This window comes from Carassius auratus, unplaced genomic scaffold (assembly GCF_003368295.1).
Source record: "Carassius auratus strain Wakin unplaced genomic scaffold, ASM336829v1 scaf_tig00035641, whole genome shotgun sequence".
Taxonomy (NCBI): domain Eukaryota; kingdom Metazoa; phylum Chordata; class Actinopteri; order Cypriniformes; family Cyprinidae; genus Carassius; species Carassius auratus.
The window spans coordinates 4427-148605 of record NW_020526251.1 but is presented as its reverse complement, the minus strand read 5'-3'; the positions used below and the strand labels follow the sequence as shown (position 1 = coordinate 148605).

Here is a 144179-nt window from a genome sequence, read left to right as displayed (position 1 = left end):
TTAGGTACACGTGGTTAAGTTCAATTAGTCAATGTAGTTTAGCACATTGAGGATAGTTTAGATGGTTTTGGAAATTGTTTTTATTTTGATTCATCAATCAAATTTGTGGTTAACTTTGTTTGTTTCTTCTAGGTTGTCTTACTTTACATGTTTACCATTAGTTTTCTAGTAATTTCATTTTCAATTCAATGGATTGACCTATCATGCATGGAGCTCTCTGGCTTCCATTCAGTTTAGAGTGGCTGGCGGATATTAGGTGTTGCGAGTCAATCCTAATATCAGACCTTCAACCCTCGCCGGGTGTCTAGGCATTTCACCTACTCAGGAAAGAGGGGAAGGAGAAGGATAGGTAAAAGAAGAACAAAACAAAACAAGGCTGCTGTGGGTTTTCCTAGCATGTGTTACAACTACTATTGAGCTAGGATGTCAGGTGCAGCTAGTGTCGTGAACCTTAACTTAGTGTCAGGTGTTCTACCTATTGTGAGGATGGCTGCACGTTTCTTCATGGTGGGTATGTGTAACTTTGTTACGCTAAAAGTTGGATATTCTACCTGTGGGAAGAATATGTTTGTTGACTGTGTTATCAGTAGATGTGTTTACCTCTGGGTGTAGGTAATGTTGTGTGTTACTGGTGTAGTGCATGTGTGGTCAGATCTGTTCAAGTCTGTGTTGTCTCCCCCTTTTTCTAGCATGTCACTTAAGACTGGCTCTCAGCATCCTTGGCTTGGATGAGGGCGTGTCCATGGTCTAATGAGGGGTCAGTCCAGCAAGGCAGGAAGTTCTTTAGCAGACAGTCGGAGGCAGTTTGGCATGGCTGTGTGAAGCTGAGTTGCAAAACTTGTCTCCTATGTTGCATTCTTCTTGTGATGCCTTCTGGCTGTAGCAGACTTTCTGACCTTCTGTGCTCTGGTGGTTGCTGTTGCACAGACAGGGAATTTGGAACTTGGAGTTGGAGTTCATTTGACAGTTTGTTAGTGACTGAGGTGATGTCCTTTAGTACCTCAGATTTTTCATCAACAGTTGGCCGTGAAAGACTTGTTCATTCTGGGTTGTTGTTGAACAGGTGCTTGTCATCTCTGATGTGGTGCACCAGGTGATCACCGGCCTTCCGTTCTGTCGCTGGTCGCAGCGAGCATGACTCAACTTTGTGGTCATATGCATGTAAATTGTCTTGAAGGAACTCTCTTAGTTGTTCCATGACTTGTTCCGTGTCTTCTAATGGTAAGCGGTTATGTTCTTGTGCATACTCAGCACTGTGCATGTCTGAGTGGTGCTGAGGTGGGTTTTGTTGTCGCTTACCCACACGAGTTGCTCTTGGATGAGTCAGGTGATTACCTTTGGATCTCTGGTTAGGTTTCCAGATGTTATCCTTTTGGTTTCTTGAGAAGCGTGGCTGGTCCCATGGATTTTTCCAGCAGTTGGGCTGAAAGCGGTCGTGGATATGGGCGTCACGTTCTCTGTGCTCTTGATGGAAGACTCTGGTGTTGTGATGCCACTGGGTGTCGTCCAGTGCAAGGCTTGAGTCTTTGTTGACAGAGTTCAAGAGTGTGGATGTTTTGTTACCTTTCTTTGAGGCCACCTTCTGCTTGTTATAGGCCTTCTGTGTTAGGTCACGCAACTGTTGGATGGTCATGGAGTTCGGACAGGCCATGACACCTAGATGGTGACTGACTCCAGGGTGCAGATTTCTTAGGAAGAGGCTTTTGAAGTTCACATCCTCTTCAAGGTCAGGGCTGTTGTGTGCACCAAAGTAGGCTTGTCGGAGTCGGTTGTAATAAGCTTGTGGATTCTCTTGACGACCTTGTTTGGTTTCCAAGGCAGTTAACAGTCCATGTTCAGACTCTGGGTCTGTAAACTCTTTAATCAGGACCTCACGAAGTCGCTGGTAGTTTGACTTTGTTTGACTGGGCTGTCGATCTAGAAAGTTTCGTACCTCGGAGCTGGACGTGGCTCTAAGGAGGTATAACCAGTCTCTGTCAGTCACATGAGGTCTCACTTCCAGATGGAATTCGATATCTCGCAGGTAAGCTTGGATGTCGGGGCTCTCTGTGGAGTTCGGGTTGAACCTGCTGATGTTTTTAGACAGCTCGTTGAGGTCTTTGATGGTCATCCCGTGTGCAGCTTCAAGGCCTTGGACGGGAGGTTTTCTTTCGTTGGCAGGAAAGGGTTGTGTGGCGAAGGCAGGTGAGGTTTTGGGTTGTGGCCCTTCGCTCCTTTCGTCATATGCCAGTTCTTGGACGTGGGACTCTGCTCTGCTCAGCAGTGATGAGGCTAAGAGATGTTTCTCTTTTCTTGGCTCTAGTTTGTGCTTGTAAGCATTTTGGAGTTCTTTTCTGACCAGGTAGAGCTCATCGTTGGTATCATCTAGTTGTTGGGTCAGATTGTCCATTTCAGTTCTGTACCTTTCAAGGTGGTCTTTCAAAGCACTGATTTCAGAATTCTTGTTTCTGATGTCTATCTTGGCTTTCTCCAGTAGCTGTTCGGCATACTGGAGTCTGTTTACCAGGTCTTTCTGAGCAGCCGTTGTATGTTGCTGGTCGAGCTGAGCTGCTGCCAGGGCTGCTTGGAGCTTCTTAACTTGTTCTGTTGTATCCTGCTCCCTCTCGCTGGGTGCTTTGAGTTGATCTTGAACTTTCACTTCCAGCTTGTCTATGCGACGTTGAGCACCTGTCAGCTCCTCTTGAAGGTGGGTGATGTGCTTGTCGCTCAGTTTCAGCTGGGTTGTGAAGGCATAGCTTAGTGAGCTTGTGATCTTGACTAGCTCCTCGTGGTTGTTGTTCTGGCTTGAATCTTGTGTCAGGAATCTTCTCAGGATTAGGATTATTATTAAAAATAATAACAGTTCAAATGTCTTTGGAGTGAGGCTGTCTGTTATGCCTCTCAGCCAAATGTTCACATCTTCCCCATGGGAAATGGGGTCTGCAGTCTGCGGCATGTTGGCACGCTGGGGAGAAGAGAGACTGACACAGATCTGTGTGGAGTAAAAGCCTATGTGTGGTGGGACAACTAAGTGTTGTATCAGTGATTGTGAACCACTAGTGAAATGTGGTGATGACTGTGTTGGTCTCAGGGTGTCTAAGTAGACTAGAGATGCGAAGACTTTGTCACTCTAATGAGGAAGAGGAAAAGAGAGAAAGAGGTGAAAAACAAATTCAAATGACAAGCAAAATTTCTGTTTTTCAAATGAGGAAAATTATTTTTTCCAATTAAATGTTATCAAAAACATAAACAATATTATTATATTTCTTGCTTTGGACAAAAGAATACAATAATAATTCTGATATCTCTTTTCTTAGTCTGACAGGATTGACACCGTACACCTTTCAGTTGGACCGCTCACCAGGGAGTCAGCGAAGGCGACAGTTGCTCAACACGTATCTCTATTAAATTGATCTCAACGTTGGATGAGATGCTAAAACTTGGATTGCTTTTCCAAATGTAGGGAGGTTAGGAAGAACAACTGAGAGGATGATTACAATCAAATTCATAAGGATGATTCGTCGTCTTTGGCACGATTGTGTATTTACTTCACTTAGAATTGATTGATGGTTCTTACATGTCCTACAAATGTAAAAAGAGAAGAGGAAAGTAAAGGAGAGAGAGGACGGAGATGGTAAGTCTCAGTAGCGGTTATCTCAACTACAAGGAGAGCGTTGTGTTAGTTGCTGCACAACTAATCAAACAAAATAAACTTTAAGTGAAAGAGGGTTGTCTTTCTAATTTATTTGAACTCGTAGTGAGGGATAACAATGTCTCCTTTTAGGGCTCAGGTTTGTCGTTCCCAGGCTAGGATACACAAAAGAAATGGTAAGAAATAGGAAAATGAAAAAAAATTAATAAATGGGCAAAATATGCAAAAATGAAATTAAAAAGAGGAAATCAATACGTAAAACAATAGTGGTTAAGTGTATAACCAAAATAGGAAGAGGGGTAAAACGCATTCAAATAAGTAAAGGTCTGAATAGCATATATTCAGATGGGTAATAAATAAATTAGGAAGAATAAGTTTACTTAACTTCCAAAGTTCAAGGCTTATTCATTCCTAAAATAATTAAGACCAAAAGAGAATACTAGAAATAAAAGATCATATGAAATGATCTGAGAGGGAAATTTTAAATGATTCAAAATAAATTTAATGTTTCAATTAAATTTCAATTTGACAATTAATAATTGTGAGTCAGTATTTCCCTTTCTAGTAAAATGAAAATAAGTGGTCTAGTGAGAAAACAGAGCGATAAAAAGAAAGAGACTAACAAGTGTTAGTTAAGATGTTTAAAATGGTTAAATCACGTCAGCGTTGCCCAAACACACATTATTCTACCACTGGATGGTAATGCTAACGGCTAACCTTTGAGGCTAGTGGCTTTAGTATAGACTTCAATGTAAATGCAATGGTTTCGTTAGCTTAGCGACACCGCAGAGTTTGTGCGCTGCGCGTGCACAGTTCAGAGTTGCTCCGGAAGTACGTTAGGCTTCCGGGTCACGGTCGTCACTATGGCAACCAAAACACATTCTAGTGGATCAGCACATGAATCGTTGCATTGTTGCAAATACAGTTAAGCATGTTACATGAAATGTCGGCTCATTTCAACACTGTACAAATAACAACACCGCCTTTCAGTTGGTTTTGCGATGTGGCACTTAAAATCTCAGTTTGTATAGAGTTAAATTTATCTTAATTCAAATAGCAGCTTCCTGCTGTAGTTAAGGGAACACAGTTATATCAATCTCAGCAATTTGAATCTCCGTGCCAGTTTTTCTGGACACAAACATAAAAGTTTTCCTTCGCTGTTGGTACACAGTTAAACTTTACTTGATCAAGCTTTTAAAACACTCCCATTCAAATTACTCTCGGACACACGCAGTGTTACGCGAGATTGCATTCACTTTGTGAACGGATACAAATGGGCAAACATTGTTCTCTAATGTTTAACGTTAATTTAGGGGAGTAGAATATCAAATTTGATTCGGCAGTGGAACACGCACTGGCAATCAAACTATATGAAATATGAATACGGGAACTTTGATAAATAGATTGAGGAACCCGCTCAAAACTATTCTTTATTCACCGATTTATATCCCTTTTGAAACACTAACAGTTTAGCTCCGTTCAGCAAACAGTGACTGAGATAGCGTTTGAGACACTGGAACACGCAGTGAAATCAAATCAGCTATAAAACAAGGCATTACACAAATGAGGAACACGCTCAATTTCTACCTTATTGTACGATCTCAGATGTTTACTTTTAAGTTCACTTACTGCTGTTAACAAAGGGGAGACGGACTCGAGTTAAAGTCTCCTCTAGCTCCTTTCATTCAAGCGGGAGGGCGCGCGCTGCTTACGTCACACTCTCAAACACACACGTCTCGCAAGCTTCTCATCTTTCATTCCTTTAGCAAAATCAAAGATTAAATAACTTGGTTTATGCTCACAATTTAGATTAAACTGCCCGCATTCTCCACCATAATAAATGTAAGGGAAACAGGTCAATTTAGCTCAAAGGGAATCATTTAAGATTTTAAAGGGAATTTGAACAGAATCACTGTTTCACGGCTGTTCACGGAGACGCGCCTGCGGTTCAGTGAACCAGCCGTTTAACATCAAATCTGCGCTGGATACTAATATCCAAACTATAGTGAAAACACTATCAATTAGCACAGTAACAAGATCGGCAGTTTAAGACATTAACTTGTAAGCACAAAACACAAGATACTTCTCTTTTCAATATGAATAAGGCTTTATTAGATAAATCTAAGACATATAAACTAATCTAACACATAAACGCACGCACACATACATTCACACAAGTTGCAGGGAGGTCGAAAGTTAAGGAAAGATGAGTTTAAGAGAATGGAAATATGGAATCCCAAGTTAACAGCAATACGTTAAATTGCATAAACATGAACAACCATCAATCACGTAATTAGCGCTCGCATTGAGTTCCTCAATGAGGTTAAAATTATATTAGATACACCAGTAAAGGTCACAGTCTGGAGGTAAAGTTACTTGCATCTCCTGTGAAGGAGCCTCGGTGAAAGGGCTATCCCGAGGTCGTTGATTGGCTGGAAGTTCAGTCTCTGAAGTGACGTCTTGGGAAGCCCGTGGTTGTTGGGCGTTGGCTGAAAGTGCAGAGTCGTGTTCCCTGGTTGAAGTTGAATGGACGTTACAAAACTTAACTCAGAACACGAAACTCTCAAACGGAAAAGAAAAGAAATAAAGTTTGACGAGACTAGGTTGTGTTCCTTCTCATAGTAGCAGCAGGCAGGCACGCTGGAACCGCGCTCAAAGAACCATGATGACTAACCACATGGCTAGATGCTACAAGCTAAAGCTAGGTAGCAAAGCTACAAGCTAAGAGCAGGCATGACTGATAGCACGAGCAAGGCTGGAACTAAAAGCCTACATGGCTAATAGCAGCAGGCAGACTAGAACTAAAAGCCGACTAAAAGCCGACATGGCAGACTAAAAGCAAAATTTCATGGGGTCCAAAGTATTTAAAACTTCCTTGTTGGCCACCCCTCAAATGTTGCCTTGACCAATCAGATATGTTCTTGGGGTGGGTATCATAAATCATTTGTTTATCTTACCAAGCATGTGGTTCTTGCCTCACAGGGTCTAATTTTGGACATGATTCCTATAACATGATTATGATATATTTTACAAATAAATGATTGTCAGGACAATATCAAGCAAGAAAATGCGATTATTTGAATACTAGACATGACTAGGTATCCTATAGTTATCAAAAGACATACACAATAAGTGATTATACATGATAGTCAAATGTGTGGGTTACACATAAATGAATATGGAGTTAAGCAATAGAATGATTCATTCATAAGTCTTTTTTGAGTTCATTCTGGTCCATATATAATGTATAAAAAGGGTTTCTTTGCCATTCTCTGGCAAAGGACTTTTCTGTGAAGACAAAGGTTTAAAGCCCTTCCCCCTTAGGAATTTCAGTCTGGTTTCACTGGCTGGGGGGGGGAAGTCAATGCAAGTATTTAACTTGATCTCCTGGGTTTACATGTGATGTCCAGCGTTGCATTCCAATCACGAACAATAAATTTGACAATCTCTTCTTTGAATTAAAATTGTCAATAATTGTTCTATTGGTGTTAATGTTGAAAGCTGTTGTGTGAACAAGTTGGTTGGTTGGTTATCTTGTTTGGTTCCTGTGGCACTAGAACTGATTTATGACTTCCTGAGGAATTCAGCTCATGTTTCAATGCACACAGCTCTGATAGACTCTTTGATTTGTCTGATTTGACTCATTTCTGCTACAAGGTTAAAAAAACATTATTTTCCACATATTGTACATTACTGTTTCTCCTCTATGCCCCGCCTTTCTAAAATGCCTCATTTTTTTTAACTAATCTCATCGGTCTGAAAAGCAAGGTGTGCTCTGATTGGCCGACGATTCAGTGCATTCTGATTGGCCAAATGTCTCAAGTCTGTGATTGAAATGTTACACCCCTTACCATACTGTGAAGCATGTCCCAGTCAGAATACTGGCATATACAACATATACAGTACTGTGCAAGTCTTAGGCCACTAGTATTTTCACCATCAAAAAAATGGTTTTAAGTCAGTTATTTCTATTTTTTGCTGTAGTGTATCAGTAGGAAATATCAGTTTACATTTACAAAACGTTGTTTTTTGGCATTAATCTAGTGAGATTTTTGTTTGTTTTTCAGGTAGCTTTGCAGGTAGGTTTCTTGAAGTGTCCTGGAGACATTACCACAGTTCTGGATTTAGTCTGTCTCAGTTTGTTCTGTTTCTTCATGTTATTTCAGACAGACTGGATGATGGTGAGAGTGCTGTCTCTTGTCAGACTCCTTGTGCAAACAAAAATCTCACTGGATTATTACAATTAATGGCAAAAATAATGTTTGTAAATGAAAACTGACTTTTTTTTTTGGTGAAAATACTAGTGGCCTTTAGACTTTTGGACAGTACTGTACATTCCCTATACATTCCCTCCATAAAATGTGCTGCACACTAAATATTGGGGTTGAACTGTTCTGGAACAGTATTGTAAATACAATTTAACCACTGTTTTCTAGTTGTGTCATCTTTTGGAAGGCCAAACAAGGGATTTTCGATTCACAACGAAATAGTTTATATATATACATTTATCATTGTGTTTGGTCTCTCACATTTCTGACAAGATTTTAAAAATCTTTTAATGTGGGCCAGCCTTAAGTTGAAAATCTAAAATTACTAAAAAGGAAAACTGATTCAAATAGGTAAATATAAATATTTTAGAATATTAAAAATTTTTTAGAGGTATTGTATTCTCAGTATAGGATTTTTGTAAATAAATAAAGTAGTCACCAATGGGTTCCTGAATGAACAAGGGGTTATGGGAAGTAAATATAATAATTTTACACCATTTGACCTATACCGTATGTTCTGACGATATGTTTCCCTCCTTTTTTCAAACTACCCAAAGAAATAAGGATTTCAGGCACAGGTAAGTTGTGTGTAAGACATGCATGTATTATGTAAAAAAAATTAAGATGGTAACTTTTTTTTTTAAATCAACAACAAAATCATTTGTGACCCCTCTGGCCCTTTTTTATTTTTATGGAACTACATTTCCAAAGGGTGTCTATAGAAAACGAAACCAGGTTTGTTACTAATACCAGAAGATGTCAAGGCACATTTTATGAAAAATGTTTGCACATCACCACATTTTTTGGTCTATCTGAAAGATTTACTGCAACCAGGTAAGAGGATTTAGGATTATGTTGCAGTGGCCGACACTTTGGGCCTTGAGCTCAAAGGAGTACCACTGTTTCACATTTTCACATCTGGATTTTACACAGACCAGTGCCTCTGAGTGTGAATTGGTTTCCAAACAGTCCAGGATATCGATCTAATAGAGTAAGCTCAGCGTGCAAGAATAGCCTTAAAATTGCTTTTGATGAAATGTGAAAAGGTTTGTCTGATCCCATATGAGAAGGTCACAGATCTCCACACCATCATGCACAAAGTCTCAACTGGCCTGGTCATTTAACCACTAATGGCATGCCCGTAGGGGCCGAACTAACTAGTTCAGAAAGGAGCAGGGTGATTGGAAGACAGAATTAATGAATGCAAATAAGCGTAGCGTTCTGAAAAGCCATCAGTTGTTGACAGTCATTAAGATATGCTTTCCCCGCAAGGGAACAGGAATGATCGAAATAATCTGGCAGTCTTGAAGTCGTCATCACAGCCTCCGCAAACATGTTCCAGTCACATCACATTTACTTCTCTTTCACACATTCTTTTTCTCATCTGTCAGGAGCTCACACCCTTTTGATAGATGCGAAAAGCATACTGCAATTCTCTCACCATCTTTAATTATATTAATATTCTAATCAGTCTCTCATTTCATCTGCCATCTTCAATTGCAATGTTAGACCAATAATTTATGAGTCGCACTGACTTGGCTTGACAGCAAACTAATGTCTTCGCTAATAACTCCTACTGTTTATATGTCTCTCCCCAAGTAACAATCCTGCTCACCGCTACTACCTGACAACAGATCCCATGACGGGGCGGCTATATGTGTCCGACACCAACTCCAGACGCATCTATAGCCCACAGGGGCTTCCGGCCAGATCAGAGCCGCAGCAGAATGTGGAGGTGGTGGCGGGAACAGGAGATCACTGTCTTCCCTTTGATGAAACTCAGTGTGGAGATGGAGGACCAGCCACCGAGGCTCTCCTCACAGGACCCAAAGGTATTGTTACAGGATCATTAAAACTGACAATCAAAAGGGTCATGCATTCTTTTAAAGGAAAGAGATGAGAAACATGCGTTCTTCAAACTTCAGAAATAGCTGCAATGAATCTTCTGAGGCGTCTGGCACACTTTGATTGACATGAAAGATCATCCCAAAGCTCTGTTAGCTTTTAAACACTGTATTGTGTAGTGATGTTTTTGATTGCCACTTCAACGAGGGAAACGGGATCTGACAGCCCCGGGATACATACTAAATTATTTGACTGAGCCAGACACAATGGATTGATGAAGCTTCTTTGAACGACTCGTGACTTCACTGACATAAATTATAAAATGTCACACTCGTCTGGTGAATATAGACAAACTATTTCAACATATAATCTAGTCATGCAGAAAAATATGTTTTGATTGTTTTTCAATAAAATGTCATTTACACATGAATGCATGCATTGAATGATGGATACATTAGGTATCATATTTCCTGTGTAGATGGGTACATAATATGTTGAATTGATGGAATGTGCACACATTTTGGTTGTAACTATAAAAATCAAAAGGCATTTAGCATGCATGCAGTTTCCTTGGTTAGGACTGAGATTTCTGCCATGATGTCAGTTCACTGTTTTTGTCAGGCACACAAACTCTCAGTTCTACCACTCAGCTAGGCACGCATTTAGCAAGCGGCAGTTACTATAGCAACCCACACTTTCATAATTTGGGTTTAAAAGTGGGTTTGATGCTTTCCCACTCCATGCATTTGTCAAATACCCTGAGCAGACATATAGACAGACTGAGATGGAGTGAGCGAGAGTGAACACGGGCTGAAATGCTAGAGGGAGGCTGAGATGTCCTAATACATCCTATTCCACTTTCTCCTTAAGAAATAATTCAGCAGTGGGAGGCAAGATGTGAATAATTGAGGGCGATGCTTTCTGCAGTGACCTGAGTAATGGGAAGCCAAACATGACACATGTACCCGCTGCCTAGATCAGGCAAGCAAAGACCACAGCTGTGTGACCTGCACATTTAGTTCCTTCCTCTATTCTCTCCAGGGATCACTGTTGACAAGAACGGACTGATCTACTTTGTGGATGGGACCGTAATCCGGAAGGTGGATCAGAATGGCATCATCTCCACCTTACTGGGGTCCAATGACCTTGCCTCTGCTCGACCTCTGAGCTGTGACTCAGTTATGGACATCCATCAGGTGAATAGTGAAAATTGCTCAAATCAACACATGCAAGTAATTTATCATGACTCATGGAAAGACCTAAATGAGTTTTGGTCCTAGTACAATAAGGTAACTTTGTTAACATGAATGCATTGATATCATGAACTAACAATGAATTAAAAATGTTAAATAAGTAAAAGAAAAAAAGAAAATAAATGTATTGCTCTTGGTTGATATTTATTATTAATATATTAGGGCTGTGCAAAAAATCGAATGCGATTTTCATGCACATCTCATCAGTAAAGACGCTCCTTTAATTTGAAGTATTATCTCCAGCACGTGTGTTTAGATCAGGGTTGCCAGGTTTTAACAACAAATCCTTCCCCGTTGCTTCTCAAAACTAGTCCAAAACGAATCGCGATTCCAGGAGGTTCCCAGATTTAAAAAAAAATGCTTCTCGGGGTTAAAATATACGGGTTTTTTTTGGCATGGTTGTCTTGGTAAAATTCGCATTTTAGGGGCTAAATATCACGTTATTGGTATTGGGGTTGCTTCGAACCACCGACTTGGCAACACTGGTACAGGTGGAGCGGCAGTTACTACACAGAGCCATAGTCTACCGACAACTAACACAAAATCACTTTCAAAATCGACAAAGAATCACCACCGATTTTAAAATCGATTTTGTGTAGATTGTCAGTGAATTACGGCTCTGTGTAGTAAATGCCAAGCATTGTTGCCAAGTCTGTGGTAAGTTTTTCATGTCCGCGAATCGTGGCGACAATACCAATAACGTGATATTTAGCCCCTAAAATGCGAATTTTACCAAGGTAACCATGCCATAAAACTAAAATTTTAAGCCCGGAAAGCAATTATTTTTCGGGGAGCCTTCTGGAAGCACGATTGGGCTAGTTTTGGACTAGTTTTGAGAAGCAACTGGGCAGGATTTGTTGTGAAAACCTGGCAACCATGATCTGAACGCAAGTGCTGGAGATATACTTCTAATTACAGGAGCATCTTTACTGATGAGATGTGCATGAAAATCGCATTCGATTTATATATATATATATATATATATATATACACACACATATATATATATATATATCTTTATAAATGGAAGTGGAGTTATATAAACTATAGCAGCTGCATATCTTTTTGAACAATGCCTTTCGTCTTATCCCTCTGCCTTTAGGTGTCTTTAGAATGGCCGACAGATCTGGCTGTTAGTCCGATGGATAACTCATTGTTTGTGCTGGACGGCGGTGTAGTTTTGCGGATCACTGAGGAGGGGCAGGTCAGTGTGGCAGCAGGCAGACCCCTTCACTGCCCCATGGCTTCTACAGACATCTTGGTGACAGAAACACAGCAAGCCACGCAAACCCATCTGGAATCCCCAAGCGCCATCACTGTCTCCTTCAATGGAGTGCTGCACATCGCAGAGACAGACGAGAGGAAGATGAGCCGCATACGCAGCGTGGCAGCAGATGGCGAGATCACTCACCTGGCTGGGGCGCCTTCAGATTGCGACTGCAAGACCGATGTCAACTGTGATTGTTACCTTACAGGAGACGGCTTCGCTAAAGATGCTCGGCTGAATGGGCCGTCCTCTCTCGCGGCAGCTCCGGATGGAACCCTGTATGTAGCTGACCTGGGAAACGTTCGCATTCGAGCGATTGGAAAAAACAAGCCTGCACTTAACAGTATGGGCTTGTATGAAGTGGCATCGTCCATGGAGCAGGAAGTATACATGTTTGACAGTAATGGCACACACCAGCACACGGCCAAACTGATCACAGGAGACTTCAAATACAACTTCAGCTATAGCAATGAAGGAGATCTGACCTCAGTGGCCGACAGTTATGGGAACACGCTACGGATTCGCCGGGATGCCAGCCGCCTTCCTGTCCGCATCGTTGCACCTGACAACCAGGTTATTTGGCTAACTGTAGGCTCGAGTGGTGGGCTGAAGACCCTTGGCACACAGGGGCGTGAACAGGTGCTGCTAACTTACCATGGCAACAGTGGTCTACTGGCAACCAAGAGCACTGCCAATGGATGGACAACATTCTATGAGTAAGAGTGTTTTAGCGTTTCTGATTGCTATGCTTTGTTTGCCAGTAAACATTGGTAAACATTGCTATTATCGCTCAAATTTAGGGTCAGCAATTTGAACAAGTTCTAAATCTTGACTAATACATGGACTCAAAACATTTCTGCTACAGACATGAATGATATCTAAAATCAAGCTGGTAATTCTGGAGAGGTTTATACTGTTTATTTTCTAAGTAGTCACACCTTGCCTGGTGGATGATGAATTGGGAAACATCCAAGAATTCTGAAAGAGGACCTGAATCATTTCTAGGGAACAACACAGAAGTAATATAGACTTTAAAACAGATAGCACAGTAGAAAAGTGCATATTCACATGGAATGCATTAAATGCAACATCCTTCTCTTTTTCAGCTATGACACAGAGGGACGACTGACCAATGTAACTTTTCCTACTGGTGTGGTTACCAGCCTGGCCTATGACATGGATACTGTCTCTACAGTAGAAAGAGAAAGTTCTGAACGAGATGAAGCTGCAATCATAACTACAAACCAGTCAGCAATTCAAAATGTCCTCACATTACATCAAGGTAACCCTTAATCTTCTGAATATATATAAATATTTTGGCATATTATGTCATTAGAGGTCGAAGATTTTTCCAAATTTTTAATAGTTTGAAAACTTACTCATCAGAATTGACACAGATTATCTTCAGACCATCCTGGCAAACAGCTAGCTCCTGGCAAAAAGATTTTTGATAGACCCATCCGTTCTCAAAAAACGTGCAAACAAATCAACTAAAAGTTTGCCAAATCGGACCTGAGGGTTTTTCTCTCCAACACTTTGTTATATTTAGACCAAACTTTGTGTGTTATAATAACCATGACCTGAGGCTACCTGCATAGCTTTGGGTCAGAGTCACCTAATGGTCAGGAAATATGAAAAAAAAAATAACTTATGAATGACTTAAGAATGGTTTGGTCACAAAAATGGTCTCTTAAGATTCAGTGCAGCATGCTGAACTAAAAAATACCCAATTTTCCCATGTCAGCAATTTTGGGCATCAGCTATTTAGAATTTCCTCATAAAATGCTTGATTGCATTGGTGTATCATTATGAAACACAGTATGTGTCTTCGGCACCATGCCCTGATGGTACTCAAAAAGTTTCATGATGGTGTGATAAAAAGTGATTTTCAAAATTGCTAATAACTTTTGAGTATATTAGCCTATTGTAATGAATCTGATCTCATTATAGAATCTTTGGATCATGCCGAGAACATGGATACCAATTTTACCATAGTCAGCTGAACTTCCTGTCCACCATTTTGATTTGTTGAAATATTACTTTCTCAAACTCAGCCCAGATCTTTAATTCGATTTTGACTAAATTTGACTTGGATCCTCTTCAGACCATGCTGACAAAAAGTTTACATGAAATTATTGGCATGAGGCCAAGCTGATACTGAGGCTGGAACTCTGGAGTACTTTGGCATTAGGGCTGCAGCTATCGATTCTTTTTGTAATCGATTAATCTAGCACTTAATCGATCGATTAATCGAGTAATCGGATAAAATGGTTTGTGTGTGTTTTTGAACAACCAAAACAAATAATGCATAACAAAAATGATGTGGCTGTAAAATGAACAAGCATTTGGCTTTTATTTCTCAACAGAGGTATTTATTTCCATGTCCAAAAGCTTGGCTCCAAAAGTTAAGTGCCAAGTTGGCATTGCCAACAATTATAGAACAACGTACAGTTATGTATAACATGTATTATAAAACTAATATGAATATAAACTTAGTTTTTTGTCTTCTTAATACACAACATTACAAAAAAAGGATTGCACCTTCTGCAAATTTAGTTTAGTTAACCTGAGAACAAAAATTGAATATAAAATATCAAGCCAAACAGGTACACAATGTATAAAATGTATAAAAAAAAATATGTAAATAAAACAATTATAAACAAAATATAAATAATAAGCTGTAATCTCAAAACAAACATCAAAATGTACGTGTGTGTGTGTGTGTGTGTGTGTTTGTGTGTGTGTGAAGGCGTTCTTTTTTTAGGCTATAGGCTACTCTCTTGCAATTGAACGTGATATTTACGTTTACTACTTTAAAACGTCATCAAATTTAAACATCATATCTAGTCAAACCGCATCACGACATCGCTACAAATGCAGTATGGGATTAAAATCAGCGAACATCAATAGGCTTAGACTACGTTAACTTACCTTGTTTCAGCGATGCTTGGTGAAACAGCATAGAGTGGATGTCTTCTGTTCAGATGCTGATTCATGGAAGATGTGCTGTTGTGGTATGCCAGCTCTATTTTGCAGTAGAGACACTGCACCTTGTTCTCTTCTTTATTAAGTGTGTAATGATCCCACACTTTAGACAATTTCTGCCGTTTATTTATAGATCTATTCTCCGCCATCGCGCCAACTAAATTCAAAAGGTCTGTGTGAATAAACGGTCCGTGTGACACAATCAAATCCCTGCGCCGCGCATATAGTGCGCGTCATAGGAATTTAACGAGGCTTCGAGGCAGAGTTTTTGCCTCGAGGAATTTTTGTAATCGAGTAACTCGAGGAATCGTTTCAGCCCTATTTGGCATATTGACAACAAACGTTTAACTCATCCCAAAAGCTTTAATTACTCATTGTTGCATCTGAACTCATCTGATGCCCCATGCCATGCGTAGTTTCTCAATTTTGACTCCGTTGTGCTTGGCCAATTAATTGCTGCTTGCAGTTATGTTTTATGTTTTCTTTTTTTATTTTGCAGATCAGCTGAAGAACAACTATGTGATTGGTTATGACCATTCCTTGTGGATTCTGTATGCCAACGGAATGAACACTCACTACCAGACGGAACCACACATTCTGGCTGGTGCATCCTCCCCTACGCTGGCACGAAGAAATATGACCCTACCTGATGACAGTGGGCAAAACTTGGTTGAATGGCGCTTTCGTAAAGAGCAGACAAGGACGAAGGTCACTGTGTTTGGACGCAAGTTACGAGTACGTAAGTCCATTTATAGAGGACAATGGTTTGGCAAATGGTTTAAAGTCTGAGACTGAATCTACTGCTTGTTAAAAGCAACCACAGCACAGTTTTGAATGTATTAGTCATATTGTAACACTTGACATCTGTCTTGAGGTTCAACTGACCTCAGTCATAATAGACTATTTAAAAAAAAAATCATGCAAGATTTCTTGCTCTTCTTTTTGTGTAGATGTGTATTCTTGCAAATTAAATTAAGTAAATTTGGCATGAAGATGCCACCCAGCTGTTTTTAGGAGAGAACAACAGTTTTACAGAGAAAATCAATTCTAAAATTGAAGTAGCCTACATTGCAAGATGATTTAATAGTTTAAGCGTGCCACTAAGCCACTTGGTTTTATAAAGTTGAGCTATTAATTATGAGACTCATTTTCACACTAAGATTCAAGTCTTTATGATGTAAACCAAGGCAACTCTGACAGAAATTTTTTTTTGTCAATTTTCTTGCCTATTTTTCTTGTTATTTTACTGTTGCCGTACCAATTTTGTGTCTCTCCTCTGCCTGCACTTCAAGGTAAATGGACGGAACATTTTGTCTGTTGATTATGACCGAGCGCTGAGGATTGAAAAGATCTATGATGATCACCGTAAATTCCTTCTGAAGATTGGTTATGACACAGCAGGTCAGCCCACTCTCTGGATGCCAAGTAGCAAGCTGCTGCCTGTCAACCTTACTCGCAATAGCAATGGGCAGTTGAGTGCCATACACTGGGGCTCTGTCTCAGAGAGGGCCGAGTATGATGGACAAGGCCGTCTGCTTTCCAGAACATTTCCCGATGGGAAGACCTGGCGCTACACATATCTGGAGAAGGTACAGGCCAGTGGAAATTGCTTTTAGTGATGTATGTGATATGCAGTAGACATCAAGAGATTTGTCAGTAGACTCTGCCAAATATATACTGCTTACCACCAATGTAAATCTTTTTTGACTTAATCACTTTAGCGCAATGTATTGTTTAAAAAAAAAAAAAAAATCAAATCTTACCGTACCCAAACTTTTGAACTATATATACCCTTAAATAAAAACAAAGATTTGATCATAATTTATACAACCTACACATGATTTTCTTTTCTTTCATGGAACAATACAAAACTAAAGACATGACATATGAAAAAATATGCTTGTCAATAAATGAAATGAGGGCTAGTAAATGGTGAAGAATTGTTATTTTTGGGTGAATATATCGCAAAAACTTTTGTATCCTAATAAGATTAACCAACTAGTGTGACTCTTAACATACAATTAGTTTATTTTAATTCCTCCTGGTTTATGCAAGTTATTTTCTTCTTTTTTGTAGTCCACTGTCCTGATACTTGCAAGTCAGCGGCAGTATGTCTTTGAATTTGACCCTCAGGGAGGTCTTTCAGCAGTCACTATGCCTAGTGTGGCACGATACACTATGGAGACCATACGCTCGGTGTCTTACTACCGCAACCTTTACCATATGCCTGAGAGCAACGCTTCCGTCGCTGTAGACTACAGTGAGGATGGCAGGCTCCTGAGAGTGGCACAGCTGGGCACAGGACGGAGAGTCCTTTACCGGTACCGCTGGCACAACAAACTCTCAGAGGTTCTGTACGATAGCACTCGCGTCAGCTTCACCTATGATGAGACAGCAGGTGTGCTGAAGACGGTCAATCTGCAGAGTGAGGGTTTTATATGCACCATTAGATACAGGCAGCTTGGCCCACTGGTAGACCGACAGATCTACCGCTTCAGTGAGGACGGAATGGTAAATGCTCGCTTTGACTACGCTTATGACAGTAGTCTGCGTGTGACGAGTATTCAGGGGGTCATCAATGAAACCCCACTGCCTATTGACCTTTATCAGTATGATGACATCTCAGGGAAAGTGGAGCAGTTCGGCAAATTTGGCGTCATCTATTATGACATCAACCAGATCATCTCTACCTCTGTCATGACTTACACCAAACACTTTGACGGACATGGTCGGGTTCGAGAGATTCAGTATGAATTATTCCGGTCTCTGCTCTTCTGGATCACGGTCCAGTATGACGATATGGGCAGAGTAACCAAGCGGGAAATGAAGATTGGCTCGTTTGCTAATGCTACCAAGTACAGTTATGAATATGATGTGGACGGGCAGTTGCAGACAGTCTACCTCAATGAGAAAATGACATGGCGCTACAGCTATGACTTAAACGGGAACATACACCTGCTGAGTCCAGCAAACAGCGCACGAATCATGCCCCTCCGTTATGACCTGCGAGACCGTATAACTCGTCTTGGAGATCTGCAGTACGAGTTGGACGAAGATGGGTTTCTTTGCCAGAGAGGCTCTGAGATCTTCCAGTACAACTCCAATGGCCACCTAGAATGTGTCTACAGTAAATCCAACGGCTGGTCTGTCCAGTACCGTTACGATGGTTTGGGAAGAAGAGTATCAACAAAGTCCAGCATAGGACAACACCTGCAGTTCTTTTATGCTGATCTGAGCTACCCAAGCAGGATAACACATGTCTACAACCATTCCAGCTCTCAGATTACCTCTCTATACTATGACCTGCAGGGACACTTGTTTGCAATGGAGATCAGCAGTGGAGCAGAGTTCTACATCGCTTGTGATAACATAGGATCACCACTGGCTGTCTTTGGCAGTGATGGTACCCTGCTCAAGCAGATTCATTATACAGCCTATGGCGAGGTCTACTCGGACTCCAATCCTGACATTCAGCTGGTGATTGGGTTTCATGGAGGACTTTATGAACCTCTAACAAAACTGCTTCATTTTGGAGTGAGGGATTATGACATCATGTCAGGTCGCTGGACTGCACCTGACTTCATGCAGTGGGAGAAAATAATCAAGAACCCAGGCCCTTTCAATCTCTACATGTTCCGAAACAACAACCCAATAAGTAAAGTGCAGAAAGTTAGAGACTACTTAACAGGTATGGGATGGATTAATATCTGTATATTAAAATAAGTTCTGCTAGTAACATATCTGCTATACATTGCACATTTCATTGCATATCTCCAATCTTAAATTCTGATTTGTAATTTAGTCATTGATATTTGCTACAGATGTGAACACCTGGCTGGTCACATTTGGATTCCATCTCCATAATAGTATCCCTGGTTTCCCTATCCCCATTTCTGAGATGACACAAGCCTCTTATGAACTGGCCAAAAGTCAAGTGTGGGACGACCTGACAGTAAGTTTATTGTGGATGAATATCTTTACGTACAGTATTAGTATAAAGGGTTATTATAGTTAATTGAATCTAAAACCATAAAAAACATTACTTTCCATTACTTTAAATAAGAGTAACGTTAACTGAAATACAATCAATTTAAAAATATAGACATATTTTAATTCAGCAGTTGCCAAGGCAACATTTCTCATTTTCATTTTGTTGAACTTGATGTACTACAAAAAATAAATAAAAAAAATAAATAAATAATAATAATAATAATAATAATAATAATAATAATATATATATATATATATATATATATATATATATATATATATATATATATATATATATATATATATATACAAAAACCTATGACAAAAAACTACTAAAACTTTATATTAAATATTTCAAATTAAAATGATAAAATAAAAAAAGTAATGCAAAATAATAATAAAACAGAGTATAATAAAACTAACAGAGTGAGAATATTAGATCAGAGTCTGAGATTTGTTTTGGATTATTATATTATATTATTACCCTGGTAGTAGGTTTTTTGTATCATTACATCTTCAACTAATAGTACCAGGATTTTTATAATAATAATAATTTATAATAAAATGATAAAAGCTGTATTTCTACAAAAAATAAATAAAGAAATCCAAATTAAAAATAATTGTATCTCCATTTTTTTTTAGATCTTGTAGTATCCCTTTGAATAATTGGAATGGAATGGAACTATAGCCACATGTTTCTGTAAAATGTTTATTTTCTTCTTTTATAGGCCAGCTTTGCAGTCCAGCAGCACGTCATCCGACAAGCTGAAGCATTTCTATCATTTGGGGATCTGCCACAGGTTGAGTTCGGCCCTAGCCACAGGGCTGATAAACCCTGGCTGTGGTTTGCCTCAAGTGATTCTTTGATAGGTCGTGGGATCATGCTGGCCCTTTACAAGGGTATCGTGATAACTCGCGCACTAAGCCTGGCTAATGAGGATTGCGTCAAGGTTGCCAACATCCTCAATGGCGCACTTTACTTGAAAGACCTGCACTTTATTTTGGATGGCAGAGACACACACTTCTTTGTGAAAATGAATTCTCCTGAAGCAGACCTGGCAGCGCTGCGGCTTACTAGCGGACGGAAAGAACTTGAGAATGCGGTGAACGTGACGGTGTCGCAGTCCACAGCTGTGCTAGGTGGCCGCACCCGGCGCTTCGCAGATGTGGAGTTTCAGAGGGGGGCTCTCACCCTGCACGTGCGCTACGGGGCGTCTCTGGATGAGGAACGAGTGCGTGTTTTAGAGCTGGCCCGACAGAGGGCTCTCGCCATCTCGTGGTCACGTGAGCAGCAGCGGGTCCGGAACGGAGAGGAAGGATCCCGCCTATGGACTGAGGGAGAGAGGAGGCAGCTTCTCAGCAGCGGACGAGTGCAAGGCTACGATGGATACTATGTGCTGTCGGTAGAGCAGTATCCTGAACTAGCCGACAGCGTCAGCAACATTCAGTTCCTCAGACAAAATGAGATTGGCAAAAGGTAGTGAACAGACCATTATTAGCCACTTACATACATGCAATTTGTTATAGGAGAATAAGTTAAGCGGACACATTTATTTCATTCTCAGTTTGTAAAAATGCTACTACTCCTAGTCAAATAAGAAGTGTACTACCTAGGGGAAAAAAAAGAGTATTAAAACAACGCTGTGCGTTGTGAAACATTGTGTTTTCTCAAGACCTATTTAAGGCCTTAGCAAGGTTACAATTGTGGAGCACAATGAATTTATGAACTTTGCATCAAGAGACAGGCCAGATTCATAAAGCTGTTGATATCTTTATTTAACTATTTATTATTAATTTTTACAAGCACTATTCAAATATGTCCCTACAGAGAAAAATGGCATACCTTTTGGAAAATGAAAAATGTTTACATATGCATATCACTATACCACTGCAAAAATACCATGTGATGTCAGGTGGGTTATTGTAGCCAGCTATACACTGTAATATTTTTATATTTATTCAGATTTGTCTCTTTTTCCTGTAAACTCCTGTTCATGAATATCATAATAGAAAAAAAAAATATGTTGTTGGCAATCATGCCCTGCAATGATAACAATCCTAAAATATTTTTATTTAGGTCTGATTCTAAATTTTAGTTACAAACAAAAAGTGTTTTATAAACATTTGACACTTGATTTACAGCCATCTTACGTCATACTTTGACTGAATAAACTGTACATATAATGAATAAAATGGCAACACAGCACAGAAAATATGTAAATGTCTATTTATGTAAATGTGCGTTTACCTGCATATTTTTTTAAATTAAAAGCAATTATCTGCTCATTTGGTTACAGGTAATAAGGCAAATATCTGTGAAAATTGTACTTAAAAAAAAAAAAAAGTTTTTTCTTTTTTTTTTTTTACAGATTTTTTTTGTTATGAGAACAGATCAAATTAAAATGGTTCATAAAGAACATTATACACTTTGGCCTAGTTTCATGGTCTTGGCAATACAACAGCAAGTAACCTTTGAAAAATCCTTTTGTCCGCTAACACTAAACGGCTTTTTCTATATGCATATTGATGAACTAAGAATTGAACTGTGGCAGTCTGAAGTTATATATGACAGGTTATGTGAATTCATTTTAATCAAAGGCAAAACTGCATAAGTCATGAGTAAAACTGACTTTCATCTGCTTTGGCGATTAATGGTAAATGGTCCCTAAATATTAACTTAAATTTATAATTGCTCTGTGTAAAATCTGATTAATGAGTGATCAAAGGCAAAAACACACTCAAAAAACCCATTGACCCTGGGACGATGGAACCGGAAGTGCTAAAATGCTAACTTGCTTCCAGGCTTTTGCCTACAAAGTGACATCATAGTTCCACCACTCAATAACTGCTCCAATGTAAACTGTACACATTTAAAGCAACTGCATGTCGTTTTGTGTGTTTTTCGAGTTTGGAGCCCCTACAGTTGACTGTGGAATGTAAAGCAATCTGCCCTTTTCATGGAATTTGATGCACCAGGGGATTCTGTTTTTGTTTTTATATATATATATATATATATATATATATATATATATATATATATATATATATATATATATATATATATATATATATATATATACACAAAAAGGTGACATCATGCGCCAGACCGCCAGTTATTAATTCTAGCTAAAATGAGCTCAGAGGACTTCAGTGTCATATATTGCTTTTTTGTTGTTGCTTGATTAAAACTTGAAAATGTTGAAAATTGTCATTAATCACTTACATTAATCACATTGTTCTAAACCCGTAAAAGTTTAATTCATCTTCAGAACACAATTTAAGATCATTTGGATGAAAACCGGGAGGCTTGTGACTGTCCCATTGACTGCCAAATAAATGACACTGTCAAAAGTCCAGAAAAGTATTAAAAGACATCGACAGAAAAGTCCATCTGCCATCAGTGGTTGAATTTTATGAAGCGACAAGAATACTTCCTGTACGTGAAGAAAACAAAAAATAACGATTCTCTCCACATCACCATAGCGCCATTTTGGAGAAAATTTATTCTTGTATTTTTGCTGTTGCTATGTTTGATGAAAATTCAGGTCAAACAGTAAGCAGCATCTGAAACATGCTTTACTACAGTTGTAATGTTGCAGTGTAAATTCATTCATTTGACTGGCAAAAGCTATAGTGTATATTGAATTTCTTGATCAAATAAAAGAATTTGAGATGACAGATGACACATATTTAATAAGGTTAAAAAATATTGGCCTTTGTAAAGGGTAAATAACATCTTGGGGTGAATATTAAAAACAGATGCAGATTTAAGTATGTAAAAGCTGATAAAACAGTTGAAAGTATTGCTATTGCATAAATCTTTTACACCAATAAAAATGTTGGTGATGCCGTGCTTTTGTGGGGATATTTGGTATATAGGATATTTTCTGCTGATATGAAAAGTTCACTGTATGTCATAATAATACAATGCATTTTTGACATTGTGACGAAAGTATGTAATATAACATGCATTTCCATCAAAGTTTTGGTCTTAAATTTCACATAAGGTGGTATTAAAAAGATCATATCTGTAGACACTCTGTAACAGCACATAAAAGTGCGGGAACTTGATCAATTCTATAATCAAGAGAGTAAAATAGAACAGGAGCTCACATAACATTGCTGTACTTTTAAAGTGAGGCGTTACGTAAAGCCCCTTTTTGATCTGGAGCTTTCTGCGAATCCCACGACTGCAATGTTCAGCAGGAAAGCTACAGAGACACGCAGCGCACTTCATACACAAACCCGTATGATGGAATGCACAGTGCCATAAATGATTTTAATAACAGTCGTGGATATTTATAACTTTAAACCCAATGGACTTCCTTTAGGAAACTGTTTTGAGATTTACTAAGCATGAGTGAGTGAGGCAAGGTCTGATGATGCCACCAAAACACCACTGTGTTGTTTCCGTGCGGTGCATGCTAATGATATGCAAATGCACTGAGGAAAAACCTTCCCTGGATCGCACGTATTAGCCATGGTCTCTGTTTTCTGGTTTAATCCACGATTGCACTTTAAACTGTTCTGCCCCGGTTCCTGATTAACACTGCCCTCAAACACAACATTTACGCACAATCAAGTCCTTGCAAACACACTTCCTAATGGGTTGACTCATTTTCCTGCATCTGGAGCATTTTTGCTTATTCCCACCCAGTTTTACAGATTCCGCAACTGGTTTATGAAGGTCACTCATTTCGGTGTTATTGTCTACAACAGCCGTTTTTGTGCCACTTCTGCTCCAAGTGGCAGATTTGATTGATTACCCAACTCTCCTCAAAAGGTATGAAGACAATCCCTGTCACAGACCGCTCAATATCAGCAAACTCCGGTGCCCGAGCGAGCAGTGTGTTTACAAGGACACAAGACACCACCACACAAAGACAAGCCTGCTGTCTGTCTCTGACACACACATCGGATCTCCAGAGTCTCATTCCAAAACCTCTAACCTTTCACAATCTGTTCTGTCTAGCCAGAGTTCACCTGTTAGCCACAATTCAGCTGAAAAGTGTGTATATTTACACAAAATACAGACAGGCCTTCAAATATCCACTATAAACCGTGTAATCACACCAGATTCTCTCGTGTGTGTTTTTACACGTATACAGGCATACACGAGTCCACTATGAAATTTTTTACGGTAAGTAGATGTAAATGATTCAAATGATGCATGACTTATCATTTGTTAAAAACTTAGTTTCTGCAACTACGCACATGGATACTGATCTTCAAAAACCTAAAACCATCACAAAAGCACAATGGACAGTTTAAGCATGGTAAATGTATTCGTGCACATGGGTAGACTGTTAAAAACTGTGTAAGAGGTTTGTTTAACAAGTCACTGACATAATCAAATGTCAAACATTGAGCAGCAAAGAAAAAAAAACAAAAAAACACTGTAACATAAAAATTAAGGAAAATATAAAATAAAACTGAATTAGCTGCAAATACATCTCACATCAGTTAACAAACTATTAGAAATTGTTTTTGTCATTTCAAATATTTTTTTAATAATCGAGTAGTAGGTAGGCTATACAAATAATCATTAGATACAATTGTTTGTATTTGATTATCCACTTCATCCAGCACTCTGTGTTCTTGTTTGTTTGAGTGATAAACCGTTTCAGATGATTCATAGACGGAGGGCGATCCAGCTCCACGGTAACTTAGTTTGTGTAATCTACAGGCACATCATAAAACCGTCTCATGGTAGAGCCATACCTACACCTGCGGCCGACACAGCATTCAATTTATGTGCAAACCGTCTGCTGCTCATAACATTATTAAGTCCAAGTTCTGTTTCAATTCACATGTATCAATTCGATTTCACCTAAGATAAGAAAAGGACAAAGTACAACATGTGGACGGCGGTGAACTTGGACAGAAGGGAGGTGGGATGGATCTAGAGGCGATTGGTCCGTCAGCATGGGGGGACACGTTATAAAACATCTGAACATCCTTGAGAACTGCCTTTTTGAAGAGGTGGGAAAGAAAACAAGCCGGCTTGTCTCATATTAACATTTCAGCCATGAGTGGATGCCCATATTTTCAGAGGAAATTTGTGTATGTATTTTCAGCTTTCAATATTTTTCGATTTACTGCTAATTTCACAGCACATTTCCCCCTAAACTGGAGCCAATCATATGTCTGCCATATCTGAAACCAGTTGGAAGACTAACCTACACTGAATAGACAAATGTTTCTTGTATTTTTGCTGTTGATACGTTTGATGAAAATACAGGTCAAACAGTAAGCAGCATCAGAAAGAAGATGAGGATGATTCTCAGACTGGAATTAACAAGGCCAGTAAAGGAGGTCTTATTTATGGTGACTACCTGCAGGTAAACTACACATTAGCTCATGCATATTAATTGTATATTTTTATATATTTTAACAGGCATAAAGCATAGCTTCTCCTAAAATAGTTCATGATTAATTGGTGAGCAGACCTTGAATCTAAAGTTTATTGTGCTCTGTATGTCCAGAGTTGCCAAATTGGAAAATGCATTCATTTCAGAGTTTAATGGCAAACAGTGAACTATGAAAACAGAACTTTGTTCTATTTTAAGCAGACACACTAAGTTTGGTTATGTCAGATTTTTTGGCTTGCTTTCCATGAAACAAAAACGTTCTCTCATCCCCGCAGCTGGATAAAATAGTGACATCTCAGGTGCTTCAAAGTGAGCTGAAGGGAAACAAGATCCATGACGAACATCTGTTCATTGTCACACATCAAGGTGAGCCAAACAAACGCTAAACAGCCTTCAGGCACATCAGTCTTAGCCTCACTCCATTGAACGCTCCCAAAACACGACAGAAAAAAAAGCCCTCCATTTATAACACTGAATGTTAACAAGTTTCACTGCGGCTGAAAATAGGCAAGACAGCTAACTCAAAAACTGAATAACACAATGCTGAATGTAACCCATGTTCTGTATCTGATTTAACAATAAACTCAACAATCAAGCATCTACCGCACAAGTAAATCCAGCCTTACTCAAACCCACAATCCATTTGCACATATTACACAAATAAATACATACTGAAATCTAATGACTTTCATAACCTTGAGTTCAATGGCACTGCACCTTGACTTTTCACATGTAACCTGAAGAAATGATTAACTCGTTCCTTGTATTGCAGCATATGAACTGTGGTTTAAACAAGTTCTGTGGGAGCTGGACTCAGTGAGAGAAATCTTCACCAGTGGACATGTGAGTAGCCTCGAACATGAAGATGTGTGTTACATGGTTAAGAACAGCTGATTTAGCACCATTTTTTCTCCTAACTTGAATGAACCTGCTTTTAATCAATGAAATAACATTAACATTTAATAAGTCACCTATTAAAATTTGTTAAGGGCCATTTCACATCTAATGATATTTTAAGATGACAGGGCATAAAGAAGAAATTAGAAATTAGAAAGATATGATGAATGATTTCCATAAATATCTGTAAATAAAAGACAGAACAACAGCAATCATGTTAATGTTATTATCTGATATTTTGTTGCTATTCTGCATACTATTTAAAAGTTTGGGGTTGGTAAATTTTTTCTATGCTTTTTATTTTTATAAGAAGTCTCTTACTGTACGTTCACTAAAGCTGTAATATTGTAAAATATCATTTATTAATTAATTCGTTTTTTGTTTTGTTTTTTGTATTTGAATATATTTTAAATCACAATTTATTACGGTGATGGCAAAGCTGAATTTTCAACAGTCATTATTCCAGTCTTCGATGTTAATCATTGTAATATGCCAATATGATGCTCAACATTGAAAATGGTCTGGCTGCTTAATATTACTGTGGAAACAGGATTCTTTGATGAATGGAAAGTAAAAAATAAAATAAATAAAATAAATAAATAAAAAAACACCGGCAATTGCTTGAATTAAACTATTTGTATTAACATTATACATGTCATTAATTTGTTGCATAGAAAAAATAATTGGGAGCCATTAGGACAATGATGAACAGCCTGATCCATCAGTATTATGATGCAGGCTTTGATTCAGTTCAAAGAAAGGATGTGCACTGCAGCATGAGGCTGCCACCTTCAGTCTAGATTATGATACTTCTCCAGTTAAACGGCATGTGTCAGGGACATTATAAAGACTGCTGAAAATGAATCTAAATGCACTGCATATTTTCCCAGGTACGTGACGAGCGAAACATGCTCAAAGTCAACACTCGCATCCACAGGATTGTGATAATATTCAGACTGTTGCTTGACCAGTTTGCTGTTCTGGAAACCATGACTGCCTTAGACTTCTATGACTTCAGGTAAGGTGTATAGAATTCGTATCATTTGTATTCATAATACTGTAATAATAAAAAATAAAATAAAAATTCACTGGCAAACAATTACTGAAAACAAGTAGGCCATAACACTTCCTGGATAACAGCAATGTTTGGGCAAACTCGCTGTTGGAAATGTGCTAACACTCAAGAGACGGGAGAGAGCTAACTCAGTAAATAAGCACTGGATGGCACTCATTTCTTAAATCAAAATCAATGGCAGTGTTTAGCATAATTGTGTTTAGCCCAGTTGATCTGCGTTTTTTTGTGCACAGGGAATACCTGGTTGTAACAAAAAGTTGTAACTGTATAAGCTCATCTTTGAGGACTTAAACTGCTTCAGCATCTAACGTACAGTTAGACAGCTCGCTAGATTTTGAGACGCATCCATTGTCACTTATCAGCCGCAGTGATTTAGTTCTTATAGAGCTTTACTTTAATGATGTAGTCTACTAAATGTAACGTTACCTGAAAATTAATCCGTCTCTTACTGTTTTCATTTCCTTGCTGAAAAGTCTTCAATCGTTCTCCGTCCGTCAGATATTTGTATTCATAATACTGTAATAATAAAAAATAAAATAAAAATTCACTGGCAAACAATTACTGAAAACAAGTAGGCCATAACACTTCCTGGATAACAGCAATGTTTGGGCAAACTCGCTGTTGGAAATGTGCTAACACTCAAGAGACGGGAGAGAGCTAACTCAGTAAATAAGCACTGGATGGCACTCATTTCTTAAATCAAAATCAATGGCAGTGTTTAGCATAATTGTGTTTAGCCCAGTTGATCTGCGTTTTTTTGTGCACAGGGAATACCTCTCATCTGCTTCAGGCTTCCAGAGTCTGCAGTTTCGATTGTTGGAAAATAAGATTGGGGTCCCTCACAGCCAGAGGGTCCCCTACAACAGGAGGCATTACCGGGACAATTTCGGTGACCAGGAAAGTGAGCTGCTCCTCCACTCAGAGCAGGAGCCCACACTGCTGCAGCTAGTGGAGGTAAACCTGAGGGAAATGATATTAGAAGATGAATTATTAGCTGTGAGGTCATGAATAGTGTATTAATCAAAGAACCATAACTTACTGGATTTCACTGCAGGTTACTGGTATTCAGAGAGGAATAGGCCACATGGCTAATTTATATATCAAGTCAGGATTAATCTAACGGACAGCATTTCTCATAAGCAATCAATACTTTTCAGCAATGGCTGGAGAGAACGCCTGGCTTGGAGGGAGACGGATTCAATTTTTGGGGGAAACTGGAAACCAATATTTTCGAGGGGCTCAGGAGGGAAAAGGAAAAAATAGAGGTATGCTGAGAATCCCTGGATAATTGTGTGCAATTCTCCCATCTCGGTTGTAAGTGATGACTCTCGTTTCCTCTTAACAGCAAAAACCAGCCTCGGAAATGAAAGAGGAGATGATGGCCGAGCTCATTAAGCAGAGAGACATTTTCTTATCGCTCTTTGATGAGAAAAGACACAATCACTTAGTAAGCACAGGTCAGAGAACCTCTTGAGACGCTTCAGAGATACAATGTCAAGTGACACATCCACTAGCTAGAAGATCTGAATATCTGCTTCTGTCGATGCAGGTCAGAGGAGGCTTTCCTATAAAGCCCTGCAAGGAGCCCTGATGATCTACTTCTACAGGTCCATCTATCTGCTAATTTAATCAGAAAATCAAGAGATGAGGTTCTACCACCTCTCACCAAAAATACAGTAAATAAAAACTGTAATATGGTGAAATATTATTAAAACAAAACATTTCCAGTCATTACTCCAACTTCAGTGTAACATGATCCTTCAGAAATCATTCTATATATAATAATTAAGAAAATGAGATGTGGTAATACCATAGGCCTTGATATATGTTATGGTACTGAATAACACTGGACATATTCATATACAATATGAATGATACTCAAAGGTACTTCAAAGAACACCAATGTACATTTGCAAAAGAATAAAAATTATAAAAAAATTTTTTATATATATATATATATATAATTTTAATGGCTAAACTCAATTTTAAATTATTTGTAATTTATGGCCAGGGAGGAGCCTCGCTTTCAGGTTCCTTTCCAGCTCCTGACATCTCTGATGGACATCGACACCCTGATGACAAAATGGAGATGTATGTGAGAACACTGAAAACAAAGCATCAGAACAGCAAATAAATGACCTATATAAGCCCTATAAACTAAATAATGACCCATAACGCCCTATAAACCCTGAATAAAAGAGAACAACAGATTTTCTTTTGCATATCAATAATACATTTATTGTACTTCCTGCATAATTTATACTGACATTTTCCCTTAGACAACCACGTGTGTATGGTGCACAGAATGATTGGCAGTAAAGACGGCACAGGTGGCTCATCAGGCTATCAGTACCTGCGCTCCACCGTCAGGTAGGTCTCCAGATGAAACACTCTGCATCTGCTGGAATTATCCATGTGAAACACAATGCAAACCATCTTCTAAACGCGAAGCACTCGGATGTATTGATAAGCCTTATGGATGTTTTGCCAGTGATCGCTACAAGGTGTTTGTGGATCTGTTTAACCTGGCCACCTTCCTGGTTCCGAGGGAGTGGGTTCCCAAGCTGGACCCGAGTGAGCACACATTCCTGTACATGGCCGAATGCTGCGACAGCTCCTACTGCAGCAGCAGCGATGACTCAGACTAAAAAGATGGAGGGATGACAAAAGGATGGACCGTGGTTGATGCAGAGTACAAAAGAAAAAGAGTCTACCTTCCCCAAGATTTGTCACCAAAAACCTTTTAAATGGCAGAATGAGAGGCTACAAAGCTGTGCTGATTTTACAGATGTTCCAGAAAATATGTCAATTTAAAAACTGCCTCAACAAAATCTCTACATCAGTGAAACTGTTGATTCCCTTGTGTATATACTGTCAATATAGTGTAATATTATAACATGTATAATTAACCCATTTCTATTTTGTAAATACAATTCACACAAATACAGATATAGAGAAACTTCTTGTTTATTTGGGGGGAAAAAAAACAACTTTTTTGGTCAAAATGTAAACTTGGTTTATATACTATACAGTAAGTAAACATTTCTGATTATTCCTAAAATGTAAAAAATAATAAAAGTAAGCTTTGTAGTTACAAGTGTTTCTAAAAACAGATCATACGAAATATCTTGCACGTACTTTAGTAATATGCACTTTTTCTTTCAAAACTCTTTAAGGCTGTAATTATAAGTATTGATATATAATAATATGTTCACCTTTTTGCAGACGAGATCCCTTGTGTGTCCTATATCAGTGCAATGTCACAATACAATAAGTCTTCAGTTGTGCACTGATATATACGAACAGTGTTTTCTGAAGATTAAAACCATCTTATTGATGAATCGAGCTGGTGTGCGTTGCATTACTAAAATGAAATCCGGCTCCGACTCTGATTATTTTGGGCTACCGTGGCCGGGATTAGGAATGTGGTGTATTAGCGTACGTGCTTTGCAACCGAGAGGCAACAGGATTTGTTATCCGCATCCCCGTGAGAATTTTTACAATTCTCGCCAGCTATCTATACTGGAGGATTTCCATCCTTAGGGTGATATTTTTAAATGTGGATCTGCCGCAGCCTTTTCACGGAAGTAGGAAGATTAGTGACAATTACACCAAAACAGCAGCAACATTGTCCGCAATGCCTGGGAAAAGAAAAACAGAGGCTATTTACTGTCATCTGACATTGCGTAAAGTCATCTTAAGAAATAGACAAACAAGATCACAACCTCACAATCACCTCACTACATCACTTCCAAATGATCTGATATGAATTAAAACATGATTGACTAGGCATTTATGATTTGATTTTCACCCTGCAAACAGTATTGAGTGTATGCCAACATCTAAACATTTCATGAATATTTATGAATGCACACCATGCCACATAACAGCAGAATGCATTACCTGTCAAACTGTTAACAAGGTAAAGAAGCATTAGTAGTGGGTCACTAAACTTACCACACATGTCGTTCCCTATTTTTATGTAAGCATATCCATCGTCACCCCATGAGGTCCCCCATGAATTGCGTACTATCCAATATGGCACTTCCCCTGTGATAAATATGAAGACATAATGAAAATATACCCCCAGATGGGAAATTATCAACAAGTGGTACTACATACTGTACACTTATAATGGTAAGAAATGATTAATAATGCTAGCAATAACAGTTTGGGCATGACACAGAGCATCAATTTCTCTACTTTACACCGAAAGTACTTAATTCAAACTAGTAAACAAACAACTCATCGGAGAGGATAAACGCTGTGGACAGCTGGCTGATTATAGTGCAGATGCATCAGGCTGTTAGCTGGGATGTTGGCGCACAGCCAGCGTTTGCCAGTGTCTGCTCAATTCTGTGCCCTTGACAGGACGTAATCCGTGAAGGCCAGCGCTTTGAACCTTTAAATGCTCTGAGGCACAAGTAAAGAGTGTGTAACCGTCCGTGTCTGTGTACCTGTGGTATCATAACCAGTCATCAGTACAGCATGGTTGGCGTTGTGGCTGGAGCAGTGGTGCTGTATGATGCCGCCCAGATAATCCTGCCAGCTGATGGCATCCACAATGACAACAAGAGGTCCCGACTCCACCAGCACACTCATCATCACCTCTTCATGTCCACTACAACAACATAAGGACAGAAATCTGGTCTCATCTCAATAAGGAGACACAGTGACATTTGGCACAAATGTAAGACAACGAAAGACGTGAGAAGTGCATTTGGTCTTGGACCAGTGGTACGTGGTCAGTGGCCGTTCAGCACCTGACCCTGAGTTGCAAACAGAGTTGACAAGAGCAGATGAGTAAACATAAAATGCTCGCCCACAACCTGACAGACTTCAGCCTTGGATTTGAATAGTACATGAGGTCCACACTGCACTTAACGCAACAGCACAGCACACTGTTGATGTAAAGCTCAAGCCATCTGATTACCTGAAGTCATACGCCGAGTAATTCCTCACAGCCACTCCGGCGTGAGACTGAGGAAAGTACTGGCAGATCCCAGCCTTGTCTTCAAACGGATAATCCGCCTCTTTTACTAACTTTAGTTTGGTCTGAAAAAAAAAAAAAAAAAAAACATATACAAAAGAGGATATTAGAATGTGCCAATTACGGGATTACCAGGATGACATCCACCTGTAATCAGCAGCTTGTTGTGGCTTGTACAGACAACTTCTCTTTAAGTCTCTCAGAACTGATGCAGCTAGCTAATTAATTAAAACCCTTATTACAATACTAATTAAAAAGAAAAAAAACAGGTGTCATTTAAAAGCTCCGAATGTGCACTTCACAATACATATCGCTGATATGACCAGCTTAATTACTGCTTTTTAATATGTTTTTGTTCGCTAAATTGAGGGAATATGAACATAATAACATGTACAAACCCTGTTGCACAACCACTCAAAAGTTCGGGGTCAGTAAGATTTATTCATCAAAATTGCAGTACTTCAATAATAAAATATTATAACAATTATTAGTTACATCATCACAAGTAAAGGAGAAAGCAGATGACAGCACCTGTGCGAGCCAATCCAGAGCTCCGACAGGAGATCCGCCATCACAGCCCTTGTTTTTATAAGAGCAGTCTATAACCTGCTGCACACTGAGCTGCTGCAGTTCTCCACTATCTTTAGCAGAAACCGTTTCAATGGCCTCCACCACACTGAAGGCCCAGCATCCTCCACACTACACAAAAGTGCAAGAAGACATGCAAAAAAAAAGTCAGTGGGAAAAAGTTCAGATCTAAAGTCTAATCTTAAGATCTACACCCTACCGACTCCTGGTTTCGGACTGGCCCGACAACCCCATGGTCCCTCCAATCAAACTTGGGAGGATAATTCATCTTAACTTGAATTCCAGACATGGAGGGGTCGAACTTTGGAGCCGTCTCATTCCAGACTGTGAGATATCGCTCTGAGAAATAAATAAATAAATAAATAAACATGTTAGGTACCATCATACAAAATGCATTTATCTGTAAGCATCCATAACCTGCATATAGTCACCTCTGAATTGTTGTGGAGATAAGTCTGAGAACTGGTTGATGCCATAACGGGCAGAGTGGTTTGATTTCTTCATTGCTGAATTCAGAAAGGCTTGTCTCTTGAGTGAACTCTACAATCAGACAAAACAAGACATGACCAGACAGAGTCACCTTGTGCAACAGGTGTTAATCACATGAGGAAACGTCATATCACATGAGAAAAGCTACTGCCGTTACCTTTTTTGTGTGTGTGTTCCATAAAACTCATGTTATAGATTGAGATAGGGTTAGTAACTATAGATTTATATAATATATTTTAATATTGTAATAATTTTACTATTTAGAAATAATAGAATCACCTAGTTATTGGCTGCCTCTCAAAATCAAGTAAGCTGCCTACCTAGACAGCATTTCTAGGTATCCAAGACGCATTTAACTATTTGTGTGAGTAACTTAAGCCATAAGAATGTAAGCTCATCTTTGAGGACTAAAACTGCTTCAGCATCTTGTTAAGTTAGACAAGTTCACTTGATTTTCAGACGCATCCATTGTCACTTATCAGCTTCAGTGATTGAGTTCTTATGGAGATATTTTAATGATGTAGTCTACTTAATAGGACCCCCATGAAAACGAGATGTTTCATCTCATGGGGTTGATCCTCTAATAAATGTTTGTAAATAAATAAATGTAACGTTACCTGAAAATTAATCCGCCTCTGACTGTTTTCATTTCCTTGCTGAAAAGTCTTCAATCGTTCTCCGTCCGTCAGATATTTCCTGCTAAGTAGTTCGACGCTGTTGGATCCCGTGAGCAGTTCATGGTAAATTATCAAAATAACTAACGTTAAAGTAAACGCCATTTAAAAAAAGTCATTAGTAAACGTCCCGTTAGTCTTCTTCTAGTGTACTGAGCACTTTTCATGTCTGTTCTCGGTTATTTCCTTCAGTTAATCAGCGCGCTCTATCGCCCTCTCGCGGCAGATGAAAGCATTGTCCGATTCACTTCAAATGTGAGAATGTAGCATAGCGGAATCGCAGAAGAAAAGGTTATACACGCTAAACTGAACGAAATTAATACAGTAGCTTCGAATTACATCCGAAAGCAGAAGCAAAAAAAAAAAAAAAAAAAAAAAAGGTTTCCAAGAAACTAAAGATCACACTTATTGGTGCCCGTATTATAAAAAAAAAAAAAAAAAAAAATCCTACATCTACTTCCTGTTTAATTATTTTTTTAAGATGCTTATAATTATATTAAACTGAAATTATTATATTAATTTAGTAACAATAAAAATAAGGCCTTATGTTTTATTTTTGCTGTCATATTTTTCAACAGCCCTATATATTTATAATATTAGTAATAATAATAAAAAATATAATAAAAGTAAAAGTAACAAAAATATTTAAATAATTCCTTGATCATATTTAATCATAAGTTTTATTAAATAAGAATCCAGTTTGCTCATCTTTTGTTTTTTTTTTTTGTTTTTTTTACTCCTCTGTAATCGTGGTGGATGCCACTTGGCATGACAGGCACACTCCAGACATTTATTAAAATCAAGCTGAAATACAATGATATATAAATATTAACTTCAATTTTAAACATAAATTAAAAATTTTAATGAAAATGTTTCCTTGTAAAGTAACTGAAATAAAATGAATTTAAGTTGATGCACTAAAAATAAATAAACATAAAGCTATAAAGATATTATATATATATATATATATATATATATATATATATATATATATATATATATAGATATAATATCTTTATAGCTTTATTTTATATATATATATATAATTTTAATATAATATATTATATTATTATTTTTTGAAAATCTGACAAAAACTAATTTAATTAAGCTGAAACTAAAATTAAAACTGAAAATATCAAAATAAAAGCTACTTCAAACTATAATATGTTATAATAGTATATCAATAAGAATAACATAACACTGATTTGTGTTCGTTTTAAACCTCACTCAAAGAAAGAAAGCAGTATAGGCAATTATGACAAGTTTAATGCTGAGGCAGTATGTAACATAGGTAGCCCATATCATGACCCACATAAAGCAGAATCTTTATTCACTGAGTGTCTCAGAGTACAGCTCTGCCCTGTCCTGACCGCGACTCCATATGACATAAAACATCACTGAAGCAGAATCAGCACAAAGATCTCTGTGAGTGCAGGCCTGTATGGTCACAATGCCACCCCCCCAAAAACTGGCTACGAAAACGAGAACACAAAAGAGACAGACACTCTTTTGCACGGACAAGATCCAGGAAAGACAAACTGTGCTAAGAGGCCACTTGAGAGAAAGATATATATATGAATGATATATATATATATATGTTAGGTCCCCTTGCTTGGAATTGATTAGTATTCGCTGTAAGGACTCAAAAGGATTTTCTTTAAATACATGTTTAAAACATTTTCTTTCTATGTACAGAATACTGTATATCTCTACAAGGAAGTAACGGTGATTTGTCAAGGGTTTTCGAGTGCTAATGGGCCAGCACTAAACGTGAAGCTGCAGCATTTCAGCATATGAAGAACGAGTTCGTATGCATCTTATTTAGCTACAAAAGCAGAGATACAAAGCAGACAGCTCTTCCATAAAGGCTCAGTTTTCAATCCTGCTTTTATGACTGTCCACAAGAGTTTTCCCCATCTGGAACAATATTAATCATGGGAACTTAAAAACGGTCAGCAAACGACATACACGAGAAAACAGTTGACAACACTTGTGGCTAACCGAGGAGACCAGAGAAATGAACAAAGAGGTACTTCCCACAGCCATCTGTGAAAAGACAGTCTTTCAAAAAGCAAGAGAAAACAAATACGTCTAAAAGTGTAAGGAGGCTGATGATGGTGCAACAGTCCAATCACATCCACTTGAGGCGACCGATCATTCTACAGCGGTAGAGTTTATCGCCAGAGTCAGTGTGCTCACGGTCAATGCTCCAGTTCACACTCATAAAGATTGTTCCCCACAGTCTGGACTCAGGGAGAGGAGGATGGAGGAATGGGCTGGAGGTGGAGGAGGTGCGTGTCCTCACGATTTGTTGTCGTCGTACATGTCCAGCGACGTCTGGATGTCTGGAAGCTCCATCTCACAGACTACGCTGCGCGGAGACACAGAATTACGGTTGAAGAAATGACCGCCTGAAAACAGACAAACAACAAAAAGAATAGGGTTAGAGCACGACATAAAAGCCAACTGTACATTTGTGATAATGATCAGTTTTTGTGTGCAACAGGGGGATAGAAAGAAAATGAGAAAGATGAAAGATAGAATGATTCTTCTGAATGTTAATAAACTATTCAAGATGCAGCTCCTGCTGACTCAAAAGACTTATTTACCTCCTCCATAAAGGTTGTGCTCAAATCTGACATTTCATCTCAGCATAAAATCGATGTCAGTTGTTTACGTGTAATCAACACTTATTATGTCCTTGACACCAGACCAATTACCATCAAGCTTCTCAGCGGAAATTGGATAATATATATATATATATATATATATATATATATATATATATATATATATATATATATATATATATATATATATATAAACGGTGCTATTTGAAAGAAAACAAGTTGTGAAGAGTGAATCTGAGGTTTGGTGATAATATAGCATAATGACATTTACCAAAAAATTTTAAAAGGTAAATAATTCTCAACAACACAATGTTTGAGTAGATTGTATGTATCATTTATAGGGTTACATATTAAATTTTATTTATATTATGTCTAGTATAGAAAGACTAGATTAGGTAGCAAATACTGAACTGCATGAGCTGCAGACTGTTACAACAAATATGTGGATTGTCTTTTATTAAAATAATTATACACACAGTATGTATGTAAAACAATGTAACCCACAGGTGGGTAAATAAATATATAAAATAATGAAATGAATAAAAACTTTATTGATTTTCTAAAAATGTGCTGGATATTTTATCATTAAAATGCTGTGCTAACTTGAAATTATGTGACTATAAACTCAAAGACAGCTGCTTAATAATGTATATTATACTACAGTACAGCGACATATGCTCGACTCCATTAAGTAATCCTTCATTAGCTTGTTCATGTTTTGTTTTGTTTTTATGTTTCCAATTAAACTCTCCTGGTGCCAAATGGCATAAAATCCCTTATGCCCATGCATTAAATGTTAGGCTGATCCAAAGCACAATCTGTCCTCATAGATGTGTTACACTATTTTTAGTGCTTTTGGCTTGACTTATTGTAAGGCACTACTGAATTGAACTGTACAGCTATTATATGCCACAGTAAATCAAGATTGTCTAGTAGACATGTGACATGATGGAGGTTTCCCTGGTCAGAATGTAAAAATTTGATTCAGGAGTCTCAGCATGGTAAACTGAGAGAGACAGAAATACAAGAAGTACTAGTAACTACTAACTTACTAAAAAGCACAACAAAGATTTTGCACAAAGCAATTTTAATACACACACACACAGATGTCTTTAAAAATTCACATGACAATCAATGATACAAAAAAATACTAATTTAAAAAACATGTAACATATGCGAACACTATTCCTCTAAAATGAAAACAAAAAAGGACGTATTAATTACAGCAATTGAGTAAAACAAGAAGTTCATTAGCAATATCACTTAGTGAAAAGCTCTGAATATGCTCATCTCTAGTTGAAAGCTAGCTCTATTAACACTACCAATACATGTGCAAGAAACGGACTTGAAGTGCGATCCACAACTTCATTTTTCAGGATGCATTTCAGTTTTAGAAATCAGGATGCCACAGGAAAAAAACAATAATAATCTTCATTCCAACTTCAGCCTGTAAAAGACATTAAAAAAAGAAAGAAAAACATTTAACAAGCACTGATTTTGAAGTACATGGTAATAATAGAAAACTCATACAGAAGTTATTTAGGTGTTAACACACATTCCTTTTTTGTAGTATTGTTTTTTTAACTACAATTAAAATGGAAAATACAAATTCAAACTGTAAAAATATCTTAATGACACTGAAGTAACACTAGTTTGTTTAAATATAAAATGTATCTAAATAAACTGATAATAATTATTTGATCAAACTCATTTAAAGATTAATTTTACAGCCCTTACAGCTACATAATACTATGACACTTTATAATTACTTGTAAAAAAAAAAATAGTACATTAATATACAGTGGGTACGGAAAGTATTCAGACCCCCTTAAATGTTTTACTCTGTTATATTGCAGCCATTTGCCAAAATCATTTAAGTTTTTTTTTTTTTCTTCATTAATGTACACACAGCACCCCATATTGACAGAAAAATACAGAATTGTTGACATTTTTGCAGATTTATTAAAAAAGAAAACTGAAAAATCACATGGTCCTAAGTATTCAGACTCTTTGCTCAGTATTTAGTAGAAGCACGCTTTTGATCCAATACAGCCATGAGTCTTTCTGGGAAAGATGCAACAAGTTTTTCACACCTGGATTTGGGATATCCTCTGCCATTCCTCCCTGCAGATCCTTTCCAGTTCTGTCAGGTTGGATGGTAAACGTTGGTGGACAGCCATTTTCAGGTCTCTCCAGCTCAATTGGGTTTAAGTCAGGGCTCTGGTTGGGCCATTCAAGAACAGAGTTGTTGTGAAGCCACTCCTTCATTATTTTAGCTGTGCGCTTAATAGTCTTGTTGGAAGGAGAAGCTTCAGCCCAGTCTGAGGTCCTGAGCACTCTGGAGAAGGTTTTGGTCCAGGATATCCCTGTACTTGGCTGCATTCATCTTTCCCTCGATTGCAACCAGTCGTCCCGTCCCTGCAGCTGAAGAATACCCCCACAGCATGATGCTGCACCACCATGCTTCACTGTTGGGACTGTACTGGACAGGTGATGAGCAGTGTCTGGTTTTCTCCACACATACCTGTACGACCTAGAACTTTTTGGCCTTAATTCTATCTTTGTCTCATCAGACCAGAGATTCCTTCAGGTGTTTTTTTAGCAAACTCCATGCAGGCTTTCATATATCTTGCACTGAGGAGAGGCTTCCGTCGGGGCACTCTGCCATAAAGCCCCGACTGGTGGAGGGCTGCAGTGATGGCTGACTTTCTACAACTTTTTCCCACCTCCCGACTGCATCTCTGGAGCTCAGCCACAGTGATCTTTGGGTTCTTCTTTACCTCTCTCACCAAGGCTCTTCTCCCCTGATAGCTCAGTTTGGCCGGACAACCAGCTCTAGGAAGGGTTCTGGTCGTCCCAAACGTCTTCCATTTAAGGATTATGGAGGCCACTGTGCTCTTAGGAACCTTAAATGCAGCAGAATTTTTTTTTGTATCCTTAGCCAGATCTGTGCCTTGCCACAGTTCTGTCTCTGAGCTCTTCAGGCAGTTCCTTTGACCTCATGATTCTCATTTGCTCTGACATGCACTGTGATCTGTAAGGTTTTATATAGACCGGTGTGTGGCTTTCCTAATCAAGTCCAATCAGTATAATCAAACACAGCTGGACTCAAATGAAGGTGTAGAACCATCAAGGATGATCAGAAGAAATGGACTGCACCTGAGTTAAATATATGAGTGTCACAGCAAAGGGTCTAAATACTTAGGACCATGTGATATTTCAGTTTTTCTTTTTTAATAAAACTTTAAAAATGTCAACAATTTTGTGTTTTTCTGTCAATATGGGGTGCTGTGTGTACATTAATTAGGGGTAAAAAAAATAACTTAAATGATTTTAGCAAATGGCTGCAATATAACAAAGAGTGAAAACTATAAAGGGGTCTGAATACTTTCCGTACCCACTGTAGTAGTACACTAACGTGACAACTCATCCTGTGAAGTAGGTACTAACTCACTGTTAATGTATTTAGTGACAGTCTGAAAATACTCACTCATAGGTGGGGGTGCTGGCAATGGCTCTGATGATCATGTAGCAAAGTGTGAGAGCAGAGAGGATGCCGAAGCTGGCAACAATAAACCACTCTTCTGTTGACAGAGTAAAAGGGGGAGGGGTCATTTTCTGTTGAGGGCTGGGCCAGGGTATCATCTCGAACAGAGAGCCGAAGAGAAGAGGAAACTGGTGACAGAAAAGAGGAGCACTTCTCTAATCCGTGGAACAGGAGAAGAAACAACAGGCAAGCGATGATCGCAAACAAGACGGATTAAAACACGAGAGAGAAACTGAACATAGCACATTCAGCGCACATGACACTTAGTGCTGACTTAGCCGGACATTTACAAAGCAAGAGAGGATCTGCTAAGAAGACCATTTCATTAGAAGATGTATCAGCAGCTGAATATTCCATATTGATGTTTCTTTATTTGTATTAAATCTGTAAAATTCTACATTTTATTTACAAAATTAAGAAAGAACTACGATTTCAACCAAAAAACCTTCTGTAAAAACATGAATAAATTGCAGCGCTGTTCAAGCAGATACACCTGCTTGGTGTTCTTTAACATAATTAATCAGTAGAACACGAACACAGGCCAACAGCTGGGGTTAAAACTGCTGAACAGAATATTTTAAAGACATAGCACCCGGACAAATGGTTGGTAAATAACAAATGATTGCACAAACACCTAATTACCTTACATCTGTTTCTGCAACAAAGCTGAGGAGTTCCTTGAGCATTTACGTATTTGACGTGTTTGCAGTTTTCTGTTCTTTAGTCTAGTTCCAATGCACTCAGCATGATGTGTGCTACTGCTCTGTATAACCTACATAACTAAAATAACTTCAGATAGAAGGCGAACGAGAGGTTGTCTGTTATTTAAAGCCAGCTTGAACAAAAGTTGAGTCACAGGTTTGAGGAGAGTCTGATCACATATATGCTGACGTCAAAAACTAGATATGATTCAATTCCAGATAAGAGGAGAATTAACCACTCCGAAAAAAAAAACAAATAATAATAATAATAATAATAATAATAAAGTGAAAATGAGATGAGATGCTGGACTGGATTGTGTCTAATATCTTTCTAAATTTACCTTTAATGTGTTAACATGGAAGAAAAGATAAGAGGAAAATATATAATATGGAATATGAAGACTGAACATGATGTAATTAAATACATATTTTGGTTATGGTGAAGGTCTAAGGTTGTTACTAGAGGTGTAGTAGAGACAAACAATTAAACTTAGAAATTTACAATCACTTTACATACAGCCACCACAATGACAGATAAAAGAGATACAAGGAGGAAAACAGCAGTATATTTATTGTAAAAAGATGAATACAAGATATTAAGATAATATATTCTTTATATAAAAATAAACTTAATACTATGAAAATGATATTTTGAAAAATATATTTTATAAAATTAAATAAGCCTTATATATATATATATATATATATATATATATATATATATATATATATATATATATATATATATATATATATATATATATATATATATTTTTTTTTTTTTTTTTTTTTTTTTTTTTATGTGAGAAAAGAGAGACCAAAGAGTGCCATGACATACATGCAGTGACTTAAGAAGTCTAGTGGAGAATATGTATTGCTGTAAAGGGCAGGACACCTGCTCGCATCACTGAGCTCAGCCTCAGCAGCACATGAGTCACAGCACACAGATGTCCCTGAACAACAGGTGGACTGATGCAGTCAGTGCACTACAGAAAGGAAAGCTTTCCCCCCGCTGGGGAGGAAATGAGGGAGAAAGTGGGACAGAGGTGAGTAAATAAAGGTGATGGAAAAATTTAAAGACGAAGTGTGTTGCTTTTTTTTTTTCAACATCGAAATGCTTTCTAATATCCCAGTTTAGCATGCAGAGAAAACCTCAAGCCTGTTTGAAAATAATATTTGCAATTCAGTTTGGTGATGCAGAAATGACACACTTCACCTTTAAAAACATCCAGATAGAACAAGAGAGACATAAAAGAGATTTAGCCCTGCTCTTACTAGTGACAGCAATGTTGATCTCTCCGGAGCGAGGAATGAGCTCTTCGTCGGAGGGAAGCTGGGAAGAACTGGAGTGACGTAGGGGCTCTAGACTAATGCTGGTCTCAGAGGACAAGTCCACCAGCGCTGTCCTCTGGCTGGAAGTCTGACTGCGGGACATCCGATCCATGTCAAAACCCATGTTGTCCACACAGGGCAGGTTGGGCTGTAAGTACAGGAATGTCTTAGTCCCCATTTTAGAACAGATTCTATACAAACTCCACCCAAAAAAAAAAAAAAAAAAAAAATCTTGGTAAAATTACGACATGAAAACGTCTATGAAATGTCCACCAGAGGGAGCTACTAGATCATAAATCTTCTACCCCTCACTGCAAAAACAAGATTACAGGCCAAATTACTTTACATCATGCAACAATGATTATCATGTTGCAACCGGCAACAAATACATTTTGCCATTTTTTTACAGTAATGTCTACATGCTTGGATCTGTAATATTTTAGGTAATCCATCCCAATCAAACTGCAGTTATTTTTAAGATGATAAATCATAATAAAATCATAACAAATCAAATAAGAGCCTTATGAATGTCACCCTCTGAGATCAATGTGTCTGTTGTTTTTCTATTAAATTAAAGTTAGTGTGAGTTCACACAGCTGTACATCGGGGGAAACTGTTCCCAGAAGATAGCTATACAGTAAATGTGACAAAATATATCTTTGGGGACGTCCTCAAGGGTATTATATATATATATATTACATATATAATAATATATATATAGTTATTCATTATTTCAATAAATAATATTTAATAAATAATTTATACCTAGTGTATGTGTGGTCCTGGTTTTCCCAACATTATAGAGAACAAATGCCAACACAAGTATAGTAAAGACCAGTTTTGACCTTATGGGGGCTTTTTTAGTTTTCATGAGGTACATCATACAGATCATACAGATCCATATTTTTTGAAAACCTAACACTGTAGAAAGTTTTTTGTATGAGGGGTAGGTTTAGGGGAAGTGAATAGAAAATACAGTTTGTAGAGTATAAAAACCATTACTTCTATGTAATGTTCCAATAAAAAGTGGAAACCCAGCAAACGTGTGTGTGAGTGTGCTCTTGTTTTTGTGACATATCAGGACACAACTCTGTATAATGACATGGGTATGACACAGGTATTACAAGGAGAGGGTGACTTATGAGGACATAACCAATTTCCCCATTTTTCAAAACGCTTATAAATCATACAGTATGAGTTTTTTTTTTTTTTTGAGAAAGTAAAAATGCACAAAGTGTCCTGTGTGTGTGTGAGCTCACCATAATTCCCAGAGCTTTGAGAATGTTGAGTTTACACATAGGACAGGTGCAGTGCTCATTTAGCCACGGATCCACACACATTTTATGGAAGACGTGCCTGAAAAGAAGGGAAAACATTTTGATAGCATAAATAAAGGACTTTTGCATGCTGTAATCATGTTTACATTGTGTATATTTAAAGTTTTATACAGTACGTTTAGTTTAAAAATGTACTATATGAAAGGTTATTTAGTTTAAATAAATATGAAATGTTTCTAATAATTATATTTCTATTATAACGATGTAAGACCATGAGATGCAGCATCAGGCCTTTGATATCACCATAACTCTTCACAGAAACGATGAATATTTGAAACTGCTCTAAGAACACAAGCGCAAGAAGGACATTACATGTAAAAGCACATTACAAATTTATATTACAGCTAGAGAGAGGAGAGAGGGAGATAGGCAGATTAAAAGCAAGAAGCTGGTGGACTTCAAAGGAGCAACATGAGCTTTCACAGAGAGCTTTTGAGTCTCTTCTCCTCCTCTTCATATCTGGCTGCCGCACAATTCGAGCTGTGTTTAGTCCAGGAAAGACCCTGGGCTCTCGATTGCGGAAACCCTCTTCATGAGGAAGATTCTCAGCATAAGCCAGCCACTGAGGCTCATGCTAGAGACAAGGAAGCCATTGTGGCTCTGAAGATTGTGAAGAACCTTAATCACTGCATCATAAGGCTGGACAATTTTTATATTACAATTCATTAAAATAGACTGTTTAAATGTAACAGAAGTCAACTGAACTTATTAACACTAACACCATTTTGGTTTATGAGTCTGTTTTCAGTTTTTAGGAAAAGTAAGGGCCAAATAAAAATACATCAAATACACTGCCCTTTTAACTTTCCAATAATCAAAGAATCTTAAAATATGCATCATGGATTCAACATTGATAAGAAGCATATTAGAATGATTTCTAAAGGACCATGTGACACTGAAGAGTGGAGTAATGGCTGTTGAAAATTCAGCTTTGTCATTACTGGAATCATTTACAAATTAAAAAAAGATTTACATACAACAAGTTTATTTTAAAATTTAATAATACTTCACAATATTACTGTTTTTACTATATGTGACCTTGTGACTCACAAATCCTGTCATAAGTTGCATAAATGTATAGCAATAGCCAAAAATACATTGTATGGGTTAAAATTATAAGATTTTCTTTTATGTCAAAAACCATTAAGAAAAAAAATAAGTAAAGATCATGTTCCATGAAGATATTTGGTACATTTCCTACTGTAAATATATATATATATATATACAGTATTGTTCAAAATAATAGCAGTACAATGTGAATAACCAGAATAATTAAGGTTTTTAGTATATTTTTTTATTGCTAAGTGGCAAACAAGTTACCAGTAGGTTCAGTAGATTGTCAGAAAACAAACAAGACCCAGCATTCATGATATGCACGCTCTTGAGGCTGTGCAATTGGGCAATTAGTTGAAAGGGGTGTGTTCAAAAAAATAGCAGTGTCTACCTTTGACTGTACAAACTCAAAACTATTTTGTACAAACATTTTTTTTTTTTTTTTCTGGGATTTAGCAATCCTGTGAATCACTAAACTAATATTTAGTTGTATGACCACAGTTTTTTAAAACTGCTTGACATCTGTGTGGCATGGAGTCAACCAACTTGTGGCACCTCTCAGCTGTTATTCCACTCCATGATTCTTTAACAACATTCCACAATTCATTCACATTTCTTGGTTTTGCTTCAGAAACAGCATTTTTGATATCACCCCACAAGTTCTCAATTGGATTAAGGTCTGGAGATTGGGCTGGCCACTCCATAACATTAATTTTGTTGGTTTGGAACCAAGACTCTGCCCGTTTACTAGTGTGTTTTGGGTCATTGTCTTGTTGAAACAACCATTTCAAGGGCATGTCCTCTTCAGCATAGGGCAACATGACCTCTTCAAGTATTTTAACATATGCAAACTGATCCATGATCCCTGGTATGCGATAAATAGGCCCAACACCATAGTAGGAGAAACATGCCCATATCATGATGCTTGCACCTCCATGCTTCACTGTCTTCACTGTGTACTGTGGCTTGAATTCAGAGTTTGGGGGTCGTCTCACAAACTACTTGTGGCCCTTGGACCCAAAAAGAACAATTTTACTCTCATCAGTCCACAAAATGTTCCTCCATTTCTCTTTAGGCCAGTTGATGTGTTCTTTGGCAAATTGTAACCTCTTCTGCACATGCCTTTTTTTTAACAGAGGGACTTTGCGGGGGATTCTTGAAAATAGATTAGCTTCACACAGACGTCTTCTAACTGTCACAGTACTTACAGGTAACTCCAGACTGTCTTTGATCATCCTGGAGGTGATCATTGGCTGAGCCTTTGCCATTCTGGTTATTCTTCTATCCATTTTGATGGTTGTCTTCTGTTTTCTTCCACGTCTCTCTGGTTTTGCTCTCCATTTTAAGGCATTGGAGATCATTTTAGCTGAACAGCCTATCATTTTTTGCACCTCTTTATAGGTTTTCCCCTCTCTAATCAACTTTTTAATCAAAGTACGCTGTTCTTCTGAACAATGTCTTGAACGACCCATTTTCCTCAGCTTTCAAATGCATGTTCAACAAGTGTTGGCTTCATCCTTAAATAGGGGCCACCTGATTCACACCTGTTTCTTCACAAAATTGATGACCTCAGTGATTGAATGCCACACTGCTATTTTTTTGAACACACCCCTTTCAACTAATTCAACAAATTGCCCAATTGCACAGCCTTAAGAGCGTGCATATCATGAATGCTGGGTCTCATTTGTTTTCTGAGAATCTACTGAACCTACTGGTAACTTGTTTGCCACGTGGCAATAAAAAAATATACAAAAAACCTTGATTATTCTGGTTAGTCACATTGTACTGCTATTATTTTGAACAATACTGTATATATATATATATATATATATATATATATATATATATATATATATATATATATATATATATATATATATATATATATATATATAAATATGCATGCACCCTCGGATTCCAGATTTTCGAATCTTTGACAAATATTGCCCTATCCTAATAAACCATACATCAATGTAAAGCTTATTTATATTTATTCAGCTTTCAGATAATGTAGAAATCTAATTAATGCAGCCTTGGTGAGCAAAAGAGACTTACTACAGAGCCCAAAATCAATGTAAATATACTCAATATATCGCTCATTCCACTGCAATCATCCAAGCAGCCTCAAACACAGCAAAAGGGTGTCCAAAACCACATAAAAGAAACCCTCAAGTGAGTATGCTAGTTATAGGAGTATTACACAAGTTCCCAAAGGAATAAAGGCAGGTTCATCAGCTAAGAAATGTTATGAGAGAGATTTCAACACGCCCCAAACAGAACTACTGAGTGTGTGGAATAAAGCTGGAGCAATACATTTCCGAGGGGTTATTCAAGGATATCAAATAATGCTAAGGACGTATGCTTCTGACAGACAAACTCCAACAAAGCTTTAGTTGCTTGGATGGAGAACATGCAAACAAGGGTCAAATGAATTAATGATGAGGGTGCTTACAACACATGGGATACATAAAGAGATGCATGACAAGCTCTGTGTGTGGGCCCAATCTTTCTGCACTGTATTATTTTACAGTTACAATAGCACATGCTATTATATAAATCAAGCACATTTAAAAAAAAAAACACATTTAAGGTCACCATGACACAGAACAGTCAGTCACATCCATGAAGTGAGGGGCACACCCCTAGGAAAGTTAAAGGAGAAACAGAGAAGCTAATGCACAGGGACGTAAATTGAATGGCCATGGCTAGGTCAAGTGTGCTGCCATTACTTGTGCTCGGAGTTATTGATTGTGGCTGGAGATGCTTATGCTTAAGAGAGCAGAGATACTCACCTTAAGAGATAACCATAAGATAAGAACAGATGACAACCATTTCAACATATACTGTGTTGTGTGTATATATGTATATATAGACAAACACACACTGACATTTAGAAGTTTACGGTCTTTACTCTTTTCTTCAGTGTCACATGATCAGTCAAAAATCATTCTAATATACAGATTTTGTACTCAAGATATATATCTATTTATTATCAAGGTAGGAAACAGTTACTTAATGCTGCTTGATTATTATTGTGGAAACCGTAATACATTTTTTAAGTATTCTGTGATGAATAGAAAGTTCAAAAACAGCATTTTTTTTTTTTTTTGGTAGCATATTCCTTGAAGAATAAAAGTATAAATTTCTTAAAATATATATATTATTTAAATTAAGACAATCTATTTTAATAATCTTTCATCAAAATGTAATAGTAATCTAACCAATGGCACACTGACAGGAAAAACTAATATTAACCCATAATATCAATGCTTCTTTTTCATGATGCAACGATCTTGATGGTTAAAATCTTGCAAAATCTTGCACTATTTATTTTTTAAAAAATCATGTAAACTATATGGTCAAAAGTATTTTGAATAATGGGTTTGGCTGTAACAGTTATTCCAGTTCGAATGTCCAAATAAATCTTCATTATACTGCATCTAATTACATAACTGTATGACAATCTATGGTAACGTTGGGTAGGGCCTTTTCTATTCCAGCATGACAATACCCCTGAGCACAAAGCAAGGTCCACAGAAGCAGTTTAGAAGAGTGTGGAAGAACTTGCCTGGTCAAACCTTAACAACCTATTAAACACCTTTGGGATGAATTGGATTAGATTATGAGTCAGTCGACATCAGTGTCTGTCCTAATGGAGGTCATGCATATGTTTTTGTATTTAAAATTCTTTATTCCATGATATACTTTTATGCATATTGTAACTTTCCTTTTTGAAGGTCCCTCCGAGCAAAACTCAATCAATGATTATGAGGAATTGCTAGAAGGCACTGGTATATTAAAGACCCCATGAAATCCAAGTGTCTGTTTTCTTTCCTGTGTAGATGTATCAAGTCTTCAAATAGGAAGTTACAGCAGCCAATATTTTTAATTGCCCATTAATTTTAATAGCTGATGGACTCTTGTTTATTAAGACCTTTTGGAAGTATTTCACCATATACATGGCCTCAAAATTCCAACAGACATAAAAGTTTAATGACCTGGTTGTTCATCCAACCATTTCTCACTATGACTAAGAGTTTTGAGACTGATTTGTTGCTGGATGCCAGCAGCTGTCTGAGGCAGCACAGCCTGCAGCTCATGAGTGTGTTATTTGATCTGACTGGAGTGAAGCAGTGATTCAGCCGTAAGCAGAGAACAATGCAATTAACCAGGCTCTGGATTAGCGTTTCATCACTGCTGTACAGTTGTAGAGAAAGAAAGCGGGAGCAAAAGAGATAATAAGGATAGAATGTGAGTGGGTGTGGATGAAAAGAGAAAAATATTAATGCTATGGTACAGCAGATATTGTGGAGAGATGACTGATATTATACTATACTTAAAGAGACGGTTCACTCAATTTTTATTTATTTAATTTTGAATCTTTCATTTTCTCATTCCAAACCTGTATGACTGACATTCTAGCATCAAACATTAAAAGAGATATTTAGCAGAATATCCAAGATACTCCATTGAATGAAAGTGGATGAAGAGCAGAAAGTCATACAGGTCTGGAACAACATGAAGGTGAATAAAAGACAAAATGGTTATTTTGGGGTGATTTTTAGCTTAAGCAACAAGGATATGTCTGTCAAAAAGGGGAAGGAATGACAACAAAACCGTAATCATGACAAAGACTAGTGAGTTCCTACAAGTTGCTACTCACAGTGTATCTATTTAAGCAGTTATAGCATATGATCATGTACAGCATGCATGTTTGGTGTAAGATGATCCACAAAATTAGCAGTTAGACTTCCAGCTGTGTGACCGGGTCATACTCGACAGATGGTGTCTGAAACTGTTGGAAAGGGCATGTTTGTGTCACATTCCTTTAATACGCTGTGTATGAATAGTGTGTATTTGTTTGTCATTTTAAATGTGTGTGTATGTTTGTTTGTTGTCTGCCTAGAGGTCACTGGAAGCTGAGCTGCTAAAAATAAGCAGAGCAGGTCTGACAGGGCAGTGTTTCACAGCCACAGCAGTGCCATATTTCCTCTACAAACTCACAACAGCAAGTGACCCCTGATCTCTCTTTATCTCTCCCCCTGTCTCTCTCTCTACGAATGTCATTTGAGCATTATTCAAAGTCTGGAGTGAAAACCAAATTGCATTGGGCATTGCAAAGATTTTGTCAGTGGACAACATAGACAATAAAATGAAAAAAAAAAATATTCATGATTTATGAGTGACCATAACAAGGGCAGTTTCTGTTTAAATTCTGAAAATAAAAGCATTACGGATAACATTAACATAAATGTAATTATTATTATTCATGTTATACAACAACAACAAAATATACTTTATTATTATTATTTAATAATTAAAACATTATTATTATTAGAGATCGTAGTTCTCCAACAATAAACCAAAAAGAGAAAGATCAGCATTAAAATAAATAAATAAATAATTACATTCTGTTACAAATACATTTTCAAGTTAAAATAAAGTGGATATTGCAATGCCTTTATTCCACAAAGCAAAACTATATACATTTGCGCATAAACACATACACTTACTTGCAAGGTAGGATGCGAACCACATCATTTAGCTGATAACCTTCAATGCACACAGCACAATGATTAAAATCTGGCTCTGTTTCCTGCAAGACATGAAGACACACACAAAAAAATAAAATAAAGTTAGAAGTAACATTAGGACACAGATGCAGGTTACACCAGGGCAGTTTCAGGACCAGTCGAACAAGAATAGGACTATGTCAAATGCCAAGAACTAGCAAAAACCAATAAATGACCACTGACCGCACTTAAAGGGCCCTATCATACACCCTGCGAAAAGCGGCACAAGGTGCGGCGCAAATGTTTTTGCTAGTTTCAGCCCGACGCAGTTCTCACACATTGTCACATTGTTTAAATTGCAAATCCATTTGTGTCCATTTGAGCGCTCATGTGCTGGTTTGAAAACGAGGTGTGTTCAAGCGCATTGCTATTTTGAGGAAATGAAAATAGACTGTGCAAAAGACAAACTCAAACCAGGTGAAAAGTCTGGCGCAATGTTTTGTTCTTTGTTATTTAAAGAACTTGTCGGTATATGGGGGTCAACAACGCAAACTGGAATTAAATTTGGAAACAAATATAATCATGTAGGATACATAAATATAAAAATGCCTACATGTCATAATGGATAGTCATAGCATGTATCAGAATTAGGCTACTGTTTGCTCAATCACAAGCAGTGCCGTTTCCTCTCTGGAGTCGCTTTTGTCTTTACACTTGCAAATTCCGCTGTGTAAATAGCAAATCTGGCATGGTACGAGCGCCACTGGCTCTTAAAGGGAATGGGAGATAAGATTCTGATTGCACGTTATGCCCAAAAAACACCCATTACTCATTAAGAGAATAGGGACAAGCCGTTTGGACAATTCGCACATGCCCTGAGTGCACCTGCGCCGTGCGCTTTAGACCATACCCTTAGATCATAAAAATAGGGCCCAAAGTGTAAAAGCTGTCCGACAAGACACATTCTGAGCAAGATGCGATTGCAAAATTTGTTTTTAAAATTGTAATGTGCAGCTGCATTTTTGACCAGTGCTACTCAGCACCACACCACAGAAACAGAAACCAAGTGACCATTGAAATGTTCTGTTGCTTAACACTGGATGTCACAAAGTCAAAAAAGAAGAACATATTTTCTCCCCCCTGATTCAATATAACTATACAAAAGCAACAATTTCAAATATTACTTTTTATCATTATTATCTAAATGATAATCAATCAATACAGAAATATAATGTACAGAAAACTCTTAATATAACTCTCTTTAGGACCGTCAGACTTCAATATTCCTTACTATTTCAACTTAAGCATCACAAGCCCATTATTATTAAATATGTATGCTGCCCTTATGACACCTATCTGTGAGAAATGAGAATAATGCAGGTGTGGAATTCTCTTTAAACTCTTGCCAATACACTTTGAGTACCTGCATTTCGCTCTGTATTGATCTGATCTCTTGACCTCTTCCCTGCCTCCTCCTTGTATTCATCTTGCCAATCTTTCGCTCTCAAGTGCACCATTTAAGGTTCGGATACCACACTCGTACACCCGCTTATGAAGTGAAACTAACAGTAAATTCTTTAAATAGATTAGATGAAAATGGTCTAACTACAGCAATCTGTACAGTTACAGTATCAAAGTATGTAATATACATGTATACAGTATTGCATGCAGAATGCTGTTATTATAACAGAGCACATTCTTCCTAACTTATGACAGTCCAATCAAACAATACACCAAGGCACAAAAAAGGATATAAACTAATAATAACTATTTTTATGTATGAGGTGATCACTAGTTGTCACTAGCTGAATTCAAAATGCATGTAATAAAGGTCACCTAAAACATGTGATCCACATAATCAGTGTAACTGTATCACTGCATAATGCACATGGTTCTATATACATACTACTTAAATAGTGGGCAGCAAAATGTGTACTGTAAACCATTCATTTTGAAGTATGTTATTATTTTAAAACACATGGCTCCTTTCACAAGAGAATACATCTGTCCTAAATATACAGTAGTGACCCCAAAAATGCATAAATGATACAGTTCACATTTTTATCATGTGACCATTAATTAAAAAATACATTTAATATACACAGCCACCTGTGACAGAGTAATAAAATAATATTTAATCTCACATCAAATCTTATTTTGTCCATAAAGCAGGCAGGAAATTGTGTAATATTCTAATTATGTAAAAGTTTTCACAACAAAAAATATTTAGCCACATTAGTTTAACAATTCTAGGGATACTTAAAAGGGGGGTGAAATGTTATTTCATGCAAACTGAGTTTTTTACACTGTTAAAGAGTTGGATTCCCATGCTAAACATGGACAAAGTTTCAAAAATTAAGTTGTACGTTTGAAGGAGTATTTTTGTTCCAAAAAAACCTCTTCCGGTTTGTCACAAGTTTCGGAAAGTTTTTTTCAAGTATGGCTCTGTGTGACGTTAGATGGAGCGGAATTTCCTTATATGGGTCCTAAGGCACTTCTGCCTGAAGAGTGCGCGCTCCCGTACAGCGAGGCTGAGCACAAACATTTCACTGATCAGAGCGATTCACTGATCAGAGCGAGAGCGTCGCGAAAAGTCACAAAAGAAGTGTGTTTTTGGTTGCCAGGGCAAGACAACCCTGCACAGATTACCAAAAGAGAAACAGCATTAAGGGACCAGTGGATGGAGTTTATTTTTACAGAGCATCAACAGAGTTGTGCAAGTGTTTTTGTTTGTTCCCTGCATTTCGAAGATGCTTGTTTTACAAACAAGGCCCAGTTTGACGCCGGATTTGCACATCGTTTATTTCTTAAGGATAATGCAGTCGCAACGAAAAAGGGTCAGGATCGTGTGTTGGAACCGCATGCGGTGAGTAAAACTGCTGCGGTAACACTTTAGAATAAGGTTCCATTAGTTAATGTTAGTTAACTACTTTCGTTAACATGAACTAAGCAAGAACAATCCTTCTACAGCATTTATAAGTCTTAGTTCATGTTAATTTCAACATTTACTAATGCATTATTTAAATCAAAAGTTGTGCTTGTTAACATTAGTTAATGCACTGTGAATTACCATGAACTAACAATGAATAACTGTATTTTCATTAACTAACATTAACGACGATGAATTAATACAGTAATAAATGTATTATGCATTGTTTGTTCATGTTAATTAATACATTAACTAACATTAACTAATGGAACCTTATTCTAAAGTGTTACCACTGCTTCATATAGCTCTGTGTTGTTAATTTAGCTATCGGCGCGTGAGCACATCGAGTAAACAACATGCGATGTTGTCATCAAACTGCACTTTCCACATGTACAGCTTAAAAAAAAAGACGACATAAAGTGGAACTTAGTCAATTTCCAAAACCGCTAAGCAAATATATACAGTTTCAGTACATACCACATAGCATACCGCCTTTGCTGATGCTGCTCTTGTTAAATTTCAGCCTCTGGATCTGTGTCACAGCTTCCAAACGCTCTCAACGCAAAAGCCTACTGGCGCTCGTGATTCTTTAGCTCCGCCCACACGTCACGCCTCTAGGCGCTCGTGTTTTTCCGGGGAAAATCGGTACAGACTATCTTTCTCTTATAAATATAATAAAAATAAATACTTTTTGGAGTTATGAAGGGTGCAGTACTACTCTATAGGTACTCAAGATTAACAGGATATTGAGTGAAAATGAGCATTTCACCCCCCCCCCCCACCTTTAAGTAAAAGGAAAGGTCAAGACAAGCACATTGCATTATGGGAAGCAGTATTTTTGGCAAATTAAGTAGGTCATCTGGGTATTCCATGTACACCATAAATTTGCATACTCGGAACAGTACACTCAAAGCATACTCCATTAATCATATTAGGTTTGATGGCATGCCATTCTGAACATTCGACTGTATTTTGTGCCAAATAATTTCATAACACAGATCCAAAAATACGGGAACATAAATAGAATAAACAGAAAGTAGTGTGGAAAACATTCCATCAGTGTGCTTCTAGAAACTCATGTCAACTCCCAGAGAAAACTATGGGAAGCTGCTCAGGTAACTAGTTACTGCAGGGTGACTGAGCAGGAGAGAATGATCATTCAGCAGATACAATGTGTCAAAGATGCTGTATTTCTCTGGCTTTTTTTCAGCCCATCTGTGTCACTTGACTGACCTACGAGGTCAGTCTCAATCAAATCTTGACACCACAGAGAAAATGCTGCCTACTTGGAGGAGTGACTAGTGATCTGCATTTCTACACATGCATAAAAAAATAAAATAATAATAAGCTTCAGTATTTTTAATTCACATCTAACTGAAAAAAAGCTTTAAACTAAAGTCTTAGTACTAAAATTATATTATACAGTATATATTAGGTGTGACTCCAACTAAGGATTTTAATGGTCAAATCAGAATTTTCCAATCTTGCCGATATTGAATTATATGCCGAATCATATGTTTGGGGGCAGGGCAAAATACATTAACAAGAGTCAAGTCAGACATTTGACTAACATAATTACTGATATTAACACACAGGGAAAATATGTAACGAACACCTTGCAGATATAAACAGGTTTAAATAATATTTTATGTTCTGATTAACAAATAGCTGACACTTAACGTCAGCAAAACCATGACAAAAAAAAAAAAAAAAAAAAAATATATATATATATATATATATATATATATATATATATATTTTTTTTTACAATAGTCTAATAATATACAATAGCTCTCATTATAACATTAGTCTACAACTTTAGCAGTTAATGTTCTGCATTTCTGTTTTGAGCTGCGCGCACTGAAGATGACCAAGTTTTTGATCAATGGGTTTCAACTCATAATTTCATATAGAATACACTTCGTTATTTATACAAAAATGTTAATATTAAGACTTAAAGGATATTTGCAAAAAGGGCCCGAATGCACATGAACATATTTGCGGGGCTCTGAATGCGGAAACAATGTGCAGAAACACGGCAGCTAAACTCTAAAAATTCATAGCATTTTAGTATAATGGTCTTCTCATTATAATAGTATGTATATAACAGTCCCAGTCATAGTTATTCATATTCTGCATTGTAGTTTGACCTGCTCGCACTGTGCGCTGAAGAGATATCACCATAGTACTACAATGAAGCGCTTGACTCAAAACCAAATGCATCTTATATCAAGTAAATAATATATCCACGATTTATATACACTGGCTGAAATGTTTTAAAATCACTTGTACCCTACCTGTTCTAAAAAATCCAGTCTCTGTCAGTTTGAGTCTTGGTAAAGTTTTAAATCCCTCCCGCCAAGATGCTCCTCTGTCGGTCACGGATTATGGAAAGGGAAACATAAATCTATAGGGGTGGCTGGATTTATTTGTGCACTTAAAAATATTAATTTGAAGCTTCTTTCTTTTCAGATTCTAAGAGCTTTATCATACTAGGCTGTATATTAACTTATTGGGATAAAACTGGTAGTTCTATGTGAAATCAGACATTTGAGCGCTGACATATAGTCAAGATGGCATAATCAGTAACACCCCGCGTATATTCGACAGTTAGATAAATATACCTCTTGTAGCAGGCAACCCATCACTCAGACCTCCCTGGGCATGGAGCCATTTAGAAAGTGACAAAAACCCTCATAGGTTTCATATCAGACTCCGCCATGTTCTTCCTGGAAGCATCTTCTCTACTCTAGATGCTATTTCCGTCACCTGGCAGTGTCCGTCTACTCTGCATGGTCAAGGTCATGTTGTGGTGAGTGGTGTTCAGTTTCTAATGGGCCCCTCTCAGCGTGAGAGTCATCGACTGTTGTCCGGTCAGTCCCTGCAGAGGGACGTGGCTGATACTCAGAGGCTTAGAGGCTTCAGCCAAGGCAGTGAAGCTGTAAGGATGCTTTATCACTGGAAAATGTGTCATAACTGACCAAAAATGTGTATGTGAAGAAGAGAGTGAGAGAGAGAGAGAGAGGCAAGAGGAAGACAGACAGATGTTCTCTCACTCAGTCTCTACCAAGCATGACCTCTCAGATGAAAGGTTTCAATTTCTTGCAGCACTTCTCCAAGGCCACTGATGTTTTATTCATGGCTGATGTGAGCTGACCTTGACAGTGCTATGATACACAACGACTGGCGTAGCTCCACCCTTTTCCAAACCGAACAGCTGCGAAGTTTCATGACCAATTCTACCTCATCGCTCACGTGACAGTCATTCACCTTTACACAGGTCAATGTCTGTCTTTGGGCATTTTACATTCAGCAAGATTATTTTCGCAGATGAGCCTAAACTGTCACCAATACATAATGGCCCATTATTAATTAAATTAAGACTTTGAGCAAAGGTTTAATATGCATTATATTATTATACAAGTAATTATACCCTATACACATCAATATCTGTGCATTAGTTTTGCTGACAAAAAGCAGTCCAGTGTTGTTTGTTTTGCTGTAAAAACTGATTTCAACTGTTTAACCTGCTCCAGTTTTGTTTAAATGTATATATACTATACATTTCTTTCAAAAAAATATTATGTATTATATTATGCCAGCAATGATGCATTTAATGTGCATTCATTTTTGTTAAAACCAGTACAATCAGCGCAGTGTTGTTTGTTTTGCTGTAAACAGCAACAGGGATTTCAACAATTTAACCTGCTCTGAGTTTGCTTTTTCTAAAGTAATAATAGTGAGCAGATACGTATCACCATCCAGCAATTTCCAAAGGTGCCGCAGTTTGCTTATGCTCTTTAGGAGTCTGCTTTTAAACCGCATGCACTCTTTGCAGACTGTAATGCATGGGTTGCTGCTAGACTGCAAGGCTGGTGGGAGAACCCTGGATTTAATGTAAATGCGATTGTAACTACTTGTATTTTTCAGGAGTTAATTCAGTTGTTGACCACAGCAGAAAATAACCAAGCTGTGCGTATAAAGAATGCGATTAAATACTCAGAAGGATAGTGACAACTATATTTAGCTCCAGTGTGTACGTGTCCAGAGAGTCCTTCATGGAATACGGAGATGATGCATTATGAATGGAGATTTACACAAACAGTTCCATAATAGGACACAGTGCTGCTTACTACAGTCTGGCGAACATGACATGGATAGAGAGGAGCCTGAAAAAAGTAAACAAGCAATGACGTCAGAAGACCTCACCTTGTCCCCTCTTTTTACTGTCCTGGTAGTCAGCTTGCTAATGGCCTTCTTGGCAGCATTGCCCAGCCGTCGCTATAGTAACAACAGACAGAGAGGAGAGAGTAATTCACATCATTTTAGATACGTTTTTAGATACGCTTGACTTAATGAAACAGGAAATTAAAATGACTAAACAAAGTTGGGGAATAAAAGACTCTGAACTGAAAAAGAACTGAAAAATTGCAATTCAGATTTTGATAAACAAGGTAGAGCTGAATAATAATGCAGAGAAGAAAACATTTACAATATTAATTGTGGTAAAAGCAACATATCAGAGTGTCTTATCAGGATTGTATAAAGCAAATGAGACTGAGTTAGTGAAAGGCCTGAGAGAGAGAGAGGGCCATAAATAAAAGACTCTAAGTGCAGCCTGTGATGGGCAGTTCATTGTATGAGTGTGTGTCCTCAGTCCTTTTTCTGCCAGTTTATTGCTAAATAAACAGCTCAGTAATTTACCTCCAACAGTTTACAGGAAAAACAAGGTTTTTTTTTTTTCTGTGTGTGTGTGTGTGTGTGTGTGCTTGTGTGCTATATTTGCAAGGGTCTCAAAATGTCCTCACGAATACAGACACAAATAAACCTCTTTAAGCTAATTAAAGAAGACGTCTTCACAAGTAAAGTTTATTAAATGGCCAAATTATGTTTTAATTAAAATCTAAAAATGCCAAAGGAGTTAGGGTCAGTCTGGACTAATTATAATAAGCTTAATTAAATAAAAAAAGAAAAAACATTAGAAGTCAATCATTGGAGGTACAGTATGTGTGTGTGCCTGTGTGTGTAAACGTTTGCGATTACATTTAGGTTAGACAGTAAAAAGTATTATTGTGAAATTGTGACGCATTTTATATTATATATATATATATATATATATATATATATATATATATATATATATATATATATATATATATATATATATATATTTTTTTTTTTTTTTTTTTTTTTTTTTTATAAACAGTTGTGAACAACACCAATTTTATTTTTATATTGTATAAATACATTGTATTTAGGTTAGACAGTAAAAAGTATTATTGTGAAACATGTTTAGAATATTTATTAGCATTATTAGATCCTTCAGAATTTATTCCAATACTAATTTGTTGCTCAAAAACATGTAATATTATAATCCATGTTGAAAACAGTTGTTCTGCTTAATATTTTTGTGGAGACAGTCATACATTTTTAGGATTCTTGGACGAATAAAGTTTTAATGGACAGAATTTATTTGAAATAGAAATGTTTTGTAGCAACATTGTATGAATGTCTTTACTGTCGCTTTTGAATAAATAAATAATATTAATAATAATAATAATAATAATAATAAACACGACAAACAATGTTTACATACAATTTTTAAATAGTTTTGACATCATAATATTTACAGATGTATTCACAAGACTGAATAAGCAATAATCAAACTGGCAACGATATTCATAGCAAAATTGGGTTAATGGGGAAAAAAAGCGACGTGCAAATGAGGTTATGCTGAAACTGTTAATGACTTGCCACGTATAAAAAATGGTTTAACTAACCTTACACATGGTCAGGTTATTAGGCAAAATCTGTGCAAGGCCTTGCATTTAAATGTACTCAGTGTTTATATTTCAATCCTCCATAGTAAAAAAATCAGTCTACTACTTTAAATCTAACTAAGAAATAAGAGATTCAGATTTGACATATTTCACATTTATACCAGCAGCTGTTAATACAGCGTGATTAAAGCTTGTTTATGCCAGTAATAGATTCAGAGGTCTGGTAAAAGCGAAAGGGCTGAGAGACATCAATACTACAGTGGAGTAATGAGGAGCCTGTGTGTGTGGAACTAGACGCTGAAGAGGCATAGTGTCACCAAACACACACACAAACACACACATTCCTGCATTAAGATTTCATGAGCTGGGAAGGATGGGCCATTTACGACTATCTTTGAACACACAGGAAGTTCTCGAAGGTCAGATGAGCCTGTTAAATGTCATTCTGTAAAAACCTTGCCAGATTTTTCGCTAGGATGCAAGCTCGAGGATGAGTGTGTATCTGTGTGTTCTGTTCAAAAGAGCTGCAGAAGAATACTAAATCAGAAGTGCTAGGCTGGTATTTCAGTGTACTGTACTGTATGTTGTGTAAGACCTGACTGCGGTCCCGTGCACTGGTGTCTCTGATCTTCTGGATGAAGTAGAAGATCAGCCAAGCAGAGGAGATAATCATCAGTACGATGAAGGAGATGGAGACGAACACCAAGGAGCCGCGGTTGATGTTCTTGGGCAGTCCTCGTGTCCCCACCATCACGGAAACCAACACAGTCTGGTTCTTCTCCAGGAAACTTAGAATCTCCTTTCCAAAGGACTCCGTGATCATTACTGCCACTATGTCTCCAGTGCCTTTGGAGAAAGAAGTTATATTGAGATACAGGATAATTTGATCTAAGAAAATTGTGTGAAGAAAAACAAAACAAAAAACAAAACAATAAAAATAACAAACAAAATGATAAACAAAAATTATTAATAATAAAATAATTAATAAAATAATACAAATAGTAGTAGTAGTAGTAATAATATTAATAACAACATGTATTTTATTATTTTACAGCACCATTTATATATATATATATATATATATATATATATATATATATATATATATATATATATATATATATATATATATATATATATTAAAAAAAATCTTGACCTTAAACTGTTTGAAAATTACAAAATTCTGAATTTTACAGTAAAATTGTATTATTTGTATTACTTAAAGTATGTATTTTAAAGTTTTGTTGCAAATTATTATAATATAGTTCTTATTTTGTTTGATTTTTTTATTGTATAATAAATCAGAATACAAATCATTTTTATAGTCATACTGAATTGGTCAAAAAGAGTGGGATTAAGCCCTATGCAAAGTGGAAAGAGTTTACTGAAATGGTTAAGTGTTAAGTATGTAAGCATAAAGTATATCAAATCTCACACAGACATGCTGATGTTGTCTGATTCAGTTTAATACTCCTGATGTCACCTATTAAACATTCACTGTCACTCAAATGCCACAGTAATCATGTCAACACAAAAAGGAAAATAATCAAACACTCCGCCCATCCCCCCACCACACGCACGCACACACACACACACACACACACGCGATGACATGGATCCGGAGCTTAGGCCGTACCACAGACACTGATATAAAACTGGCCCTTAGGCTTTCCAATAATAGGGTTAGAACAGTACAGATGGAAACCTACTGCAGACCTCTTAGTCAGTGATCTAATCTCACCGTATTTTGCACTTTAACTGCCCTAAAGGAAACCAAATGCAATGACAAATACCATCACATGACTGTTATGCTGGTCAGAATACATTTAAGCAAATGAGGCTCAAACTATTTTTATTTTGACCAACGCAAAAATATGATTAACCCTTAACACAAACTCAAATTACAAACCATTTAGAAAAGAGATGCAGGCTGCTTCTGCTGTAACAGCTGCTGTCATATCTAGACATGCCCTGACATTTTCAATTACAATTTTGTGTTTTATGGCATTTTAGTCAGCAAGTTTTTGGACTGACACCCTGCTGCAACACATCTTTGATGTAAGGTTCATTGATTTACCCACTGAGATGCCATAATACAACATTAACTTTTTTCCAATGAAAATGGTCTACATGCCTCTAGGGTCTACAAGGCACAAATCTACTTTTACAGCTTTTGCCGCGTTTCCACCGAAAATACCCGGAACATTTGTACCAGGAACTTTTTTTCCCAGGAACTTTTTCCCCCCCAGACTTGTTGCTTTCTGCGTTTCCACCGCGGTGTAAAGTACCGGGAAGATTAGGCAAATAGACTGGTGACGTAGCTCTGCGTGCGTTTCTCAATACAAAGTACACTGATTTTGGATGTGCATCCTCCTAGGTAGTTCAGACTTTATGCATTCGTCTCGGGAGTGTGATGTCCGTGATGAGCAAGTCCGGTAAATCTGTAAACAGCAGTGTACTTGATAACTTCAGTCAGCTGACCATGGCTACTGCAATTTTCCTCTCAGTATATTTACAATAAAACGAAATCGGATATCAAATACCACTGCCTCCTTTCGTTTTCATTTAAACATAATAACAGCTGAAAAAATGTACTTAGTTCAGGGATATGTGTATATACAGCCATTACAATGAAACGAAATATTATATAGATTTGCCTTTTTTATTTTCATTTTAACATATAGATAAATTGAATACAGACCAAAGAAAACCTGTTAGATTCACCCCGCAGCTGAATTATATTTTATGTTTAACCACTAAAGAGACATCAGAGCCAGCGGCACACATCAGAAGGTCTAGCCGAGGTGAGGCTGCTTCTCGGCAGATAGATGATCACTAAGCTCTCGCTGATTGCATGGAGCTGACCATCTCTAAGATCGGCAAAATAGGCGCTGTCTTTATAAATAAACCACAGATTTGAGTTAAACAATTACATTCTCGCCTGAAATTCTTTAAAAATTACATGTATAATGTAATATAAATGGACACAGCGACCCCATTGGAACTCAATTGAGACAAGTGAAGCCCATTTTTAGCGTTTTTTAGCACTTCCGTTTCTGACGCGCAGACTCAAACTAAGCTTAATGACGTCAGCAACCTGTCTGACAGATGTAAATCTTCTAGTAGCTGTGCGTGCAAACTGCCATCGTTAATCTTGCAGAGACGACGATTCTTTGGCGTGAGTGAGCAGGAGTAAGTATTCTGATTCATTATTTTGTATAGTATTTTAAAATGTAATGCCTGTACGCCATTTTAAGTTAATTGCCTGCGAGCTTCTCCTCCTGTCTGTACGTTAATGCGACAGAGAGTCGAGTGGTTATGATGCAATCGTTAGCCTATTCTTTACAAAAACTGTTTCTACAGGGCCATAATGTAACATAGAAGGTAATGGAGCCCTTTATACATTTTCGTGCATCTTTAGAAATAAATAATGGACAAACGGAGTCTTTAAATGCCTCAGATGTAAAGTTATTCGCTGTCAAAGTGACGCCAAAATGAATGGGAGTCAAAGGGAATGTTAACGCAAGTGAAGTTCTGCTACAAGATGGCGGCACGCGGCCGACTTCAACTTCCAGTCAACTTCCTTGTCGCCTGGACAGTAATATTTTGAAAATGTTGATCCGAATAAATGGTGGTTGAACGGAAAAGCAAAACAGAGGCATTTTACTAGTGGTCTCAAATGTCTGAATTCTGACAAAATATTGAATGAAATAAGCATTTTATAAAAAAAAAATAAAATAAAAATAAACAGTTGGAACAACACCAAGTAAATTTTTACATTGTATAAAAACATATTAGTATTATATATTAAGCAACCTTCTTTTTACGTATTAGTACTCTCATTAGATGTAGCTCAATAGAGTATGTGTCCAAGAAAGAGATAATGGGCCCTATTTTAGCGATCTAAACACACAGTGTAAAGCGCACAGCGCAGGTGCACTCAGGGTGTGTCCAAATCCACTTTTGCTATTTTAACGAAGGTAAAACAGTCCGTGGAATGGAATGGGTTGTACCTATTCTCTTAATAAGTAATGGGTGTACTGTTCAATAAACCAATCAGAATTACATCTGCTGTTCCCTTTAAGAGTGAGATGTGCTCTCACCATGGCGGATCGCTATTTACATTGCAAAGTTTGTTGGCGGAAAAGCTGAATGCTTCTCAAGCGAAGAAACCAATCTGCTCATGCGCAAAGTTAAAGTGCGCAAGCAGATCATCTACGGGACAAGCAGGAATCCACCAAAACTTCCCGAGGTGAAGAAGGCGTGGGATGAATTAGAATGTCATTCATAATTATAAGTAGTAGGGGAGAGCGGGTCGAAAGTAACGTGGGACGAAAGTAACAAAGCGATTTTCTCCGAGCCTCTTTCTGCATTTGCATTCCCAGCTATGACAGCATATTCAGCATGCAATCCTTGACGGAGCTGAGAAATATCATGTGATTTCCTCATCGTTTCCGGAAGTTAGGTCCATAAAACTGTTTTTGAGTACAAAAAGTAAATTATTGAAGCAGTAGTTTTTTTTTTTTTTTTTATTAGTCGTGTTGTTTTTCTTGCTTCATGTGTCAAAGTAATGATCAATCTACAGGTTATTTAGTGCTTTAACACATCCTAAAGTTTACATTTTCAATTTTGTTTTAATATAAAATTAAATCGAGTTTAAATGTCAGGAGTTCCTGTCGGGACGAAAGTAACAGTTGTTACTTTTGTCCCGCTACAGTCACAAAAAGTATTTATTTTGTTCCAGTGCAAGCTATATTGTGAATTTATGTGTCTTGCATCATTTCTTACAAATGTTTATGTCATATTATACCAAAAGAATATGTCTTAGTGAGGGTCAGAAAGACAGACAGAGGTCTGGTTTTATCCAGATGTTTTTGAGAGGGTGTTTCTGGACATAGAGGAACATCTCTCTCTGGGCAGCTGCTACATCACATTTATATTTAGCTTTTAGCCATATCTTAGCCTTTACACCTCCACCTGTGAATTTGCAGTGTTTCCAGGTGTTTTAATGCACATTTTTAGTTAATGCATAAAAACAACTGGATGGAAATTATGTTTAGAGTTTTTTTATTATGCTAATGTGATAAAAATTTTATATTGTGCATTCTGTAGAATTTTTTTTTATTATATAAAAATACATTGAAATGTACAATAAAAAATAGTCAGGTTTTAAGACATCTGATGAAACTTAAACTTAAATTTAAAATGAAAATATGAAAATGTAATTTAATATTTTTTTTGCAAAGATAAAGGACAAAATATGTTTGCAGTTACTTATTAACAAGGTCAAAATCAGGTATACTTAAGAAAAATAAGACTAACAGAAAAAAATCTAGCTTATATTGTTGTGTTACTTTTGACCCACCTGAATGTTACTTTCGTCCCAAACGATGGGGTCGAAAGTAATAATGTTCAACTTATGTTCAAAGTTAAATTATACTGAAGTCTTTCTACATTTCTACAAAATACCACCTGGTATTGTTAGACCACACTTCTGAGTTACTGGCGACAGCAAAAATATATCTCTGTATACAACATTATCTTTTAAAATGAAGTTTTTCTGAAAAATGGTACTTTCGCCCCTGCTCTCCCCTAATAGGCTGAATTGCAAATAGGTAGCCTAATTCTAATGCACGCAATGACTATCCATCATTACATTTTTATATTTATGTAGCCTACACAATAATATACTTTTACACTGTAATCCTTTTGTTTTTAATATTTGGCATGTTTGTGTGATGCGCATCCCTGTGTGTAAGCCAAGTCAACCCGCACTGTGGACCCGCCCAGAGGCGCATTTTCTACCAACGCTCAAAAAAAAAAAAGGCTAGAACACACCTCTTTTTTAGACCAAATGGCTGTAAATGCATTTTCCAACAACGTGGTGCTGGACGGGAAAATGCGAATGGGCCCAAGACTGAAACTAGCAAACACACTTGTGCTGTGCCTTGAATCGCATTGCGCCGGGTGTATGATAGGACCCAATATGTACGTATATATATGCTTAAAACTACATACAATCAGCACTCTGAATATGATTCATGTTCAAGGTTATTAAGAATTTCAGTGGATTTAGACTGTAACATAAGGCTAAAGGGTGAACAGGCATGCATTTGTTATGGAAGTATTAAGTAATCAAGGGTACATCATCCCTTGTGCATAAAAACTGCTGCATCTTACAGCCAAATCCTGAATGTGATGAGGGAGCAAAGAGTGAATAAGAATGTCAGAGAATGTCAGTGTGAATGTGGCTGCTAGTGTGTCTGACATTATTATGTGTTTCATCTTGCAAAACAAAAGTTAAATTATGCAGTCTCCCAGCTGATATCATTATGTATTGATTTGTATATGTACTGGTGTATATGAGCACTTACAGTATGTTTATGCGCAGGTGTGAATGAGACGTGACTGTTTAGCATGCTGCCCTGGCTTAGAAGGCAGTTTGGTAGCAGTAAAGATGATGTCTAAGGCAGGACAGGGACAATTTACTCCAATGGTGACTGACCAAGCTCTGACCAACTCCAAGGCCCTTTCTCTCCATAAGTTGCTTGAAAACCAAGATGTATATCATGATATGCATCGTGGTACCAAAGTCACTTCCACAGGCACAGTCTGTTGATGGTACTTACAGTATTATTAAATGAAATATAATGAGCTATGCTACAAATAATATAATTATCCAATATAATCCCAGTAGAGAACTCAATACATTAGCCAAAGATTAGAGATTGAAGTCTAAATGGCCTCACTTTATAACAGCGGTGGAAATTAATTTAATTTATTATTGATTGTTCCTCCCATAAAGGTCAAGTCATGCAAATATTGATCTGTTTTAAAAAGGGAAACTCCCTCAAAGGTGTTCTTAAGTCCTGCACATGCTGACTAACACCGACACTGAAGGGGATGTGAGGATGTGACATTATGAATTTATATGCACTCTGGATTTAACTGGTTTTAAAATACTGGTCTCTTCACAGTCTCTTTAACTCTTTAAACTGTAATCTCTTGAACAGATATTTAAAGGTGTTGATGCTATTGTACAAACAATGCTGAGAGAAAGGCACATGGCTTCATATGGAAAATCAAATTCTCCTTACTATATTTACAATATGTAACATGCAACTTAGAGTGCCAGTAAATTTAGAGCAGAGCTTTAAAATAACTAATGATGCTTGTATATCTTTGACATTAGCTAATAGAGCATTGAAACTTCATCACTGAAAAAAAAAAAAAAAAAAAGATTATGGTTTGTATGGTCAAAACAATCCTTGGTTATTCTTCAATAAAAATATCATAACAGAACCTGACATAAACATAATGACAGCAAAAATTTCTATAATCTAAATCTAAAAATCTACATTATGTTTGTGGCTCTTGAAAATAGTGTGTCAGTTTGCTTGTGGGATTAGGGTTTAAAAAACACCTCCACCCCCACCCCCACGCACATGCACAAATGCAACCCCAAACTTCCTGTGATTGCACAAAATATGTTTATCTAAAAGTAGTGATCTGAATGTTTGACTGAAACCTACATGTATCATCTACCTGGATCAGTCCATACACTGATGGAATGCAATTATTTTTTTCAAAAAATGTTCTAGACTGATCCGGACAAACAGCAGTACTATTATCATTTGCTTTTATCATTATTATTATTATTATGATTATTATTATTATTATTATTATTATTATTATTATTATTATTATTATTATTTCTAATTACCTTTGAATTTTTATTTATTTATTTATTTTACTTTTATTTTAGTTATTCGCCAATGTATAATTTTTTAAGCTTTTAAGTTTAAAAGATAATTAATATAAGATTTGTATTTTTTCATTACATCAACTTTATTTAAATTTAAAGAAAAAATAACTTTCTTAGATACTAGTAGCTCTGATACAGCATTCCATTCACATTATAAAAAAGCTGAAGATCTTGTATAAGATCTTAACACTGAACTTGGCAATAAGTCACATCAACTCAACAAGACTTGCATCTAGTGTTGTCAAAAGACCCGATACTTCGGTACCAAGTCGGTACTAAAAAAATGAAAATGTCACGGTACCAGGTTTCTCGAAGTACCGGAATACCCGGTCAACCTGGTTCTTGAAGCATACAGCGCTATAATTTCCCCTTAGCAGAAAACATGGATGGAATCTCAAAATATAGTCATGAAAATTAAACTTACTATGGAGAGCCACAGAATTTGTCAACGTTAGCATAAATTAATCAAATCAAATCTCCATATGGACCAGTATCCGTAAATGTTAAGCTGCAAAAGTTGGTTGAACTATGAATCCTGCATGTTCTGCACGTCTCTGTGTGAATGAATGAATGGCAGAGACGTGCGGTTTGTTTACTACATAGACTGAAGCGCGTGGCGCTTGTAGTAATGAGGACATAAATACATAAAGAACATCACCAGAACTGCTCCGAGTCACTTCACAAGCATTTTACCATTTCATTTGAGTAAAACCAGTGTCAATTTAAAGGTATTCACAGTAACCCCGTCAAAATAAAAGTAAATTTTTACATAAAGGCATTGTGCTAAAAATATTACTATTATTTAGTAGAATGTACGTGATACTGCTACTACTGTTGAAAAATGTATAAAACTTTATTTTTTTTTAAAAGAAATAAATCACAAAATATTTCTTCAATGTTTTAATTTTAATAGCAAATCCCCTTTATTTACCAAAAAATTAAATGTGTTTAAATTTCATTAAGAGACAAATTAAATTTGGGTGAAACTTGTTTACTGTTTTTCATAATTATATTACTTGTAGAAAAACTTTAAACACAATTGTAAATAAGTATAAAGAATGCCATTGGTTTTATTTTTAGTGCTAACAGTGTTTTTAGTGTTTTGCTTTGGTACTGAAATTGGTATCGAGAACTGTGGATTTTCATTGGTCTCGGTACTGAATACTGAAATTTTGGTACCGTGACAACACTACTTGCATCCTTGTGCTGTTGATAAAAAAAATTTAAATGCAAAAAAAAAGAACCGTTGTCTCATGACACTATGAATCCAAATCCAACTGATTCGTGAGGTACCTCAAAATTTAACAGCTGGTACATACAGGTTTCATTCCCATAGGTGGTAGCGGAAAAGGACCCTCTAAATAAATCAAGCAATCCTGCTATATTTAAACATCTCATCGATCTGCCATGACTCACCATCTTACACCCAATATCTTCCCCTTCTTCCAGATCCTCCCTCAGCCCACCACTTTATACATCCTAATACACTACTGATAAGCTTTAGGTTGAATCATATGTGCCCTGTGCATCCTAAGCTCTTGGATGTGTGCCAAGCTCGAAGTGTATGTGTGGAGAGAGTGCACCTGCAGTACACACAGTCCTTCATCGTGTCCGAATGTTCTCAAAAACCAAACAAATGGTCTTTGTCACACTCTCATTGCAGGTTTATAACCCCAAGACATATTATGAAATACCTACATACAAAAAAACAAACACTTCCAAAGCTTGGCAAACAGTAGAACATTTGAAAATATAACATTATTCAGCAAAAATCCTGAATGCTCATTCTCCTCAAGGCTGCCGTTTTGATTCTATACAATTGAGAATCATCCATATATTTTCTCGTAACATAAAAAAATAACAAAATCCTTGCACTGACAACCCTCCAGTCCCATCTGCTACTAAAAGCAACACAACTCGACAAACCGCAATCACACACACAGTCACAGTGAGCAGGCAGCACAGAATGAGTGAGGAAACGTTCATACAGGATGTGTTCTTGCATTCAAAATCAACTAGACAGGGCACCACATAAATGCAACACAACACAGAAGTTTCGAGAAGTTTCAAAGCATCTAAAAAAGCACAAACATAGGAAGACATTTTGAATAGTCGTGATGCAACCATAACCAACGTCAGTTAGCATGTGTACACAGACGAACTAAAAAAAGTATACAATACCTCAGCCCGACTGATAAAAAAATAATAAACGTAGAAAAAGTGCCAGTAATCACTGTTAGATACTTCAATACTCAAAATCAAATTAAACCGTATATTACAATCTGATGGACTATCTAACAGGGCTACAATACATTTCAATAGCATTATTGATGTTACATGCAAGTATTATATATATATATTTATATATATATATATATATATATATATATATATATATATATATATATATATATATATATATATATATATATACTTGCATAATTCATAATAAACAAACCATAATGTATTATATGTAGCTTGATGTATTGAGGTGGGGTGAATCAGGTCCGGTTACCATCTGAGTGGTCTGAGTAAACATTAATGGAATGTAATGGGCACTGAAATTCCTGTGTCAGCTGTTGCTTTTTCCAAAATGCTTTTTTAAACAAAAAAATTATAATAACAACAAGTATGTTTTTGCTAAGCACAGCAACATTTTCACTCAAAACATCCACTGCTCAAAACTCAAACTGGTGTGACAGCTACACATGCGCGCACACACACACACAGTTGCAAATTGTTTATAATGTTTTTATACAGTACAAATTGTATTCTCTACCTCTAACCCTAACTGCCCCTCACACAACACTTTCTGTATCTTTAGATTTAAAACAACAACAACCATTTAATATGATTTTAAGCCATTTGGTAATTGGTGTACATTTTTCCTGCAGAATGAAGCTGTTTTTCTGTTGCACTGACACACACACATACACGCACATGGTACACACTCTCCCCATTTAGTCCTCGGACAATGATTTTTCCAGATAATGTACCTCACTGCATTAAAATCAGCTGCAAGCATTACAGAGATCCATTTACATGCATTCTGAACAAAACTTCTGCATGTTAAATGTATGTATTTTTAACATGACTATAACAGGAACAAGCTTCGAGTCCTGTCTAATGGAACTGACTAAAGAAGTCTGCATGACACTAAGTACACGGCGCAGATTAGAAGAAGAGAGCTGCATTATTCATAATGAGAATACATTGATTATGGCGCTCACCTTCATGAGCCATCGTGACTGTGTCTTCTTTGGTGCTGTTATTGTAGATAATGACAGCCGAGGCATTAAACGCAGCTGCGTTAAGGATCTTCTCCTTGAAGGTGCACTTCCCTCTCTGCATAATGGCCACCCAGTGTGTGGTTTTTGGAGGGACTACAAACCGGGAGTGTGGACAGCCTTGCAAATCCACCACTAAACAGAAAAAAAAGAAAGAAAGTTAGAAATCCCCAATTCCTGTCTTCATTTACATTTTGTACAGCACACAATACAAGTGACCCTAATTTGCTCATCTTGTTTTAAGTTTTATCAGCAATATAGAAATACATACTTTTTATATACGTAGAAATACAGCCTAGACTGCAATAGAGATATGAAGTGAAGTGAAGTAAAATTCAGCCAAGTATGGTGACCCATACTCAGAATTTGTGCTCTGCATTTAACCCATCCGAAATGCACACACACAGAGCAGTGAACACACACACTGTGAACACACACCCGGAGCAGTGGGCAGCCATTTATGCTGCGGCGCCCGGGGAGGAGTTGGGGGTTCGATGCCTTGCTCAAGGGCACCTAAGTCGTGGTATTGAAGGTGGAGAGAGAGCTGTTCATGCACTACCCCCACCCCCAATTCCGTCCGGCCCGAGACTAGAACTCACAACCCTTCGATTGGGAGTCCAACCCTCTAACCATTAGGCCACGACTTCCCCTGATAGACATACAGACAGATATAGATATAGACAGACGTATGCAAATACATAAATTTAAAGGGGGGGTGAAATGCTATTTCATGCATACTGAGTTTTTTACACTGTTAAAGAGTTGGATTCCCATACTAAACATGGACAAAGTTTCAAAAATTAAGTTGTACGTTTGAAGGAGTATTTCTGTTACAAAAATACTCCTTCCGGTTTGTCACAAGTTTCGGAAAGTTTTTTTTTTTGAGTATGGCTCTGTGTGACGTTAGATGGAGTGGAATTTCCTTATATGGGTCCTACGGGCACGTCTGCCGGAAGAGCGCGCGCTCCCGTATAGCAGAGCAGAGACGAGACATTCACTGATCACAGCGAGAGCGTCGCGGAATGTCAGAAAAGGAGTGTGTTTTTGGTTGCCAGGGCAAGACAACCCTGCACAGATTACCAAAAGAGAAACAGCATTAAGGGACCAGAGGATGGAGTTTATTTTTACAGAGCATCAACGGAGTTGTGCAAGTGTTTTTGTTTGTTCCCTGCATTTCGAAGATGCTTGTTTTACAAACAAAGCCCAGTTTGACGCCGGATTTGCACATCGTTTATTTCTTAAGGATAATGCAGTCCCAACGAAAAAGGGTCACGATCGTGTGTTGGAACCGCATGCGGTGAGTAAAACTGCTTCAAATATCTCTGTGTTAACTTAGCTATCGGCGTGTAAGCACATCAAGTAAACAACATGCGATGTTTTCATCAAACTGCACTTTCCACATGTAACGTTACAGCTTAAAAAAAAAAAAAAAGACGACAAAGTGGAACTTAGTCATTTTCCAAAACCGATAAGCAAATATATACAGTTTAAGTACATACCACATAGAGACGTCGTTGCTGAGGCTGCTCTTCTAAATTTCAGCCTCTGGATATGATTCTGGATTATAAATATACGCTGAATCTGACTGTTAGCCATGGTTTGTTTTGGTTGTTTTTTTTCCTCAGCTTCCAAACGCTCTCAACGCAAAAGCCTACTGGCGCTCGTGATTCTTTAGCTCCGCCCACACGTCACGCCTCCAGGCGCTCGTGTTTTTCCGGGAAAAATCGGTACAGACTATCTTTCTCTTATGAATATAATAAAACCAAAGACTTTTTGGAGTTAGGAAGGATGCAGTACTACTCTATAGGTACTCAAGATTAACAGGATATTGAGTGAAAACGAGCATTTCACCACCCCCCCCCCTTTAAGTCACTTTATTTTACATTTCATTTATACATTGCAAAAAAAGTCACAAAACTGTAAACCACAATATAAAGTACAGTTCAGCAGATTTTTTTTAGAGAGACTGGTACTTTTATTCAACAAAGACACATGAAATTAAAAAATAGACATTTCTCAAGATAAGAAATCATTTATATTTAACATAGACTAAATGGTGTTCTTTTGAATTTTCTATTCATCTAAAAATCTTGAAAGAAAAAAACATAACAACGCATATCTCGGTTTTAATAAAAGAATATTAAGCAGCACAGCTGTTTTGAATATTAATAATTATAAGAAATGTATCTTGAGCACCAAATCAGCATATTACATTGATTTATGAAGCATCAAGCAACACTGGAGACCACAGTAATAATTAATGAACTATTCTAAAAATCCGTCTTAAACTAAATCAATTCTGAATTATCAGTAGTTTTTGCTTAAACGCAGCCTCAACTGTCACTGTTGACTTGCATTTCTGATGAAACTCACACGCACCACCATGACATTTGTGGACTGAGAGCACATTACCCCTAAACTCCTTAGCAATGTAATCCCTGCTTCCCTGTTTCTTATGTGATTCCTCCACTGACACTGGAGATCATGGAGGCGCTGTGATGAGTTGGGCTGTGTAAACTAATGCCCTGTCACTTCCAAACACTGACTCATACGTCGAAGCCGCCTGGCCCACTCTCGAGGATCGGTGGAGCCCCCACAGGGAGGCAAAGCAGGTCACGATAATTGATTGTCTTTAAAAGGTAATACAACGGCTTTTGCTTGTTCCAGCATCCAACCCACTTCCCCAGCAAAGCCCACCATCCTTCCCTCAAGGCATTCTAGAAAGACCTGTGTACTAAGCGCAAAAATCCAAGAAAGGAGAATACAGAAATACATCTCTTTACCTTCAGGATCACACACACACACACACACACACAAACACAATGCAAGCACTTTCACATATCTGGGCACGCTCACAGAGGCACAGAGGATGAAGCAGAATCAAATATTCATCAGTTTGCAGCAGCAACACTGAGATAATGTTGGTGTTTAGGTGTGTGTGTGTGTGTGTGTGTGTTTGCTGGGGTGGAGGAGCAACAAGACGATTCCAGAAGCAAATAATGTTGTTCCACAAGCTAATATTGTAGTCCCTCTGAGCACCATAATATTAGTATCAGCAGTAATGATTCATCCAGCTGACCTGCAGCAGCTGATACAGTTGTGTTATATATCACACCCGATATTAAAGCATAAAAACAGCCTGATGAGAAAATAAAAAAATGCTCACAGGAGGAAATGAATTCTCAATGTTATATTTCCACAAAAGAACATTTAACAATAAAATAAAAAGATAAATATAGAATTTAATTTAGACATTTCATATACTGATTTCATGCTTGCGTTTATCAAAGTGTGTTCATTAAATGAAAATGTTTAAATAATTAAAGTCGTTTAAGGTCGAGGTTGGTGTTGCAATGTTATCAGTGCTGAGAGGGCATGTTTGGGTTCGTAAGGAAAGCTGGTGAAATCTGGTCTTCTAGTTGATCTTTCGCCAAATTGCGTAAGGTTATATAATGAGCAACTCAATGACATCCCCAAAAAGCAAGAACACATGATCGGGATGGTTCAGGTCTGCATTTCAGCTTTGACATGGAAATATTCACATTTTGAATGTGAGTGTCCTAAGCATGAGAGCTTTATTAGCAATTTGTTTCCCATGGTTAGATTATATTTTATTAATTGTATACATAAATTTCGTTTTGGTATTTTAGTGTTTATTTAATGTTTAAAAAATGACAATCACACAGATCAGGGTTTTAAATTTTATTTAGACATGTCCAACAGTTTGGTTTCAAAACTTGGCTGCAGCTTATAAAAATTTCAAACTCTATATAAAATTATTATAAAAATAATGCTAATGTGGAAAAAAACAAAGCAGAACTCACATGCTCTTTTCTGTGCTCTTAAACCCAAAGCTCACGCACACAAAGCTAACTATATGACAGCTCAAAAGTACCAGATTTAGTTATTTTTCACCATTTATTACACTTAAACTATTCAAATACACACAACATTGTCAAAATGGCAGTTTAATGTCAGTCAGTTATGTCTTAAGTGAATGCAAATGGTCTAATACTATACTGGATCCTTGCATTCAGTCTTAAAGTGACAGCAGCCTACTTTATATACCTGCTACTGTCTGTTTAAATCAAACAACAAAAGACAAATAGAAAATCACTCACAGGATACTGTGAGTATTGTGTTTAAATGGACAAATTCTGACAAATATTAGGTCAAAATGCCCGTCTTGGTAAGTCTCCTACAGCAGACATAGCCGGCTGAACATAGGCCTACTGGATCAGTGCATTCTCTTGAAGTGACAGTCTTTATATTAATCAAACAGCAACAACAAAGAAATCACTCACTGCTCTTAATTAAAAAGCTTTTGTAACTTTAATAAGAATAATCTTTAATATATATATAATATATATATATATATATATATATATATATATATATATATATATATATATATAGTCCAATATGCAATGCTCTTTTACATTTGATTGCTTTATTCAATTTCTGTGCCCCAAAAAACTAATGCTAGACCTACCTAAAAAAAAAAAAATCTACTTTATTTTTTGTATTTTTTTGTATTTTATTTTTGTTGTTGCTTGTAGTTGGATAGAATATTCTTATATATATATATATATATATATATATATATATATATATATATATATATATATATATATATATATATATATTATATTTATATATATATATATATATATATATAATATATATATATATATAAATATATAACAATTTAAAGAGCCAGTAAGATGAAAATTCTAAGCTTCCTATCACTGTTTATAAGTCCTTTAAACAACAGGTTTAAATCCATCCAAGGTTAAAAAACATTTTCATTGTCAAAACATCATTTTAAAATTACCTAAATTCTCAGAGATCCACAAACGGTTCGCGCGAAGCTGTTCAAAAGATTCAGTTTCCTTAAACCCCACCTTTCGATAGCATACTGTGTTCTGATTGGTCAACTGTTGTTCCGCACACAACTTCACGGTAAACAATGCGTTAGCATCTTTTTGGGGTGAATTATGTCTTATTCCTCTCATCGCGAAGCAAACAGTAAAATAAAAAACTTGAACAGTCTCGCTGCTTTTTCTTCTGTGTGGGTGTATTCAAGCCGCGCGCTTCAGTTAGAATCTGAATAGCGCGTTCGGCGCGGGGGCGTGGTCACATTAGATATAATGAAGGGAGACGTGAAAAACGGACATCGCGTTGTTTTCATATGCATTACTTTATCACAGAATATTTTCAGCAGCACTTGTTTAGTTTTAAAGTAGACATGTCAAGCTTTCTATAGATATCTCTTTCATGTATCTTCGATGAGTATTCACGGAGTTACACTTCATTTTAATGACGTGTTTGTAAATGACGATCAGCGCAGAAAAAGGCTGCAGACAGCACACATACTGATACAACGCTCGGGAGAAAACAAACACATAACTATATAATCATACTTACAGGTTGTGATTCGGAGATGCTTGTTGGTCCAAATAAAGTTGGTAATGAACCCTCTTTTATGGCCTAACACTTTGAAAATCCCGCCTTGAACTCGCCGAGATTAGAAAAGCAGTCATCAGTGAAATGTTGTGAACACAACAAAAGGGATTTGTTGTACTGCTCTGGTATTGTGGTAAAAATTAATTTTAGCCATTGATTCTTCTGATCTTCATTCTTTGGCAGTGAAAATAAAACAAACTTGCCTTTACAATTAAAAACACACTGTCTCCTCGACATGATGCTATCACACCAACCAGAGCGTCTGTGTGTGGGGGGTGGGGCAGGTCAGAGCTTCGTTTCTGCCAAGACGGTAGGCGGAGTTTATTATGCAAAGTGTTCTAGTGACGTACATAGAGAAAGGCAAAAGATTTGAAATCTATAACGACTCGTTTCAGCGATTCAGAGTCGACTCCTTACTTTAGAAGCCAATAACTTTATAAATTGTGTACTTTTTGGTTTAAATACTTTGCACATTGTTTACACTGATGGACAGCTACATCATACACTGTAATACAGGTAATTTTTGATTTCCCATCTGTGTGGCTCTTTAAAGTTTAGTTTTCCCAAAAACATAGCACATACCAAACTGTACTGAAACAGTGACTCTTAAACCGTGATATAAACCAAACCATGAAAAAGTTTAACCGTGCCACCCCTAATAATGATATAAACTGTAAAAAAAAAAAGTAGAATAATAATAAATAAATAAATAAATAATAAATAAATAAATAATAAAGGAAACATTTAGTAGAGATACTGTATTTTTATGACTATAAGTCGCACCTAAGTATAAGTCGCATCAGTCCAAAAATAATTCATGACGAGGAAAAAAAACAGATATTAGTCACACTGGACTATAAGTTAACATAACACATTAACAGTTAGCTACACAATAGCATAAAGAACATACCCGGGAGGCTGAATAGGCTAAAATTAACACAAGCCAGCGAGTCCAACAGTTACCGGTAACGTTAAGCAAGTTCACCAAGCTCCCGCAATCGTATTCCACTTCAATGAATCCCTGAATTTTCAGTGTAGACTACAGGAGCACTGAGCAGCATAGAGCGCCCTGTCGAGGCTGTAGACTGTAATGTTTTCTCTTGGTTCATTTCTCTTAGTTCATGTCAAGTTAATTTTGATAAATAAATCGCACCTGACTATAAGTCGCAGGACCAGCCAAACTATGAAAAAAAGTGTGACTTATTGTCCGGAAAATACAGTAATTTTAATTTCGTATATAAAAAATTTCCAAATTGTGGAATTTGAACACGAGGTACCTTAACATGTTTGATGATTTTGTCTTGCAATAACTGGAATTATGACATTGGTGCATGACTGTTGGATACAACAAGAGTCAACACCTCTAATGTGAGAGAGAACAAAATCCCCATTTAAAGAGAAGTGTGTTTAAACTGTATCCAATTTGGGTAAAATGCCAAAACTATCCATCTGTCAGAGAACCTTGTGAGAAATTCTTCAGCATCATATGGTAACGATAGCTTCAGAACATGGTGCCCAGGAAACAGAACCAAATAAAATCCAATACAGTATTTGCATTTTTATCTTTATCATTTTCTCCTTTCCTTTAGTTTCTGCATAACTTCCTTTAGAGTCATCTGCATAACATTTTATACAATTTGTGATTCACCCTTTAGACTAATTCATGATCTAGATAGGGCAAAAGTGCTGGAATGTGCACACAAATTTAAAAGTAATCTTAATAAGATGTCTTTTTGAAGAATTTATATTTTCCATGTCATATGCCATCTAAAGCAGTGAGAAATCCTTATTAAAGTATCTTTTTAGTCTAGCTGTACTTAATACACAACCAGATTTTTATTTTTTTTACTCAGTGACTAAGCATGTTCACTCTTCCAAAAGCTCAGGGCTCTACATGAAGCTACCATCTTACCTAGTAAGAGCTGGTAAAATCAGGTTTCGTTTTATCTTTCATAAAAGAGAAATAAACACTGCCTGTCTGTTTTTGTTTTCAATTTCATTACATTTGAATGGACTAAATGCAAAGCCTGCAAATGCACAAATGCAAAACAAGAAAATATTCAAATGCATGTTCTCATGTCCACTCTCTGCTCTCTAAGTAAAATGGGGAGAATCCCTACTGAAGAACATGATGCAAAAGTTAATGCAGTCATCCAAATGGATGCTGTTATGAGGCTTTGCCCTTACTATATTATTCCTACAGCACCTGACCATGTAGCTGCTAAATAAATGTCTGATTTTTATAATAAAGACATGAATACTGATATTAGAAGACACTTTTAATGTAAATGTCTTCTGCCATTTTGAACATAATAATGGACCCAAATTTTCAGAGCCAATAATGATGGTTCAGAGGCTGGTTAAGTGATCTGGCACTAGTTCATGTCTGCAAAATCAAATTGGGATCTTGTCCAATAGCTAGTCAGAGCATTATGGTTTTCACAAATTAAATGCAGAGCCGGAGGACATGTGCTTCCTAGAAACCCCTGTCTCCATTAATTCTAATCAGACAATGTAGGGCATGAGAGTTGATCAGTGTGAATTTAAAAACCAAATTGATCCTTTGGTACGTCTGCTTTTCATCATCGGGCATTGGGGACACATCAGCATTAATTATTGTGGGTGTATATTAATAAAGTTACATTAAATATACAATCAAGTCAACAACTCAACCATAAAGTAAAATGAAACAATTGCAGAAAAACGAATTTGTTGGAAAACAAATGTAAAGCTGCCATTTGATATTTCTGATATTTTGATATTTGTTGTACCCTTGACATGCACATCCTCAACTTTAAGAATAAAATGAATACTAAATTATTTGTCATCTATAACAGAAGTCGTCAACATAATGTTTGAATAAATAAATAAAATATACATTAAAATACAACGCAATAATATTTTGATTTAGTTAATAAATACAATTAATATGATTATGACATTCAACAATAATGATTGGAATAATTATTTGAATGATTCTATTCTAAATATTATATGATCTGATATCATCAAATATTACTGCATTATGATTTAATTGATGTATCATGATCATAATTCATTACTTTATTTCCATTGCAATGTGAAAAGCTTGGCATTTTGTTGAACAATTCATACTGTTATACAATGACTAATATATCTAGTCTAAAATGAAAAATAAAATACTATATACACTGTACATAATACTGTACACATTACGTTTAACTCCTGTTTAAAGCATTGGTCCCCTTTCCATGGTTCTATACAGACCAAAAGCTCTGAAAACAATTCTAAACTGATTCTTCTCAACCAGAAATAAAACAGTGTCAAACATAAGATGAAATCAAAGTATGACAGAACACATCTGCTGCCTTCAAGACATTTTAACTATTTTTTTTTTTTTTTTACATGTCTGCACAACCACGACAGGCATGAGCAAGCTTAGGAATGCTAGATACCATCAGCAGAAGCAACACAATCCTAGCATCAGACCACCTGCACTGCAACCAGGTATCTCACCCTGTGGGAGTCAGAAAGATATATCTCAGGTTTGGAAACCTGAACAGCTGGAACCTGTTCTTTTGCTGTATCTGAAACACAATGTAATATTTGCATCACCCCAAGAAAATTTTTCAGGTTCATCTACAATGAGTAGTTTTTAACACCACGATATCACATAATGCACACGTTAAATTCCAGGAAAAGCTTTCAGACAGATGCCGAGTCATTCATCCACAGCAGATCTTCTCGACAGAAAACCCCATTAGACAGATATGTGCCTAATTCTCCTGACAGAAGTGCACATGAGAACTGCTGATGATGACAAGACACTTCACATCTACTGTATTTAAATCTGGCTAAGAGGTAAAGTTTGCAGCGATAGACATGCTAGATAGAGGAAGAGAAAAGGGAAGATATTCTTCTACATTGGGAAAATATTCAAATCACAATATCTAAAAATAGAAATTGACGAAAAAGACGGAAACGTTAGACAGTGTGATATATTATATTGTCATAAAGTACTGAATTAGACAAAATATTTTCTTTTGTGTTCCTATGTTGATTATAAGTAATTTATAGTTTTTTTGTGTGTTTTTTTTTTTTTTTCTCCGTTAGCAGCAAAAGCAAACATTTAATGGCATCCTCTATGAGGAAGTGACAGTTTGAAGAATTCTGGGGTGTTTTGTGGTATACGTTGGGTTTGTTTCCCTCTGAAATATTCCATCTTGTTTGATAAAATTACAGATTAGAGAAATGTGTATGATAATGTAAACATTTCAAAAGTAAACACACTCTAGTAGGCTTTCTCTACTGCTAAATAGTAGTGCTTTAATATTAATTATTGCATGTTTCTGACATTATATTTCCAAAATAAACAAATACTTAAATTAAAACAAGCATGTGGTCCTGCATAACAGCAATTACCTCACTGTCGATGACAGATATTTGCTCTGTTACAGTATAAAGTATTTCACTGCTGTTCATCAGCAGAAATTGTTTGATGCGCAGCTCCATTATCTCCAATGCAGACACACACAAGTGCTGTTCTGTTCATGACCAGCTGTGGTAATAAAACTGAAAGGACAAAAACAAGCAAGTAAATAGCAACGTGTGCCTTCTTCAAGTGTCTTTCCTACAAATTGTGGTGGTACTTGTGTTGATCAAGAAAATGTCCTGTGATTGAGAGCGGAAAGGAGGTGAAATTGAACCCAGGTTCAGCTAAAGCAATCACTAACAGCACTGAGACTTGAGGGCTGCTTCAAAAACAAATAAAATCTACAATGTTATGTCAGACATTTTCAGAAGATCTAAAACCATCAAGCATTTGTGTGAATAAAATAAACCAGGTTAACAGTAAATCTTTACCGGATCGCTACAAACTACGTTCAGACACGACACTAATTTGATTCTGTGCAGCTGGTCTCCTAACATGTGTTCATCTCAAATGAGAATACATTACGGCCTCACATGCAGCCACACAGAGGAAAATCACAGCTATTAAGAAAAACACAGGCAGCCAATTTTATTTCCTCAACCCTTGCTGGCCCTCTCCAACCTCACTTCATATGACAACAACACCACTGCAATCCATGTCCCAACATAACTCCAGTTCACATTTCCTGCCTGGATCAATTAGAAACATATTACACGTCACATGGTTCCAGTCCGTCCTTTCATCTTTGTTTCTTTTTACAAATGGATTTTTCTGTTCTTTGGGTAGTAGCGAATCAATGGATTGTTTACACGTCCACATGAGACTTAACCTCTCAAATTGCAACCTGCAAGTGTTAACTTATATTGTAGAGCTTTTTTCAACTGAATTAAACCATTAAAACTTTGTTTTGTTATATAAATTAATGTATCTATGTTGATTTTAAATAGTATTTTTTACATTTTATTTAGATATTACCATTGCTTTTGTTACTATTTTGTTCTTGCCCCCCTCTCGCGAACTGTCAGAAAAAAGACGGAGAACACCCGTGTTGAGACTACTAGTGAGACTCCAATTATCTTTGATTTGTAAGATTTCCGGTGACTGAAAATGCTTTTCAAAAGAAAACCCACCACTTCAGGTTGATTATGCACCGGGTCGTTCTTGGTTGGTTATCCAGACAGAAAAGTCAGTTGATGTTGCCAAGTGTAAATGCACCATGTTCTGATTGACTGATGATCGACGGGTCATCGCACGTTAATGCCAAGTGTAAATGCGGCCAAATTAGCCCATATTTCAGGGTCATTTACTTGTTCAAGCATCATAAATTGCTATGCACGGGGAAATATTGCTACAAGATATGCATCAATACACACTGGCCACAGTCGGGTTTGAGGCTGCTACAGATTCTCTTTGGCTTGATGCTTCATGTCTGATTGGGGGCTTTGCTGGAATGGCTTTTATTGGACACTAAGTTACCTCTGCATATTGGCAGGTGATTTTCTGTCTCACTACCCATTAGCCAAGTGTGGTTTGTTATGTTGCCAGACCCCTAATGACAGCTGCAGCTGGTGAGGAAACAGTGAAAAAGATAAATGGTAAGACACTGCATTCATTTTTGTCTCTCATTTTTTTCTGTTTTTATATGGGGTGGACTAAGAGCAAAATAATCTTTCTGAGCTCGCCTTCTTGTTTAGACTGATGAGTAGAGGTCACTGGGTTAAAAAGCACAGCACCGCGCAGACAAACTCGCAGATATCACACACCGGAAGCTTCACGTTCAATTCAAGCACTGTCTAAAACTCTTTATTTAATCAACAAATAGGCAAAAGTTAACCTTAAAGTTGCATAGATGAATCCGAAAGAAAAATGTATATTATAAGTTGCCATATAAAGCATTCAGACTTTATTAGAGCCACAAAAAGACAAACATTTCACTGAAAAATACACAGCACATAATTTTACAGAATAGGGTGAAGACAATATGGCAGGGCAGGATTTCAGTCGGAAGAATCAATGTATCAGATTGTTTTCTCACATCACTCTGCAACCTCGCTGGCTAACAAAAGCTTTATCTAGCTGGATATAAACTAGGGATGGGCATTCGATTAAATTTTCTTAGTCGATCGTCGGGAGAATTAACGATCGACTATCGATTAATCATTAATATTTTTATAATTATTTAATTTTTATAATAAAAAAATGCAATGAATACAAAAATACAGCGTGTTTTTCCTCGGTGAGACCTTTATTACAAGATCAACTTGTGGCAGACAGTTAAACTACGTTCAGGCAAACCGAACATATATCCGCGTGCATATGCAGTGCTCTAAAGCAGCGGAACCAGTGTTAATTTCGTTGACTAAATATTTTCGTCATTATTTTCGTCACGAACATATTTTTGCGGACGAAAACGAAACGAAAACTAAAATAGAAGGCACTGATGGAGACTAAAACTATGACTAAATTGATTAACATTATCGTCAACGAATAAAGGACGGGACGAAAATAGACTGTGACGAAAATCAAATCAGCAGACGGGAGAGATGCGAGGAATGAGCAAAAGAACCGGCAAAACAGAACAGACTGCATGAGAGAAGAGAACCAATCAGAGCCTGACTTATTGAGACGTGAAGCGAAGGTTTTCAGTTTTTAAATGAGCTCCCGGGAAGATGGCATTCGAAGAGGTGATGTCTAAAAGAGCGACAAAATGTCCACAGCTCACTTCACGTTTGACGACGAACAAAACAAAACGAAGTGTAAAGCACGCGGAGCGCTCATTCGTGGCAAGAACACAACCAATTTGAAAAGACATTTACAGACGAGACACCCGGACATTTTCTCAAATGTAATTTCACAACGATGTTCTTTTGTTTATTGAGCTAAGCAAAACTGAAAAACTGCAGTGCATAGATGTTGTAGCATTAAATATTACGAACTGAAAAGTACTGTAAAATAGCCCCTTCTTCAAATTAGATGAGAGCACAATACTAATACGTAATATCATGATAAATACATTTGATTAATACTAATGTTTAGTATATTTTATAATGTTCTACTTGTTGACAATATCACAAATATTTCTATATTAGTCATGTGAAACATGAATGTTCACATCCTATCATTATACATACAAATCTAGCAATATTGTAGTATTTAAAACATACAATATTGCTAGACAAATGAATACCTTATAAAATCTTGTTACTTTTTTTATCCACCTAGCTGCCAACTTATTAAATATTTACTTTAAATGTATGCACTTATTGTTCAGCTCAGCTGTAAGCTTTAAGGTCCTGGACCTAACTTTATTTTTCTTTTATTGATGGTCAATTGGCAGCTAGTTATTGTTTACATTATCATGACAGTGTTTGTTGCTGCATAAAAGCTTTTGAATCGAAATAAAGACACAGTTGTGTTGAAATAAAGTTGAATTTGTGTTTTATATATTTTGGTTAAGTTTGTTTCCTATACCAGCTGTAAAAAATTGTCTAGTAAATCTGTTATTGATTTTAGTCTTATTTTAGTCGACTAAATACCAAGCAATTTTAGTCGACTAAAATACCAAGCAATTTTAGTCGACTAAAATAAGACTAAAATTAAAACAAATCAGATGACTAAAACTTGACTAAAACGAAACAGAATTATAGTCAAAAGACTAAGACTAAAACTAAATTAAAATTTTGTGTCAAAATTAACACTGAGCGGAACCTGCAGCTGCTAGCAGGCGTTCTTAACCCTTTCGAGTCGATTAACGCATATATGCGTTTTGAGTCTGAATAAAGTGCTTCATTCTTTTTTCTGAGGAAATCCATTTCTCAAATCATCAAACCACATCACATCTTTTTGGGGTGAATTATGTCTTAGTCCTCTCATCGCGAAGCAAACAGTAAAATAAAATAAAAACTTGAAGAACAGTCTCGCTGCCTTTTCTTCTGTGTGGGCGTATTCAAGCGCGCGCTTCAGTTTGAATCTGAATAGCGCGTTCAGCGCGGGGGCGTGGTCACATTAAATATAATGAAGGAAGATATGAAAAACAGACATTGCGTTGTTTTCATATGGATTACTTTATCTCAGAATATTTGTTTTTCGGAAGCACTTGTTTAGTTTAAAAGTAGACATTCCAGGCTTTCTATAGATATCTCTCTCATGTCTCTTCGTTGAGTATTCACGGAGTTACGGTTCATTTTAATGAAATGTTTGTACATGACGACCAGCGGAGACAAAGACTGAGCCTCATGAAAATTTGCCGGGATGCACAGGTACATCATTTGAGCCGTGGCCGTGTTGTACTTAAACACGGTATCGCAATGTTTGCAGTTAACTAGTTCGCTTTTTAAATCAAAATGGTCCCACGCCACACTTCGCCGTGACATCTTCATGATTATTCTTTGAAATCAAAACGGAAGATCACAGATAACCGAGTAGGGTGTCAAATATTGCCCCATGGTGGTAAAATATTTAATTGCTGCCACACAGTGAAATTCATTTAATTGCTTGAAGACTCGCACTACGCAACGCAACCTGCATTAGATTAAAAAAAATGCTTTAGATTAATCGATAACAAATTAACATGATCGAGGAAAATCTTAACGATCAATTATCGATCGTCGATTAATCATGCCCATCCCTAATATAAACTAATGCAAATAAATGGTAACAATCGTGCCAATTTGTGTCAGACTTGCATGTGCTTTGGTCACATTGTTTTAACAATTTGAGGTGCTGCTTATGTTCGCACATTCTCAGCCTTGGTACTGCTGGTTTCTGTCTCCACTAAACCCGGATCTAGTCAGCAAATTAATTACTTAGTAATGATATGAAAACATGCATTACAGTTTAATGCATACACACCTTTTAGTTTTCAATGTTTTAAATCCCCATCTGAAGTGTCCCAAAACAAACAACCAGTCACGATAATACCGGTATACATTTTTACATGATAAAAATTGTCTTATCACAATATCAATGATATGAAGTATTTACTAGGGATGCACCTAATGTTCGTCGGCCGATAGCAAAAAAAAAAAACTCTTTCTGTGTTCTGCCGAATAAGCGAAAACCGAGAAAGATGCAAAAATCATTACAAGCACCGACAGCGAGAGACCGATGAGAAGGGAAAGGTGTAGTTGTTGCTGGTTATTTTATGATGATGTAAACTGCGAAATGGCATTAAACAAATAAACTGCAGAACTTTATATTTTTTCTAAGAAACGCACAGACTGCATGTGTTCAAATAGTGCTGCGCGAGCTCACGTCACCAGGGTTCAAAGTCCAAACCAAGAGGGAAATATGCACTTAAACTGTTAATCGTCAGTTGCTCAATAACATTTTTATGAATTTTTACAAGGCATGTGACAATGTGATACATGCATCTTCCCGAATTAGTAATGAGAATAATTTAAAAATGTGCTGCTGTCAACAAAAAAGAAACACAGAGGAACAAAATAAAAGCTCCATCAACATTCATAATTGTTAGTATTGTTTTATTACTGTACTGTATTGTCATTTTTTACTAGTTACTGTGCCGATTAATTTGCTAAATCAATACATCAGTCAGCCTCAACTGATGAGCCACTGGTAAGCTATCTGAGGGGCAGGAGGAGAGATAAACGGAGGTCAGTCGAATACATTGAGGTCTCCTGAGGAAATATAATCTTGAAGCAGTCAAACAGGAAGCAGTGAGCTGTTCGTTTTTTCTGTGTAAGATGGGCTCAATGAGGCTTACAATGACTTCAAAGGCAAATTACGGCACAATCTTATGTTTTGCTTTGTGCTAGATGGCAAGTTATTGGTGGTTGATTTGATTTGACAGAATATCAAGGTTCAGCAACTGCTTTCAAAAACCTGTTCTTGTATGGCTCATAAGTGAAATAAGGACTGGACTGTCCGATCGATATCACAGAATCCTATTTTTCAAACTTAACATCATCATCAACCCGAAACTTTGACAGATTTGTCTCCCCTATTGTATTGTATACCTGAGTACAACAATAAACATTTTTGTGTATTTGATAATTGTAGATAGATAGATGAATGGATGGGTGGATGGATAGATAGACAAAAACAAGACAAGCTTTAAACCCAACCCCACACTCCTTCCTCTTTAAATGTATGCAGCTGAGAGCAATAACATCCCAAACATTCCTTCCTTTGGGAAAGAAAAAATATTGGTCAGTTGATCAGTAGTACTGAACCACTCAGGAATGATTATGCCATAGTGAAATCACAACTGCAGCCATCATCAGAGAGAGAGAGAGAGAGAGAGAGAGAGAGAGAGAGAGAGAGAGAGAGAGAGCATCCTGACCTGGGAAAGAGATTAGAGTTACAGAGGAAGTGGGTGTTACTGCTTTATGTCAGGACTCTGGTCTCTTTTTACACAATATCCTGCTAAGAATCATTACTTTGCTTCAGATGGCAATAAAAGAAGCAGAATAACTTTAACTTACTATAGCTTTAGATTTACTGTGCACACTTACTTTTAAATGATAGAATGTCTTCTTTAGCTATTGTCTTTTTGGGGAGTAGTATTCCTCACTGCAAATGGAGGAATGGATGTGCTTATGTCCTTGAGAACATATTTCACATTAAATATAGAGCCCAGTGTCCCTGTTCCAGCTCCTGACTGGATCAGGATTAATGACCTCCACTCGGTTCACTGGCATAATGACCAGTAGGTCAGACAACTGCCTCGGGTCAATTCAACACACTAGGTTAACTAGAACAGTATGTAAGCTAAGGTTGGTAAAATGAGGAATGGACACATGACAGAAAACTGCCCTGCTGAACTCATCAAAAACAAGCCTTGAAAAAAGAACTCAAAATCTGAATTCAGTAGTAGTGAAGTTTGCAATGGTTGGTATCGACATATTCATCTTCCTTAGTCTTACCACAATGGCACTAAACGAAGTCAAAGTGCCCTGCACCTTAATAAGCATTCTAATGTTGCTATAAATATTGATTAATGATTGACTTACAGAGATTCTCTGTCTCAAGGATTTCTAGTGATTTCTGAGCATCCTGTAACATGAACAAGCAGGGTATAAAAGAACAACATGGGATAGAGAGGGAGAGGGAGATACATACATCTGTACACTGGAAAACGACACCAGCCAGCCTAAGAATGATTATAGATACTGCCCTTCCCTTGAGCCATTCAATACATACAGAAGGATCTAGCAAAAACGAAATGATTCAGCAAAATTTTGAATAACAAGTGTGGCTAATTGAGATTAATTTCCCTAAATCTGTCAGCTAAAAAAAGGAACGGGAGAATGATAAAGACAACCACAGACAGCAGCCATGGCACTGCAAAGAGCAACTTTTGGGCTTAAAGAGCATGCATGGTTCTGGGATTAAACAAGTTTGCTATAAGCAATTGAGAAACACAGGCTGGTATAAAGCGGGGCCACCTTACATATGCTCTGAGACACAAGAGCTGCTAATTTAGTGCAGAGGAGAGCAAGGGATGGTAATTCTGTTATTGCAAACAAAGCAAGCCACACTCGTGTCCCTTATCCCCTACGTCACTGACTTTTCAGAAAAGAGCACACAGTGGTGTAGGGCCTCTTCAGGGGGATGTACAGTTCTGTTTACTGAGTCACAGCAATAGAATCAGTCAATGCAGGGTACCTGACTATCTACAAGGTCTCACATAAAAGCAACTGTCATTATCCACTGTAAGAAAAATGTAGAAACTCCAGGCTTTTTCTAAAGATTTCAACATCAGTTTTCTCCTCTCTTTCTGCACTACAAGGAAATGACATGGCAGTCATGTGAAGATACCATTGGTTTAATGTAAAGAAGTAATAATACTTCTTTACAGTACTTAAGTATTTTTGGGAGTATCTGTACTTTACTTGAATTTTTATATTTCAGCCAACATTTACTCCACTACATTTCCTTATTAAAATATATACTTTTACTACAATACATTTCCCCGAAGCATATGTTACTTACTACAAAATAGTCAGAAGTCAGAAGAACACAGGTTACAGGAAAGCAGGTTTGACGAATCAGTGGTCTGGCATTTGCAAGTTAGACTCATGCTCATATGCAAACAAGTGTGCACACAACGCGGTTAATTTTCAGTCGAGTCAGGGGTGTGCGATACGGGATTGTCTGCGATAATATGTTAAGTGTTGTTGTAATGATGTGCGATTGGAAATAATCAAGTATATATCACCAAATCACACACAGAGTGCACGCACATTAATTTATTTAAAACTATATAATAAATCTATTAAAACTCTTAATTCCAGGCATTCTAAATTGTAGATTTACAAAGAGTAAAATATTTCTGCAGATATCAGCATGCCATGAAAAGTTCAGTAAAACATTAAGTGATTTACATTTTAGACATACTATTTCTTGATTTGCTCGATTTTGAAAAACTTAAAATAGTTTCCAGAAGTGCAGATTCCAGAAATGTTTTTCTTAATGAAAGACACTATACTGGATGAAGTGCTTCTTATTCTTACCCAAAAATACAATTGTGATAGTTAAGCTGTGTATACTATAAGACTTTTACTCATGTAATATTCTTAACGGTGACTTCAACTTCTACCAAAGTAATTTTCTGGTAAGATATCTGTACTTTTACTTGAGTATGGCTTTCAGGTGCTTTATACTCCATTGGAAAATACTAAATATTACCGAAAGTTTCTGATCTAAAAATCCACACTTCCCTAAAATGACTTTCAAAATTGTTCTTTCGTAAAGCATGGTGGATTTTAACACATTTGTGATTGTGACAGAAAAACAAACAAACCTTAAAATGAATTAGGTTTACTATATAGATAAAAATACAGTATCAATATCCATAAAAAATTGGGCAAAGTCCCATGCAAAGTTTCAATAGTCATAAGCTGGTAATTTAGTAGGCTAATATGGAATATTAACATATTCAAAATAATAATAATATTTTTTTTATTATTAGGCCAGTCCACCCAGACCAGGACACCAGCGAGAACCTTCAAACCATCTTAAGATGATTTCAAGATGCCTTTTTCCTCAACAGGGTTAGGGTTAGATAGGGTTAAGATAATTATTGATCAATGAAAATTATCTGTTCTGGTGAAATATTTTTGCACACCTATTCAAAATATGAATGCATATTCAAACTCACCCCCATTAACAGTAGCAGGTGCGATCACGACCCCCTTCGCCTCTATTTTGGGGGAATTCTGCCCGTACCGCCCGTCATTCTTCGTCACCATCTGTTGAGGATTGCCTTTATGGTCCAAAACGGTGGCGTTGACCGTGGCGCTATAATAATCCTCCTTGTTCACCACAGTTTTGTCGGCACTGATAGACAGCGTACACCTGGGCGAGACGAAGGCGAGGAGGAAGGCGAGAAGGCAGCTGCTGCATGACGCCGTCGCGGCCAATCTCTTCAGCATCTTCGGCAATGTCTTCACCGATCAACGCAACCCGACTCTGCGAATCTTTTAACGGTCAGAGCTCTGTCTCAAGAGCCCTCATGTAAACATACTTTCCTCCTCTCAAGCCACAACGTTCATATGAAGAGCCATGCGTCGCTTCCCCTAAAAAAGACAGAAAGAAAGGGTAGTTAGATTTGTCGACGTACTGACTTTGCGGTGACAACAGAACGCGTGTATTTCACCAGAGAGGCTTACGTCCGTATAATGGACAACGTTTTGTTTTATTAAAGGCGGTTAGACTTGTCTACATGTCCTTTGACTAGTGCAATGGCTTTTAACGACTGTTAAAAGGCAACAAATGTATCTCTTCTGCTTGTCAGGACCGCTTTGTTCGTGCAACCAGCCCTGACAACCAGCTGCTATGCAACACAAACACCTTTCCTCGCGAGCTGAGATTTTGATTAACTTAAAAAAAAAAGGTTATGACGAGATATCATACCTGCTCAGTCGCTTCCACCTGTATTATTTACAGTCCAACTCTCCCTTTGTTGTGATGTTTCACAGCGCCGTGGCTCGTGCAGCCATAGGCAGACCGATGAGTTCTGCTCGCCCTCTTTCCTTCTCAATACTGAGCCGTGCGCGTGTGCGCATGCGCGAAGCAGCGCGTCCCTCGCACGGTGAGATCAGATCAGTGGGAGGGAAGGTTGGGACCATCATCTCAAAATGCGTATGCTGGGCCTTAATCACTCATTTAATACCAGTGATAGCATTTGTGGCCGTTTCGTTTAAATTTGAAAATAAGCATGTATAGCACCATAATGCCATAACAGAGATGAAACGTCCAAATTTGGGAGCCTTCAAAAAATTAGGCTACTCTTAATGTATTGCTCTGTAAAGATTTGTCTGTCTCTTGTATTGAAACTGAGATCTCAATTCACTAAAACATGCCAGTGTTTAAACAACCCAGATCACAATTTTGAAGTTATGGTAACACTTTCCAATAAGGCCTTTAACCTTAGTTAATACATTAGAGCACATACTAAAATTAACTCTGACAAAGATTATAAATACTAAGAGGTAGTCGATGGAAATGCAGTTGTTTATTTTTTATTCATGTTCAAAGTGCATTTGAACTTTCATTTAAAAAAATGTATTAGTAAATGCATAAATTAACTCAGTGAACAACACTTCAAAAACAATTAATCTTAGATAATGTTACTTTTTGTGTGATGACAAATCACTTTTTTCTTCCTCATTTGTAAGACACTCTGGATAAAAGTGTCTGCTAAATGAATGAATTTAGCCTAAATGTTAACTAATGTAGTTAAGTAATGTTAAATGGATGATTACCGGAAAGTGTTACTCTGATTCACATTCCATTTTAAACTGGTTAACATGTTAATTGTTTGCAGACATGCATAATGTTTCATTTGGTTATCTAAGTAAAATGCACACATGGGAACAATTTGTGAGTATATGGGATAAGTTATATTTATGGTGCCTGCAGAACATTTGCCACAGCTGGCTGCATCTGCACAATAGCCAGATGTACGAAGGTGCATTGACAATAGATCCAACTAAAAGTCTCAAAGTAGTCTTTTTTCTTTTCTTTTCTTTTCAGTTCTTTTCTTTTCTTTTCTTTTCTTTTCTTTAATTTCTTTTATTTTCTTTTATTTTCTGTGTACAGTAGCAAACAAATCCTTACCGAATCTTTAACAAATATCAGCAGGAGATACAAGAATCCCATATTATATAATTTACCTCTTTATTGTGCACAATTTCACCTTTAAACAATTACATTTAACTGTTGCATTTACTGTAATTCTAACTCATTATATACAAAGTGTAGCCTAATAATAGCAGAGATCCGTTATATAAACGAACCATATAAACAACTCATCAGATCTTTGGCTCTCTCTAGTGGAGGCCATATAGTCCTACATTACAGTAAATGATTCTATTACCATATTACACAACGCAGAATACAATGGTGTGTTTAATATATTTTTAACACTCATACTTAAAATACATTCAATTTAAACATCAATTATTAACTTAAAATGTATTAATCATGAACTTGGTGGAAATTATTTTTCAGGTATTTTTACCCCCTTTCCATATTTATTAATACTTATTCATGTTTCTTCAGCTTCAGAGGATACAGCAATTACACTTATCATCCACATTTCCAACATCAGGGCAATAATTAAGAGATTCCAATCAACTAAAGAGGTTACAAATCTGCCAGGAAGGGGACGTGTGTCTATATCATACTAATGCACAGTTAGGAGTAGAGTTTTTGTGGCCAAAGACTTTCCAAGGATCACAACTGGAGAATTCTCATTATAGATGAGAAACTTAATTTTGAAAGTAATGTGGAGTACATTCATAAAAAAGCACGACAACGCCTGGGTCTCCTCAGGAAACTGAGAAGCTTCAATATTAGTCAGACCCTAAGTATGTTATATAGATCAATGATTGAGAGTATTCTCATATATAATATTGTTTCATGGTACGGCAATCTAAAATTAAAACAAAAGAACATACTCTCACAAATAATTAATCAAGCAAATAAGATTACTGGACAAAAACAACAGCCACTTCAGAGCTTGTTTGATCATTTTATGGGTTAAATGGCAATTGCGATTTTTAAAGATAACACACACCCTCTTCACTTTGTTTTGAATTGCTCCCATCTGGACATAGACTAAAAATTCCCTTGGCTAGGAAAAATGTCTATAAAAGATAATTTCTTCCATTGGCAGTGATTATCTTGAATCGTACAGTATTTTAATTGAAAATTAAAATTTTTCTTTCTTGTAGTGTTTAACTATTTTTTGTATTTGTGCTGTTGATGTGTGATGTGTTTTTTAAGCAGTGAATGTATGTTACAGTGTCAAAGAAAAATGTCCTCTCTGTGAAAACAGACTGGACAATAAAGTTCAATCAATCAATAAAGTTCAATCAATCAACTGGAGAATTGCAGAGATTAGAGTCTTGGGGTGAGAAAGCCTAATATATATAAACCCACCAGAGTGGATAAAAAGTTCCCCCATGCCCAAGGTTAAATATACTGCTGGATCTTATATGTATGGACGTCCTGGACATCTGAAAAAATCTGAAACCTGACTGCCTCTGTTAGAAATCTTATAATGGGCCATGGCTGAATCTTCCATCAGGACAATGAACCAAAACAAACATAAAAATCAACACAAACATGTGTCACTGAACACGAGATTAAGTTTGACCTGAAGATGAGTAGGGTGAACTGAAGAGAAAAAGCATTAACATGGAGCTGGTCTCTTGTCAGGTGTTCTCTAAACTCATCAGGCGTTATAGGAGAAAACTCAGAGCTGTTATCTTTTGAAAAGGACGTTGGAATAATAGGGTGCCAATAATTATGGCAAATGTGAACTAGATAAAGACATTCATTTCATAATGAGATTTTCTCCCCACTTTCCATTGTTTTACATAAAGAGATTAGAATTTTTAATGAAAGATCAAAAGGATAAACAATGCAGATTTATTTTTACAGCCACCTTTGCTTTTGCAAATGAACCAATGGTGCCAATACCAAGGGCATTGTACTGTATATTAAAAAAATAAATAAATAAAATAAAAACTTGACAATAACGCAGGGCAGATGGAATGCAAAACTGGGATAGTAACCAGGAGCTGATGCATGCACAGTCATGAAACTTCACATGGCATGCACAGACATGAAAGAGTGGAAAACTGCAACTAAAAGTTGACTCACAGAAACTCTCAGACAGAGGAGCCTTTAAAGTACAACACATGAAATTGGCTTGTATACTGCAGACAAAAAGATGGAGTTCCTGTCAGAATTCACAGCACTAGTTCAATTATTTTCCTGTTGCGTTACTCCAAGTTAGACTTTGACTAGTATCCCTTGCAAAGATCTCATCACCTCGATGACAAATCGGTTTAAGACCACGGGAACCAGAAAAGTCCTTTGCACCTGTGCTGCTGCCTGGAATTAAACCATGCCATGCTGGTTTCATCTGGCCAGAGGAGAGCTGGCCCACTGACTGAGTCTGGTTTCTCCCAAGGTTATTTTCTCAATTTCTGCCCCGATTTAATTTTGGCCTCTTTCCACTGTTGCCTTTGGCTTGCTTAGTTGGGGATGCAAGACTGATTGCACAGACACTGTTGGAAGATAACAGAACTAGATAGCTGGGAGAATGACTCTGTTATTGTCTTCTTGCATCACTGACAAACTATTGTCCTGTTTGACACTGTAAAGTTGCTTTGACACAACCCGTATTGTATAAAGCACTATACAAGTAAAGGTGACTTGACTTGACTAGTAGCCTATTTTTCCTCTTTCATTTCCTCCCTCTCCTTTCTCTTCCTCTTTGGTATCGGCCACAGGTGCAGTTATGAGACATTTCAGAATGTTATTAGGCTGTGTTACAGTCAACTAAATACCTTAAACATAAATACAGGCACAACTTATATAAGTTATAGGCCTTTATCTATTAAATCACCTCTCATAAACATAATTAAACATCTTCAGCGTCTCTCCCTGTAAATGATTTGGCTTTTTGATTCCAACACTGACAATATACAAAATAAATAAATAAATTAAAAAATCGCCAGTTATTTTATCATAATATTTGTATTATGATTATTATAATTTCAAGCAATCTGAGTTACAAAACCCATATGAAGTAGCCTAAAGCAGGAGAGACGTGTAAAAAGTGAGACAGCGACTTAAATCTGTTTCCACAGACACAGATAGAGGAACAGTCAAGAGAGACTCATTGGCTGATAAGATCACGAGGGGGCGGGATGAGAAACCACCGAAGATAAGAAAACTATCAAAACAACGTTCTGCTTAATATACCAAGAGACAAACGCTAGCGGAATAATAGAGGATAGGCTAAACAGCAAAGAAGCGCAGTGGACGGGTTCTTCTACAACCTGAAAAACCTTTGAATAGCACACCGCTAGAAAATAATCTAGACGGGGAGAGATTTCACCTTAAAAAAAAATCTTTAAAGCTTGTATTTAAAGAGACTGAAGTTTCAGGACCATGACGTTTTTCTTATTTACGCCAGTGCATTTTCTCTGTCTCCTCATTTTTCTTCCCGTCTCATCAACTTCAGAGGTGAACAGCTCAAATAACACGACAATCCTTAAAAGTAAGTAGCTATTGATTCTCATAATATTAATAACTTTAAGGTTAATACCAGTATCCAGTGTATAGTTTTCATATGAAAAGGTCATCATTTTGTCAACAACATAGGCTAACTGGAAAAAAAAAAAAAAAAAAAAAAACGTAAAATAATAGGCTACGCACAATAAGCACTATTAGAATCAGAATCAGAGAGAATAAAATATAAATTATTGCTTAAACTATAAATCTCCCTTGACTTTCACACAAGGTAGTTCGGATATAATGTAGGTAAAAAAAAAAAAAAAAAAAGCTAAAGAATGTGTGGGCGGCACTGAGCTGTACACATGCACAGACATGAGATTCTAACACATCTGGCATACATTTTATTAGGAATTCAATCCCTATTTCCTAACTGGCTGCAGGTCACGTGACTTCTGGCAGGTAATGATTTATGTTCATGTGACTTTGTTCTTTTAAATGGTCGACGTTTTATGGAGTGATATGAATAACCAGCCAGGATCACGACCATTTGAACACTTTATTTGTGATAAACCTCTCTAAAATTCCATTCCGGTGCCCTGCTAGTAGGCTACAAAAGAGTGATCTTTTTAAAGTGATTTTTTTTTTTTTTTAAATAATAATGAGTGTTTATTGAATGGGTAAATGAACATTATTTAAAAGTAAATTATTTAATAATTTACTCATCCTCATGTCATGGAAGCCATTTCACAACATATTAAAAAAACATGAGATAGAGACATGAGACATATGAGATGGGCTAGTCATAAGTAGCCTACGAGATAAAAAGTCATAATTATGAGCAAATAATCTTAAATTGTGAGATAAAAAGCCATAGAAGAAATCAAAATTATTAGGCTATATAAAAATTATAAATATGACATAAAAATAATTAAGCCATAATTAAGAGACAAAAAGCATAAGTTCTGATAAGACCATTGAAAGGTTGACTGACATTTTGCCCTATGTCAAAATTATATATATTGTATTTTAAACATCTGAATTTTTCCTTAAAGTTAGACTATAACATTTTGTCAGTTTTAACTTTCACTCTAAAAAATGCTGGGTTGTTTCAGCCCAACTTTAGGTCAAATATGGACTAACACAACTTTTGGGATTATTAATTTAATAAAAAATGTAATCCAACAGTTGGGTTTGTCCATATCTGACCCAAAGTTGGGTTTCATCTCATCATTTAGACCAGCGGTCTTCAGCCTCTTTGGCATTTTCTGATTAACACCAGTAAATTTGTAACTAAAGTAACTAAACACAGCTTCACTGTTTGAGAGAGACACTGTAATTCACACATGCAACTTTCATCTCTCTCAAAAACATTGATTTTATCTCCACTTGAAGAGAAATAAAAAGTAGTACTTGAGTATCGAAGCTGTTTTATGAATGAAGGTCGCGGGCAGCAATGATGACAAGTTCTGTGCTTCTGAATGTTTCTTTCTGTGCCCAGGGCGATCTACGATCTCTAAATGTGTGTGTGTGTGCAGCACATTTACATGAACTGTGATTTAACGGAATGGTTTAAATGCACAATGTGCTTTGTCACACAAACATAATGAGGTCTAATTTCATTTAAAAATAAAGAACCTTTAAAGTTTAAAAACAATTTATGGAAAAATGCTTATAAATATTTAAGATTCTGCACTATACGTATGTATGTAACCAAACATAAACATTTAACAATCTTTATACTATATAAATGCAGCATGCATTCAGAAAGTTGAAGGGTCTGCAGCTGGTTTTTTGATTGCTTTCTGGGTGATCCTACATTGTGATTCTATTCTGCCATTCTTAGGAAAAGTAACAAGATATAAATAAGGCTGACAAATCTGTCTTTTTTCCTCTTAGAGGGTCGGATCTTTCCTCTGATTAATAATTCCATTCAAGAGGAGTATAAGGAGCAGATGCAGAGCTACAGCTTTACACTAGTGGTTCCTCTTCTCTGCTTCTTCGCCTTTTTCATTGGACTTCCCACAAACCTGTTGGCCCTCTGGGTGCTGCTCTTGCGAACTAAGAAGCTCCCATCCACCATTTTGCTGATCAACCTCACCATCTGCGATCTTCTGCTACTGCTGGTGCTCCCCTTCCGTATCGTCTACCACTTCCTGGGCAACAACTGGACATTTGGAGACCCATTCTGTCGGGTTGTAACTGGGCTCTTCTATGGAAACATGTACGGCTCAGTGGTTTGTCTGGCACTGATCGCTATGGATCGCTATGTAGCTCTTGTTCACCCTTTTGGTGCAAAGATGCTTAGAAGTAACAAGAATTCTGTCTATATGAGTGTTTTGGTTTGGCTAGTGGTTTTAGCTGCTGTTGTGCCCTTGTTAGCCTCACAACAGTCCTATAAGATAGCCAATCTCCCTATAACAACTTGCCATGATGCACTACCTATAGAACAGCATACAACATACTTCCTGCCATACTTTACTACTCTCTTCTCCCTCTGTTTCCTGCTTCCACTGCTGGTTGTGCTGTTCTGCTATTCTGCAGTGTTACACACCCTTATGGCTGATAGGCAGCGTTTTGCTCATGCAATTAGAGTGACTGTGCTGATATTAATTGTTTTTGTGGTTTGCTTATTGCCTAGTAACATTCTCTTGCTTTTGCATTACTCCAAATCAAACTTTGACCTTTATGTTCCATACCAGATCACTTTGTCTTTCAGCACCTTCAACAGCTGCTTAGATCCTATCATCTTTTATTATGTGTCTAAGGATTTCAGAAAGAAGTTATGGGAGACCCTCAGATGCTCCTGGTCTGATTCAGAATCCTCCTCAGAATCTAGGACAAAGAGGACCTTACTATCAAAGATGAGCAGGTCTGACACAAAAGCTTGATCATGAGGTTAGCACAGCAGGCACGCGAATCAGAAGATATCAGGTTACAGTATGTAACTCAAACTCAGGTTATATAACCCATCTGTCAGTCTGCCTATCCGTGTATATACCTTAAAATTAGTTTCATTTGCACAGGGAAAACTGGCATGAGGAGATGTTAATTAATTTCCTCCTTATTTCCTTTAGTCATTTGTGATACAGGAGACAAATAGATATATTTAAAAACATTTAAAGAGGCAAGGCAACATACAACAGTAGTCATGCTTTCAGGCTTTCTTGCATGCATGTTGGCATCTAAAATTTGAATGCGTTGGCTGCTGTTTGGCTCAGCAATCTCTTAGGCTTAAAGTTGACTACTAGATTAATAATGTTGGAAAATTGTCATTTTAACACTGATATAAACAGTCATGCATTTCATGCATGTATCCAACAAAACCCAGACAAAGTCAGTGTTTGTAAGGGCAGTGCAAACTAGCCTTAAAGATTATATTATATTATATTATATTATATTATATTATATTATATTATATTATATTATATTATATTATATTATATTATAGTGAACAGTCTATTCACTTATATTTATAAAACAAAACTGGAATATAATTAATTTAATTTAACTGAACTAAACACTCATTACATTTATCAAATTCAAACATTGGAAGGTAAAATGTAATGTGCATTTCAGCCATGTAACATACAGTATACTGGACATGTGACAGTATAATTGTGGTTTATATATTAATCATTAATTAGCAAACGGAGGACTAAAATGCCTTTAGTGTGCCTGTTTTTGCAATAGCAGCATGTATGAAAAACAATAGCTTTGTTATGTATCTGAATAAGTAGGAAGTGCTGAACCACATAAAATCCAAATCCATGTCTCTTACTATATGTCAAGAACTGATGATTGCATTGTGCTTTTTTCTTTTTGTGCTGACAACATACAGAAACACCTTAATATGACTTGATTTGAGAACTAAAAATCACACATTATAAATATTTGATTACACTATTTCATATACCTGTGTATCACATACCAGTTTATGTGTATGCTAATCAAAAACATATATATATATATATATTTTTTTATTGAATTGAAATGGTATAGATATGATATCATGTATCTTTATGGGTGATCAATACAGGTAACTTGGAATTTACTCTGGAAGTGATTCTGTTATAGTTTCTTGACACTTTCTTGACACTTGACACTTTCTTATGTGGTGAGAAAAAATAAATATATATGAAAACTTTATTTGCAAAGGATACAAATTGTAATTTTTTTTTGCTTGCCATGAGTAAAGGAACTTGCCAAGAGTCAGTTTTAAAGAAAAGAAGGATGAAGAAAATTTGAAAATGTGTATATTAGCCTGATTGAACTGAAGAAGTGTTATTGACAGATTTCCATAACACATGCAGATTTGCTTAAAAAGAGGATGATTCAGTTTCCACAAAATAAACCACTTTAATTTAACTGCAACGTACTGACCCTTGTCTTATTGAATACGATCCATTTTTACAGAAAAGCCCGTCATTGATTACAAACAGGTAGAAATGTAAGTTGTTGTATATTTCACGGCCAATTCAACAGTAAGTTTCTTTGTCAGTCTCTGAGACTACTTATACAGATTAAGAACGCAAACTATCAATTTGGAAATTTTGCACAGTGTAACAAAATTATTATTTAAACATTGTAATTATCATTGTTTGTTTGTTTGTTACAATACTGAATACAAAAGTGTGCATTATTATATTCATGAACACACAAAAGAGTATGTACAGTATGTCTGGTTTGTAAGATGCCGTAGATTGACTAGACTAGATCACAAGACCTTTTATTTCATTCTTCCACTTCTGTTTTGTCAAACTGTGTTTGAACCGATTTTCTCAATTTTTGCTTTGTCCTGTCAGAGTTGAAAATCCCAGCAGAAACAGAAAAGGAGAAACATGAAATACCTGGCATAACATCTGAAAGCTGAACTGATTATGTGCTGTGTTTTTGCAATCAGACTACAACAATTCAACTAGTTTATTTTTTGACTTCTAGCTTCTTTAATGATACAGTACATTACACCCTTTAGACACGCTCCACAAACTCTTGCTTGTCACTGAAACGTCTAATGACATTCCTAGAAACAGTGTTCTGTTCACTTGGTTTCCCACATTCAGTGATTTAAAAGTGTTGTGATTTTATCATTTATTTATTTAAGAAGAACAAAGGGCAGACTTTATTTGCTTTTTGCAAACATTCATTTGTAAACTGGTATTCCCCCCTAGCATGCACACTGTCAATCAGTTTAGATTAAACATTGATGAAGTGGGACTATGTACTACATGTATTACTAAAAAGGGTCATACATACAGTACATACGTATATGTGACCCTGGATCACAAAAGTCTTAAGTCTTAATCTTTTATGCCAAATATCATTAGGGTAATAAGATCATGTTCCATGTAGATATTTTGTAAATTTCATACTGTAAATATATCAAAACGTAATTTTTGATTACTAATATGCATTTAAGAATTAATTTGGACAACTTTAAAGGCGATTCTCTCAGTATTTAGATTTTTGTCACCCTCAGATTCCAGATATTCAAATATGTTGTATCTCGTCCAAATATTGTCCTATCCTACTAAACTATACCTAAATGTAAAGCTACATTTTTTTCAGCTTTCAGATGATGTATAAATCTCGAAGAATTGAAACTTAGTGGAGTGAATGTAAGAGTTTAGTTTACATTGTATGTTTTGATGATTCTCACTGCAATACAAAATGTATTTAAATGAGAGTGTGGTCTGCTGTTCCCCTTTTTTGCTGTTATGCAATGTGATTTTTTTTTTGGACTTTGTGTATGAGTGTTGAAATCAGAATTTCCACAGAATTTCCACATGACTCCAGTCAAAATATAAAAACTCACAGTTAAATCTTCTACCAGATTGAGGACGACTGCAGAGAAGATAGCATCTGAAAACAAACACTTACAGGACTATGAGACTTTACATCCTTTTCAGTTTTCTGCTCTTGGCTGGTAAGGAACAATTTAATAAAAAAAATGACATTTGCTTTATATTGAAAATGTTCTTTAAACCTAAAAAATGATTCCCTTCAATCCTAAAACTTAACTTGTAAACGCTGCTTATGAGTAAAAAAAAAAGCTCAAATCTATTGCACAAATGAAGCATAATTCGTTCTAAATTCACATTTAATGTGGTTAAATTAAACACAGAAAACATCTTCTCGCAAACAAAATGAGTTTTAATATGAGTTTCAGTCACCATTTTAAGATTTGCTAAAATTTACTGATGTTTTACGGTGTCATTACAAACATTGCGAAAAGAGTAAATATGCAAAGTAAATATTGCAAAAACATTTAAACAAAAAAACTTAATTATGCAAATTCAAGTCTCAATGTGTGTCTCTTTTTCAGTGATTTGCAGCTGTCGTGTTGATGCTAGTCAAGGTATGAAGTGTAAATGAAGAAAAAGACAAACAGGCAGAAAACATAACAACAGGCAGAGCATAAAGTAACACAGAAAATGATTTTAATTTCACAGTGAAATTTGGCCCCCTCTGCAGTGGGAACTCAAGTAACCGCAAAAGAGGATGTGATACGAAGTATGGCTGTGGAAGCTATGGGGCCAGCCGGTAAATTGTGTTTTGTTTGGGTTTCCTCTGACTCCACTTATATAGAACTCTATTTCTCAAACAATCGTTTTCTTTGACCTCTCCTCATAGCTCTCCTCAGAAGTCATTGATGACACACACAGTGGAGGCCATGTTATGAAATATTGATATCATTCTTTTGTTTTGAGTGTGTTACCACAGACTTGATACTACTCAAAACCTCAACGTTACCAAAGATCTTTAATCTGCGCCATAGACAACATATATTTTAAAATCAACATCATTCACACACTCTCATTTAGTTTTAAATATGTATCTTATTTAGTTTAAACATAAGATATTTTGCAGACAGACAAGGCCTTTATACAGTGGAAATTGATGTGTCCTAACATTATTATTCACACAAGACACACAACATCAAATAATGTTTGATGACACTGAACTCATATCTAACGTGACACATCGTGTCTTATTGTACTTTAAGATTTGCGAGCTACTGTACAGTCTATCAGAGGGAAGAAGATTGTGTAAACGTACATTTGATCATGTTGAGTGAATGATGACAGAATGCTAATTTTGAGGTGAATTATTCTTCAATGCGTGTTTGTGCTGCAGAGATGGTGGAAAACGGAAACATGGGGGTCTTGACATTGTGTGTGCTGACGGAGCCACAGTTTATGCTCCATTTGATGTGACGCTGAACGGCAAAGCTGCACCATACATAAAGAACAATGCTATCAATGATGGCATTAACTTGCGCGGAGAAGGTTTGTACTTACATCACACCTGTTTTATGTTGTAAAAGCATTAATAACAGTGCAGCGCAACTTACTTTTATAGACTTTCATGTTTGTAGAAAATAAAGTGCTTGTTTGATAAAATACTACTACTATTATAGGGCATGTGGAAAAAGATTTCTTACATCAAATTCATAATCTCACATTAATCTCATATCTCCCCACATGATGTTTCTGGCAGGTCTCTGCTTCAAGCTGTTCTATGTTAAGCCGGTCAGTTACTCTGGGACCCTGAAGAAAGGGGAAAAGATTGGAACTCTGCTCCCAATGCAGACGGTTTATCCTGGAATCACTTCCCATGTTCACGTTCAGATGTGTGACAAATCAGATCCCACCAAGTACTTCTGATGCTGATGGAGCCGACGACCACCTGCAAACCACTTCAGAGTCTTGTGCCATTTATATCAGCTTTCTTTCTCTATGCTGGTGCCCTGCACATTGCAATCTAATAATAAAGTTTTGAAGACTATAATGTTCTCAGTGTGCTAAATTGTACGATCATAGCACATAAATCATCCTGCTTTTTAGACTTATACACAAAGAAATATATAACGGTGTCTGCTATATCATGAAGTTATCCGCACTGATAATTAGTAAGAAAAGTCAATAAATAAACCAATAACTAAATTAATTAATTGTACTCTAATGAATGTTCATGTTTAGTTTGAGCCAATCTGCTTTTATTTTTCATGTCCTTTATGTGTGCTGCTCCGACCTATATTCATATTTCTTTATGGCAACCATTAATTCATTTAGCTCAAGTCTATTTGTGTATGTCAGAGCAGAAAATCAGAGAGCGAGAGATATATTTTAATAGTTTCTAAGAATGTGTTGAAGCAGTGCTGTTACAATGAAGCAGAACGCCGACTTCAAACCATTTGCAGCATCTGCTAAGTGCATAGACATAAACATAGACATGGCTCACATCTAAAAGGAGACGAGGTCAACATATGGTTACTCAGAAATAATGCTGTACATCTAGTCAGTGAATATATTAAAATGCCGTTTTCTTATTACCAACCACGGCATCATACTTGTGATTCCATTACAACAACACACTGATATGCTGTTGAATAATCTGTGAGGTGGAAAAACAGCACAGTGGACTGTAGAAAAACTTCCCAATGTTTCTCATATTTCAAATAACTGTCATTATGGCTTTCCATTAGTCAGGGATGGGTGAATGGGTTTTAGTGTAAAACTTTTAGATGCATACAGCTGTAATAATAATAATAATAATATAACACTACGTTAAACAAAGGTGTTTTTGATGTTTTGTTGGTTGTTTTGTGCAGAGGCACGTGACCCCTCCGATTTTTGAGCCAAGTAGATTTTGAACACGGCTTCCAAAAGAAAAAAAAAAAAAATAGCTGAAGATTATTTTCAATAATTAAATCGTTCAGTGCATCATATCATCAGTTGCTAAATTCAAATCTGCATTCGCTGGCTGGCACTGAGCCAGAGACACATGCGTTTATACAGCACTGCGCATTATAACCAATCACACACAATGCTGTTGAGTTTATGAATGCTGTTGAGTTTATGAATGCTGTGGCCAGTCAGAGGTTGTTCTGATGATTCATTGCTAAAATGTCTTTTTTTTTCACTACAACTTAACTCTTTCTGGCAAATTCTTTAGTTAGAAACAACATAGTGCAGGTGTGTGTGTGTGTGTGTGTGAGTGTGTGAATCTAAGTAAGATATTCAATTCATTGTGTAAACAGCTTGAGTGATTTATATGGGAGTTTCTGAGCGTGCTTAATCTGTCAATGAAAAAGTTATTTGATAATGCAATGTTCTTAGCTCTCTTTCTGTACAATGAAAGTTTTATGATAAGGATCATAACTTGCAGCGTATTTATTCACATTAACTGTCAGTGTTAAATTCACATTAAATATGAAGTCAGTCGTATTAAAACTATGCTATGATATGACACCCATATCTGTTACTCAAGACAGGTTTTTATGTAAAATAAAAAAAATAATGAGTGCATGACACCCCTGGTTTTGTGCCATTGCTTTGGTGAAGCTGTCAATGACCTAAATTTAAAATCTCCATATGGCTTATCAAACTACAAAAGGTTGCTTCAGTATTTAATTGCTGGAGTTGAGCATAGAATGATAAAGTAATCTGTAGCAAATCTCAGCTACTCAAATGCAATATATTTTTGTGCTAAAATAAATCTACACTGTTAAAACAAATGTGTTAAAAACACCACGTTATTTTCACATATTGAGTTCAATTCAACACAAAATGTGTGTTAAAATATAACACAAATTGTGTCACTTCAGTTCACACATTAATGAGATGTTTTTGGTACATGGATCACTGCAATTCTTTTTTAAGTTTCAGAATAACAAAATGCTCTGTTAACAATTACTTTTGTGAAATCGCATGAACCAATGAAGCACATACAGTTAATTGAACAATTTTTTATTTTACAGTATGCCGAATATAAAACTGTTAAAAATAATATCAAAACACTTCAAATTTGTTAAACAAGAACTTCAACACATTCCTCCTATAAAACATTTATAAAATACCATAAAACCTGGTCAAAAGACAGACAGACAAAATCTCAATGATAGTTGACATAAATTGAAAGGAAGGGCAAAATAATTATTCTTCCCCACAATTATGTAGGCTACTGTGCTCCATGTCTAAGTGGACCAATGAAAATATCTGAGCTGACTTAAGGGACCCTTTCATGGACTCAACAACAACTTTGTCACAGCACGGTAGGAACGGCACCGTGGAAGAAACTGGGTCTGGGTCCAAATGCAGGGAATTACTTTTAATTTCAACAGGAACAGGCCAACAAAGCAGAAACAAAACAAAAGCAGGAACGGTTCTTGCACGCAGATCATACATAAACTCCTCGGAATACAAGCAAGACTCGAGATACACATACGTGATGGACACTTAACAATTTACACTCATAATTAACAAATACAGCCAGGCAGAGTGGTGGGTGAGACAAGCATATATAGTCCGTGAAAATAAGCACCAGGTGTGTGTGTGTGTGTGTGAGTGAGTGGGTGAAACAGCTGTGCAAAGTGAACCACGTGTGAAGAGTGAAGAAGAATGAGTCCGGAAGATGGGGAAGTGGCGCCCTCTGGTGGTGAGAGGGAGGAACACCGGGTGCAGACTCATGACACTTTATTTGCATACCAGCACCAACTCCAAGTTTGAGACAGCAGAATTCCCACAGCAGTCACTGCCAGAAACACTTTCCCCAGATGCTGTTGGGTGGATGATGACTCATTATCATCTCGACTAAGTAAAAACACACAAAAAGATCAATTTAAACCAAAATTAGAAATTGTATATCCTGAAATAATGTTAAAGAAAATTTGTCAATTACATTTAGAAATGTGTGCACATCACAGAGGCAGAACTATTTGCACTGTTTTTATCAGTGGGACAATATTCATACAATACTACAACCTAGAAATAATTTGCAGGTCTCAGCAGATTCAAATATTATGCTAATTAACAGTGAGCGGTGGTTTCAGACATTACAGTGCTTCACTCGCACTGACTCTGTCTGAAAGAATGAAAAGACCGAGCTGAAGGTGGAGTGATTCGACCAATGATGAAAGGAGCGTTTCAGCTCCGCCCACAAGTTCGAATGAAATATTGAAGCCATAAACCGAATTGATCAAAACTTACATGGACCAATTGTCTTGTCCATGTTCTCTCACTTGAATCCTCTTCTTGAGATTTGAGTCTCTTGACCTCTCTTGATCGGCTCGGAATGCATTTTCAATGTGCACATTGAATTTTGCAACATTCATTGCAGGACATTGAATGAAAATACAATCGTCTCTTGACTGTGAGTGTTAATGCAATAAAGAAAAATAGCATTTAAATGATAATTTTGCAACAGTTTTGCTTGAACATGTTATACATATCTAATCATTTCTGTAATACATTTTCATTTTAATTTTGCAACTTATAAACGTTAAAATTACTATTAATTTTACATATTAAAACTGGTGTATGAAATGGCAAATTAAAATTATGTAATTTAATTGTCATTTTCATTTTGCACCAAACGTTGCCCAAATGTATTGGAAAATGTAAATGTAAATACAGAAATGCATTGTCTTTTTACATATTGCATTGTCATTTTGCATATTACATCCCATATTGAATATTGCTACCCATATGCTTCCATACTGAAAGTGTCACTTTATCAAGCAATTTCATTAACAAGTTTGAGTGTCTTTGTCTCTTTATGTCCTCCAAGGATCGTAAGCTTTTTCCTCAAGCAGTTTCAGCAGCAAGTTGTGGTGCCAGTCATGGGTTGCATCTATTGAATGACACTAAGAAATAAAACAAAAAAGTTTAAAGTTTGAGCTTAAGAGCTTGTTTTAAGTTTAAATGTTTACATTTACAATTATAAAAAGTGAAAGACATTAAAAGTTTAACGGTAATGACTGATCATTTTCTTTTGATGGATCCTGGATGATATTGGCAATATATTTGGAATTTGTCCAGCCCCAGTACTCTGCATCAAATTCAATGCTTCAACACATCTTCAAGTTTTCTCTGTGCAAGAAATTTGTGTCAAATTAACAATAACCATGATTTGGTCCTCAAATTCCATTACCTATGAGCCGTTCTGTGCAGGATTGTGGAATCTTTTCAGTATTCAGTGATTACTATGGTTAATGACATTAAGTTGCCTTTTACAGTATGGCTTCCGGCTTACTTATAGTGGCTAATGAGACATCTAAGTATACATATCTATAGTTCTGAGACATGCGCTCAAGACCGTGAATGCACTCTGGTGGATCTAAACAACATTTTTGACACAGTTAATATCAGAATTATTTGGTGATTTCAAATATGAAATTTTATCACAAGCAGTTTTGTAGAATATGATGTTTCTCCATTCAAAGAGATAGAAGTTGCACTTGCTTGCACGAGATGCTTTTCAAAGATGGCCGCCAAGTGGATTTAATTGGAAACGGCTTTGCAAAAAAATTGCATTTTTCAAAAAAGCAGTGTGAATGTCCTCAATCTCAGATGAACCAACTTTTCATTCAGTTAATTTTTTTGTTTTTTGTTTTCAGATAGATCGTTTTAATGAACCAATGATTCAGAGGTTATTTTATGGTGGAACAGGCTTATGTTGTCCAAAGTTTTGAGCGCTGCACGACATAATGTATTGTGATGTGATGGAGGGTCTTGTTCTTATTTACTTCTTAAATAAAATAATAATTTTTTAACCTTGCTTTCAGCCAATGATAATTCTGAAAGGAAATGCAGAGAGCACAGATCAGTGGTTGGGAACACACCTGATTGACAGACAAACGACAAGCTCTTATATCAGTGTGTTGTTAATGTTTTGTTTACTTTGTTTCAGTTTACAAAGCACAAAGTAAACTTCATCATTCAGCTGTCTTGTACGGTGGCCGAGAAATCTCAACATGCTGCAACTTAAGAAAACACATGCAAATTGAAAAAAAAAAACATCAGCAAATGAAGAAAACATCTTCATCAGTTTGACAACACATACAAATCCCAAATCCCAGCCGGGTCCAACACTTTTAGAGGTTTCCTCGAAACATTTCCATTGTGGTCAGTGCTATTTGCAGCCCGTTTCGCTATATGCATGTGTTGTGATGATTTGCAGCGCATTTCACTTTATGCCTGTGTTGTGATGATTGGCAGCGCGTTTCGTTATATGCATGTGTTGTGAAGGATTTGAAGCGTGTTTCATTATACACGTGTGTTTGTAGGGGTATAACGGTAGGCAAAAATCACGGTTCGGTACGTACCTCGGTTTTAAAGTCACGGTTCGGTTCATTTTCGGTACAGTAAGGGAAAGAAATGCAAACACTAAACTGCAGGTTGTTTATTACTATAAACTTTTTTTTAACAATTTGTTTACACTTTTTTAAAATACTTTTTAATAAAATATTTATAAAATAAATAAAAAGAATAGTGATGCCTTTTGAAAACCTTTGCCCTGTGACATGCTGGCATATTGCACCTGTCAAACATAGTCTATTTTGCCGTCAATACTGTTGACGCTGTCCTTTATCAGTAGACTTTATATTTATGCTCAACATGCAATATAGATATCGTTGTCATGAAGACAAGATCCTGGTCTGTCAGCGGTCTCCCTCTATGACAGTAGCAGCAGCGCACCAGCGCCGCATCAGGCACGATTCTGGTGTGTAAAGACACAGAAAACGAGGAGCAGCCGTCACGCAACTGACACGCTCAGAAACGCCACGCTGATGTAAAGGGTGTTAAAATGTTTATTCAATAATTAATTGAAAACTGATACCTCCCTATATTTTTTTTTAATGTGAACACCAATAGTTCAGAATCAGTTCACCGCCACGCCAACGGATGGCGCTTGAGCGCTCCTGTGAAGCACACCATAGAGACTAGTTTTTTCCCGGGTGCGATCTCAGAAGTAAACTGACGCACCAAAGGAACGACACTCATTTTGTCCGTCTCTTTATTTATTCACAGGTAAAATAATATGCACTTTAAACATTCTTCTGATTGTTCACACGACTATAGGAAGGTTTAGGAACGTGATTGTGAAGTGTTTTGAGTAACTTTGTCATGCTCTAATGTGTTTTATGCAAATTGAATTAACTCAAGGGTCTTAAATGCAAACGATTTATTGTTTAGTAAATGCATTCAAAAGTATTGTTATACGGCATTGTGGTGATGTTTGAGTGTATCGGCAGTGCAAGGGTGCTTGTTATTTTTGTGTTTTAATTGAGTAGTTGAGTATATCTGTTGCATTAACAATTCAATCGCCATTTTGAGTGCTTTGCGCACACACTTAATGAATGACACGAGTCAATCTGGGTGAAGTGGTGTATGTAAAATGGTGTTGGATTTTAGTTTATACATTTTGTGTGTATAAGTGACACATTTGTCATCTTTCTAGTAATGAGTGACATTTATGTGAATCTTTATTGATTTATTTTGTACACACTCTTCTTTCCACATAATATGTAAATTATATATTGCTCTTATGTGAAACAGGCTATGGAATGCAAGTGTGTATGTATTCATATATCTTATGTGTACACCAGAAGTTAATGTGCAGATGAAGTTATTTTTGTATGTAACTAAAGAAGTGTTTACAATTACTAAAGTTTTAAGATCTCAGAAGTAAACTGACGCACCAAAGGAACGACACTCATTTTGTCTGTCTCTTTATTTATTCACAGTGTTTTCACAGATACACAGTGCTTCACTGCCTGTGTGTCCTTTGCTGCCAGCCCAGATATCCCCTAGGTCTGAGGCTGGTAACAATTGGGGGCTGCGTCCGGGATTAGCACATCTCGCCTGGCACTGTTGTCATAGTAACGTGGGAATCCTGCACCCAGTGTTTCAGGGAAGACTACTTCGCCAAGTGTCATCCAGAGAACAACTGCCACAGGTGATGCATCAGCATGACTACTTTAAACCCACGGCGAGTGCTGCTCTTCAAGATCCAAAAGAAGCTTTCAGATTTGAGTTTTAGTCAGCTGCAGACTGTTGCAAGTTCGATAGATGACGGTCGTAAAACTTACCAGGTAGCAGATCTAAGTGAACCCGAACTTTATGACCTAATTGTCGACTACATCAGAAGTGATGAGTTAAAAGCTGCAGAAGATGAGGGCATGACTCAACTTCTCCTCCTTTCTGACCTACTTAATGACGTGCTATCAGCTGCAGGAACCAGAGCCGCGGAGTCGGGTAATGTGGCACCTGTCTTGATGGGAGATTCACCAACACAGCAACAGGGTCACACTCCAACTGATGACGATGGAGAAGTTTGCACACAACCGTTACACATGGACAGAGACACTCGCACACAATCATTACACATGGACAGAGAAACTCGCACACAATCATTATGCATGAACACAGAGACTGACATGCACTCATCATTTCAGGGCAGAGACACCTATGCACTTACCAGAGAAGTCACCTCATCAACGCCTGGTATGCCAGACCAAATTGGTGCTGCTCCTTTGGGTAGGATGAACTCATCTAACATTGCTGACCATGTTGTAAGATTGTCTGATGTTTCAGCTTTGTTACCACGTAGAGAGTTTAAGTTGCATGGTGGTCAAATTTGTGATACAGGCTGTGACATGTCTTTCAATTGTCTCTGTAAGCAAATGGATCAAGGGTTGCAGGAGGGTTTCAGTGAGTCTGAGATTATCAGAGCAGTCCTTAAGATAACAAAACCTGGTACATTCAGAGAGATGTTGGTTAATAAGGATGATCTTACTACTGATGGGTTGAAAAGATTTCTGCGCTCCCACATTAGAGACAAAAATGTAACTGAACTTTTTCAAGAGCTAACTAGTGCTAGACAAAATGACAAAGAAAGCCCACAACAGTTTCTTTACCGAATAATGGGCCTGAAGCAGCGTGTTCTTTTTGAGTCACAACAACCTGGTGTAGGTTTTAGCTATAACAAAGAGCTCGTTCAGGGCACTTTCATTCACACACTTTACCAGGGGTTAAATGAGAGGAACAGCCATGTCAGACGTGATCTTAAACCTTTTCTCTCAGACATGCAGGTTAGTGACGACTTGCTCTTGGAAGAAATAACAAAATCAACTAGGGATGCACCGAAATGAAATTCTTGGCCGAAGCCGAAGCCGAATAATAATGAAATGCTTGGCCGAAGGCCGAAGGCCGAATACCGAACGCGGTGTTTCGCATTTTTTCCATTTATTTTGCCAATCTGTCACCTTTTTCAGGCCTTCTGAGTTTGCAGGTATGGACATGAGATGCAGCACTAAACAGTCTCTCACTGTTGGTGCTTGTGCATGGAGCAGACGAGTACCTGCAGAATAGTTGAACATTTTATTGCAGTTTTCTGACAGTTGCTCATTTCAAAACGAACAATGTCTTCAAGATAATGAAATGGTTGAAACCCAGTGTAGGCCTACTATTTTACTACACTGAAAATAGTTCAGAATTTTCACAAAATACATATAAAATATAGGTAGTAACACTTTATAATGTTTGTTAACGTTATTGCATTAACTAACAATGAGCAATACATTTGTTATGGTATTTATTAATCTTCGTTAATGTAAGATAATAAAAAATATTTAGTTCATGTTAGTATAAGTGCATTAAAAATTTTAACAAATAGGCCTACCACTTTTGATACTTTTTAATTCAGAAATTACAAATGTGATACTTAATTTTAATACTGTATTAGTAAATGTTAACATTAAGATTAATAAATGCTTTTAATAAGGGCTTTTCATTGTTAGTTAAAGTTAAAAATAGAAACTACTTATAAAGTGTTACCATAATCCAAAATATAAATAAAATCTTAAATTAATTTCCCATACAAGGAGCCTACCTGCGTGCCATCTGCGCCAGGTCAGGAAAGCGGCCTTGATTATTGCCACAGCCCATATAGAATCACAGACAGCAATTATTTTATCAGTTTTAACAATGAAGCTATGCGTCAGATTTCATCTTCATATAATATCCCATTTTGAATCCTTATCCAACCAGGGTTTAAAATTAGGATTGAGGGGACAGCATTTCCCCATTGTTGCTTTAATGCTTTGTCTCCCATTCTCACCGACATTGTCATAAACATCATAAAAAATTCTTTTAAATGATCATACACCTTCTTGCTACATGCTGCTGTCGCCTTTTTTTTTTTTTTTTTTGATGACGCGTCGCGCATGCGGCGGACGACTGTGCGCCACACTGGTGGCTGGTGTTGCCAGATTGGGTGTTTTTTCGCTACATATTAAGACCCGTTTACGGTGTGTTTTAGCCGGGCTTTCGCCAGGAAGGCTCTATAGAAATCTGGCACCCTATTGAACGAAGTTAACCTGAGAGAGCGTGCCGTTCACAGACACCAGAATGAACGAGTTGACAGTAACGTTCATCAGGCATTAATACAGCACGTTCAGTTCACGTTCGCCCAAAATATGAACGAGTTCATGAACTATCGTTCAATGAACGCGTTCAGGCACAACACTGCCCATCTAACTGTTGAGCAGTCGAGCTTGTCCTCTGTCTTGCAAATGGGTTATTCTCTTGGAGGATCTCATCGAACATGTCAGACAGCGAGACTGTGCGCGGCTCATCTGTAGTACGAGGCCGAGCCAGTTTACTCTCTGAGCTGTTTTCATCTCCTGCGCTGTGCATCACCTGACAGTCTCCATCACCTAGCGGCTTTCCCAAATCTAGAACAATGTCTGCAAACGGCCGTTTTTGCATCTTTATCTGACACTTTTTAAAGTGTTTCCACACTGCTGACATGTTTGCTGCATAAAGCGCGCGCCTATCACTCTACGCGGGTTATTTGATTGCGTCATTAAAAACGTCATTGTTCGGCAAAATTTATTCGGCCTTTTTACTTATTCGGCCGAACACCGAAAGTGCTTTTTTGGCTATTTTCGGCCGAATAATTTCGGTTGCCGAACATTCGGTGCATCCCTAAAATCAACAGCTGAAGAAGAAGGGCGATTGAAAAGACTGGGTTCAGTAGGTAAAAGCAGACCAGTTACTGTAAGCGCAGCTCAGCACTCCCAAAGTGAACTGAACACCCCAACAAAAGTTGACGCTGAGTTGCAAGCAAACCGTGATGCAATCAAAGAATTAACTGCTCAAGTTTCTTCTCTAACCAAGCATCTAGCCCAGATGTCCACCCCCACTGAGGCTGTGAAGCTGAAAGACTGCCACTCACCTACTGACCGCACACAACCACCATGGTCTGAGACCAGAGGTAGATGCAATGACTGTGTATAAAAAAACAATACCAACTGTGTTCACTGCTTTGTTTGCGGCCAGGCAGGACATCGCGCCATTGGCTGTCTCCAACGAAGGTTGTCGGGAAACGGGAAGAGGTCGCTGGAGAGGGGCAGCCAGTGATCCTAAGCAGTGATGAGCCCCGAGAAAAGGTCAAAACACCTAAACACTCACAGTCAAACTTACAGTACCAGTCAGACCCAAAGAAAAGAGTAGCTCAACTCATTGGTAAGCGATGCATGGTCTCATGTTCCATCAATGGTGTACCTCTTCAGATGCTGCTTGATTCAGGGGCACAAGTGACCATGGTGAGCAAATCGTGGATTGAACAAGCACTACCCTGTATAAAAATACAGCCACTTGGATCGTTATTTGATCATTCCCTTGAAATTTCTGCTGCTAATAACACTCAGGTTCCCCTTGATGGATGGGCAGAGATTGATCTTCAGATATGCAGCCAGCGTCATGGGCGCCTTACAATCAGGGTGCCACTGCTTATCAGTCGTGACTGCAATTACCCTCTTTTAGGTAGTAATGTAATTGCGGAGATGATCAAAGCAAACATTGATCAGGACGATATTGTTAATGTAACTGAAATACTGAAAGAAGCTTTGAGTGTCAGTGACAGTACCGTGGAAGCATTAGTCTTCACTCTCCAGACCATTAGACCCACGGAGATGCCACAGTGTAATGTACGCCTTGGCAAGAAAGGTGTAAATATCCCTTCAGGCAAGATTCGTGAAGTCCAGTGTAGAATTTGAGGATGGAACAGTGGAGGTACGATGATGTTTCAGCCGAGCCCTGAGAATCATTGCCCGGAGGGTCTAGAATTGTTCCCAGCTTTAGTTGATGTTCCTGTTGGCTCATCCAAGCGCATCAAAATCCCGATTCAGAACTCAACAAAACATGACATCTATCTTGCAAAGAAAACCGTTCTTGGTACTCTTGAAGATATACTTGATCTTAAACCAATCCCTCATTCCTCCATAAACGGTGAGCCAACGCCTCAGAATACAGCCCACTTGTGTGCAGCTCAATTGTGTACTCATGAGCAGACTTTGAGAGAAAAAGAAATGCATAAACCCACACACATGACCAAAGACAAATGGCATCCTCCTGTTGACTTGTCTCATCTAGCTGAGGAAGAGCAGGAGATTGCGAAATGTATGTTATTCGACCAGTCAGATGTCTTCGCTAAAGATGACACCGATATTGGTTGCATTTCTGACTTACAACTTAAAATCTACTTAAAAGATGATACACCAGTCCAAAGGTCCTACAACGCAGTCCCAAAGCCCTTGTATAGAGAGGTTAAGGAACATGTTCAAAAGCTAGATCATGGATGGATTAGAAAGTCTGTATCACCTTATTCCTCTCCCGTGGTCTGCGTAAGGAAAAAAGATATGAGCCTACGCCTTTGTGTTGATTTTCGTGGACTTAACAGCAAAACTATCCCCGACCGTCACCCCCTTCCACGTATTCAGGACCTATTAGATAGCCTGGGAGGTTACTCATGGTTTTCCATACTCGACCAGGGCAGTGCATATCACCAGGGCTTTGTTGAGGAGAACTCCAGGCACCTGACAGCTTTCAGCACGCCTTGGGGATTGTATGAGTGGATCCGTCTTCCTTTTGGCCTTTCCAATGCGCCGGCGGCTTTCCAAAGATGTATGGAGGGTGTGTTGAGTGGTCTGAGGGATGAATGCTGTTTTCCCTACTTAGACGATGTTCTCTGCTTTTCCAAATCCTTTCAGGACCACGTCAAAGATTTCAAGAGAGTCTTTTGCCGCTTACGGGAGCATGGTGTAAAATTACGACCAAAGAAGTGTGAATTATTTAAACGGCAGGTGCGGTATGTTGGGCGCCTAGTTACAAGTGAAGGCATTCAAGTCGATCCCAAGGACTTGGAAGCAGTGATGCAATGGAAGGAGCGGGAACCAAAGAATGTTGGAGAAGTAAGAGCTCTTTTGGGATTTTTGGGCTACTATCGGTCCTTCATTCAGGATTTTTCCCGAATAGCCCGACCACTGTTTAAGCTTCAAGAGAGTCCTGAGGCGTCTGGAGAGAAATCTGTCGAAACTAGGACAACTAAGCAAAGTATAAAAAAGGGTCAGCTGCCATCCAAGACACCAGTCCAGTGGACCCCTGAACACCGTGCTGTGGTTGCTTCCCTTGTCGACATGTTGACCACCTTTCCTATCTTGGCATACCCAGACTTTAATTTACCTTTTGTCCTTCACACCGACGCATCCAATGAAGGTCTGGGGGCGGTACTCTATCAGGAACAAGGGGGTAAACTACGCGTTATCGCCTATGGCTCGAGGACACTCACACCCGCTGAGAAGAATTATCACCTCCATTCTAACAAGCTTGAGTTCCTTGCCTTAAAGTGGGCCATTTGCGATAAATTCCGGGATTACCTTTACTACGCACCCACGTTCACCGTATTCACAGATAATAATCCCCTTACCTATATCCTGAGTACCGCCAAGTTGAGTGCTGTTGGGCATCGTTGGGTGGGTGAATTGGCCGACTTTCATTTTACAATAAAATATAGACCAGGCAAGACAAACACTGATGCTGACACCCTATCACGGTTCCCAGTGAAGCTCCAGGACCACATCAGAGAGTACTCTGAGGTTTTACCTCCAGATGTTGTGTCTGCCATATGGCAGGGAGATAAAGCCCAGAGAGAAAGAGAAGTACCGTGGGTTGCGGCTCTTCAGCTGGGCTCCACTGATGATAATATGCTTCCGGCCAGTATACCCTTGTTTCCTCTAGAAGACATTCGCGCTGCCCAAAAAGGAGATGCTTCCATCGTTGACGTGATTGCATTGAAAGAGAAAGGATGGAACCCCAATGACAAAGACAAGAGACAAATGGGACCCACCACACGACGACTCATACACGAATGGAGTAAACTTAGACTCGAACAGGGAATTTTATACAGACAAACCGGACAACACAGACAGCTGGTTCTCCCTGATTCTTTGAAGTCTCTTGTGCTCAAACACCTTCATGATGACATGGGGCATGTCGGCGCTGACAAAGTTACCCACCTGGCAAGGCAAAGATTTTATTGGCCTTTCATGCAGCGTGACATAGAAGATTATGTCATCCGCCAGTGCCCATGTATTAAACAAAAGCGGCCTGCTGTTCCTGAAAAGGCACCAATGGGCTCAATTACAACAAGTGTACCATTTGAGCTACTGTCTGTTGATTATCTGCATCTTGAACCGAGTAAGGGTGGCTACGAGTATATCTTGGTTCTTGTAGATCACTTTACTCGTTTCGCCCAGGCCTACCCAACACGGAACAAATCTGGAAAAACGGCTGCTGAAAAGATTTTCTTTGACTTTATACCACGCTTTGGGTATCCACAAAAGCTTCACCATGGTCAGGGTCGCGAATTTGAGAATAACTTATTCCAGCGGCTTCAGCAACTGGCTGGCATTACCCATTCTCGAACGACACCCTATCATCCACAAGGGAACCCCGTTGAGCGTTTAAATAGAACACTGCTTCAGATGCTACGGACACTGTCAGAGGAAAAGAAATCTGAATGGAAAGACCACTTACCACACATAGTGCATGCATACAATTGTTCGAGACATGAAGCCACAGGTTATTCACCATTCTTTCTCCTCTTTGGAAGGGCCCCACAGTTGCCCATTGATTTGATTTTAAACCTGGATCCTGAGCCACAGACTGAAACCCGTCAGGAATTTGCACAGAAGTGGGCTTCTCGGATGCAGGAGGCATACAAGATCGCCTCTGAACATAGTAAAAAGAGCTCTGCAAAAGGGAAAAAAATACTATGATCGTGGTGTCAGAGGAAGTGTGCTTCAGCCAGGTGATTGTGTGCTTGTACGCAACCTATCAGAGAGGGGCGGGCCCGGCAAACTCCGTCCGTACTGGGAGAACAAGGTTCACCGTGTTGTTGAGAGGATGGGAGTTGGTCCTGTGTATCGAATTCAAGCTGAAACTGGTGATCGCACTCTACGTGTCTTGCACCGTAATCTTCTTTTGCCTGTGAATGATCTGCCTATTGAACATAATGGAGAGGACAATCGGACACGGAAACAACAAAGGCAGAGGCAACATCACAAGAACAGCCAACATCACAGGTCTGATACCTTAGAGCACGATTCAGGGGATGAGGAAGAATATGCTTGTAATCCCAGACCAGTCCCAGTATATGAAAGGGGAAAAGCCACTCTCAAACAGTCCCATCATGAGCCAGGTAGTGATCTACGAGTAGCGGCACCAGAGTTTCATCCGGAACACCATAGAGCTGAGCCAGATAACCCTCAAACATATGAGCAACCACTCCGGTTTGTGACACCAGAATCAGAGCAAGTACTGGCTGACCTGTTGCCATCTCTGGAAACTCAGGAACAAGTAGACGACTACATAGCTGGAAGAAGTAATGAGGATACTGACCTGGGAGTGGAGCCGGTTGCACAGCCAATGAATGGGGAAGACATCACCCTGCGGAGGTCAGCACGGGCAGTAAAGCCAAAGGAGATGTTCACATATAATCAGATGGGACAACCCACATACCTACCTTGGAGACCAGGAGTGAATGCAATGCACACCTGTGTACTGTACCCTATTCATACTTACCCTGTCATACCTGATGCCTCTCACTATCCTTCTCCACTTGTGTGGGCATATTAGACTTAAGAAAGAACAAATGAGGCAGGACTGTTGACATTCAAATACCTCCCTGTCCTTTGATCAGACTGATAGTCATTTCTCTTATCTTCAGAAAAAAAAAAACGTTCTTCTATTCTGTTGGGTTAGTTCTGGATGCCCGGAGGCATCTCTTAAAGCTGGGGAGAGTGTAAAGGGTGTTAAAATGTTTATTCAATAATTAATTGAAAACTGATACCTCCCTATATTTTTTTTTAATGTGAACACCAATAGTTCAGAATCAGTTCACCGCCACGCCAACGGATGGCGCTTGAGCGCTCCTGTGAAGCACACCATAGAGACTAGTTTTTTCCCGGGTGCGATCTCAGAAGTAAACTGACGCACCAAAGGAACGACACTCATTTTGTCCGTCTCTTTATTTATTCACAGGTAAAATAATATGCACTTTAAACATTCTTCTGATTGTTCACACGACTATAGGAAGGTTTAGGAACGTGATTGTGAAGTGTTTTGAGTAACTTTGTCATGCTCTAATGTGTTTTATGCAAATTGAATTAACTCAAGGGTCTTAAATGCAAACGATTTATTGTTTAGTAAATGCATTCAAAAGTATTGTTATACAGCATTGTGGTGATGTTTGAGTGTATCGGCAGTGCAAGGGTGCTTGTTATTTTTGTGTTTTAATTGAGTAGTTGAGTATATCTGTTGCATTAACAATTCAATCGCCATTTTGAGTGCTTTGCGCACACACTTAATGAATGACACGAGTCAATCTGGGTGAAGTGGTGTATGTAAAATGGTGTTGGATTTTAGTTTATACATTTTGTGTGTATAAGTGACACATTTGTCATCTTTCTAGTAATGAGTGACATTTATGTGAATCTTTATTGATTTATTTTGTACACACTCTTCTTTCCACATAATATGTAAATTATATATTGCTCTTATGTGAAACAGGCTATGGAATGCAAGTGTGTATGTATTCATATATCTTATGTGTACACCAGAAGTTAATGTGCAGATGAAGTTATTTTTGTATGTAACTAAAGAAGTGTTTACAATTACTAAAGTTTTAAGATCTCAGAAGTAAACTGACGCACCAAAGGAACGACACTCATTTTGTCTGTCTCTTTATTTATTCACAGTGTTTTCACAGATACACAGTGCTTCACTGCCTGTGTGTCCTTTGCTGCCAGCCCAGATATCCCCTAGGTCTGAGGCTGGTAACACTGACGCCACGCAGCCAGTGCTTTCAAAATATTGCATTCGGTACATACGTGCACCGTAACGAAAGCCCTGTACCGAAACGGTCCGGTACGAATACACGTATCGTTAGACCCCTAATGTGTTGTGATGATTTGCAGTGCGTTTCATTACATGCATGTATTGGGAGGATTTGCAGCACTTGTGTTGTGTGTTTTTTCAATTTTCATGTTTTTCCTAAATTGCAGCACTCTTGAGCTATTTGCTGAGCTGTGGGCTATGAATTTTTCATGCGCAATGAAGACAAAATTACAATTGTAAAAATAAATCAGAGGTACAGAAATGGATTGTTATTATTATTATTATTTATATATTTATTTTTTAAATAAAGCTTGACATTATGAGAAGCCTACTTTCTACGACTCTACAACTCTACGACTCTACGAAAGAGGTTCCTCCAGTCTAGAAAAAAAAACAAAAAACAAAACTAGAGTAAAAAAAAATAATGTTTTTATTAACAAGATTCAGGAGGAGCGCATCAGATACTAAGCCTAATCAACACAGGTGGACCATAATCAAGTAATCAATCCCAAAGTATAAATATCACTGACTTACCTCTGATGTTTATCAGCATCCCCCCTGCACCCCATCTCCTCACTTGAGTTCACCTTATAAATAGACGTGGAAGAGGGTTACTCTAGGTTCGGGCCATTCCGGGCCATTCCCGAGGAGCAGCCGTCATGCAACTGACACGCTCAGAAACGTCACGCTGACGCCACGCAGCCAGTGCTATCAAAATATTGCATTCGGTCATTCGGTACATACGTGCACCGTACCGAAAGCCCTGTACCGAAACGGTCCGGTACGAATACACGTATCGTTAAACCCCTAATGTGTTGTGATGATTTGCAGTGCGTTTCATTACATGCATGTGTTGGGAAGATTTGCAGCACTTGTGTTGTCAAAATGATGATGTTTTTTTTTTGTTTTTTTTCTGGTGTTTTTTCAATTTGCATGTGTTTTCTTAAATTGCAGCACTCTTGAGCTATTTGCTGAGCTGTAGGCTATGAATTTTTCATGCGCAATGAAGACAAAATTACAATTGTAAAAATAAATCAGAGGTACAGAAATTGATTGTTATTATTATTATTATTATTATTATTATTATTATTATTTATATATATTTTTTTTAAATAAAGCTTGACATTATGAGAAGCCTACTTTCTACGACTCTACGAAAGAGGTTCCTCCAGTCTAGAAAAAAACAAAAACCAAAACTAGAGTCAAAAAAAATTAATGATGTTTATATTAACAAGATTCAGGAGGAGCGCGTCAGATACTAAGCCTAATCAACACAGGTGGACCATAATCAAGTAATCAATCCCAAAGTATAAATATCGCTGACTTACCTCTATCCATTGATGGTTTATCAGCATCCCTCCTCCACCCCATCTCCTCACTTGAGTTCACCTTATAAATAGATGGGGAAGAGGGTTACTCGGGCCATTCCCGAGCTCGGTGCCCTTCCCCAGACAGCACGCCAAATATGCATACCATACCTTAGCTAATTATATGTAAGCGTGAACTAGTGAATTGAAAACAATAGTGAGGAATCTATTTTTGGAATTGAATCACATTGATTCCAGAACCAGGAATCGGAATCACTGTGGATAAAAGCACTAGATTTAGTTCTAGTGCTAAATCCAGTGTTTAATAAACATCTGTTTTACTAAATTCTGCTGAGGTGAAGTTTAGTCTAGTCCCATATTGGGATAGGCTTACGTATTGTATCATGGCATCTGTATTGGGATACATATGCGTGACAAAACTAATAGCTATTAGTGCCTTTAGGCATGCTACACAAACTCTTGACTCATAAGGTATGTCTGACTTAATTACAGTGTATTTTGTTTATTTGGTTTCCCACACTATGGATGCTTCAGAAGGGTTGTGGTTCTATAATTTATGGTTTTAGAGAGCCCTCAAGGAAAGTCTTTGATTTGCTTTTTGCAAACACTTCTTAGTAAACATTTATAAACACACATTGATACATTATACTGTTTTTATAATTGTGTGTGTGTTCGCCTATAGACTACCTACCTAACCATATTATGAGACATTTTATCCAGAAGTGAGCTAAACCTAAACCTGACAAAATATCACAAAACCTAATTTGGGGTGTCCTGAAATAATAAAGAAACAGTGCAAAAATAAAGTAAATACAATTATTCATTTTCATTTCACAATTCATTTTAATTAATTTACTAAGGGTTGGGTGATGGATAGGTCCTTAAGTAAACTTTCGCTTTGGATAAAAGCGACTGCTAAATGACTAAATGTAAACTTAAGTAATTGTGTGGGTGTTGAAAGCTAAATTTACACAGAACTCCATACAAGATATAAAAACTCATAGCTCAAAAAGCCAAACAGAGGACACCAGCAGACAAGGAAAAATCTGAGGACAAACGATTGCAGGACCATGAAACTTTACATCCTTTTCAGTTTTCTGCTTTTGGCTGGTAAGAAATTACAATGTATTTGCCAAATGGACATTTGCTTAATACTGGACCGTGTTATTTAAATTTACGTTTGTTTTAGTCCAGTTTAGTTTTCTAAAATTTTGATTTAGTCTAAAATGAGTCTGTAGGTTTCATTGTATTGTGAGTATTATATGTCTTGATAAATTTCACAGAAGTTTTGTGGTGTGTTATTGTAAAAAACTGCAAAAAAACAGTAAACATGCAAATTAAAATTCAGTATAACAGTGTTGTAAAGCAGTGGTTCTCAACCACGTTCCTGAAGGCCCCCCAACAGTGATCATTTTGCATCTCTCCTTTGAGTAACGCAAACCAAAGTCTCAATGTGTCTCCTTTTCAGTGCTTTGGAGCTCTTGGGTTGATGCCAGGGAAGGTATTGTCAGGAAAAACAGACAAATAAAAAAAACATTGCATTATGCAAGGAACAGGAATTAGTTTATTATATAAGAATAATAACAAAAAACATATTTTTCTTTTCATTTCAGTGAAATTTGGCCCCCTCTGTAGTGGTAACCCAAGTAACAGCAAAAGAGGATGCGATAAAGAAGGCTGTGGATACTATGGAGCCAGTCGGTACATTGTGTATTATTCCTGTGTTTTTTCTAACCACCTTTAAATAACACTATTTATAATATATAGCTCTTTCCAGATATCATTGATTGCACATTTGTAGCGGATGCCATGCTAGGATACAATTATATCATTATTTCGTTTGGAATATGTTGTCACACGAACTTGACACTATACCCAACAACCCAGTGTTATCAAAGATCTTTATTCTGCACCATAGATGAGTTTCAATATTAATTAAAATGATTTTTAATGAATTTTTTTTTAAGGAAATTGTCATCATTTCCTCACCCTCATGCCATTTCTAAACTATATGGCTTTCTTTATATGGTCAAATACAAAAGAACATATTTTGCAGACTAACAAGGAAGTTCTTTTTTTTTCATAAAGCTACAGTATTATTCACTGAATGACTGGCCACTAGACCAGTGGCATTGCTTGGAATTGTGAGCCTCCTCAACTGAAATCTCATTCTGGACACCTTCACCCACGAGCCCATGCACAAGAAACACATGAACAAACAAAGTTTGATGTAATCAACATCAGATCTTGCTTGTCGCATCATGTTTAAATATACAATTTGAGAGCTATTTTGGAGGTAAATAAGCATTTTTCAACTTACTTTTCTCTGAAGTGTGTTTGTTTGTGCTGCACTGACAGTAAGCATGGTCCACATGAGGGTCTTGACATTGTGTGTGCTGACGGAGCCACAGTTTATGCTCCATTTGATGTGACGCTGAACGGCAAAGCTGCACCATACATAAAGAACAATGCTATCAATGATGGCATTAACTTGCGTGGAGAAGGTTTTTACTTACATCTTACTTTTATAGACTTTCATGTTCGTGGAAAATAAAGTGCTTGTTTGATAAAATACTACTACTATTATAGGACATGTGGAAAAGGATTTCTTACATTAAATTCATAATCTCACATTAATCTCATATCTCCCCACATGATGTTTTGGCAGGTCTCTGCTTCAAGCTGTTCTATGTTAAGCCGGTCAGTTACTCTGGGACCCTGAAGAAAGGGCAGAAGATCGGAACTCTGCTCCCAATGCAGACGGTTTATCCTGGAATCACTTCCCATGTTCACGTTCAGATGTGTGACAAATCAGATCCCACCAAGTACTTCTGATGCTGATGGAGCCAACGACCACCTGCAAACATTAAACCATTTCAAATCAAAGTCTATCACATTTCAATGAATTTATTGTTCAAATTATTTAATCTTTATTTCTTTATTCTTAATATACATATACATACACTCACATATCTATCTATCTCTCTACCAGTGTTGGGAGTAATGCGTTACAAAAGTAATGCATTACATTAATTTATTACTTTTTCCTGTAACGCAGTAGTGTAAGGCATTACTAATTAATTTTCAGAAATATTGTACTCAGTACATTTTCAGCAAAGCGTGCGTTACAAAAAAAAAAAAAAAACTTTGCGTGACCGCGAGATTTCATTAATCTCCCTCTTGTTGGTGTAACTTTGTTATTGCGTGACATAGTCCAGTGAAGGCGGGTTTTACAGGAGTGGTGCGAGGCATGATTTCTGCCCCTGCTGTGCTCGCGAGTCGCGCTTGCCAGTAAAGCGGCTAATGAAGATGGCAGAAGATGACTGGACATTCACGAGGTGATAAGCAGTTAGGCTATGTTTAGCCTATATGTTCAGTTCTGTGGAATTAAAATGACTGAGGCTAAGGGGTTGGTCCTCCAAATGGACTTTATACTTGAGAAAGCACAGCCTAAGCTATGTTCATCATGTGCACTTTGTGTATGACAGTTTTATGTTGTGAACCTCTTGAATTCAAAGAGAATAAAGTAAAAGTTAGAAAGTAAGAGTTTACTTATGTTGTGTCTTATAGTGAAAGTGAAGTGAAAGTGACATTCAGCCAAGTATGGTGACCCATACTCAGAATTTGTGCTCTGCATTTAACCCATCCGAAATGCACACACACAGAGCAGTGAACACACACAGAGCAGTGAACACACACACACACACACACACACACACACACACACACACACACACACACACACACACACACACACACACACACACACACACACACACACACACACACACACACACTGTGAACACCCACCCAGAGCAGTGTTCATCATTTATGCCGGGGAGCAGTTGGGTGTTCGATGCCTTGCTCAAGGACACTGGTACTGAAGGTGGAGAGAGCACTGTACATGCACTCCCCCCACCCACAATTCCGTCCGGCCCGAGACTTGAACTCACAACCTTTCGATTGGGAGTCCAACCCTCTAACCAATAGGCCACGACTTCCCCACTAACGACTTCCCCATATTTCAGTCCCTCCAGAAAAACGTGATTTTTTTTTGTGATTGTTGCAGGCAAAAATCCTTGATTATGCGGCAAGTTTTCTTAAAAAATGCGATGGAATATGCGGAATATTTTTGCAATCTTATGCGATGAAATTGCGGGAACTTGCAAAAACTACGGTTTGATGAAAAAGAGAAAAAAAGGTGACCCCCCCCAACACCCTGTTCTCACTAGGCTACTACCTTACTGTAAAGAGTCATTTCTTATGACTTCCTATGATAAGCAAGCATACTAAATCAAAGAATATTTAAGTTCTCATTCTCTTTTATTTCAGACCTTAATTAACACATGGCTCAAACTTACAAAACATTGAGTCAAACAAGTTCTCTAGCTTTACAAAAGGAATATTCAACTACTTCTGTAAAAATGAATACAAATAAAATATACACACAAATATACAAATGCTGTTTTACAGGAATTGCAAAGTGCAATCTCTTATTGCAATGTAAATTATTTTACATCCTACTAATATACTTACAACTGTAAGGTTTTGGTACTATTCTGTAACAAAAAAGTAGAGGTGCATCAACTTCTGAATGAAACCACAACAGTCCATTGTGAAAATGAAAAATAACTGCGTAGCCTTTAACATGGCCTATCATTCGCCATACTCATCCTCATACCTCTCTCCAAATAATTTGCCCCCCACTGTCATGTAACACACCGGGTAACTGCTTCGCGCGGTCTTTTGCGCTTATTTTTGTTGGCAGATGAGAATGATTTGCGGCCTTCACCCTGGTTTCACCGCGGGCTTCACAGATGATGTTCACCTCGCGCAATTACGTCACTTCATAAGGTTCTCATTTGGGAAATAATGGCGATTTACTTGTGTGAAGTAAACGCAACATTTTTCAACTTTCTGCTAAGATATATGTGACTTTTTTTTGCAATGAAAATTATTATGATTATGAAATCATGCGACCTCCGCATATTTTGCTTCCTGAAATCGGGATTTTATGCGGCGAAAGTGCGGCGTATTTAAAAAAATGCGACCTCCGCATATATGCGGCCCTTGGCTGATTATGCATTAAATCACGCGATCGCATAATCGCGTTTTTCTGGAGGGACTGCATTAATATTAATAGACCCAAGCTATTCACAGATATTGTCAGATAATAATTTTACCTCTACCATACTTTAACAGACTTTAATCATTTGTGATTTTGTCTGTCATCCTTTTCTTGTCTTGAGCCTTCACTTTGCCAATTATATGCTATATATTTAGTAGTCTGGATAGCCCACATTCATTATGGAACATCAAATTGCCTTCTACTGGATGTAAAATGCTCTGTATTACATTTTGTCATTTTAGAATTTTAAGTTCTACCTTGCAGTTATTTTCGTGAAAGTAACTCAAAAGTAATACAGGAGTAATGTAATGTATTACAATTCTGAGACAGTAATATTGTAAGGTAAAGTATTACATTTAAATAACAGTAATAAGTAATCTATAATGTATTACAGTTTGGAAGTAACTTGCACAACACTGCTCTACACACACACACACACACACACACACACACACACACACACGCACACACACACACACACACACACACACATATATCGGTTTAGAGGTCAGTTCTCCTCTGGCCAGACGAAATCAGCAGTTCAATTCAAGGTTGCAGCAAAGTCACATTGTGCAGAGGGCTCATCTGGTTCCTGTGGTCTTGTCCCGGTGACTGTCTAGGTCTTCACTGGAGATCTGTCTCTGGGACGCATCTAGTTTTAGATCTAGATTTAATAGCGACAAATATGTACAATGATAAGGAATTAGGCACTGGAGGAAGTTCATCTTCTTCAAACTTCTATTTATTTTCACTTGTCAGGCAGTAAGTGACATCCATTAACAATATTTCACAAATATTATTAACATCCCTTCACAGATGCACAGTGGCATTTGATTGTGGAAAGTTATGTAAAGTTGTGCTCTGTAGAACAAATCAATACAATATGTTGTGGTATCAGGATTGGCCACAAGAGGGAAGCAGAGTACATAGAGGAGAACCAACTTGTGTCATAAATTAATATAATTTGTCCTGGTATAAACAGTTTGAGAACATTATTACCATTCTGCATTATATGTAGAATAGTATTAGATATTTAGATACATAGTAATATTATAATAGCTTTAATAAAGGTATAATAAATAATTAATATATAATAAGATTTTATATAATTTATATATTTTTTATAAACTATATTTTAGATTATATATTTCCCATTTTGTTTCACATGAAATGCCTGTTGTATCCAGATCATGCCACATGCAGTCTGGTATTATGATCAAATCTATTTTCATCCCTTTGTTGGATCTTGCCAGCTGTCTTTATTCATCTCTCCCTACTGTTACTCTCTAATTGCACAGACCAAACTTTCATCCATTCCATTACAGATGATCAAACCAGGACAGCGAGATTTCCTCTGGGCAGTATGAATTCATTTAAATCAACCCGTTCTTATTCATTGGAAATCACGGCCTACTGTGCGAAGCTGATTGGCCAGTTTAGATTTCACCCTCCATTCATTCTGCAAGCGAATCACAAATGTCCATCACTGGTGATTATATGTTTAAATTCCAGCTCACAAGGATAATGTTAACTAGGCCAGGCAATTTATCCTCAGTCCAACTGTCCTGGAATAAGATAATAATAATAATTCTGACTCAGGGATACCTTAACATCCATTTACACACATTTGCCTAAAATATCTGTAAAGCTTCTCACCGTTCAGTCTCCATTCCTTTCTTTCTTTCTCATCTGCAGAACTTATTGACATCTCTCTTTCCACAGCGATACAAAAGTGTGGGCACCAAGAACAGACAAAGACAGAGGCATACAGTAAGTGTGTATGGGGTTGAATGTGAATATGAGACCGAGGATAAGAGAAAATAAAGGAGAGAGACACGGTGAGCGCGCCCTGCAGGGTTTCCTGCATTCAGTGCAGATGGGTTTGTGTTTCAGCTGTACATAGATAAAAAAAGTACATAAATATTTCATTTCCAGTTTAATGTGCAGAGACAAATATGTGAAAGTCATTTTTTTGGTTGTGGGTTGGTTTTAGCCGACTGGTTTTAGCCAGCGGCAGGGTCCGTTTGATTTATTTTTTCTGTTTGGAAAACAATTGACCTGTAAATCAGATACAGTTTCAAACTTCAAAACTTTTTGAACTGTGATTCACCCTGCTTTTAATGAATAGAATATAGATGTTATTGTAAAGACAGGTTAAAGGTACACTGATCAATAAAAATGTGAAACTATGAACAAGAAAAATGAAAAAGAAGAGAGGGTGGATTGGACTGAAGAGCCGTAGCATTCCCTGTGTGCTGGATGAGACAGATATGAGATTAGCAGAAGAGTGTGCTACAGCCTCGCTAATGGATTTCTGTACTGCAGTGAGAAGCAGTGAATGGCACTGGGACTCGTGTTTGCCTGCCCGGCAGAAAAGCCATAATCCATCCCCTACATTATTACACAATGGATCTGCCATCCAGGTTCGGCCATTGAATAGAGTTACCTAATCAGGTATTGCCCTGAATGCCGCCACTTCAATTAGCAATAAAAAAAAGGAGGGTAGCAGAAAGAAAGAGAAAATCTTGCTTCTATTGGACTGAAGCGATCACATCTGATTCTGATGAGCTGCTGTGCTGTTAATTGCTGGGTCTTGATAGATGGGTTTCTAAAGGCTGTTTAAATGGGAGAGGGTGAGTTTTTTCAGTGTTGATGGGCTGGAGCAGGTTAAAAATAAGGGCTTGTGACATTTTATTATTGTTATTTTGGAGAAACTGAAGTGCTTGAAGAAATGTATAATATATCACTACATTTTATAAAGCCTTTTTGTATTGCTTGCCCATATAATGGTATGATATTTTCTGTTACACTACATTTTTGATGTGTCATCGATTGTTCCGTGCTTTATACAGTAATTGTTTAATTATTTAAACTGAGCTGAAAGCCCTATAGTGCAATAAGCTATTTTGTGACGTATACTCCTAATATATTGCCACTACAAGGGGGGAAAGGTCAATGTGTTTAAGTATACTGTATTTTATTATTATTATTAATATTTTTTTACATTGAATATAAGGTTTGTTACCAAGACACCTACATTTATCATTAGACGGGAGAGCGGGGTGATTTGAGCCTGTGTAAAAGTATTAATTTATTTTTGTATTAAAAATGGGAGTATATATATATATATATATATATATATATATATATATATATATATATATATATATATATATATATATATATATATTCAATGGAGTCGAGTGTAAAAGCTAGCCTAGGACTCGCTATTATCATGCCGCTGTGAAGGCTGTTAAACTCTTCAATAAGGTCATCACAGAGAAAAGCTTTTCAGTGTATATTTATGCATGTACTGTAAATACATAGTGTCCTTCTCTCTGTGCCACTCTTTAGGAAACTGCATCTATGATATCAAAGCCTTTCTATTTTCACTCACTCTCTGACCTGTTGTCCTGGCTCTTCTACACTTCGGCACATTTAGCTGAAGTACATTTATGTCTGTCAAAGCTGGGCTCTCTTTTGCAACCCAATAGAAGAAATAGAAAGAAAAAAAAAGGCTGACTGAGAGTATGCATATGTGAGATTGAAGAGTGAGATAGAGAGGGTTCAGTAAACATTACTCAGATGGAATAGGTGGCCATGGGCAGGCTTGCTAGCTACAATGCCAGCTCTCCTTCTCTGTTCTTGTCTGTGGGTTCTACATTAGCCACTACTTTAATAGCAGAAATATAAGAGCTATAACCCTCTCCCCACTGGCAGTGAATAAATCATGCAATTCTAAAATGCAATTTTATTTGAAGAGAAATATTACTTTTGCTTAACCCTTACTTCTCAGACATCCCAATACCACCAGCCATTTTATCCTGTTTCTAAGCCAACATTACTATCAATAATAAGGATCCTATCTGAAGATCACTGTGCGCTTTTCATGACTGAAAACACACTGTGCAGTTTAGTCTTTCAAGAGTGAGAAAGACATACAAAAGATATAATGATTAGATTCAATGAATAATCAAACCAATAACTAAACAAATGAAATTCAATACGATTTAAATAATACTATTGTAGTGTAATTAAAATAAAGAAATACAAAAAAAGCTGGAAGTGTTGCAGAAACGGTAGGAAATAATTCTTATTTTTTAATACAGTTATAATGCACACAATTACTGTATGAGCATCTTGTTCTTAGTAATTTGCCGAGTTAAGATGCTCCTGTCTCTCCCCAACAATTTTAATAATCTTATAAAAAGTAAAATATACTGTAAGAGGCTGTGCATAGGGGTCATGTTATAGACTACCCATAAGTATTCATTAATCTAACGAGGATTTTGACATTCAGGCCTCAGGCTCCTCTCCCTGATATACACAAGGGCTGAATTACACCACAGAGTGGATTATTCCTCTTTGGGGCAGCAGGGCCTCATTCTCTCCAGCTTTAATTAAGTTTTCAGAAGCCCATTAATGAGCATGTTTATTAGCTGCAGGATACAGACTTATTGTGGAGGGAGATTTGGCTTGAGCGTTTAGGTAAAACTGAGGAAACTTTCGTGATTGAACATTCCAAACTTTTAGAACCTTTGCTTTTTCATTTAAAACTACAGTGCATTTTTGAGCCAGCATCATCAAACAGAATCTCAACAAACTATCGAGTGTCATGGACTGTTTTTTAGTTGAAAATCATCTGTAAATAATATAATAAAGCAATTGAAAATCATATTACTATTTCACGCCAATGTATTATCATATTTAAAGAGGTTTCATTTTATAATGTCTTCTGGTGCACTTATTATGCAAGTAGGATCTTTACATCAAAAACGGTCATTATTTAGAAATAAATGGCCATTTTCTCTGATTTGTACAATGTATTCTTAAGAGATCCAGGAAAATGCCACTGCCATGACAGGGTAAAATATTTACATATGAAATAGATATTATGTTTAGAACATACACGTTTTTTTTTATTTATTTATTATTGCAGCTGCCAAGACTAATGGAACGCTTTATCTCCAAATGAAAATTTGCTAAAAATGTACCACCCTCAAGTCCAGTGAATACATTTCTACATCTTGGATTCCTGAGGGGGAGTACATTAGATTTTTCTGGATAACTATTCATTTACCTAATTATGAAAAGTGCTGATTATAGCATTATAGTTTGATCTATTCATATTGCATAAAAAGCTTGCAGTGCTGTGCATTTTAGCCAATTACAATCACTCAAGTGTGTTGAACATTCACTACCCTTAGGTAAATATCTTTACTGTTCTGAAATGATTTTGACTGATTTATTAATGAACAAAATGAACCAAACAAACAAATAATCCTCTGCTAAGACATTCACAAATTTGAAAACGAACAGGCACTTTCCAAACATCAGGATCCTTTGGAAGTATATGTCATTTCACTAATGCACCATATATTCATTTAATAAAAACCCAGACTTGGTTTCAATAAACGCATTAGTTTTTCAAATAACAAAGGAGGAATTTGAGCTCTGAAACTTGCAGTATGTTTTTATAGTACAACAGCTACTAGAAAAAGACCAAGGAAATTCGGATTTCTCAATTAATGAGCCCTATAACAATCAGACATTTTATAATTTATTGTATTTAATTCAAACAAATACATTTCATCAGGAACATCTGAATAGAGTGCCTAACTGCGTGTTTCACATCTCATTACCTGTATTCTGATCCTGCAAATGACATTTGCAGTTCAGCTGTGTTTGTTTTAGGGCTTTTCTCTCTCTCCCTGTTTAAAGTGGCTTTAGAGGTTCTGATGTTTACAGTTCTGGTATTGATTTGATTCGGAGGTCTAGTCCACAGACTCAATAGCAAGGGCCCATGGCTATTGAACCACACAGACGGAGTCAGAACGCGCCTTTGCGGCTTGGAAATAATGGCTCTGGGTTACCAACGCAGGAGTGAAAATGTTAAAGCGTGGTGAGCAAGGTTAAATCTATACTCTCAGTCAGTCTGCACAAACACCGCACACGCAGGGGAACAAGGACCAGCGGCTATAAAGCAAGATGTCATCAGGGGAGTAAACTCATTTACACATGCATGCACATGCACAAAAACTGAAGCTTTGGCCTTTCACAGACGTACAGTATATAAATGAGCAAATACAATACTTGCCTGAAAATGTTAGCTCAGATAAACTGTCTTTTACAAGAGCTTTTTTATAGGATAGAGTACATATGTAAGGGTAATGTGAAAATACATTAAACAGTATTTTTGTCCTGTTATTTTATTATTTTGTGCTCTTTTTTTTATAATCTAACCTGCATAAATTAATTTTTATTTCCATAAACAGTTTTATTTCTTGTTTATAGCATAAACCTCATAAAACTGTGCTAAATTTATGCTTAAACCAAGAAAAAGCTACAGTATTTGCCATTGAGTAAAACATCTTAATATCTAATACTGTGTTGTTAAAGGCACATTTTTGAAGGATAAAGAAAATGATTTATTGCATTGCAGCGGTCAGCTGTTTCTAAATAGGATTTGCGTGGGAGGTCGGTCACAGGTCATGCAAGAGTTTCTTTTCCTGACATCTCACCACTGTAATCACAGCCCACTTTCTCTAATAATGGCTATATAAAGTCAAAATGGTGGAGAAATGGGATGTGTATTTGTGTTTAAGTGAGCTGGACAGTGGAAAAAGAGAATTTGTATGCTGTAGGTGTCAGTGGATCTGGGTGTTCCTAAAAGTACAACTGTCCTTGGACATTCTGATCTTTGGATATTTTATGGAGAGTCTGTCTGAAGGGTGTCATGTGGGAATGCTGTGTTTGTGTTTGTCTTCTGAGGACTCTGATGTACAGACACAGAAAATCAAAGAGAAGAGATGAAAACAGCTGAGGCACAGGTAGCCGTGGGCGGTTCAGCTGCTACTTAGAGGTCTCATCTTTTCTGTATCACTCTCTTTCTTTCTTTCTCTGTGTCTCTATCACACACACACACACACACACACACACACAGAATCTGAAAGCATATTGAGAAATGAACTGAACACATATAGCAAAAAAAAAAAAAAAACCCACAGGTCCATATGTATAGCATAATTGTATAAGGTTTGCTTTCAGGGTATGTAAAGCACATGTGTGTGACTGTTTGTGCATGTCTAAAAGCTGCTTTCAATAATATCTGCCTTGGACTGACGTTGGATTACCTATATGAAACATACCACATCACTTTACATATAACAATAATAAATAAAAAGCTTGTCGGCAGCCATATCACCCTGGAGCCCAAGACCGGTTGCCCACTGAAGCTAAGCAGGGCTGATCCTGGTCAGTACATTGATGGGAGACCTCCTGGGAAAACTAGGTTACTGCTGGAAGAGGTGCTAGTCAGGCCAGCAGGGGGTGCTCACTCTGTGGTCTGTGTGGGTCCTAGCACTCATTAATAAAAACACTAAAACTGACAAGCTAAGCAATATCGCGTTCATAATCGAATGGAATTCATCTAATGAACGCGATATAGCATAGCTTGTCAGTGATCTAAGGCTCTGTGTATTAAATGCATCTGAATAATTTCCATATTAAAGCACATGATGGAGATTTACAAGTACTATTAATCACAGAATCGGCTTTGCTAACGAGATGCGCATGACATGTATATATATATATATATATATATAAAACAGTATATATATATAATTTAAATAAATGAATTATGAGTTTTATGAGTTTTTTTGCTTTGAATCAAACAAATGAGATTAAATGTACCCTTCAATCAAATCACTTTCTCAAAATGTTTAATTATCCACAAAAAAGACGGTCAGTGATACATATATATATATATATATATATATATATATATATATATATATATATATATATACTTCTAGTGTCAGCCTCAGATGTCATGCCCACAGACTGTTGGCTAAATGTTAAACGTAAACTGATGCATATGGGACACAGAAGTGGAAACACTTCAGGAGTGTCGAAGTTGTCATCAGATTAGTTGAATAATCCAGGATTTCCGCGAGACGTGTATGTCGCATTCTTGCATTGTCGCCTGGAAACAAAGATACTGTAAAGAAGAATATTCGTGGCTTAGAATCTTTAAAATACATTTGAGAGTTTTACACACTGGTCTGTTATTGTGGCGACATTTCCATGCCTCGAAACTTGACGATAAATGAAACGAACTGTGATTGGTTGTTTGACATGTTGTTCAGACATCCTCATAAGCGGACCTTGGCCAATGAAAGCTGTCATGAAGGTCTGGCTACGTGAGACTATATAATTTCAGTCCCTATAAGGGTTAAGAACAACATAGGTAAACACACTGGTGACACCCCACAGTAAGATTCAATTTGTTAACATTAGTTAACTACATTAGTTCACATAAACTAACTATGAAAATACTTCTAAAACTTTTATTAATCTTAGCTATTTTAGTTTTGTCAAAACTTTTGTCTTTGGAAAAAAAACTTTTGTCTGTGGATATTATGTAATGGACCTGAGCCAACAAGATGTTGTATTTTTATTAACTTTAATGTTAAGATTAATAAATACTGTAACAAATGCATTGATCATTGTTAGTTAATGTTAAGGGGCCTTATTGTAAAGTGTAACCAATAGATTATTTGAATCTTATTAGTTTGGGAATAATACAGTTACATTTCGGACTCGCACACTGCACAAACCATGCACAGTAAACTCTGTTGTGACAAATAACTAGTCGGCATGTCTTGCATCTCACTCAAGTGGGTGTTCTGAACACAGAGTTAATGGCTAATGTATTTAAAATTAAGAGGCACAGCATGCAAACAGCTCTGGGTGTTGGTGAAGTGAGATATGAGGGGAAAGAGTGGAGAGGAACAGAGCTGCGGGTCTTCTGAGCTATATTAAAATACCCAGTGAGACCTTTCACCTTTTGGCATTCTGTTCTCCATATCTCTCTCCTGGCGTGTTATTAAAATAACAGAACTCTGAACGGACTCCATCGAGTGTGGAAGTGGGAACTTGCTGAACCTATTAGATAGGTTAATTAGTACAAAGGGCCAGGGCTCAACTCTGAATGCACTCTCAGATGGCCGGAAAAAAAAAACCCAAACAAACAAAAACCCACACTCATTGCACTTCGTTCCACGCTGCCTGCCGGAAAACACTCATGGTTTCTCCCAGGATGTTTCTTCACAGCTAAATGCCAGTTGTCAATCAAGTACCGGGGATCACATTCCACATTAGCATCCTGCGACATGAGCATGATTTTAATCATTGTCGTTCTGCTCATTTAGGACACTTTATAAATATGATTGAATTATTTAATCCCATAATTGAGGGCATAGGCATGTACATGAATCAAGAGTTACATATGGCCGATGCTGATCATTAAGTCAGCCATGAAAGTTTAAGTAGTTTGCTTTATGTTGATATGATTCCTTATGATGTTATGATGTTTATAGATTATCTGACTTTCCTGAAACTCACATTCCAGATAATCTTAAATTGGCACAGGGAAATCAATGCGTCTCTAGGCAACCATCATCTGATTTATATATATATAATTGTGTGACACCCCCATGTCTTGCATTTTGCTCTTTTGATCAATTTATTAAATTCTTGTTAATTAAAAGCACAGCATGAACTTCTCTTAAATAATAATAATAATAAAGGTTATGTTATGCAAGAAATGTTACAACTGAACAACCTCAATATTAGATGGTTATTTATTTTTATGGGCTTTTTAGAAGGTGAAACATTCGATTCTAGAATATAAGCTGCTGCTTCTTCTTTCAGTCTGTGTGGGGCTGGTGTCTGGCTGTTCTCTTCTCAGAATACTAGCAATCCACCAAACAGATGAAATATGAAGAGTGAACAGTCTATAGTAAGCAAAAGACCCTCCTCTTTTAGTCTGACAGACCTGTAAGGACAGCTTTAATAACCACCATCTGTCTGTGCCCAGGGATTTTTTGACTCCATCAGCATTTGATGAGACAGGCTTTGGGGGATAAGTAACCAGAGAACTGCTTCTTCAGACACCTGGGGGTCCACAAGGGACACTTGCGCTCTAGGGTGTTCTGCCACACATTAGTACCCTTTTCTTTGATTCTCTGAAACCACTGCATAGCACTCTCAATCAACAGCAGAGATATACATGTAATAAAAAACATGGAAGGTTACGGTCTGAAAGCCTCCTGAGAGTCAAAGTTTAAAATGGCCACATGATGTATTCTGCAATGCAATGAAAAGAAAAATGATCTCAGATATAGTCTAGAAATCTTTATGAATATTTCCAGAGCTGCCTCTCCAACAAGGACATCTTCGCAGTGCTCATTCAACTGCAGGCGTGTAGTGGAAGATCTTTGTTCAGGTGATTTCTATGGTGGCTTGACACTGGCATTTGAAACGCTCTTGCGTTTATATTTCTCTCTCTATTTATATTTTCTACTGTATCAGCTATTCATTAAATTATAAAAAGTTTATACCGTACATTCATAGTCGTAGTCAATTACATGCATGATTGAACTGCTATTAATGATTCATAACTAAGAAAAAAAAGTGTTTTGTGCAAAACAAACGTGACACCACACTCGGCATTAATAGATTTCACTATGTAGAGCGTACTAGATGATTGACAGTTGGCTTTAGATCACACAAGTCATCCTTGTGGCAAGCAGACAGAGTGTTCTAAATTCTGCATTGAGTCTTGAGAACAATCTGTGGTGTGAAGCCTCAGGAGAAACTCACTAACAGCCGGTCTCTCTGGGCGCCAGTCTTGTCCTCTGTGGCCCTTACAGATATTGGCTCTGTTAATTGACCGAGGCTGGTTCTGGCTGTAAAAGGTGGATATAAATAGTTGTTTCCACTAGAAACGTCACCGGCAGCGGAGGTGTGTAGAGGCTAACACCAATGTCGTGAAGCCAGCAGTGGTCATGGTGAGTAGCAGAGCAATTAATGACTTCCAAGTTCCCTTGGAACCGAAGTTAAGTGCATCTTCTGTTGCGATAGCCGTTGAAGAGCACAGACCCAGTTCAATTCTCATGCCAGCATGTACCTTAACAGACAGCGAAGATGTGTTTTATAAACATTGAGGCAAGTGCAGTTTCTTCTTTGACCAACAGGGGTCACTTTAAATACACTCTTTAAGACACCACTGCCAAGTGTTTGACTCAGAAGAAGACTTGTGAATGGCTTTGGATTTCTTGATGCAAAATAAAGCAAGCGTTTACCATTCCATAGGTAGTGACAGAAGAGCCAAAATTCATGCAGTATGTCTGGAACAGATGATGCAATTTCTGAAGAAGCAACTCTGTTTTGTATTACTTTGTCCATGAAGCAATGAGAGTCAACACAGTGCTGCTAAATATAAGAAACCACATTTTCAAGCAATCTCAGACTGCACTACTTTCAGTGACCTTTTAAAAACCACATAATTGCAAAACACTTTTCCACTCTGCTCATTGGATTTACTGCACAGGTTAAAAGTAAATGTAAAGTGCAGCAAGTAGGCATGAAAAAAAATAAAAAATAAATAAAGATTTAATACAATAGTATATGCACATAAATATATAATACGATGTACCTCTGAGAAAACACACTGAACTGCTCTGTCAAGAAAAAAAGAATTAAATTAACCTAAACACTCCGGCAGAGTTAGTCAAGGTCATTTTAGAGCTCATAAACAGAATATCCAGCTTATTACTTACAGTGAAGTTTCACACTGAAGTCTGTAATTAAGAGATTTGGTTTAATCTCCTTTCATCATTTTTGAATAATATAATATTTTTTTCCAGGAACTATGCACCTTGTGTCGGATAAAATGCTAAGAAAATATGCAAGCTATGTGAAGGTTACAGGGTCTCGCAAACACAAAGAAACTTCTAGATTAATGAACGGATCTAGTGAAGTAAGTCTAACTGAATTCTGAAAAGGAACCAATGGAGTCATGTTTGATAAAGCTTTGCATTATTCCCTCTCATCTTCTTTTCTGTCTTAATTTTTTAACTAAGCAGACAGTTAGGAGTGCACACAATCTCTTTCTGTCTCCCACAGTCACACAAATGTGTTTTGCTTAGCTCAAACTACTAAATTCTTCTGGATAGTGCAGTATTTTTACTTTTTTTGCTATTGATTGTTTTGATGTCCTATATAAAAGCCCTGTTCCATTCTTCAAAACTGCACCAAGTTTTAACTGCAAAATGGGTTGTGAGTCCATGCTGTTAACAATCAATCAATAAATCAAGCTTCATATTTTAGGTAAGGTGAGGTAAACTCATGCCACTAACAAGACTAAATCAAACATATTTACTTTACCTCACTGGCCATTTAAAAAGCATTTTCATCATATTCGAATACAAAAATTGGGGCACAGGAAAGCTATGAGCTCCGCATCAGAAGATTTTGGGACTTTTTGAACCAACGCACCATATAAAGAGAAAAAAAGAGAAGACAGAATGCCTATTAACACTTTCTACTAACGCTGAATCTCTACATGAACCCTGGAGGACAGTTTAACAGTCTTCTAAGTTGTGTATAGCTAGAACTGCTCTATAGTTTTCTACTCTTCGAGTCTCACAGCCAGCCCCAGTCATGTTTTGTTTGTACTTTTCAGCCATTGTCTCAAATGCATAGATTTCTTCGGAATCAACACCCTTTAAAGATTTGTGCATTCCCCGTTTGAGATCTGACCTCCCCCTCTAATGTTCAGCTCTGGAGAGTCACATTCAATCGCTCTGTGTGCCTCTGCTCTGCCACTTTGACAATGACGTAGAGAGGCGATACTGCACCTTTTTGATTCAAGGTTTGAATCAATAGCCTTGTCACAAACAAGGCCAAGCGATCTCATTCAGGAGGGAAAGATCTCTATTGTGTAGACACACACAATAAGTACAGTCTGTCAGCCCACAGACATGAAAATGGCAGCTCAATCAGAGGTCATCAATGTTTGGACTTCGAGATGTGGTGTGAAGTTAAACATGAATATGAATAGCATGACCCTTCACTTTTAGGGCAGAGAACAGGTTTCACGTGCTGGGCTCACGATTATGTATGGTTGGGGAAATAAATGTGAGCAATTTTCTCCCTGCTGCAACTTTCAAATAGACCTATCAAGATATCATAAACCAATTTTCAAGTACTCAAAAACTGTGAAAAGACACACTGTAGTGTTCTTTTATTGCACAAAGTGACAGTCTGTGGCTCTAGTCTGATTAGTTTCAAAAGGAAATACTTCTGTGGAAATTTGGAAGCAAAATAGTCAAGATAAATTTTAATTCCCTCTCTCTTTCTTTCTGGATGTTTCTACCATGTTTGTAGAAAACATCATCTGATTGTCTCCACCAGAGACTGTGCTGTGCCTAACAGCTGTCAAATGAAATCTTTTAATATTGCCCTGCTGTGATAAACTGCCTTCATCATAACACAAGCTGGTCATCCTCTGTGGACTGGTCATAAGTTACGCTACTGAAAGTTTATAAGAGAATTGCCATGGCAAGGATCATTGAGTGCTTTAATGCTGATCTGAATGTAGCCAAGAGCGTTTAAAGGGGCTAGCAAGAACAATGTCTCTCATGGGGTGTTGAGTATGAATCCTTCTGATGGGATGCCGATTGCTGGGGACATAAAATAATTGCAAAAATAATGGGTGCTACTGAATAAGTTTCAAACACTCTGCCTTCCATTGTGGACAAACAGGTAGTAAACAAAGGCACTTTAAAAGATTTATCAGATGTTGTTTTGTGCCGCTAGTGACACAGAACCTTTTTTCTGTATTGTAGAAAAAAAAAAAAAAGCATTGCGTTAGCAGCGCAAAAGGTTGTGAGTCCAATTCCCAGGAAACACAAATACTGGTAAAACAAAAAAATGTATATCCTGAATGCACTGTTTTGGATAAAATAATCTAATAAATGCATACATGTACAAAGCTACATCCTAGGGAAATTTATCATTTGAAAAAAAAAGGAGGACAGGGATTTGGTTCATTCCTCCAGTTGTACATATGATGTAGAACAATCCAAATACCAGTCAACTGTAAGAAATGTGTGATGTTCATGAAAACCAATTGAAATTTGTTTACTGAACATGATATAGCCATTTCTTTTTTCAAGTTGTGTGCAACACGGTGGCTGTGACGTGACATGACATACAGCCAAGTATGGTGACCCATACTCAGAATTCTTGCTCTGCATTTAACCCATCAAAAGTGCACACACACAGCAGTGTACAAACACACACCCAGGCTCGTTGGAACTTCAACCAAAGTGGCACTAAAAATAGTACCAGGTACTTGGTACTGTATACAGTTGTTGCTGTAAATAACAGACATGGAATCTGAGTATTGCTTCGCTGGTTTGCTCTCTGTTATTTTGTGGGTTCCCCTACATTACTACGTCAGTATGTGCTATTTCTTACGTTTTATGTTGTTAATGAAAAGGTTTGTGGGATGACTCTATGTTCTTAATTCACTGCTCCACTAGCCCATCTGATGTTTTACTGTATGATCTGTGAATGTGCATTGTGTTCAGCCACCCTGTATTCAAGTGCAGTTTATAGCATAGGTTTGTAATAAGGATATTCAGTAGTGTGACTGTTCTCTCTACTCTCCACCTCCTTGCTACAACTGATTGATAAGCTCCGTTGCATGTGTTCCTCTGTGAAATAGCTGGTTTGCCAGCAGTTACTCTTGCTAGTCCCTGGCACTTTTACTGCCCTAAGTCTAATTGCAGTGGTGACACCCTGTTATATACAGAGGTATAGAAGAAGTGAGAGTGTAGGTTTTTTTCTGTATTATGGCAAACAGACAACACAGATCTAAATGGGTGGATGATTAAATTTCAGGTAACCACTGATTGAAAACTTTTCCAGATTAGTATCTTAATATATCCTTCTGACTCATTCAGCATTATAGTGAAGAGACTGCTTTCTGTTCAGGCTCTTATTTCATGATGAGATGCATGGGTTCACACATCCATGACGCTCGAGCAAATGAGCAGGTTCCCTAAAGCTCCACCATTATTTTGTAGAATACTGACATTGAGATGAAAATAGTAAACATGCAATTCTTGTCAGTGTATTTTGATTGACTAAAATGACCAGCTCACCTGTTATATGTTCAAAATCAGACCATACTGGTTGCACTATATGTTATTGATTCACTAAAATAAATGAATCATCAGGGTATATAAGCCTCTTTTGGTGCAAATTTAACTCTTAGCCATTCTTAAAAGTCATTACATTAGGCATATACAGTTTGTGGTAATATGGATGCTTTTAAATGTTTGACCTCAATGACAATTTTGTTTATTATAAATGTTGTTTATGCAAACATTTGCACATTTAGATTTGTACTCACCCACTTGAGAAATCTAGGTCTCGAAGCAAAACCAGTTGAAAGCCAATGTGCCCATGATGATGTCCAATCAAACAGGCATAATTTAAATCGGTTCTCAGCAAGCCCTCAAGTAAAAAGCCTTCAGTAATAAATACACAAGGACTGATATTTCAGCGTCAATGCCTGAGTCACCATCATCCAAGAGATGCCTCAGTGTGACAATTGTTGGCATGGCATTATGTATGTGCATCAAACATGATCCTATAATAAAACCATTTATTCATGAAATAGGATTATTCATGAGAGAAATAGTGTGTCCCCACATGAGCTTCTTCCAATTCCATCTATACGACATCAAAATTTTTCCAGAAAACACAGACAGAGGGTAATTTAACGCTGCAAAGAATTTTCTCTTGTCCCCTTGGACACAGGCTTGACAGACAGCTGTTGAACCATTTGAATGACATCTTGAGCTCCCTAATGTCAAAACTGTGTTTTTGAGAATGTGCTAATATAAAACTGCCAAATAACAGGGGAGAGAACAAGAACTGTACAATGTTTGACAGTCCTTTGTCTCCGAAATAACTTCAGTTTTAGCCAGTGACCTCTAATCTAACCTAAAAACCTGTTAACCTAAAACTATTCATTTAGAACTTTCTCTGATTCTTTTAAATAACTTTTTGTTTGTCTGTGGCATGAAAAATATATAAAATTCTTTGATAACTGGCGAAAGTTTTTGAGAAATGTTTTTAGACCACCAGCACAAAAAGATGTTAAGGAAAAACAAAAACAAAAAGCTTTATCTTTGACAAAAATGGATAGATGGGTGAGGGTGTCCTTAATTCAAAATGTCTGCACTTTTAAAAGCAGGACGGTCAAGAAGAGAGGAGTAGCCATTTTTAGATGGAATTGATTTGTGTAATGCTTGAAAGAGCCATTTATTACAAAGGCTTATATTTTTGTAAAATGGGGCACTTAACAGAGAATGCACATAAATCATATATTCTTGGCATTTTTCATCTCTCCTCCAGCATACACAATCACACAAATGGATTTGACTAGTTTTAGCATTTAATTGTGACTGGAATCCAAATATGACTTGATGCAATAAGCTAATGCAGATTAGCTTGTTACATCTAAATGGGTTTGTTCTTTGTTCTTTCACTGAAAAGAAAAAGAGCATTTTATCCATTTAAAAATATGTTGCTGTGTGAGTATATATACTCAGAGATTTTGGTCTACATTGACATGTCAGCATCACACAGTTGCTGCAGACTTGTCCCAAAGCTGCTCTATTGGATTGAACTCATTGTCCTGTTCAAGAAACCAGTCTGAGATGATTTGAGTTTTGTGACATGGTGCATTATCCTGCTGGAAGTAGCCATTATCCTGCTGGAAGTAGCCATCAAAAGATGGGTACAATGTAGTCATAAAGGGATGGAAATGGTCAGCAACAATAGGTAGGCTGTGGCGTTCAAACTATGCTCAATTGGTACTAAGGGGCCCAAAGTGTGCCAAGCAAATATTCCCCACACTATTACACCACCACCAGCAGCCTGAACCGTTGAGACAAGGCAGGATGCATCTATGCATTCATTTTCTTTACGTCAAATTCTGACACTACAATCTGAATGTCACAGCAGAAATCGAGACTCATCAGACCTGGCAACATTCCAATCATCCATTGTCCAATTTTGGTGAGACTGTGTGAATTGTAGCCTCCGTTACCTGTTCTTAGTTACACGAGACTGTCCTCCTCTTAAAAACGACCAAATAGGTCGTTTGTGCAAGCAGCATATTACGACCTATTATTACGTTTTAAAATCAAGCGCCCTCTAGCGGCCGTATTACGACAGTCTCGTTTGTCGGGTGTGTCGTCATCAAATGACCTTTGACTGTCGTTACCATCGTTACCACCCAAAAAAAGGAGGCGTGACCCAACATCTTACCATGCGTTGTTGTCCAGGTTTGTAAACAATTTTATTTTATGGTTTATTTTTTAAGGTACTGTTCTGATTGTCTGCAATTAATGTCAAAGTAAGTGCAGTTTGACGTTTTCTTTACAAATATGTTGTGAATGCCAGTGAACGAATGTGTGGCAATCGCAACGAATCTGAAATGACCAGTGACCACAACACTTACCATATTTTTTTTTTTACCATGATAACTGTTTTACTGTGGTATTTGTAGTTAAAAATCATTAACCACAATGCCATGCCTTTAATACCTTTTTGTAATGTAATTGTGATTCAGTGTTTTTTTTTTTTTTCAGTTTTGCAGTTTCTTCATATCACATACATCTCCAGCTCCTACAACAACATTCAGTGTCCAGCAGCTCTTTATGATGCTCTCTCTCTCTCTCTCTCTCTCTCTCTCTCTCTCTCTCTCTCTCTCTCTTTCTCTCTCACTCTCTCTCTCTCTCTCATTTTCGTTTCCTATTTTTCTGAACTGTAATTCATAAATAAGTCACACATATTTTTCTTTCTTTCTCTTGTTCATCATGGCATATTTTCACAGCTCAGAATCAGATTTTGATCAGTTCTTGTATTAACAGGGAACTTGTACTCGAAGCTCAACTTGAAGAAGTTTCCAGTGAAGATGAAGTCCTTCAAAGGTTCGACACAGGTAATGTTGAAGATATGTAGTTATAACTGATTTACTTTAATTAATTTATCCTTACTTTATGTTAATAACCTTCCTTATAGTCCTTCCTTTCAAATATTTTGTTCACAGATCATTTCTAACACACTGTCTAAACATGTATGTATTAAAACAACAACAACAACTTGTTACTTTTTCTTTATTCCAGCTGAAAAGGAAGACCATGGGCCTGTCAAACCTTGTTTGTGGAGAGGGATGAATTTGACCATCTTGTGTGTTTACGGAGAAGACCAAAAGCTGCTAAGGCAGATATTTCCAGAGGTACGTCTGTGTTGATCTGAGCACCTCGACAGAACTTTACTGCAGTTACATTTTGCACCGAATTTTATGTTTTTTACTTTTTTAAATACCTCACGACCCCATCAGTACAAACCCTGTGCTATGTCAAAGTATTAATAATTCAAACAATTTCAGCAAATTCATATGATATTGTACAAGCGTACTCTCCAGCTTTTCCTCCTGCTGTCATTGACCATCGCCTCAGCTCTCATGCAGACTGTGTCAGGAAATGCTGTGTAACTTGTCATGTGACACAAAAGGGGCCGGTTGCGTAAACATAGCTATTATGTTAAGACTGTGACCAACTAGCAGTTAACCAAGAGATAATCATATTTCTTAGTAAAATTGGACCAATCTATGTTTTTGTAACTGACTTTAAACAATTATGACAAGTCTAGAGTAAATCAAATTATATGGCTAACTTTTTTAAAGATTAGTTTAAGCAGTTTATGCAACCGGCCCCAGGTCTTTAATTTATTTGACCAAATTAGATCATTTAAAGGTGTTTACAACAAGAACAATAACTATAATGACTATTTTAGCATCGCTACCAACAAATTATAAAGTTCTGTTTATTATTATACACGCTGCAGTTATGTTGTCTTTAACCACTAGCCCGTTGCTAGGGGGAAGTCGTGGCTTAGTGCTTAGAAAGTTTGACTCTTAACCATAAAGTTGTGGGTTTGAGTCTCGGCCCGGCAATACGACTTTTTTTGCGCTGCCCCCAACTGCTCACCGGGCACCGTAACATAAATGATCCCCACTGCTCCGTGTGTGTGTGTTCACTGCTGTGTGTGTGCACTTTGGATGGGTTAAATGCAGAACAAGAATTCTAAGTATGGGTCACCATACTTGGCTGTATGTCACGTCACTTTCATTTGTTGTCAATGTTTTAATTATTCATCATGTTATAAATTCAATTTTTTCCTGTCTTGCA

General features: G+C 37.2%; 8 protein-coding genes and 1 long non-coding RNA gene across 12 annotated transcripts; 6 read left to right on the top strand and 3 right to left on the bottom strand.

Annotated features, from left to right (window-relative positions):
- The first annotated feature begins 8248 nt into the window (after positions 1–8248).
- Positions 8249–21540, top strand: LOC113082043 (teneurin-3-like). Of its 2 annotated transcripts, XM_026253973.1 has the most exons (10): positions 8249–8477; positions 9499–9731; positions 10786–10940; positions 12100–12980; positions 13371–13546; positions 15749–15984; positions 16542–16838; positions 17326–18937; positions 19071–19201; positions 19968–21540. In XM_026253973.1, the coding sequence occupies exons 1-10, from the start codon at positions 8353–8355 to the stop codon at positions 20718–20720; spliced, it is 4599 nt and encodes a 1532-aa protein (XP_026109758.1). In that variant the 5' UTR covers positions 8249–8352; the 3' UTR covers positions 20721–21540. The 2 variants fall into 2 exon arrangements, with proteins under 2 accessions (XP_026109758.1, XP_026109759.1); XM_026253974.1 differs by lacking the exon at positions 8249–8477 and having other exon boundaries at positions 8519–9731.
- A 3652-nt stretch (positions 21541–25192) lies between these two features.
- Positions 25193–30537, top strand: LOC113082041 (tryptophan 2,3-dioxygenase A-like). The gene is made up of 12 exons (XM_026253970.1): positions 25193–25302; positions 25481–25580; positions 25886–25976; positions 26383–26453; positions 27398–27525; positions 28350–28536; positions 28740–28847; positions 28928–29039; positions 29132–29189; positions 29594–29673; positions 29862–29952; positions 30074–30537. Exons 1-12 carry the CDS (start codon positions 25268–25270, stop codon positions 30228–30230), a joined length of 1218 nt encoding a protein of 405 aa, XP_026109755.1. The 5' UTR covers positions 25193–25267; the 3' UTR covers positions 30231–30537.
- On the bottom strand, positions 30534–34524 carry LOC113082042 (cathepsin O-like). 2 transcript variants are annotated; one of them, XM_026253971.1, is made up of 8 exons: positions 34267–34523; positions 33592–33700; positions 33360–33499; positions 33104–33271; positions 32516–32637; positions 32040–32203; positions 31540–31632; positions 30534–31223 (listed from the first exon to the last, which is right to left on the bottom strand). In XM_026253971.1, the coding sequence occupies exons 1-8, from the start codon at positions 34426–34428 to the stop codon at positions 31189–31191; spliced, it is 993 nt and encodes a 330-aa protein (XP_026109756.1). In that variant the 5' UTR covers positions 34429–34523; the 3' UTR covers positions 30534–31188. The 2 variants fall into 2 exon arrangements, with proteins under 2 accessions (XP_026109756.1, XP_026109757.1); XM_026253972.1 differs by lacking the exon at positions 33104–33271 and having other exon boundaries at positions 34267–34524.
- A 1047-nt stretch (positions 34525–35571) lies between these two features.
- On the bottom strand, positions 35572–90137 carry LOC113082050 (E3 ubiquitin-protein ligase RNF130-like). Of its 2 annotated transcripts, XM_026253979.1 has the most exons (10): positions 89954–90137; positions 89199–89616; positions 70141–70332; positions 59741–59991; positions 57575–57646; positions 50437–50519; positions 43793–43889; positions 42477–42681; positions 40444–40537; positions 38024–38400 (listed from the first exon to the last, which is right to left on the bottom strand). In XM_026253979.1, the coding sequence occupies exons 2-10, from the start codon at positions 89470–89472 to the stop codon at positions 38385–38387; spliced, it is 1284 nt and encodes a 427-aa protein (XP_026109764.1). In that variant the 5' UTR covers positions 89473–89616; positions 89954–90137; the 3' UTR covers positions 38024–38384. The 2 variants fall into 2 exon arrangements, with proteins under 2 accessions (XP_026109765.1, XP_026109764.1); XM_026253980.1 differs by lacking the exons at positions 38024–38400; positions 40444–40537 and adding an exon at positions 35572–36734.
- A 4180-nt stretch (positions 90138–94317) lies between these two features.
- LOC113082046 (proteinase-activated receptor 4) lies at positions 94318–98941 on the top strand. Its single transcript, XM_026253976.1, has 2 exons — positions 94318–94619; positions 96473–98941. Exons 1-2 carry the CDS (start codon positions 94511–94513, stop codon positions 97462–97464), a joined length of 1101 nt encoding a protein of 366 aa, XP_026109761.1. The 5' UTR covers positions 94318–94510; the 3' UTR covers positions 97465–98941.
- Positions 98942–100386: 1445 nt separating this feature from the next.
- Positions 100387–102364, top strand: LOC113082047 (leukocyte cell-derived chemotaxin-2). Its single transcript, XM_026253977.1, has 5 exons — positions 100387–100499; positions 100899–100931; positions 101026–101116; positions 101711–101862; positions 102074–102364. Exons 1-5 carry the CDS (start codon positions 100460–100462, stop codon positions 102238–102240), a joined length of 483 nt encoding a protein of 160 aa, XP_026109762.1. The 5' UTR covers positions 100387–100459; the 3' UTR covers positions 102241–102364.
- Positions 102365–109303: 6939 nt separating this feature from the next.
- LOC113082045 (uncharacterized) lies at positions 109304–112702 on the top strand. The gene is made up of 2 exons (XM_026253975.1): positions 109304–110485; positions 112353–112702. The coding sequence occupies exons 1-2, from the start codon at positions 109329–109331 to the stop codon at positions 112657–112659; spliced, it is 1464 nt and encodes a 487-aa protein (XP_026109760.1). The 5' UTR covers positions 109304–109328; the 3' UTR covers positions 112660–112702.
- On the bottom strand, positions 110492–111399 carry LOC113082049 (uncharacterized). The gene is made up of 2 exons (XR_003282404.1): positions 111251–111399; positions 110492–110719 (listed from the first exon to the last, which is right to left on the bottom strand). It is a non-coding gene; the product is annotated as an uncharacterized LOC113082049 (long non-coding RNA).
- An 8225-nt stretch (positions 112703–120927) lies between the features above and the next one.
- LOC113082048 (leukocyte cell-derived chemotaxin-2-like) lies at positions 120928–122816 on the top strand. The gene is made up of 5 exons (XM_026253978.1): positions 120928–121037; positions 121396–121428; positions 121541–121628; positions 122286–122431; positions 122596–122816. The coding sequence occupies exons 1-5, from the start codon at positions 120998–121000 to the stop codon at positions 122760–122762; spliced, it is 474 nt and encodes a 157-aa protein (XP_026109763.1). The 5' UTR covers positions 120928–120997; the 3' UTR covers positions 122763–122816.
- The last annotated feature ends 21363 nt before the right edge of the window (positions 122817–144179 follow it).

Excerpts from the sequence above, each read along its gene's own strand:
- LOC113082047 (XM_026253977.1), top strand. The coding sequence starts at position 100,460 with ATGAGACTTTACATCCTTTTCAGTTTTCTGCTCTTGGCTG. Across the intron at positions 100,932-101,025 it reads TCGTGTTGATGCTAGTCAAG|TGAAATTTGGCCCCCTCTGC; the intron begins GTATGAAGTGTA and ends TTAATTTCACAG. Across the intron at positions 101,117-101,710 it reads GGAAGCTATGGGGCCAGCCG|AGATGGTGGAAAACGGAAAC; the intron begins GTAAATTGTGTT and ends TTTGTGCTGCAG.
- LOC113082048 (XM_026253978.1), top strand. The coding sequence starts at position 120,998 with ATGAAACTTTACATCCTTTTCAGTTTTCTGCTTTTGGCTG. Across the intron at positions 121,038-121,395 it reads CAGTTTTCTGCTTTTGGCTG|TGCTTTGGAGCTCTTGGGTT; the intron begins GTAAGAAATTAC and ends TCTCCTTTTCAG. Across the intron at positions 122,432-122,595 it reads CATTAACTTGCGTGGAGAAG|GTCTCTGCTTCAAGCTGTTC; the intron begins GTTTTTACTTAC and ends ATGTTTTGGCAG.
- LOC113082050 (XM_026253980.1), bottom strand. The coding sequence starts at position 89,472 with ATGCTGAAGAGATTGGCCGCGACGGCGTCATGCAGCAGCTGCCTTCTC. Across the intron at positions 59,992-70,140 it reads AGTCACGATGGCTCATGAAG|GCACTGGAGACATAGTGGCA; the intron begins GTGAGCGCCATA and ends CTTTCTCCAAAG. Across the intron at positions 50,520-57,574 it reads CAGTAAAAAGAGGGGACAAG|GAAACAGAGCCAGATTTTAA; the intron begins GTGAGGTCTTCT and ends CATGTCTTGCAG.
- LOC113082046 (XM_026253976.1), top strand. The coding sequence starts at position 94,511 with ATGACGTTTTTCTTATTTACGCCAGTGCATTTTCTCTGTCTCCTCATT. Across the intron at positions 94,620-96,472 it reads TAACACGACAATCCTTAAAA|AGGGTCGGATCTTTCCTCTG; the intron begins GTAAGTAGCTAT and ends TTTTCCTCTTAG.
- LOC113082042 (XM_026253971.1), bottom strand. The coding sequence starts at position 34,428 with ATGGCGTTTACTTTAACGTTAGTTATTTTGATAATTTACCATGAACTG. Across the intron at positions 33,500-33,591 it reads ATCTCCACAACAATTCAGAG|AGCGATATCTCACAGTCTGG; the intron begins GTGACTATATGC and ends TTTATTTCTCAG. Across the intron at positions 31,633-32,039 it reads GACTGGTTATGATACCACAG|GGGAAGTGCCATATTGGATA; the intron begins GTACACAGACAC and ends TATTTATCACAG.
- LOC113082045 (XM_026253975.1), top strand. The coding sequence starts at position 109,329 with ATGACTACTTTAAACCCACGGCGAGTGCTGCTCTTCAAGATCCAAAAG. Across the intron at positions 110,486-112,352 it reads CTCTTGGAAGAAATAACAAA|ATCAACAGCTGAAGAAGAAG; the intron begins ATCAACTAGGGA and ends TGCATCCCTAAA.
- LOC113082041 (XM_026253970.1), top strand. The coding sequence starts at position 25,268 with ATGAGTGGATGCCCATATTTTCAGAGGAAATTTGT. Across the intron at positions 28,537-28,739 it reads CACTGCTGCAGCTAGTGGAG|CAATGGCTGGAGAGAACGCC; the intron begins GTAAACCTGAGG and ends AATACTTTTCAG. Across the intron at positions 29,190-29,593 it reads CTGATGATCTACTTCTACAG|GGAGGAGCCTCGCTTTCAGG; the intron begins GTCCATCTATCT and ends ATTTATGGCCAG.
- LOC113082043 (XM_026253973.1), top strand. The coding sequence starts at position 8,353 with ATGAACAAGGGGTTATGGGAAGTAAATATAATAATTTTACACCATTTG. Across the intron at positions 12,981-13,370 it reads GGATGGACAACATTCTATGA|CTATGACACAGAGGGACGAC; the intron begins GTAAGAGTGTTT and ends TCTCTTTTTCAG. Across the intron at positions 15,985-16,541 it reads TGTTTGGACGCAAGTTACGA|GTAAATGGACGGAACATTTT; the intron begins GTACGTAAGTCC and ends CTGCACTTCAAG.